Source organism: Rhineura floridana, chromosome 2, assembly GCF_030035675.1.
Source record: "Rhineura floridana isolate rRhiFlo1 chromosome 2, rRhiFlo1.hap2, whole genome shotgun sequence".
Classification (NCBI taxonomy): domain Eukaryota; kingdom Metazoa; phylum Chordata; class Lepidosauria; order Squamata; family Rhineuridae; genus Rhineura; species Rhineura floridana.
In genome coordinates, this window is record NC_084481.1 from 19623550 (window position 1) to 19767728 (window position 144179).

The 144179-nt window shown below is 42.8% G+C and overlaps 4 protein-coding genes across 25 annotated transcripts in view; 2 read left to right on the top strand and 2 right to left on the bottom strand.

Annotated features, from left to right (window-relative positions):
• TRAK2 (trafficking kinesin protein 2) overlaps window positions 1-3583 on the top strand; it is a 75998-nt gene extending 72415 nt beyond the window's left edge. For all 6 annotated transcript variants that reach the window (XM_061608000.1, XM_061607996.1, XM_061607995.1 and 3 more), the window contains one exon: window positions 1-3583. This exon is cut by the window's left edge and continues 382 nt beyond it. In XM_061608000.1, coding sequence (XP_061463984.1) covers window positions 1-285 — 285 coding nt within the window. In that variant the 3' untranslated portion in view covers window positions 286-3583.
• An 8324-nt stretch (window positions 3584-11907) lies between these two features.
• On the top strand, window positions 11908-53878 carry FLACC1 (flagellum associated containing coiled-coil domains 1). Of its 2 annotated transcripts, none has more exons than XM_061608006.1 (15): window positions 11908-12270; window positions 17084-17221; window positions 19013-19070; window positions 21607-21746; window positions 24547-24567; window positions 27930-28023; window positions 28843-28904; window positions 31990-32087; window positions 32442-32494; window positions 33304-33403; window positions 37509-37612; window positions 38893-38955; window positions 47566-47655; window positions 49278-49387; window positions 53192-53878. In XM_061608006.1, exons 2-15 carry the CDS (start codon window positions 17118-17120, stop codon window positions 53268-53270), a joined length of 1176 nt encoding a protein of 391 aa, XP_061463990.1. In that variant the 5' UTR covers window positions 11908-12270; window positions 17084-17117; the 3' UTR covers window positions 53271-53878. The 2 variants fall into 2 exon arrangements, with proteins under 2 accessions (XP_061463990.1, XP_061463991.1); XM_061608007.1 differs by having other exon boundaries at window positions 11908-12143.
• A 116-nt stretch (window positions 53879-53994) lies between these two features.
• Window positions 53995-90600, bottom strand: LOC133376256 (caspase-10-like). The gene is made up of 9 exons (XM_061608005.1): window positions 90283-90600; window positions 81624-81967; window positions 79685-79784; window positions 76135-76270; window positions 73465-73539; window positions 71106-71182; window positions 64902-65013; window positions 58827-59352; window positions 53995-55683 (listed from the first exon to the last, which is right to left on the bottom strand). Exons 2-9 carry the CDS (start codon window positions 81935-81937, stop codon window positions 55527-55529), a joined length of 1497 nt encoding a protein of 498 aa, XP_061463989.1. The 5' UTR covers window positions 81938-81967; window positions 90283-90600; the 3' UTR covers window positions 53995-55526.
• Window positions 90601-100102: 9502 nt separating this feature from the next.
• The window catches only part of CFLAR (CASP8 and FADD like apoptosis regulator), a 56621-nt gene continuing 12544 nt past the window's right edge, over window positions 100103-144179 (bottom strand). For 13 of the 16 annotated variants that reach the window (XM_061608029.1, XM_061608023.1, XM_061608019.1 and 10 more), the window contains 9 exons: window positions 140206-140647; window positions 137085-137196; window positions 134006-134141; window positions 125919-126007; window positions 124217-124262; window positions 123424-123473; window positions 120359-120434; window positions 109020-109497; window positions 100890-107090 (listed from right to left, as the gene is read on the bottom strand). In XM_061608029.1, coding sequence (XP_061464013.1) covers window positions 106955-107090; window positions 109020-109497; window positions 120359-120434; window positions 123424-123473; window positions 124217-124262; window positions 125919-126007; window positions 134006-134141; window positions 137085-137196; window positions 140206-140561 — 1479 coding nt within the window. In that variant the 5' untranslated portion in view covers window positions 140562-140647 and the 3' untranslated portion in view covers window positions 100890-106954. Of the gene's footprint in view, window positions 107091-109019; window positions 109498-120358; window positions 120435-123423; window positions 123474-124216; window positions 124263-125918; window positions 126008-134005; window positions 134142-137084; window positions 137197-140205; window positions 140648-142555; window positions 142606-144179 lie in introns of those variants that run through there. The other 3 variants (XM_061608030.1, XM_061608031.1, XM_061608032.1) reach the window with 3 other exon arrangements.

Below are 144179 nucleotides of genomic sequence, written 5' to 3' on the forward strand. Positions count from 1 at the left end.
ACCTCTACTCCTCCTGATGCAGGACAACTGAAGATGAATCTGGTGGAGAGGCTAAAGAAGCTGGGCATTGCCAGAGTCATCAAGCAGCCCGAGGCAAGGGACAACAGAAAGAGCCAGGGGGCACAAAGTGGCCTGCAAAGGCATGACTCGGCTGTGTATGTCAGTGCAGGCAGCAATCTGATGGGTGGACTGAGAAGAAACCACAGCCTTCCCGTCTTGGTTGGTGCTCTTGGAGGTGCAGTGACCACATCCTCTTCAAAAATGGGAGTCCTGAAGGAGAATTGAGCAGTTTGGCATGGCTGACTGTTAGCAGGAGAAAATATACAAAATGCATAAACGGGGGATGTAGGCCATGGTTAAAAGGATGTTTTAAAAAATGGTTGTTGTAGGAGGCAGGTATATTGGGAGGAGTGACTTTGCACAGAATGTGGAAAAGAAGTAGTACATTTTAAGAGAGCAAAGGTAAAGCGAAAACCAAAGTTCAGTTTTGAGACCACTGAAATCTCTAGCCATCTATCAAGCAAATACATTCTATTTACTACCTTTGATATTACATGGATGGGATAATAAATAATGTGAGTTCTGTCTCTGAGTGTATTTTATCCGGTGTTATCTGAGAGCTCCTAGCACTTCAACGTCATTTGGAGGAGAAGAGCAGGAGCAGGTGGGGTAGTGCCACAGAGCCATCCTTCCGGTACCAACATCACTGCCACTTAACTGGACAGTGCAGCACAAAGAGGCTGCGAGCTCGGGGCTGTGCTGGTGCAGTGGTGAGATGACCAGATTGGCTCCCCCAGTGTGCCCACAAAGCCCTAACCTTGATGCTGCCCTGCCCTTGCACCATCCAGGTAAGTGGCAGCAATGGCAGTATCAGGAGGTCAGTTCTGTGGTGCCACCCCACCATGTCAGCTGCTCCTGCTGAAGAGTCAAACATTTGTTAAACAATGATCCAGAACAAAAGGTGCAATCTGTTTTTAGTGGAGAGATTAGCTTAATTTATAAATGTAAAATTCAACCAATGGAATGTATATAGGCTCTCCTTTAAAAAAAGAATCAGGAACTTAGTGGAGAAAGTACTTGAGATATATATTTGTATCCAGGAGTGCAAAATTACAAAGACATTGCCTTTCGCACAAGCAAAAAACAACCTCAGGCAAATATTTAAAAGGGAGTAAAATCCATGTCCTTTACTTAGGGTATATTATTGATGTAAATGGGAAGCATATATTAAGCAGAAACAGAATAGTGTGTTTAACATTCTACATCTGATTGTATTTTGGACATGTTTAATACTTTAATACTGGAATAATCTGGAGTTATTCCGTGCATTTAAAACACAACCACAGTTTTAAGTGACTGTGGACTGGAGCCATAATCTCTGGGAAGATCTATTTTATAACTAAATTAGATTGATCAGTTTTCTTCTGATTCTTGGCAGGCTTCCTTTGCACATAGAGGAGAGCATCAAGTGTACAAAGTAACATGCACAACTGCCTTTGTTAATGTGGAATAAGATGGCAGCTGTTTTTTCAAGACACAAGTATTGGCATTGCTAGAAATAAATAAGTCTGTCTTCCCTGATAAAGAAATTCTAAATCTTAATGTTTCTGAATGAATTCTGTGCTAGAGTTTTTTGTTTTGGCAGAATGAACAGATAGAAATTTAGTGTCTCTCAGGATAGTTCTAGGTGTGTGGTGGAAGCACAACTGACTTGGGGTACCTCCCTGTTTTTGTACTTTCTGTGTCATGACAAGTGGAAACCTGATATGCAGAAACTACGCATATCTAAAATGAGCGAGAATACTTGCAAATCATGATATGCTTGCAGTGAGCTGTGTTGTAAAATTAAGCACAAATGGTGGCTGTGTGACTTGACCTTTAGGCATACATGATCTCTAGTTACCGCAGGACGTATCCATAAGTTCAAAACAAAATAGATATAAAAGACATGATAAATTGTTTATGCTGTGTGTCATTTACAACATATTTCTCTTAACCAACCCCTTAAACATTCTAGGTGAGGACTTTTGATGGTTTCTGTGAAGCAAAACTGTCTAAAACAGCTACACAAGTACTTTTGCCAACTGCTGTCCCTCAGTATAATCTATGAGCATATATAACAGCTCCATTGGTTGTGGAAATGAAATTAAATCCTGTAACTTGTAAACTTTTATTTATTTATAAATTACTATATACAGGTTAACTCTATTTTAAATTATAAGCATGTTCTAAAATTTTGAAAGCACTCAGAGTGGTTTTCCTTCATTGATTATAAAAGCTTGCACCCCTTGGCAAGACAAATAAAAGGGAATTTTGTTTAATTTGTTCTTAGTTAATTAAGCCTGGAATCCAACATATCCTGCTTTACTTCTGCAGTAGAAGGGGGAAGATCAGCTTATGAAATAGTAGCATTTGCCCAGGATAACCAGCAATACTTAGAGGAAGACAAGCACAAGGTTTCATCTGGTGTGGAGTTGACGTATGCCTGATTTATGTAATCTGTAAATTCCTGCTGCATTCTTTTTTTAAAAAAATAGTAATCTAGATTGAATGTGGATTTCAACTGGCTTTTTTGTAATAGCATCTGTTTTTTAGTTATCTGAACTCTGTTATCAATGGAAGAAGCAAACCATACTCATGTAAAATTTAATTTTGTGAGTATATTCAGTAAATGCATGTTCCTCTGTTCAAAGAGCTTTTTTCATCCTTCCAAGATGGTATCAAGAAATCACAGTCCAACAAAATAGAAAGAAAGCTTGGTCCAGCCCCTGATGGGGGGAGGGAGCTGGCTAATGCAATTGTTGTCATCCCATCAAAGTGTAGCCAGTAAGCAGCAAGGAAAAAAAATATGTTTGTATCCATAGCTATTCAAGTGCATTTTGTACAGTGTGTCTCAGGTCCCTTCTTTCAGTGTAGTAGTACCTTTGTGCCAAAATCCTTTTAGGACATGAGCCTTTGAAATAGTTCAAGAGATGTCGGTATAGATGCAAGAAAAGCAAGTGACTATATAGCGTCCCAGATAGCTTCTGTTATGTAAGGTGGTTTATCTGACAGGACTGGTTTTGCCATTAGTTATAACAGTCCTATAGGATGTCTGGAAGGAAATATTTATCATGCAATGATAATGCAACTGGCCATCTTTTTTACTAGCATATATACTTGAAAATGGGTACTAAACTTGGGTGCCAATTCACCCAATAAAAATCACACACACAATAAAAATCAATATTGAAAATATGTTAATTATGTTCCATGAACTCAATGCACATTTGATAAATAAACAATATATTTCAGTCTCTCTGCTATTTGCACCAGAAGACTGCCATTTTTTTTACCAAATACACATCCTAATGGTCATAAAGATAAGTTGTTTTTACAGGCACAAAGATGAAATGTACTTCAGCTAAGAAGGGTGGGAAGTTCTGTAAAATAAAGCAGTATAGAAAAGAGTGAAGGGCTGACCCAGCAGTTTGTGCAACTTTTCTAGTTACAATCAATGACAGATTGTTTTTGCACATGACTTTATTTTAAAGTGGAATCCAAGTCTGATAATAAATGCATAAAGCCTGACTTTTTAACACAATTCTGGCTGTAGAGTGATTTCTTCCAAACATTGCTAATGTTGATGTAGTTTGTCATTTCATATTGTCCTTCCAGCTTCTGCATTGCCATAATGCAAGACAGATATTCACTAATAGGTAAAAAACCTTGCTGTTTAAGAACGTACCTATAGTCCATAGATATTTCTGTCAAACTTTAAAAAGCAGGGAAATTGGGCAGCTATAGTGAATGCACCAGGGGAGCAGGAGACCTGAACTCCTCTCTGAGATATTGTACTGCCCTACAAATTGGTCAAAATGCAAACACATTTAGGTTGGTATTTCACAGTCCACTTCCTGTGTAGCTTGGAAGAATTTGGTAACGTGTCTCTGAGCATATGGAGAGGTGGTGGCAATACCTGCCATCCTCAAAAGTGGAGAATTACATTTTTGTATGTTGGTGTTCTTACTTCGCTTCTTTCCTGTGTTAATATTGTTTCTATAGAATCTAATCTAGAAAGTTTTATTTCCCTCATTATTCATCCTAGAAATCTCTGTCAAATTTATTTTTATTAATTTCAAAGCCTTCTCATTGGTCAATGTCATATGATGGTGAAGGCAGCCTTTTATGTTTCAAACTGGAGGTTATGATCTATTTTGGGCACATTAACAGTTGACTCTGAAACTGCAGTTTGATGTTAAATCAGATTGATTACAATATGTTGCTACTTAAGCAATGAATCTAGCTGTGGGGAAAAACAAACGACCTGCCCAAGATGCATGATTTCAGCCTGCTATATTTAAAACACTTCATTTAAGGAAAGGTGGGCATGGTCAATTAAAAACATAGAGCACGCTTAGAAATTTGCTGGCATACATTTCACCTCCCACTATTTTATCTTGTGCAAACTGACACTCCTGTTCACTGGAGACTATTCTGCAGAATAGTCAGCGCTACTTCACAATTGTTTTTGGAGTTTTTTTTTTAGTGTAAATTATGCAAAATGTTGCTGTACTTCACATATGCACAGAAACAGAAGCAAAAGAAAGTGATCTATAGGAAACGTCACTAAATGTGCAAAGTAAATAAAACATTTAAAATGACTATCTGAACGATATCAACTATATCTTAATATTGTTGCTTCCTGACTTCCGGGAAGGGTGACTTAGCCTGTGCCTGCTTTTGAGACGGGCTCCTGCCTCAAAAGAAGCTTATTCAGATATATCAGTCAGTTTTTTCTTTTTTTTTTGACTGATTAAACTTCTCCCGGGTAGGGAGAAACGAAGAGATTAACCTCAAAGCCTATTTTTGTTGGGACGACCAGATCTCATTAATTTATGGGACGAGGTCCAGCCGACGAAGGTGGGACGGATTTTTAACAGCAAGCTCTATCTGATAAAGCGAACGTTCACCTTATCTTCTAAGAGAGAACGCACTAACAGGCAAGCACCCTTCTTTCTATATTTTTCTTTTACTTGACTTAAATTGTTGCTGTTTAAAAGAGATTTGCCAGATTGATCAGTTTTTGACATCTCACTGGGGAGCCGTAACTTCTCTCTGCTACGCACTAATTAATAGCTTATCTCTGTTTTTGTTGCAAAAAGCTGTCCTGGATTTGCATTCTAAAGATACACACAGAAGAGGGATTTCTATTCCAGATTTTTATTTTGAAAAATATTATACTGTTTTGAGACTACTCTCTTTTTGGTCTATTTTATTTTGACGAATCTGTTTCTTGACGATTGCCATTAATTGTTTCGATCCTGGGAACTGCATTTTGTTTACTTAACTATTGGAGAGATAAGGCTGTCTGCTCTGTTTATACTGTGATGTCACCAAGTTTGGAGTATTAACCCAATTGTTGCTGAAATAAGAAGTGGTTTTCCTATATTTTTCTTTTAAAATGGCAATTAAGAAAGTGGCTGAAAATCTGGAAATAACTATGTTTCAGAAAATAATGGATGAGATTGAGATAATGAAAATTGAATTGAGTAAAATGAAGCAGGAGATTAAAGATATAAGGGTCCCTGTGAGAGAGGTGACCCTGGAAGGGGTCCCTGTGAGAGAGGAGACCCCAGAGATTGGAACAGGGGTCCCTGTGAGAGAGGTGACCCTGGAGACTGGAATAGGGGTCCCTGTGAGAGAGGAGATCCCGGAGATTGGAACCAACGTGGAACAGGAACAAGATTTGGAGTCTATGGACTTTAGAAATAAAATCTATTGTTTGGAACTCAATGTTATCTCTGAAGAAATGAATGAAGATTCTAGAGATAAAGTTATCAATGGCATGGATAATCTTCTGGACTGGAATGATGTGATGGAGCCCAATATAGAGAAAATCTATGGAATTAACTGCAGCCATGTGACAATGGAAAAACTTTTAAGAGATGACCCAGTGTATTTTGAAAAAAAGAACAGAGATATGATTTTACAGCAGTATTTCAGCAACCTATTCAGAATGGATGGCAAGAAAATATTTGGGATAGAGGTAATCCCCATCAGACTCTTACTATATGACTATGGCTTTGACAGCAAGATTATTATGGAATACTGATAATGGAAGATTGGATATTGAAATTACTGGACTTAACAAGACTACTGAAGATGGAAGATGGAAAATGGAACTAATAGAGATAATAGAACAATGGCTACTGAAATTATTGAACCTAACAGATTCTGATGTGATGGATTAATTGAAATGTTTATTTTGACTATGGTTATGACAATAAGATTATCATAATTAGTAATGAGATGGATTAATCGATATGCTTATCTGGAAAAAAAAATTGATAGATATATTTCTTAAAGAATTGAAACCTCTCTTTGACTTTTTGTGGAAAGAATAAAGTAATGTTTATGAGATTTGATGATTAAGTAAGATAACTACTGGAGGAAAGTGATTTTATAATATGACTTAAGAGACAGGATTGTTATATATTATAGACTTATAACTGATTTGATCTTTGACAAATGGGAAGTCAATATTTTACTCTTTATTTTTTATTTTTGTTTTTTTTTTTTTTCTTTTTTTCTTTTTGTTTAACTATTTTTGATTTTGTTTTTTGTCTTTGAATGTTTTATGATTTTGTCTTGTATGTTTTATGAAAATCTGAATAAAAATTATTGAAAAAAAAAAAATATTGTTGCTTCCTCCCTGCCAAAACAAGATCAGCACAGCACATGTCTTGTTTCTATTATTTGGGCTGATTACAGGTGTTGCCACCACTCACCATATGCTCAGAGGCACATGTTACCAAATTCTTCCAAGCAAGCTACACAGGAAGTGGATTGGACTGTGAAAGACCAACCCACCCAAATTGTGTTTGCGTTTTGACAGTTTTGTAGGGTGGTACAATATCTCAGGGAGGAGGTCAGGTCTCCTGCTCTGGTACATTCACTATAGCTGTCCAATCTCACTGCTTTTTAAAGTTTGATAGAAATATCTGTGGGCTATAGGTACATTCTTAAACTGCAAGATTTTTTGCCTATTAGTGAATTTCTCTGATTTTTAATCTGGGAGGTAAGAAAAGGAATCCTGCGCAAGTTTGCTGAGAATGGATTGATGATTTGCATGCTTATTGAGTTAAGTGGGATTTACCTCCCTGCAATCATGCTTAGGATAGGTGAAACTGACCACAGGGGGAGGGGAGAAGGGCAGGTTTGATCATTTGCATGTTTATTGAGTTCAGTGAGATTTACTGCAGTGCAATCATGCTTAAGATAGCAAAACTGACTGGGGGAAGGGAGGGAGGGCTGAAATGGGATGGGGAGGAGGAAGAGGGGAGGGGAAGAGGAAGAGATATGAGAGGAAAAGGCAGGTCTGATCATTTGCATGCTTATTGAGTTCAATGGGATTTACTCCTGTGCAATCATGGTTAGGATAGGTAAACCTCACCGGGGGGGAGGGAAAGAAGAGAGAAGGAGGAGATTAGATGGGGAGGGGCAAAGGAAGTGGGAGGGAGGGGATAGGAGGGAGGAGAAAGGGAGAGTAGGTTTGACCATTTGTGTTCTTTTGGAGTTCTTTGGGATTTACTTCTGTGCAATCATGTTTAGGATAGGTTAAATTGACCTGGGGGAGAGTCGGAGGGGAGGAGACTGGGTGGGTTGGAATTGGGCAGAGGGGAAGCCCCTTTCCAAAACAAAAACATTGTGAACAGTATCATTGCTTTTCAGCGTTTCCCCCACCTCTTTATTCTACTGCAGGCACACGTAATTTGAACCAAAGCTGTCCCTGGCCATTCCACACCAGGCCTTTATTTCACTTTAGACAGTCATGGCTTCTCCCAAAGAATCCTGGGAAGTGTAGTTAGTGAATGGAGGAGATGCCCTCTTCCCTGTATAGAGCTTCAATCAGAGCAGCTGAGTGTTAAACCACTCTGGCCACTGGAGTTCTGTCAGGGGAATAGGAGTCTCCTCTCAGCACCCTTCACAAACTACACTTCCCAGGATTCTTTGGGGGAAGCCATGACGGTCTCAAGGGAAATAAAGGTCTGGCGTGGGTGTGGCCCCCTGATTAGCCTAGCCAAGCAGCTGTTAGTCTGGCTTTTAGAACACTGACAGTTGGTTCTTACTGCGTATGCCTGACATCATTGAGTTCAATGCTAAATTTCTTAGATTAATTAAAAATCAGCCAGGCATTTTTTTAACTTTTAAACTGCAGAAGATGAAGATCAGAATATGGGGCACAGTCAGTAACATGATTACAGGTACTCAGTGAACATGACCAATTTTTAATTAATTTCAACAAATTTAACAACTCTGACAAAAAAGCCCAAAAGGACTCTGGTTTTTCCCCCTCTCTTTTTACACTCTGAACTCTCCATTCTCTCTGACTGTTTTGTGTATCGCCAAAAAAAAAATTGTTTTGAAAAGAGCTTATCGCGAGCATCAGAATGGCATGGGGGTATGTTTAACATTGCAGAATGTGAAAAATCCACGCTGGCTATAGTATACAGCCACTCTTGTGGTTGTATAATATTGACTATATGGTGCCAACTTACTTTATTCTTTGACCAACTGAAAATAAAATACACTGAATAAAGACTATCAAGATGTGAACACAACACACATAATAGAATTTGACAAAAGAGCCCGGGGACTGTCAATTCTGTTTGCTGCCCTGGGCTCCTGTTGGGAGGATGGGTGGGATATAAATCAAATAATAAAATAAATAAATAAATAGTAAAATAGTTACTTGTTTGTTCATTTCCCTGAAATTAATAAAATATGGGCTTATGTGCCACATACACAGCTGGTGGTCATTTGTTTTTACAAATACTATAGTTAAACCTGATGTATGCCTTGGAAGGATCTTTCTGGGCACTATCTACACAATAAAATGCAAACTTTGTAATGTGGTAATTGTATATACAAATCTGCCATTAGTAAAGCGAGACAAGTATGAAGAAAGTTGACATCTTTATGCATTTTCAAGATACCTAAAAAAAAAAAGTCAGCAATAGCATACAATGCAAGGTAATCTCAATAGTGGTTTGTTACTTTTAAAAAAAATATATGTTGCAGATTTAGCTCTGTTGAAGTGCGAAAAAGCTGTGACACTGAGTGATGGATTGAAAAACTATCCCTGAGGGATTACAAAATAGGCAGAGTTAAAAACAAACCAAAGCTGAAGTCTTTATTTGTGAAGACTATAATGGAACTGAAGATGGGAACCCAGGCCACTCCACTGGCTCTGCTGAGACACCAGCAGTTCAGATTCTTCAATTCCATGAACTGTTTCCATCCCAGCTGTCTTTTATAACACCTCTGTCTCTAAGAACTAGTGCCCCAGTTAGTTTGCTCTTTTCCCTCATCTCTCCTTGTCCCTTTTTCCTTTTGTGTTGTGCCTTTTAGATTGTAAATCAGAGGGCAGGGGCTGTCTTGTTTTTATTGTTCCATCAGTTCTCAGGACCTTTTTTGCTGAGGAGTGGGGTGAAAATACTGTATACAGTTGTATATACAGCACTGAGGGACTGGAGAAGAGTCTGCCCTGCCCTGGGAGTGAGTATTTGAGAATCTGGCTGCTTGCTTGCTCGCTTCTCTGGGTTGCTGTCTCTTGAGACAGCTGAAGTCCCTGGTAAGTGCTGCAAGGACTGGGACCCCCTGCCTTATCCTGACTCGGGAGAGGGCAGTCAATCTTGCAGCCTCTTGCATCAGCTCCTGGCTGACGGGGCACAAAAGCTCGGCTGCCTTAGGGAGCTACTCCCTTTTTTTTTTTTAAACAATCTAGAGGTGATTGGTAGTGAGGAGAGTCTCTGGTGCATGTGTAGTTCCTGTGCAGGGTGAGAGCCTCCATGACGATGGTGGAGCTGTCTCAAGTTGTCACTGGCCCAACGCATAGGGCAGGGGAGGCACACCCTCAACTTGGTTTTTGCTCCAGATGGAGGAAGGTATGGTCTGGAGATAGAGGGGTGGATGTCACCCCATTGTCATGGTCAGACCACTTCCTGGTGAAGTTTAGACTTAGGGCTCCAATCCTTCCCTGCAGGGGTGGTGGATAGATTAAGATGGTCTGCCCCCAAAGACTAATGGAATCTACTGGATACCTGAATGCCCTGGGGGAGCTCCCAGTAGATAGAGCAGGTGACTCTGTTGAAGTCCTTGTCATGCTGTGGAACAGCAAGGTGCGTCGGACTCTTGACATGATTGCACCCGAGCACCCTCTCTGGCATTGTGGAGCCCGGTTTGCACCTTGGTACACCAGTGAGTTAAGGGCAATGAAACAGGCTGAATGACAGCTAGAGCGCAAATAGCAAAAATGTGCTGTGAGGCTGATTGGACACAAGTAAAGCATCATAACCGTGCCTATTGGGTGGCAGTGAGGATGGCGAGGAAGGCCCACTTCTCTGCCACTGTAACAGCCTGAAGTAGCCACCCAGTGGAGCTTTTCCATATTGTCAGTGGTCTGTTGACATCAACTCCAGGAAATGGAGTTTTAGACCCTTTGGAGGCCCACTGTGAATTGTTTGCAAGGCACTTTGAGGGTAAAGTTGCTCGCCTCCATAGCAAGTTTGATGCCCCATCCACATCTACTGTAGTCAGTGAGGTGTCCAGTGCAACATCTGCTGCAACTTCTTGGAAACGGTTTCAGTTGACGTGCTTGTGACGATGCAGCCAGCAATGCGTACTCTCGACCCTTGTCCTTGGCTTATTAAAGCTTGCCAAGGGGGTTTAACCAAATGGATCCAGGGTGTGGTCAATGCATTGTTGCAGGAGGGAGTGGTTCCAACCACCCTGAAAAAGGTGGTGTCCGACTGCTCCTGAAAAAGCCCACCCTATATCCATTGGTTTGCGACAACCACCGCCCGGTCGCAAATATCCCCTTCTTAGGGAAGGTGATTGAGAGGGTTGTGGCACAGCCATCCTGGCGCGTCTGCACTGGCTTCCTATTTGCTTCCGGGCAAGATTCAAGGTGCTAGTTTTGCCCTATAAAGCCTTACACGGCGTGGGACCTCAATACCTTGTGGAACGCCTCTCTCGCTATGAACCTACCCGTTCACTTCGTTCAGAATCTAAGGCCCTCCTCCGGGTACCAACCCATCGGGAAGCCCGGAGGGTGGTTACGAGATCTAGGGCCTTTTCTGTGGTGGCCCCTGAGTTGTGGAACAGCCTCCCCGAAGAGGTACGCCTGGCGCCTACACTTCCATCTTTTCGGCGCCAGGTAAAGACCTTTTTATGCTCCCAGGCATTTTAATCTTCTTAACTTTTTAAATCTTTTAATCTGTATTTTAATTTTTGTAGTATTTATTTTGTTTTTGCGGTGCTTTTCGTTGTTTGTTTGTATATGTTTTTGTATTTTTATTATGATATATTGTATTTTATTTTGTTTGTTCACCGCCCTGAGAGCTATTTCGCTAAGGGCGGTATATAAATTGAATAATAAATAAATAAATAAATAAATTAAATAAATGTTTTTAAACCTTTTAAAAATGTTTTTAAAGCTGTTTTAAAAATGTTTTTAAAGTTGTTTTGTTTTAATATGTTTTTAATGGGTTTTTTGTCTTAATATATTTTATAAGTCTGTTTTTATGATGTTTTAAAGTGTTTTTAGTACTTTTGTTTGCCGCCCTGGGCTCCTACTGGGAGAAAGGGTGGGATATAAATAAATAGTAGACCCTGCGAGGTAAGGAGGAAGAGGACTGTAGGAACGGTACCTTGGCTGAAAGATGTTGTTAACCATTTGGCAACCCAAGCCAGTGGTAATGAACATCAAAGGAGGGATGGTATGTATGGGGGGGGGGCTACTGCCAAAAGAGTGCACAAGCTTGGACTTGATATTATACGTGAATGTACGAGTAATGACGTATATAACACATCACATAAGCAACCAATGAAGGGCGTGTTCCTTCAGATCTCAAAAGGGTCAGACCTTGTCGTTGACGAGAGTGCTCTCACGCTCACTTTAACTTGCTGTTTCCCTGGTTTACCCCCTAATGGTTCAGGAAATTCAGTATTTGGAAGCAAGCTTAACACCTCTTTATTTTTAGAACAAATGGCTTTAAGCAGAATCTGGACTCGTGACTATAGCGAGAAATCGGGTTATTTTGTGTGCTTTGCCTTTAAGAACAGACTGGAAGGAAACAGACAGTAAGCTCGTTGCTATGGTGAGAAAGCAAGCTAATATTGCACACAGAGAGAAAGGGGATAGAAGCACAACTACCAAGACACGCTGTCTGGAAAGATTTCTAAGCGTCAAGTTTAAATTCATGAAACGGAGACAACCGCTAAGCAGTAAGATCTTATAGCTGTAGTTTCTCTTGGTTGGTTTTAAGTGTGCCCTATTAATAGGGCTGGCTGAAGACATTTGGACGCTGAGTTGGTAATTGAATGATCTCCCCCATAACAAGAAGTGACCTCTTGAGCCTGACACTGGTGGTATGAACAGATCCATCTGTTGCTGTGGCAAACTGCACTGATGAGTCAAATAATTTATTCCTGTTCTCCTGCTGTTGTCACATCAACATAACAAAAATCAGATGCTTCTTTTAGCCCCAAATTATTATGTTTGAGAGAACACTCTGTACAGACCTTTACCATAGTTTTGAAATTATATATAAACTTAAAGTAAAAAAGTGGATTGTTCATTCTCCCAAGCTTAGTTACTTGAGTGTGATTTGATACTCTGCTTTTTATCTTTATTTTAGTTTAGTTTTCATTTTAGTTTGAAATTGTAGAACATGTTTTACTGTTTGTCCCAGAATCAGCTGATGTGCAATGGTATAAAACATCTCCCAGTAAATAACAATTGGGCAAAATCTGTATCGGCTTCACTCCTCAAGGGCTGTCCCTGTGTGTTAAATGTTCATGTTACATGCCATGGAACTGACTGAAGCACCATTAAATCTGCAGTGTTGTCTCAAAAAAATATGGCTTCTTACCTCTTGGACTGAAAGCTGTTATTTTATTGCTGCTCATCTCAATTCAGGCCCCATTGGCACTACACATTTTAAGCAATATCTTACCTTTTTAAATAGTTATGAGAGCCAGTGTGGTGTAGTGGTTAAGGTGTTGGACTACGACCTGGGAGACCAGGGTTCGAATCCCCACACAGCCATGAAGCTCACTGGGTGACCTTGGGCCAGTCACTGCCTCTCAGCCTCAGAAGAAGGCAATGGTAGACCCCCTCTGAATACTGCTTACCATGAAAACCCTATTCATAGAGTTGCCATAAGTTGGAATAAGGCAGTCCATTTCATTTTCTATATAGTTAATCTTATCTTAAGATAGGGAAAATATAAAAGAAGGAAAGCAACAAAATAATTCATTTATATGGAGTGGAGTCTGTTCACTCATTACTGAAATTAGGCAGTCCATTTTCCATTAAACAGTCATAGCTTCTAAAGAACCCTGCAAACGTTTGTTAAGGGTGCTGAGAGTTATTAGGAAACCACTATTCTCCTCACAGGCTACAGTCTCAGGGTTTCCTGATAAGAGGGAGACATTTAAACCATTCTGGTGGTTTCAGCCCTGTATGCATGGAAAAATAAAAGCCAAATTGCCTTTGTGCATGTGCAGAATGCTGTTTTCACATCACTAATAGCTCCCATGGCAAGATGGCTTCCAGCCCATGGGCCATTGATTTTTGTCTCTGACAGCCTGTGTCCTGGGCTCAGAAATTAAGCACATGCTTACTATATTTATTTATTACATTTATACTCTGCCTTTCTTTCCATCATAAAAACCCAAGGCGGCTTACATATGATTCCTAGGCGGTCTCCCATCCAGGCACTGACCAGACCTGACGGCCCCATATGCCTTCAGACCATAGCCTGGGACCAAGAGTTACTAGAGTTTTTCTTCCTTGCTTTTCACTATTGCAGGGCTAGGAAACTTTTTCAGCCGAAGGGCCACATTTTTCTTGTGAGTGGCCTTCTGGAGGCCACATGTCAGTGGTAGACAAAAGTGAGTGAATCAAGTGATGCTGCTCGTAACCCAAGGCAAGTAAGAGTCATTGTCATAGCTCAAGAACACATTCCAGCCAGGCAAAAGCCCTCGAGATTCCTGAGGGCTTAACAGAGAGGCCTGGAGGGCTGCATGTGGCCCTAAGTTTCCTTACCCCTGCTCTACTGTGATGAGTGCCTTGCGCAGGATTGGTGCCGGAGGATGGCCAGGTTGGGCCCTGGCCAAGGGCCCCTGAAAGGCCCCTCCTTGGGTTGGGAGGGTGGCACTCCTGTTCCATGATCTGTGGCAGCATCGGGTCCTGCAATCCAGCCTTGTCTCAGAACACAGAGAGAGAGATCCCAGACACCCCCCCAATACAGATAGTGTGGGCTTCAGTAAGCCCACACGCATGCCCCACCTACCTCTCCTGTGGGTGTGAATGCCATGTGTCCTGTGTGCACATGCCTGCCATCACCTAAGATGGTGACGAAGGCTCCCTTAAGGGGCTGGTGCCCCTGCCACCATCTTGGTTGATGGCAGGCATGTGTGCACAGTGTGCACATCCACACAATACAAGAGGTAGGTGGGGCATGCTGGCAGGTTTATTAGCCCCATGCTGCCTGTATCGGGGGGGTTGTTGGGTTACGGCACCATGGTCCCAGGGCAGGCTGGTGCCAGCCCTGGCCTTGTGTCTGCACATATGTGCACCCCACTACATTTTCAAAATGTATGTGCTAAGGTCAGGAGCACAGTTCTCTCTGACCTACTACTGAAACCTGAAATTGCATCCCGTTTATAAAATTGCCTATGCTAGGATGGAGTGGAGGGAAGGACGCAGTAGATTAAGAGCAACTCTAATATCCCTTAAGGCAGAGATGGGAAACCAGCTCCCATCAGCCCCAGCCATCATGACCAGTGATCAGGGATGATTGGAGCTGTACTCCAGCCACAACTAGGGGGGTCAATCCTTCCCTTAAGGAGAAAGCAAAGTGGATGATTATTATGATGTTTTTAAATCAATTAATTGAAAGTACCATTAACCCACCCTGCACCCGTATTGATGCCAAGGTTAGGGGTATAAACAACATAAAATAAACAAAAACAAAAGAAGTTACAATAAAACTATAACATATCTCTATAAGTAACAGGGAAATGTGGTGTTGGAGAAGAGCGTTGCGCATACCATGGACTGCAAAAAAGACAAATAATGTTAAATAATGTTAGAACAAATTAAACCAGAACTATCACTAGAAGCTAAAATGATGAAACTGAGGTTATCATACTTTGGACACATAATGAGAAGACATGATTCATTAGAAAAGATAATAATGCTGGGAAAAACAGAAGGGAGTAGAAAAAGAGGAAGGCCAAACAAGCGAAGGATTGATTCCATAAAGGAAGCCACAGACCTGAACTTACAAGATCTGAGCAGGGTGGTTCATGACAGATGCTCTTGGAGGTCACTGATTCATAGGGTTGCCATAAGTCGTAGTTGACTTGGAGGCACATAACAACAACAATAAGTAACAGGAGCTGATCAAACAAGACCAGTCTACACCTTAACCAGTGTTAGCTTTTGTAGTTAGTGTGCCTCGTTTGCTTCATGTTCTTGTGGGGTGGGGTGGTAGAAGGGATTTTGATGCAATGTTTGGTTTTTGTTTTGTTCTTTTGACATTGTGATTTTGGCTTTAAATTAATAGAAAAAATAGGGGGGGAGGAACCAAAACCAATGGCCGTCAGGTAATATAGGACAGCATGTGTGGGTGATGACCATATGTCTTCTTTAGAGAGGACACCCTTCCATTTGAAGTGTCCAAGTCCAGTTTCAAGATAAAGAACCCTAAGAAAGGAGATCAGCAGGGACTTTGAGGTTGCCCATCAACAGTTAATATCTGCTCAGCAGGCAGACAGCTCACCTAGTCCCCATAGATGATGTGTGGTTTATTTCTATTTAAATGAAGGATGGGGAACCATCTGTGGCCCTTCCAGCTGTTGTTGGACTCCCAACTCCCATCAGCCTCAGCCAACATAGCCAGTGGTTAGGGATAAAGACAACCTTAGCCCAGCAACGTATAGAGGACCACAGGTTCTCCATCCTCCGTGGCGCAGAGTGGTAAGCGGTGGTAACGCAGCTGAAGCTCTGCTCACGGCTGGAGTTCGATTCCAACAGAAGGAGGAAGTCGAAACTCTGGTAAAAGGGGTCGAGGTCCACTCAGCCTTCCATCCATCCGTGGTCAGTAAAATGAGTACCCGGCATACGCTGGGGGCTAAAGAAAGGCCGGGGAAGGAACTGGCAATCCCACCCCATCTATACGGCCTGCCTAGTAAACGTCGCAAGACGTCACCCTAAGAGTCGGAAACGACTCGCACTATAAGTGCGGGGACACCTTTACCTTTTTTTATTCCTAGATGTGCATCTATGCATATAAATCAGCATATGAAAATATCTTTCCTTTATTTGGGGAGGCATTTCCTCTTTGGGGGGAGATTATTATGAAGTGGCCATCCCATGTTTGCTTGCGTTGCATATGTGCATTCGAATAGTTCCTTGAGTCAGAAAGGAGATAAGGCAAGAGAACAGCGTCCCAAGTTTCAGACTATATTCCTCAAGGGCACCCATATGTTTGGCCTGGTTGTACGCAGTTAATTGCTTTTGTTATAAAGGAGGGGTGGAAAAACAGTGGCCCTTTTCAGGCTTCAACTGGCCAATGATCAGGGATGGTGGGAGTTGTAGTCCAGCAACATCAATGCCACTGATTCCCATTACTGTTATAAATAATAACTAAATAGGTCTACGTTCGGACAAGCTTGGAAGAGCACAGTTCAGAAGCATAGAGGCCTGTTCCTTGGGGAAGAAAATGTCAAGACACTTCAAAGGCCACAATTGAACAAAGGGAGTTGAAAACTTCTCAACTGTTGTAGGCTTGTAACTGTACATCTCATTGGGACATACATACATTTTTCAGCCCATTTGTGGTATTGCTTAGAAGACAGGAAACCTGCTGTTTTCTTTGATCTGTTTCCAAATGTTCTGTGCCCCACAAGTACTCGAGATCTTCACTTTAGCAAAGCCTAAAGCTCCACTGGCTTAGAGGAGCACCTTGCTTCCCTTGGAAGCACTTTCTAGGAGACTGTGTCTCTGAATTTCTGTTTTGCTTTACAGGTTTTGAAACACACCATCCCCATGATCAGTAGGCATGTCCCAGTTCCACTCCTTGCACTGTCCTTGTTGGGATCCTTGGAAGATAGGATGCAAAAGGCTGGTCAGAACCAGGGCAGGCACGCTGACTCAGAAGCCCAAGTAAGTGGAAAGTAGCGGAAGATTAGTGGGGAAACAGTGCCATTAGAAATGGAAACCAATTGGGGCCATTAAGAATAAAAGAAGAAGGTACTGGCATCCTCCAGGGGAAAACAAGTTAGAAAAGAATACCCAGAGGGAGCACACACACACACATTAAAATGCAGCACAATGCTCACAAAATGTGTCCCCCCCCGAATACAGTCTTTTTATTTGCGGTTCTACAAAAAACACAAGATGCACAAATCTGATATTAAAACATACATTACGTTTTTCTATCTAACAATTAAATATAAAGCTTTATTTATTGGGGGGGTTGTTTTTTGTTTTTGTTTTGCTCTCTTTAACACAGATTACTGTACGTAGGTTGCAATTTCTATTTCAGCCCATCACACTAGCTGTACTGTCTGGGCAATACTGTAGTCAATAGCACCCACATTCCAAATCTACCAACAGAATGTGCTCTAAGCAACAATATCTTTGTTAAAAAAAAATTAGCTAGATCTTGTTCACCTCTGAAGCATGGCTGTCCAGCTACCAATTCGGTTAATTACATAAGTTTCTAGGTTGCCAACAGCAAGAGGATAGAGTTGGCCAAGTGCTGTCTTATCAGATGGTTTCATGTCTTTGCCCATGTAGCACAAGTGTCTTATGTGACCAGTTCTGTATATGCATTTTGCTACACTTCTCAGGTGGAGATGGAACTGCAAGAAAATCCTCAACATGGCTTTTTTGATTTTGTAATGATTTACATGTTGATTTTTCTGTGCATCATCTTGTGCATCCCATAAAAAGGTGACTTTAAGAAATGTTAAGAATCAGTCACTACAAAAATAAATAAATACCTGTCCTGTTGTCATCGTGTGCTAACAGTAAAAATGCAGTTCTTTAGCAATCTGGCCTATGAGGCTGCTTTGAGGAGAGGTGAGGGTGGTAAAAAATGCTGGTCTTCTTACTGCCTTAGGAACATGTGTGACTTATCATCATGTGTGACTGACTGAATCCAGGAAGATGCTAGCATGCTGTCTTTTTAAATGTCACAAGAATCATGCTCTAGGTCTAGCAACTGCTCAGAATCATTCAGCTCCTCCCCACCATGGGCATCTGCAGGAATTTTTCCAGGGTGGGGCAGTGGGCAAAGTAAAACACTGAAAAGAGGGAGCAGGCTAGTTTCTCACAAATAAATGAGAAGAATAGGGTCTGTATGTTTTGCCTCATTTCTGAGGTTCTGCAAATGCTAGAAACGTATGGGAATCTGGATATTACAAACCAAATTATTCAAGCAGTCTTCTGTTGCACACGCATGTCATGGGAGAATCTGAAGCCAATGGAAATCTGAGTGAACTATGTGCACTTTGACGGGAAAAACGGTTAACTTTGAAATGGATTGAAATCTACAAGCAATGCTAACTCTCTCCAGCAAAATGCAAAGTAATTTTATACAAAGGTAAAATGGAATACTTGTGTAAACCAATAACTCTTTATTTGAAGTAAGATGGATTACAAAACTGAAGTCTTAAAAGGAAAATGCTTAAAATATTTTTGTACACTTTGCTTTAAAAGCATGAGAGGAAACACACCCGACACAGCCACCCACCGAGCTTGCTGTTGTCTATAGAAATCAAGTCATCAATGTGCCTCTTTTAGATGTGTTTATAAAATAAGTATTATTTTATTTGAGAAGACATACATTTGAGAAATAAGTATTCTTTCCACTGTTGTGCAGGAAACTCTCTTGGATTCTGTTAGGAGAAACAAAGGGGTATTTTTTAAAGTAATGTTATCTTATTTCAGACTGAAATTTTCCTGCAGAACTAACGTGCAACCATTAAGAAGCAGGGAGCCCAGAGATGTGAGTAGAATAGATTGTTTCTTGTTTTAATTTGCAATCTTCTTTCATTTTTGCAACAACTTTCTGAGGTAGGAAAATAAATTTTAATTTCAGAAAGGCCTTCAAAGCTCAAAGAGCAAAAGCTCTGCTTCCAGACTCTTATTAAAAATATACATCTCTCTGGTATAGATCAGAATAAATGTTTATTTTTTAAATTAAATTTATACCCCGCCCTTCCTCCCAAAAGGAGCCCAGAGCAAACAAAAAGACTAAAAGCACTTCGAAACATTTTAAAAACAAAAGACTTTAAAATATTAAAACAAAACATCTTTAAAAACGTATTAAAACAAAACATATTAAAACACCTTTGAAAACATCTTAGAACACAATTCAGCACAGATGCAGACTGGGATAAGGTCTCTGCTTAAAAGGCTTGTTGAAAGAGGAAGGTCTTCAATAGACACCAAAAAGATCCCCGTTCCGCGCCCGGGACTTACCGGGTGAAGGTGCGTGTTTGCGGCCGCAGCCGAGCCACCATCTTGGTGGGGTGTATGTGCACACAGCGCGCAGGCGCGCTGACGTAGCACACAACAGGGGCCATTTAAGGCCGTGCCGCCAGCCGCCCACCCTCACTGCAAATTTGGCGGCATTTTTAAATGGCGGCAGGCTCCTGCATCAGCGGCGCGACGCAGCTCGACTCGCTTGCCGACACACGCGGCTTCTCAAGGCTCCTCCAGCAGACCCGGTGGTGCAGCGGAGAGAGCCCTAGGCCTCGGGAGGCCCTCCAGCAGAGCGAAGCTGCATGGCGGCGGCATGGCCTAGCGGCAGCGGCGAATCTCAAGCGCAGCGGTCCTGTGGCCGCGTTCTTTTTCTTTGATTATTACCCAGGGGACCCCTGTGGGAAGGTTCTCAGCCCCTCACCCACCCCATAGCAAGGGAAGTGGGTCCCAGCCCCATCGTGCACACCACCCCATTTGTCACTTGGCGGCCCAGGTGGCCAGGATTGTTGGGGCGAGATAAAGGGGCCCATCGGCAGGGGACTGGAGTGAGCAGGGGGCACAGTCCAGCTGGGCTGTGAGGGTGCTGGTCCCCCTTTAGGTATCCCCACGCTGACCACCTCCTCTTGCTTCCGCAATGGGCATAGGCCTTGGGGGGTCATTAGTGAAGGATAGACCCGGAGACACTCTAGCTCAGGATGCCACCCAAAAAAGGTCAAGGTGGGCCAAAAGGGAAGGGAAGGGCCCCCAGGGCAGAGGGTAGACGCCCACCCCCAGCTGCGGAGGATGGGGAACAAGGGGAAGGCATACTATGGACCGCTATACTGGCTAGGTTAGAAGCCCTGGAGAGGGGCTCAGCCCCTCGGCAGTAGGCCGCAAAACAGAGATGGTGCCTGTCTAATATTTAAGGGGAGGGAATTCCAAAATGTTGGTGCCACAGTGTTGGTCAGGCACAATGTCGGTCAGGCTCCATTCTGTTTCTGATTGATGGAGATATTTTAGACCCAAAGATCCTGTGAGTGAAGTTCACTCACTGTTCCTTCACTCACTGTTCCCAGTGCCCACTAATGGAAGAAGGACAGAGGTGATTTTCACTGGTTACTTCCTCCTTCCAATACTGCCTGAAAATCTGCTCTGGATTGTTGTAGGACTCTCTGGAGCATTCAGTGTGGAAGGTGGTGATTGAAAGAGGGGAGGGGGGAAATAAGCAAAAATCACACACACACACACACACACACACACAGAGTGTTAGCAGGAGCCTCTATTGGATTGAAACGCATCCTGTGAACAGGAAGGCACCTTTGGTTCCAATCCATAGTTCTCAGGGCCGGTTCTAAAGGGCGGCCAGGTGGGGGACTGGCCCAATGGCCCTTGGAGCTACAGGGGGCCTCTCAGCCACCCCTCCGCTCCCCTTCCGCGATCCGTGCCTCCCATGCCCCCCCACCTACCTGTCTGCTGTCTTTTACCATTGCCCTTAATGAAGATGGCGGCCGCAGTTTCCCTAAGGTACTGAAGCCCCTGCCGCCATCTTAGTTGATGGCAGAGATGCGCATGCACAGATACTGTCAAAAAGGCACTTTGGGTTGATCCTGTGAGAGTACAGAAGGCAGTCTGATGTCTAATGTGTGTAGGACCCAACTACTGAGCTTAGATCCTTTATAGGTCAACATCAACAAAATTATGCCCCAAAGAAAATAGGAAGCCAATGCTGAGGTTGGAACACTGCTGTGACATTCTCTCTGCCACTCATCCAAGGCTTTGGGAGAGTCACCAAAGGCATCCAAACATAGATATCATGACAATCATCTAGCCTTGAAGTTATGGGAGCATCCTGAGGCTGAGAACTGCGTAACTTAAAAGTTTTGTTTCTCTCAATGAAATTGCTCCAATAAAAGATATCTGAGTTGTGTGCCTCCTTTGTGTAGCCCAAAGCCCTTAGGAATCTTATGTTTTATAAAACTGCATCAGTCAGTTTGAGATTCCATTTTAGGGAGCATCTAATTGGTTTGGATGTTAAAATCAAGGGTTCTAGAGTTCAATCACTTCTGTTTTCACCCCAGATATCAAAGGAGTTTGAAGATGAGATCGTTCCTGGCTTTACCTTGTCGCACAGTAAGGAACGTATTGGTGTCACACTGGGGGAGGAATTCTTTGAGAAGAAAAGCCCTGTTGAAGAAACTGTCAAGCCCGTTGTGCTCAGGTAATCTTACGCAATAGCAAGGGACGTTCATGTCTGTAACTAGAGTTGCTCCTGACTTCTTCCTGAGGGCCACGTCATATCTGACATGGTTTTTCTACAAAGCGGTGGTGGCTGATGCCCATTGGGACTAGCAGGGCAGAAAGCAGGGAGGTCAAACAGGAGGGGGAGCCGGAACCGACAACAGGCAGAGCTAACTAATTCTAGGTTTGCCCCCATCCTCCTCCCTGCTGAGTTCTACAAGGGCAAATCTGAGACTGAGGAAGAGGAAGCTGGCAACCAGGGCCACCCCCTGGGCTGGTTGTCAGAAGGCAGACAGGTGAGGGTTGGCTGAGGGCAGACTGAGGTTGGTGGGGCAGTGCCCTGTTCGACTTGATAGACCAGTGTCTGCTGCTACACAGGTGTGGGAAGGAAGAGTAATACCTGACATTTAGGTAAAGCACTTTTCACATTGGTATGCCAGGATGTTTCTGCAGATAGGCTGCACTCTCCAGAAGTTGTGAACACATAACATGATGGGTTATACCCCTCAGTCTGTATCATGGTGAGGTGAAGGAGCTACATCTGAAAACAATCACGCAAGGAAATAACAGTTCAAAACAGTATCTCCTAACATACAGACATAACATTTAAACATACCCGTACCTCTAACCACAGACACATACTGTTGGCAGATCTTGGGAGGGCCTATAACGAAAAAAATTGCTGGGAACTGTAATGTGTTACAGCTTTGAAGGAGTTAATGGAATGTCTGGCGGTATGAGTGATGGTATAACACAGTGGGGAGGAGAGCTGGGCTGGGAGTCCAGAGTCTGTGAGTTCAAATCCCCGCTCATGTCTCCTGGGTGTCAAGGGCCACCTAAAGATCACCCCACAGTGAGGGGCTCAGGGGTTACGTGCCCTGCCACCTGTGCAGCCGTGAGCAAGCTGCATAGTCCCAAGGAGCCCAGTTGCCCCCCAGCTGGCAGTTGCGGACAAGGAAGGGGCTGGTTTGTGCAGCTGTGGCAAGCTGAGCAGGCCCTAGGGAGCTGGGGAGGACTAGCCTCAGAGGGAGACAGTGGTAAACCCCCTCTGAATACCGCTTACCATGAAAACCCTATTCATAGGGTCACCATAAATCAGGATCGACTAGAAGGCAGTCCATTTCCATGAGTGATGCAAGATTGCCGGGTGGGAGGGTGTGTGTGAGTGAGAGTTCTAAGGGAGGTTTGAATAAAAAGACATCTGGTTTTGTCAGTTAGAGTTTTTGTTGTTGTTGGGATTTGGAGTGGAAGGAGAGAGGTTGTGTTGTGGAAGTGAGCGGGGTGGGAAAGGGTGATTTATATATTAGAGGGGGCAGGACAGTTAGGGAAGATCGGGACTGTACATCAATATACTATTTAACATCTTGTATTTTAATAAAGTTTGTTCATTTAAATTCCTATGTGTTTGCCTGGTCATGTGTGTTACCATATCAGGGTCCTATTCAGTTCCTGCACCTACATCCTATTGTGCTAACAGGGCACAGCAGTGGTCACCGTTTGGGTGGGACAAAAGGTGGAAGGGCTGAATCTTGTGGTGCAAAGAGTATATCTGACCTAGGCTGAGGCAAGCGTCCCACTGAACCAAGCATGGAGTGTCAGGAGGGATAATCCTTGGTGAAGAATGGGTTTGCAATAGGCCCATGTCATGTGTTCAACACCTCTGAGAAACACCTTTCAGGTAAGGACAATGGTCTCTTCCCTACAACCTTCTGAGCCTTTGGCAAAGAGTTCAATGCCTGTTTGTTATGGGCAACAGTTACCTGAGAATCTTCCCTTTCCCTTACATGTGGTGGCATTTGATAATGCACTGGCTAATGCCTCTTTTCGAGCCCCTTACAAATGTCAGATATGGTTCTGTCAAGACTCAAGAGGTGCTGTTGGAGTGTTTTGTCATAACTCCACATACAATCCCACCACATGTCATCAAGGTAATAACCAGAATTACAGCACTTACTCTGCATCAATGTCCTCAGTAGTGAGTAGACAGGGATAGACAAATCTGTCAATTTTGGTTGCTCTCAGTTTCTAATTTTCCCAGGCTTAGTTCAGTTTGCTACATTTTTGAATCAGTTTGCTAGTTTTTAAAAAGTCCTCATGACAATTCATCAGCGTTTTAGTGTGCATTTCTCTTAATATACACATTTTGTATGCAATTTTGCCTAATTACACATTTTTGCAAGCATTTTTCCTAATGTAATGCATTTTCATATCTTATTTTTACTAACATAACTTTTTATGTACACTTTCCCCTAATATATGCATTTTTCTACACTTTTTTGTTGGAGAACTGAAGATTTGGAGAAGTGTAAATTTCAAAGGATAGCTGTGTTTTGTTTCTCATATTATTTCGGGAAGTATGAATTCAACTGAACCTCATTTCTCATCCATTCATATTGATGGGAAATGTGACTTCAGGATAAATAGATAGATAACTAGATATCCTTGTGTGTATCCAAGATGTCTCCTATTAACAGTCCTCAGTTTAGCAACTTGGAATCATGTTGTATCATGTCCTGTGATGCTATTCTGCCTGTGGGTCACACCCAGCTGGTGGGCTGCAGTGAATATAATTTCTGTATAATGTCTCCAGATACATGTTTGCAGATTTTGCAAAGTTACCGTCAACTGCAGAAAATTTGGTCCATAACTTTCACACACAGAAAATGAGTACAAATCAACCCTTTGACTCTGATACAACTGCTTTTTAATGCAAATGTGTTTGGCTGACGGTACTGGTGCCTTAACAGCATCTCTCTCTCTCTCTCTCTCTCTCTTTGCAGTACTCCTCCAAAGCTGGAAACGTAAGTACCCCCAGCTTCTTCTTTTTTTTATTACAATCAAGACTGTTACTAAATGTATTCTCTTCCCCATTTCCCTCCACCACTTCCTGTAGTACTTCAATTTCATTCCTTCTTCCAGGATATTGCTTTGACAGGAAGATGTATTGTGGCTCAGTACGTCACTGAACGTTGTTACCCTGGCAACGAGAATTATTGTCGTAAAGTTCCTTTGAGGCCCTGTTCAGTGTGGCACTGGTTCAGCTGTACACTAGTTTCTCACTCTCTCTCTCACACACACACACTTGCCCTGGAACAGTAATTGTGAGCTATGGATTTTCTGCGGCAGTGTGTAGTAAGTTCTCTTTTGCTCCCCCAGGGGAGTAGTGTGAAGCACAGTGGTAAGACACTATGATTTCCAGCATGTCAGTAAGCCATAATTGTTTCCCTGCTAGCATGGTATGGCAGGGTTCACAATGAACTGCTCCTGCAGCAGCCAGATCACTGGGGAGTTCCCTTTAGATCTCATATAACCCCTGTTTTAAAACAGCTGCATTGGTTTCAGTTTGTTTCTGGGCCCAGTTTATGGTGCTCACGTTAGTGTTTAAAGCCCTAAATGACTTATCTGAAAGACCGCCTCCTTCCCTACAGACCCCCTTGGGTGTTGACATCAGAGGGAGCGTATTTGGTAGTTCCACCACCCTCAGAAAGGTGGTGGTGGCGGCCTAGAGAGGGCATTCTGGGTGGCAGCCCCTAAGTTGTGGAACTCCCTCCCCACCAAGGGGCATCTGGCAACTTCACTGTACATTTTTAGATGCACCTCTTTACCCTGGCCTTTGACACCTGAGATGTATAGTTTTAGGACCCACCCTATTTTGTGATTTTAGGTTGGTTTTTAATTGTTTTAAATGAGCATTTTAAAATTCTTGTAACCTATCCTGGGACCCGTGGGTGAAGGGTGGGTGATAATCTGCTGGGGAAGCCCAAATACATATTTACTCCCCAGAAACGTCGTTTCCCTCATTCAATCCTTATTCAAGAGCATCTGTTCTTTAGTGAATTGGCAACTCTTCCTGGAGGCACCCACTCCTTCCGTACCCATATACTTTCGTGGACGAGAGTCCACTTCATCAGATGCATGTAGCATGTCCTCACTTGGCAGATACACAGCAATGAAGACAAGGGAAGAACATTTAATTGCCGTAGGGCACACTCTGCTGCTGACCTAAAAGTCACTGTTATTCAACAACAAACATAAAAGAGACTCTAGCATGAAATAGCCGAAAGGATGGAGCAGGAAGTTTGATTCCATTTGTTTAGGACTTAATCCAAACGGTGGTTTATCTTTCACTACAGGTGTTAAATTAGCAAAGCAATGTTAGGAAGATAGCCGGTATGGAGAACAAGTCTTATGAGGAAAGGTTGAAGGAACTTGGCATGTTCAGTCTGGTGAAGAGAAGGCTGAGGGGTGACATGATTGCACTCTTTAAGTACCTGAAGGGCTGTCACATAGAGGAGGGTACAGATTTGTTCTCTGCTGCCCCAGAGGGTAGAACTAGGTCTAATGGTTTTAAGTTGCAGGAGCGTAGATTCAGATTGGACATTAGAGGGAACTTCTTGACAGTAAGGGCAGTTCGGCAATGGAACCGACTGCCTAGGGAGGTGGTGGGATCCCCTTCGCTGGATGTCTTCAAGCAGAGGCTGGACAGCTATCTGCAGGAGATGCTCTAGCTGTGGATTTCCTGCTGTGAGCAGGGGGTTGGACTCGATGGCCTACAAGGCCCCTTCCAACTCTATGATTCTATGATTCTAAGATTGCATTACTACTGTTGTGAAATGTCACTGTTCCAGTCTTACATACATTTAGGCTTTGCATAGAAATAGCAGGCTCTGCCTGTTTTGTTTTATGGTTAACATCTACTGTTAACAAGTTTGTATATTTGTGTGTGTGTGTTTATTTTATAAATAATAGATACAGATAGATATTAATATAAAATATATAAATTTCTGCCAGCTGAGACTATACCTCATGCAACAGATGAAGTGGGCTCATGTCTTTAAGGTGTCAAAAGACTACTTTTCATTTTTACTGTAACATACTCATAGGGCTAGCCCTCTGGAATTTGTTACTCATTATTTTATTGCCAGAGGAGCAAAGCATTTATTCAGGAAATTGTGCATATTCCTATTTTATCTGCTACTGGGAGATATTCACTGCTATTACTTATCATTATTTGCTATGGGGAGATATTTACTCTTCATTCAGAATTTTTTTATTATCTGAATTTGATCATATGGATCTGTATCTGATGATTTATTAGTTGCTTGTTACCCCAAGTGATTTACAGCACTGTTAAAAACAAAACTATATATCATACCATAAAGCAAACTAACAAAACCACCACCACCACCCCTGTTTGTAATAGGGGCTGTTTTATAGATAATGGTTTTTAGCATCAAGATGTGTTTGTATGAATGATTCATTACAGATCTGATATCACAAATAGACTTCATTTCATCTCAAAGCCTCCCCCCCCCCGTGAAGTCAGTTCATACATTCATGTATGTGGAAATGTGGAATGGTGGAAACTCAAGTGGAATACATGCATGTGTGACTTCATGGTTGATAAGGCTATTGGTGGCTGGTCATTATGGCAATATGCTACCACCAGTATTGGAGGCAGTATGACTCTAACATTGCCCTTCCCAGAGTTGCGTTCAACATCTTCCTTATAGAATTTCCACTGAATGCATTAAACGTACCTCTTTACCCCGGCCTTTGTCAGTTAATGGCGTTTGTTGGATTTTGTTTAATTTATATTGTTCTGTTTCACTGGGAATGGTTCTACCTGTTTTATAATGGGTTATTATATTGTGAACCAAACCAACTTTCTCTGCCATCCCTAAGTGTAGTATACAATGGTGCGCTGATGCAGAGTCCCATGAGCTCTGATCTCTTCCAGAAACAAGAAAAGATAATAGTAATCTGCTTCTGGAAATCACAAAATAGCCTTTTCAGTTATATACAGTATAGAAAAGAGGAAGCGGCTTCACCATGATGAGCAAGGAAAGCCTATCATTAATCTCTATCTTCAAACTCCCTTCCAGCAGTTTATATCACTCCAGGGACTGTCTTTCTTCTCCCCCCCCCCATAAGACAGAGCGTGTAAGCACATAGTGGCATCTCGTTTTTTACTTGTTGTACTAGGCAGATAGAAAACTACCTCAGCCCATCTTCTTCTCAACCCTAATTGCCAAGAGAGAGGGGAATCCCATTAAGACTTTTAACTGCCTTTCTTGATTGTCTCACTATTGGTCCTTCCTTCTAACATGATGCAATTTGCCGCCCAATATTTCACTGTATAGACACAATATTGATCTTTCAGGGAAGATATTATTGCTGACTTAGTGGAACAGATATCTGAGCTCACAGCTATGATGGAGCAATTGAGCCGAGATCACCAAACTACCCACAAACAGGTGAGTCACTTTCATTTGGAGCTTTTCTGTTGACAGTTTGAAAGACCCTTGTTCTAGCTTCTTTTAATGACTACCACGTTTATTATGGCATAAGCTTTCAGGGACTAGAGTTCCACTTCATCAGATGCATGAAGGCATGTCGTTAGTTGGCAGGTGGATGGCTATACATATAGTAGTGAGATGGGATTGGACTGAATGATCTCTCAAGGGTTGACTGTGGGTCATTGATTGTGACTCTTGGCCTATAAAATATTAGCCTCTTCTGCGGTTTAAGCCTCAGTGTATGTAAAGTCACTGTATCAACTTTATGTGTGCTTAACCTGTAATATAATTGTCACATCTTGCATTTGTGGCATTTCATTTTCCTCTGACCTCTCTGTAAATGTTTTTTTCTCTCCCTCTAAACCCATATGTGTATCTACCCGCCAAATTAGGGTGACACTTCATGCTCTGCATTCCAGTCCACAAAAGCTAATGCCGCAAAATGCTTGAGTAGCCAACATGAATAAAACTCTTAATACAAACTCCAAACATTAACACAACTCCAGCTATGGCCAGTGATCAGGGATGATGGGAGTTGTACCCCAAAATATCTGAAGGGCAGGAGATTGGCTACCCCTGCCATAATGGTGACATCTGTGGACGTTGTAAGGTGTTGCCCTACAATTAATTGGCATAGAGGGGTGGGGATGGTATATATATGTGTATGTGTGTGTGTGATAAGCCTGTTGATCCCAGAAAGAAACTCCGTATGCAATGAAACTACCTAGGGGAGGTACCCTATAAAGAGGACTCCCCTCCTGAACCATCTTTTTCTAGATGGAGAAAGATATGGAAGAAAAATGCAATGAAATGCAAGAGGAACATGAGAATAAAATGAGGTATGGTTACTCTGTTGTGCAAAATGTGTATCTTTATTTCACAGCTGCTATTCTGCATTTTTTTTATAACCTTCCCTGGTCCAGAACCTGAGGATGGATAACAAAAGGATGAAATCACCCCCCCCCCACACACACACTGCAACCTTAGTAAATATCAGCCTCACCTTGAGCAGTTCCTGTCAGCATTTTGAAAAGCACACCTTAAGTGCAAGGACACATTTAACATCGTGTCTAGTTTAACCTTTAAAAAGCCAAACCATTCTCCCTGTGGGCCCCTCCAGATGTCCTTTTTATTGTGCATTCATGGTGATTTGTGCTCATAATGGTATGGTTATACGCGGTCTCTCTTTCAGTACTGTTTTGGGGTGGACACACTGCTTTGTTTCCAATCAGTGCATGTCCCTGAGCTTCCAGCCAAGATCCTGTAACTTTTTATACCATCAATGCTCCAGGTTTCTTGTTTGACCTGCTTTTGTCCCACCAGATGGCAGTAATGTAACATTGGAAAAGGCTCACGAAACACCTAATAAGATGGAATGATGTGTGGATGGTCTGGTATAAATCCACCACTAATGCACAATTATTTTGTCAATGACATGTTGCAGAATAGCCCTGCTACAACTACCAGTCAGGAAGAGCCTTGTCTCTTTTTGTTTCCCAAACCTTTACTTTTTTCAAGTTTGCTACATGACTCAAGTGATTATTCACCTGCCCAAAGCCAGTAATACCTAATGAATGTCATCATTTCATGTTGTGACACACAAAAGTTGCCTGGGAATAAAAGTTAATAAAATAAATAATATATTATTAATAACAACAGTAGCCACTATTATTATTCTCAAAACAATTTACAGCTGAATTAAAAAAAATAGATCCAATGAACAAGAATAAGGAATAGCAGTAGTGGTTGCTATAGCATTTCCATTTTCAACGCAGTTTAGAACAGCATAATAAAATAATAAAAAACATACGTAGATTCAGTCTGCATCTGTGTTTTAAATATTTATTTTTAAATATGTTTTTAGTGTTTTGTTCGCCACCCTGGGCTCCTTTTGGGAGGAAGGGCAGGATATAAATGTATTTATTTATATGATAATAAGAATAAATAGTAATAGTGCTTGATGTTGGTGGTTGATATTAGACAGAATCCCACGATCCAATGAGCAGACACCACTTTTCTCTCCTCCCACCTCTCATGTCTTCTGCAGAAGGAACACCAACCTCTGGAGCAGATTGTGAGGGTACATGTAGAGTTGTAGTGGCAAGTGACAGCCAGTGTGGTGTAGTGGTTAAGGTCTTGGACTACGACCTGGGAGACCAGGGTTCGAATCCCCACACATCCTTGATGTTCGCTGGGTGACCTTGGGCCAGTCACTGCCTCTCAGCCTCAGAGGAAGGCAATGGTAAACCCCCTCTGAATACCGCTTACCATGAAAACCCTATTCATAGGGTCGTCATAAGTCGGAATCGACTTGAAGGCAGTGCATTTACATTTAGTGGCAAGAAGAGGAAGGCAAAGTCCCATTGTACAAGCAGAAGGCTGTTTCACTCATGCATAGACAGCACTGAATATAACCAATTAAAATCATCAAATCAGCTTACAGCTAAATAATAATAATAAACCCCATCCTTAGATTCAATAAACATCAATACTGTATTAAAAAATAATGCTATACCTAATCCTTATGGACCTCATCTTAGATCTGCTGGTACTAAAACTCTGGAAATACCTTTAAACGCCTTTCAGATCAGGAAGGAATTCTTGAGCCATTCCCAAAGTGCAGACTTGCCCGATGTTGGCAGGCATCACTATGGAGAGAGTTTTGTAAGACTGGACTGGAGCTACCACTCTGGGGGGGAGAGATGCTCTACCATATTTCTTCTGTCACATCTGAACCTTGTATAGTTGTGTTTAGATTACTTTTGTATATATCTATATTTAATGCTTGTGTGAGCCATCTTAGGAGGTCTTTGGCCTTAAAAGCAGCATATAAATACTGGAGATGGGTAAGCAATAAAATGTGATCAGGACCTCCTTTTTTCTGGCTCTGTGCATTTCCCCACAATTGGAGGTGTGCTTTCAGGAGAAATCCTGCAAAGCCCAGCTGTTCAGCCTTGCCCATCTAACCTGAGTTCACACTTAGTGAGGCTGATGAAGATCCTGCGCTGTTCCAAATACCTGACCAACAGTGGCTCCTCCTCCTCACACTCCATTAAGATTGCACCCAGGATGAGCTGGCTCAATTTTTAAATTTTTTAAAAGAAACCTATACTTTCCTGTACCAGTCTAGCACCGCAAAGCTAATTTAGCCCTTTTAAGCAAGCAGATGGCTTTGCTAAGGTTGACCAATGTCCCTGGATATTTCTTGATTTTTCAGCTTTGCAGAGGATGTCTCCAAATGTATAACAAGGAGAAAATTGATTTGGGTTGTATCCAGTGATGCCTTTGCCTTTGCACAAATGTGGAGAATCTTTGGCCCTCCAGATGTTGCTGAACTACAACTCCCATCATTCCTGGTCATTGGCCATGTGGTGGCTAGAGCTGATGGGAATTTTAGTTCAGCAACATCTGGAGGGCCAAAGGTTCCCCACACCTACCTAGCAGAAAACACTTCTGCTCACACAAGTTAGGCCACTTGATTTTCATGGATCCCCTTCTGTGTAACTTAAGCCTCTGTCTAACTTAACCCAAAAGCTATTCCTGAGGGTTGCAAGACCACAGAATAGGATATGATGCAGGACAGGGGGCTGCAATAGTCAAGAAAAGCATGGCAAAAAATCAGGCGGCCCTGTTTGCAGAAGCACATCCCACTAAGCCTATCCTACCTCTGCCCTAAGGCAAAGCCACCATTAGGTGCAACCCATTATGTGTCTAATTGTGCAATGGCGGCTGGTGGCTCCAAGTCATCTTGGGCAGCTCCTTGAACATTTGGGCTAAAACCTGGACTGCATTCTGCTGCCCCGCTGACATGGAGCCACCAGCTGCCACTGTAATTACAGAGTAGTGAAATGCATATCATGGTACCTATGCAACATCAGTGTGGAAATGCCTTATTTATGCCACTTTTCTGTGTTGTCTTTGCAGGGAGATTAATTCATTTCATGCAGCGGAGATGAATGCTTTGGAAGAGCAGTATAAGAAAGAATTGCGGAATGAGAGGGCAACTGCACAAGAGAAGCTGGGTATGAGAGGGGGCTCCTTATTACCTGTTATTACACAGAAGTGCATATACTAGCACTCCAACAGTCCTCTTTGTACACACATACGTATATGGTTCAGGATGGCAGGCGGGGGATTGGGGAAAGATCTCAGAAGACCGTATGTATTTGGAAGGAAAGGGCCTGCTGGTTCAAAAATGTTGAGAAATTGTGACAATGCAATCATATTCCTCAGGTGGTATTAATTTCTGGGGAAGGCATGTTGTTGAATAAGCATTCAGTTCATTTTATGGGAAAAAGAACCCTGAAAAATAACCATTTACCTCAGAGTTAAAGCTTTTTTCTGGCTATTCTATTTCTTCTCTTTTTCCCCCTCAGGTGGGATGCAGAAAGAGTACAAGTATCTTAAGAATGCATTTCGTGTGTACCAGGTAACATTTAAATTACAACCCAACATGGGGCAATATATCCAACGTAATCCTAAACTCCTAAGAGTTTCCTGACACCTTAAAGGCCAATAGCATTGTTGCTGCATACAGTTTTGTGAACGAGGGCCGCCTTCATCAGGTGCCTAAAATGTTATCCTTCAGAATGTGTGCGTGCATGCACACACACACACTGTAAATAGTCAGACCAAGTGCTCATAAAATGTGGCAATTCAATTATCACAGACCTCTTGCATTCCAGGGCTGTTTGGTGTATTCCCAGTGCCAGAATGTGGTACCCGCAGCCAGTGTGATGTAGCACTTAGAGTGCTGGACTAGGACCTGGGAGACTAGGGTTCAAATTTCCACTCGGACATGAAGCTCACTGGATGACCTTGGGCCAGTCATTGTCTCTCAGCCTAACCTTATAGTGTTGTTGTGAGGATAAAATTGGAAGGGAGAGAACCATTTTTGTACCCCCACCTCAGGCTTCTTGGAGGAAAGGTGGAATATAAATGTAATAAGTAAAATAATAAAAATATTAAGTGCCTACCTACAACAGCAGTGGTAGGGAGGCTGTCCAGCAGTGGCACTGAGTAGACATATTCATCTGCAAGACCTACATTTCTCTTTTCTAAATCCCATTGTGGAAAAGAAGGATGATAGGCTACCTTGGATGCTCTTGCATACAACTGTCCCCCCAGTCCTGGTTAATAACTGATATTCCCCTGAAGTGCTTTATGGATCCGCAGGTGAAAGAGGGTAGAGAATTGCCACCTACATTTTTTAAATTGCCCATATTTGTCTCTGTTTAGGATAGTATTTCTGATGAAATGGAGGAAAAGTGGCTGAGAAGGCAAGCAGAATGGAAAAAAAGTGAGAGGACTGAGAGAGAGAAGGCACTGCTACAACAAAGTGAGTAAAAGAAGACTTTGACATCTTTTGTGTACTATACTTCTACAGTGATGTGAACCTCAGTTTTCTGCATCTCCTTTTGATCCAAGTCTGATGCTCCCCCCATTTAAACTCTGTTCCCTTTTATTTCAATTTCTGATTATACCAGCATTTTGGCTTGGCTTAGATCATTGTCATACATGTTCTCGTTTCCTGCAGACTCAGATGGGTGGGCGAGCCTTTAATTACTGATATCCTCTTTGCAGCCAGAGCAATTGCTCATTAACTTTTTATTTCATTTGCAAGATCTCAATTAATGAGCATTTGCTTTGACTGCAAAGAGGTAACTAATAATTAAGGGCCCACCTACTCACCAATCCTGCACAGGGAACAGGAACTGTAATGAAGTGCTAGTTCGGGAAGGTCACAGCCATGTGAGTGGACAGGAAGCAACTAATTATAAAGGCAGAAGCTGAGAAGTAGAAATCTCTTTGAAGAAAAGGGCAAGGAGGAAACTATTAATTCTTAGACCAGCTGTAGAGCAAAGCGGAACCTTTTTTGAACAGGACATTTCTGGGAAAATCTATTATGTTTTCCATGTAGATGAACATTGCTAGATTTCTACGGAGAATATAGCCCTATATTTAGTTCCGTGTGGAACCATAATTTTAATTCTGCTTCTAGATGATTGTGGAAAAACAATGCCTCTGTGACACCAAAGGTCCCCTAATGCAGCCTTTCCCAAACTTTGAGTCCCCAGATGTTGCTGGACTACAGCTCCCATCAGCCCCAGCCACCATGGCCAATGGATGGGAATTATGATCCTGACTTTAGTGTTCAGTGATATATCTTTGTGTTTAAGGACCTTTTCAAGTTCTCTCATAGCTGCCCTCCCCAGTCCTAGCCTTCTTCTGATCTCTTGACTATTGTCTCCATTTTGGTTAATGACTGTTCCAAGGTATTGATAATCCTTCACAAGTTCAATGTCCTCATTGGCAACTGTAAAGTTACATAAATCTTCTGTTGTCATTACTTTAGTCTTCTTGACGTTCAGCTGTAGTCCTGCTTTTGTGCTTTCCTCTTGAACTTTCATCAGCATTCGTTCCAAATCATTACTGGTTTCTGCTAGTAGCATGGTATCGTCTGCATATCTTAAATTATAGATGTTTCTCCCTCCAATTTTCACACCTCCTTCATCTTGGTCCAATCCCGCTTTCCGTATGATATGTTCTGCATATAGATTAAACAAGTAGGGTGATAAAATACACCCGTTTCACACCCTTTCCGATGGGGAACCAATCGGTTTCTCCATATTCTGTCCTTACAGTAGCCTCTTGTCCAGAGTATAGGTTGCGCATCAGGACAATCAGATGCTGTGGCACCCCCATTTCTTTTAAAGCATTCCATAGTTTTTCATGATCTACACCAGCCTTTCCCAACCGGTGTGCCTCCAGATGTTGTTGGACCACAACTCCCATCAGCCTCAGCCAGGCTGATGGGAGTTGTGGTCCAACATCTGGCAGCACACTGGTTGGGAAAGGCTGATCTACACAGTCAAAGGCTTTTCAGTAATCTATAAAGCACGGTGATTTCCTTCTGAAATTCCTTGCTCCGTTCCATTATCCAATGTATGTTTGTGATATGATCTTTGGTATCTTTTCCCTTTCTAAATCCAGCTTGGACATCTGACATTTCTTGTTCCATATATGGTAAGAGCCTTTGTTGCAGAATCTTGAGCATTACTTTACTTATTAAAGCAATACAGTAGGGCCCCACTTTGCAGCGCTCCACTTTGCAGCCTTCCACCGATACAGCGGTTGTCAATTGCAGAAAGGCCCTGCTCCTACGGTGCTTGTTCCACTTTTACGGCGTTCTTTGGGTGTCGGGTGCCATTTTAGAAAATGTTAGTCAATGCATTCCGCTTTACGGCGGATTTCACTTTACAGCGGTGGTCCGGAACGGAACCTGCAGTATGAGCAGGGACCTACTGTAGTCCGATAATTACTGCATTCCCTGGGGTCCCCTTTCTTTGAAATTGGGATGTATATTGAACGCTTCCAGTCTGTGGGCCATTGCTTAGTTTTCCCTATTTCTTGACAGATTTTTGTCAAACTTTGGACAGATTCAGTCTCAGTAGCTTGTAGCAACTCTGTTGGTATGGCATCTGTTCCTGGTGATTTGTTTCTTCCAAGTATTTTAAGAGCAGTTTTCACCTCACATTCTAAAATTTCTGGTTCTTCATCATACGGTTCCTCCGTGAATGAATCTGTCATCTTGCATCTCTTTTACAGAGTTCTTCAGTGTATTGCTTCCATTTTCCTTTTATTTCATCTCAGTCAGTCAGTATGTTCCCCTGTTGATTATTCAACATCCCCACTCTTGGTTTAAATTTCCCTTTAATTTCTCTAATCTTTTGGAATAGGGCTCTTGTTCTACCCTTTTTGTTGTCCTCTTTTATTTTTTCTATACAATAACTATTGTAATAGTTCTCTTTGTCCCTACATACTAGTTGCTGTATAGTTGCATTTAGGGTTCTAACCGTGTTTCTATCTCCTTTTGCTTTTGCTTTTCTTCTCTCTTTAACTATTTTGAGAGTTTCTTCAGTCATCCATTGAGGTCTTTCTCTCTTTTTAACTAGAAGTATTGTCTCTTTGCATTCTTCCCTGATGATTTCTCTGACTTCACTCCATAGTGCTTCTGGTTCTCTGTCAACTAAGTTTAAAGCCTCAAATCTGTTCCTTATTTGATTTTTATATTCTTCTGGGATGTTATTTAAATTATATTTTGGCATTATGATTGCTTTGTTGTTATTTACGTTTACTCTGATTTTTGATATGATCAGTTCATGATCTGTACCACCATCTGCCCCTGGTCTTGTTTTCGCAGAGAGTATGGAACTTCTCCATCTTCTGCTACCAATTATATAATCAATTCGATTCCTATACTGACCATTTGGTGATGTCCACATGTACAGTCATATTTTCGGTTGCTCAAAAAAATATGTTTCAAGAAACACATTATTGGCTTCACAGTATTCGATAAGTCTTTCTCCTGCTTCATTTCTGTCTCCTAAGCCCCATTTCCCCACAATTCCTAGTTCTTCTCTGTTCTCTACTTTTGCATTCCAGTCCCCCAAGATTATGAGCACATCTTGTTTTGGTGTGTGATCAGTTTCTTCCTGTACTTCTGTGTAAAATCTTTTCAATTCCTCTTCTTCTGCATTTGCCATTGGAACGTAGACTTGGATGATGGTTATGTTAATAGGTTTCCCATTAAATCTCATTTATATCACTCGCTCAGACCTTGCGTTATAGCAGCCTTTCCCAACCAGTGTGCCTCCAGATGTTGTTGGACCACAACTCCCATCAGCCTCAGCCAGCATTGCCAGTTGTCAGGAAGATGGGAGTTGTGGTCCAACATCTGGAGGCACACTGGTTGGGAAAGGCTGCGTTATAGCTCCTAATTGCTTTTGCTACATCACTTCTCACTATTAAAGCAACCCCGTTTCTTCTTGATTTCTCATTTCCTGCGTAAAATATTTTGTAGTTTTTTATTGAAAATGTCCCATTCCCGTCCATTTTACTTCACTCACACCAAGTATTGTAATGTCGATACATTCCATTTCTTGCTTGACAATTTCTAACTTTCCCTGGTTCATCCTTCTCACATTTCATGTTCCTATTGTGTACGTCGTACAACTCCAGACTCTCCTTTCGCATCTGTGCGCATCAGCTTCTGGGTTTCCTTTTGGCTTTGACCGAGCTGCGTCATTAGTCGCAGCATTATTCATACTTGTCTATTGTTCTTCCCCAGTAGCTCAGTGAGTGCCTTAAGAACATAAGAAGAGCCTGCTGGATCAGGCCAGTGGCCCATCTAGTCCAGCATCCTGTTCTCACAGTGGCCAACCAGGTGCCTGGGGGAAGCTTCTGACCTGGGGTCAGAAAGGCTGCCCTAGTATAAACACAACCATCCCTCTCTCTCTACACACCACTAGCATTCTGCTAGGGGACCCCACTGCAGAGAGCTACCATAGCTGGCAAATGACATAATTGCTAAATAATAAAATGTATAGATTTTGAGGGCACACATGAATAATAACAATCTAAAAATCTTATCCTATCCACAGAGCAATCCTTGACAAGAAAGTTTGAAATGGAGATAGAAGAACAGAAGAAGATTATTCAGAATAACAGTTTTTTAATAGGTAGAGTCTATGAACAAGAGAGAGAGGTAAGTGGAGTTTCAACAAAACAAAACATCTTTTTTAAGCTCTACTGGGCTACTGATTTTGCCCCTTTTAATGCATCCTGTTGGCATGGCCTGGGAGTTAGTGACATATTGTCCCTTAATTAGCTAGGTTGTATTCCCTGCAGTGGCGGTGGGCTTAAATTACTAGTTTGCTCTCATTGTGTTTGTCCTTGGCTTCTTTTATATTTACATACTATTATTTTGTTGTAAAAGAGTTTCTTTAAAAAATAAAATGAAAGGAGGACAATAGTTAAAGCCTGCTCCTGTGGAAGACATACTAATTAAGAGACAATTCGTCATTAATCCCATTACTTAATTAATCACTAATTAAGAGGCTGAACATAAATATGAGCATGCGGCCCTGAACAGGAAGGATTAAATAGGGCAGACCCTGCAAGGAGAAAGCTTTTAATGAATGTTGCAAGAGGCTTTGCTCAATGGAACCTACTTGTGAGTAAATGTTACACAAGGATCTTGGCTGTGGGGAAGGGCAATGCTAGGCAATATAGTGCTATATTAAGTGCTATTTGGAACTGCCATTTTTATTTCTCCAGTGGGCACCAGGACACCACCAAGTGGGTATTGTCTTCCTTACTAGTGCTTGAGGCAGGAAAGAACACAAGCAGACTGTTACCATGGCCCCTTCCACGGAGTGCCAGTTCGTTTTCCTGCCTTGCTTGAGCAGTACACTTTCTATGACACCCAGATTTGAGGAGTTCTTAGTTTTCATTGTGTCATTTTTACTCATTATATGAGCACCAGTTGGGAAGGTTAGATGCACATGGATACATTTGGGCAGTCGTATGAAGATTTAAATGCATTAGTTGAGTGTGGAGAGCCTCAGAAAGAATCCCATATATTAAGCATCAACAAAAATCTTTAGAATGCTCATGTCATTGTAAAAAGTTTGTGAACCCCCCCCCCAAAAAAAACCTTGCTTGCTTAACCCAGTTTACCTCCCAAACAATATTTTTACATTTTTTGCCATGCAGTTACTGTTTGAAACGTTGGGATGCAACTCTACTTGGGTGGGTTTGCATCAGAATAAGGAAGGTAGAGAGAGGACCCTCCAGGCTAGGTACTCTGCCAACAGTTACTGGACTCAAGAGAAGAGCACATTCCTAACATGGAATTATTTCTTCATCTGTAAAAAGGGAGATGCCCTCCAAGACTTCAGTGTGAGCCCAGAAGAGAACTTAGAATTAAATGTTATGTGCAAATTTGTACTTTTCCTTACACACTGTTCCCTTTCTGTTTTCCAGGAGTTCCAAAAGCAGCAACAAGATTCCTTGGATAAAATAGCTGAGTTAAACAAAAAGGTTGAGGCAAGTATGGTTAACACTTTTGACTAGTAGGAACTGAAGCATCTGTAGAAAAGGTAAGTAAGGCATCCTAGAACCAGCATGGTGTAATGGTTACAACATTGTCCATATGGAAAGTCTAGTTTCTCAGATAGGCAGACAGACAGACAAGAATTCTGAAAGAAAAATAGATGAAACTTGTGTTCATGTACTAGTCCATGAATCTGGCTGTGTTCCATCAGGGGATGTTGCTAGGTTTAAAGCACAGAAGGTCGCAAGCTTAACTCTCATGTCTACCCAGCTATCCTTTCTATAATTTGCTTCTTTTTCAACCAAGACCTTGGTCTACCCAACAGAGACTTATGAACTCTGTGACGCCCTTCCCTGGCTCTCCCTGTCAGGTTCCTACCTGCTCGTGGTTACTGCCTGTCACTAGGCACCACCAGGGACTCCACCAGTCCGGACCGCTCTCTCTTATGGTTTCTCTCCCCGCTGTAGCACAGATCTCAACAGATCCCCCTGCTAGGCAACCACCAGTAACGTCCCAATACTAGTATTCCCAGAGACTCTGAATACTGGTATTGTTATTCTCTTCACCGCTGCCACCATTTGTTACAGTTCCCCTTCAGCCTTGGTCATTACCTTATCCTCCCTTCTGGTCTGTGAAACCCCAGCCAAGGATCAGGCCTTTGGTAAACCAAATTAAGTATTTATTACAGATAACAAAGCTAACAAGATTAACAAGATTTCTTCTTAAGGCACATAAGCATATGGTTTTACTCAATACTAATCCAAACTCCACCTCCCTCCTGGCAAACAACTCTCTAAACCCCACCAAGCAACCCACTCAGTTCTCTTCTCCCCCCCAGATTCCACTCTCACTCTTCCTTTTATACGTTCAGCCATTTTAAACACTCAGCCAATCATCTCGCATTCTACTGCCCATTCACTCCCCCTCTTTCACTCCACTTACCATGTATCTTCTAAACAACAACACTTACCATATATACATTAATATAGGAACATCACATTCCCCCCCCCCTTAAACAACAGCAGAGTATTATTCCTGTTCCAGGATTTATACGTCGCGTTAACAAATAAAAGTCTCTATGGGGAAAATGTCTTTCTTTGTTCCTCTGTCTGGTCACGTCACTGCAGTCCCAGCCACTTGCCTGGAAAGTCCATCGGCCAGTACATTGTCCTTGCCTTTGATGAACTGGAAGTCCACCTGATAGTCCTGTAGGGCCCAGGACCACCTCTGCAGCATAGTGTTATGGTTTTTCATAGTCTGCAACCATAACAAGGCCCGATGATCTGTAGTCACTGTGAATCTTCGTCCCCACACGTATGGGCGCAACTTGTTCAGTCCCCACACGACCGCTAGGCACTCCTTCTGGACCAACGAATAGTTTTTCTCCCTCGGCATCAGCTTGCAACTCAGGTATGCCACTGGATGTCTGGTGCCTTCTCTCTCCTGTAGCAAGACGACTCCCAGCGCGAGGTCCGACGCATCTGTAGCCACGATGAATGGTTTCTCATAGTCTGGTGCTATTAATATGGGTCCTTGGCACAAGGCTTGCTTCAGTAGATCAAAAGCCTTCTGACATTCATCCGTCCATACCACACGCTCAGAACACTTCTTTGTTAATTCATGCAAGGGGGTTGCTATTTCCCCAAAATTTCTCACAAACTTCCTATAAAATCCAGCCACACCCAGAAATGCCCTTACTTGTTTTTTGGTTAAGGGGATCGGCCACGCTTGTATTGCCTCCACCTTGCTCCATAAGGGGGTGATTTTCCCACTCCCCACCTTATGTCCTAAATAGATTACTTCCTTTAGTCCAAACTGGCATTTCTTAGCTTTTATTGTGAGGCCTGCTTTTCTTAAGGCCTCCAATACTGTTGTCAGGTGTTGGACATGCTCAGGCACCGACTTGCTAAAAATGGCCACGTCATCGATATAGGCCACTGCAAAATCTGACATGCCTCGCAACACAGTATTGATTATCCTCTGAAATGAACTTGGTGAGTTCCTTAGTCCCATGGGTAAGGTCACAAACTCATATAACCCATCTGGTGTACTGAAGGCAGTTTTGGCTCTGGATTGCTCGTCTAGTTCCATTTGCCAAAATCCTTTACAGAGATCTAGTGTAGAGATAATGGTTGCTGCCCCCAATAACTCTAACACTGCGTCTACCCTAGGCATAGGATACGCATCTGGGACCGTGATTTTATTGATTAGCCGATAATCAATGCAAAACCTTGTCGTTCCATCTTTTTTCGGAACCAGGACAATACTTGAGGCCCAGGGACTGATGGATTCCCTGATCACTCCTAATTCCAGCATCTCTTCCACCTCCTTTTTGATCTCATTCAAAACTTTCCCATTCACACGGTACGGAACAGATCTGATTGGGGCATGATCTCCAGTATCAATGGAATGTATAACTATACTGGTTCGGCCAGGTTTGTTGCTAAAGAGATTCCTATAGGTTTTCAAAACTCTCAGAATCTCCTCTTTTACTTCCTCCTTCACCTCCTCTGATCTACCCCTCCTTTGTCTTTGCTTTCCTGTACCAAATCTGGAAGTTCAGGCCCACTTCCCTCAGGGAATAAGGTAACTTGCAACACCTGTGCATCCCTGGTATGGTAAGGCTTCAACATATTTACATGAACCACTTTGCTTTTGTTTAATTGGTCTGTGGTAATTACATACGTCACTGTGTCAAGCCTTTCTCTGATGGTATATGGTCCTTCCCAGTTAGCCTGTAATTTGTCATGTTTCCTGGGTATGAACGCCATAACCATATCTCCCACATCATACACACGTTCCCTGGCTGTTCTTTCATACCAGTAACGTTGCTTCTCCTGTGCTTGACTCAAATTCTTTTCCACCACCTCCATCATTGATGTTAATTTATTGCGGAATTCCAATACAAAATCTACTACAGATGTTTTGTACTCTCCCAGGGTTCCTTCCCATGAATTTTTTAATAGTTCCAAAGGTCCCCTCACTTTTCTAGTGAACATGAGTTCAAAGAGTGAGAAGCCTGTTGACTCCTGAGGGACTTCTCTGTATGCAAATAAGAAGCATCCCAACCATTCATCCCAGTCTTGTGGGTGATCTTGAACATAGCTTCTGATCACGCCCTTCAAAACGCCATTGAATCTCTCTGTTAACCCATTAGTGGCGGGATGGTAAGTAGTGGTCTTTAGATGTTTTAGACCACAACATTTCCACATACATTGCATCACTTCTCCCATGAATACACTGCCTTGATCCGTCAGCACTTCATGAGGGAAACCCAGCCTCATAAAGATTTTTAATAAAGCCTCTGCCACTACAGGGGCTTCCACGGATCTTAGTGCTTCTGCGTCTGGGTACCTGGTGGCAAAATCCACCACCACCACTAGATATTTCTTGCCATGCCTTGTGGGTTTGGAAAAAGGGCCCACCAAATCTATTCCCACTCTATAAAAGGGTTGTCCAATTATAGGAAGGGGCTTTAAGGGTGCCTTAGTCTTTACTCCACTTTTTCCCACCTTTTGGCATATTCCACAAGATAGACAATGTTGTTTTACATCTTTGGAGATGTTTGGCCAATAATAGTGTGCAGCCAATCTCCTCTTGGTCTTTTTTATTCCCAGATGTCGTGCACATGGGACATCGTGGGCTACCTCTAGCAATCTGGTTCTGTATTTGCTAGGTACTATTAATTGCTTCACTGGTTCACATTCATCCTTTCTCTCAGCAGGCATCCACAGTCTATATAAAATCCCATTCTCACACACAACTTGATTCCTCAGTTTGTCAGTGAAAGGAATCTGTTGGGTCAGAGCTTGTTCCTTTATCTGCTTCAAACTTATATCTTTTTGCAGCTCTTCCCTGAATTGATCTGCCTCATCATTATCAGAGACCACTTGATACAGTTTGTCTCCTTCAGCAGGCCTGCTAGTGGTTGCTATGGTGACCTGAGGCTGGTTAACAGATTCCACCCTGTTTGTTTCAGCCCCCCTTAATATGGCTTCTTTTTCTCTGCCAAGTTGCTGTCTGGTCACTACATAGATCTTTCCTTGGGTGCCCATTACATCCCTTCCCAGTATTACTGGTTCTTGTTGCTGGGCATTAATGCCTACTTTATATCGGCCCTCTCGGCCTCTCCAAGTCATATCCACCAGGGCCACAGGCAAACTTTCTGGTTGACCCCTCACTCCTTGGATAGTCACAGCTTCCTGAGGTAATATTACCTCAGATTTTATTAAATCTGGCCTCAGTAATGTCTGAGCGGCACCAGTATCAAGCAATGCCCAATAATTTGCCCCTTGTACACTCACTTCCTCTCTCAGACTCGAATCAAGGTCTGTTACTTCTGTCCAGTTTATCTGGCAGAACTGAACCTTTTTCGCTGTTTCTAAAGCCTTGGGCTCTGTTTTCACTGTCCTTGTCTGAGCAGGATTACTAATGGGGTTGGCAACCTCACATTGAAAACGTAGGTGCCCCGGTCTACCACATTTGTAGCATAATTTCTCCTCACTTTTAGGGTACACAGATCCACTCTGGGGTGTCCTGTGCCCTTCAGATTTTACTGGAGGACTCACTTGCTGTGGTACCACATCCCTTCTGCCAGCATTATATGGTCTGGGTTTAAAATCTCTTGATGTTTTCCCCACCCAGCCAGTTCTGTTGGAGGCGAAGTGATCCGCCATCTCTGCGGCCTCCTGCACCGATGTAGGGGAACGGTCTTTGACCAGGAGCCTTATTTCTGGTGGTAACTGATGGTATAATTGATCCAATATCATGAGGTTTTTCACCTCCTCCACAGACTGAGCTTTTGCACTTGTCATCCATTTCCCAAATATGTCCATCAGTTTTGCCCCCAGCTCCACAAAAGACCTCCCTGTCTGTATCTGGCAATTTCTGAAAAGCTTTCTAAAATAATCAGGCCCCAGTCTGAATCTTTTAAACACTGCTTCTTTGAATTCAGCATAGGTGACGGGCCTGTCTGAGGGGAAATATTGGTATACCTCAGCCAATTCCCCTTTAATCAGGTTTGATAAATACTGCATGTATTTATCTTCAGGTAGCCCCCACAACTGAGCTGCCTTTTCAAAGGTGCTGAGGTAAATTTGAGGATCTTGACCAGGCTCATAGACAGCAAAGTCCTTTGGAGTAATTTTTATTTTTGCTCCATCTCTGTCCTTTCTTGTTTCATCAGAATGAAACTTCTCTCTTTCCAATTTTAATCTTTCCCCTTGTATCTCCGCATCCACTCTCATTCTCTCAGTTTCCATCCTCAATCTCTCAGTTTCCAACTCCCTCTGCTTGTCTTTTTCCTCAGCCTCCATCCTCAATCTCTCAGCTTCCAACTCTCTCTGTTTGTCTTTTTCCTCAGCCTCCATCCTCAATCTCTCAGCTTCCAACTCTCTCTGTTTTTCCTTCTCTGCACCTTCCATCCTCAATCTCTCAGTTTCCATCTTCAACTTCTCTCTCAAGTACTCTATATAAGCGGGATTGCTTATATATCCTTCTGGGGTCTCTTCCCTGACCGGTTGTTTTTGCTGGGCAGTAGCAAATCCTATAAGTGCTACCCTCAATTCATCTACCCCTTTACCCTCGTGAGGTAAATTGAATGTTATGCACTTCTCCACCAGCTCCTCTCTTTTCATTTTTATGTATTCAGCCATGGTGTTTGAGTTCACTCACTCTTTGCCACACACTCTTTGCCAGTCACTCTCACAAGTAATCTTGTTTTGTTATTTCTGTTTGCCACACAACTATTAGGGATTGTCTAGTATTCGTATCTCACTGCTACAGCCAACACCTGTGACGTAGTCTCCTTTGTCACCACGTGTCTTTGGGACTCTCTTTGGTTCGTATCTGGATTCTCTGTTGTTCGTATCCCACCGCTACTGCCACCACATGTGATGCCCTTCCCTGGCTCTCCCTGTCAGGTTCCTACCTGCTCGTGGTTACTGCCTGTCACTAGGCACCACCAGGGACTCCACCAGTCTGGACCGCTCTCTCTTATGGTTTCTCTCCCCGCTCTAGCACAGATCTCAACAGATCCCCCTGCTAGGCAACCACCAGTAACGTCCCAATACTAGTATTCCCAGAGACTCTGAATACTGGTATTGTTATTCTCTTCACCGCTGCCACCATTTGTTACAGTTCCCCTTCAGCCTTGGTCATTACCTTACCCTCCCTTCTGGTCTGTGAAACCTCAGCCAAGGATCAGGCCTTTGGTAAACCAAATTAAGTATTTATTACAGATAACAAAGCTAACAAGATTAACAAGATTTCTTCTTAAGGCACATAAGCATATGGTTTTACTCAATACTAATCCGAACTCCACCTCCCTCCTGGCAAACAACTCTCTAAACCCCACCAAGCAACCCACTCAGTTCTCTTCTCCCCCCCCAGATTCCACTCTCACTCTTCCTTTTATACGTTCAGCCATTTTAAACACTCAGCCAATCATCTCGCATTCTACTGCCCATTCACTCCCCCTCTTTCACTCCACTTACCATGTATTTTCTAAACAACAACACTTACCATATATACATTAATATAGGAACATCACAAACTCCCTTTAAAAAAAATCCGATAGAGATTTGGTGCAGAAATGGGCACTCTGCTTTAGCTCTCTGCCAATTTTGTTTCCCGACTGTGCCGGAATGGATCTCCTCTTTCTATTAAAGCTTATTAGCTTTATTCATCATTATTAGCAAAAATGGGAAAATCAGCCTCAAAGGCTGTGATAGAAGGCTCGAATATCTGAGATGTTAATTGTCTTCATTGCAGATTATTTGTCAATAACCTTTTTTTAAGATCAGTCTTAAAGGGACATTGTCCATCTGCCTAAGTCTTATATTTTTCACCTGAGACACTCTTCCAGATTCTCCCTACCATCTGCAGTTTGGTGGGTGGCTATCAGAGAGAGGACTTTTGGGGCATGGATATAGGATGCCCTCTGCAAAGATGCTTGTTGGGTGTCAACCTTGATGTCTTTTCAGCACTAGGCAAAGACTTTCCTTTAGTTGCCCAAACATCTGAGCATATTTTATGAACTGGTTCTAGTGCTGCAGCTTCTGCAATTCTCTCTGGTTTTGTTCTTATGTTGTATTTGTTTTGTTTTCACTTGTACACTGCCCTGAGAATACTGTTGCAAAAAGCTGTCTTATAAATTGACTAAGATTACAGTCCTATACATACATACTTGAGAATAAGCCCAACTGAATTTAGTGGAACGTACATATGCGAAGACATGTATAGGATTATGCTGCATGCGAATAAATAATAGGGGTTATATCCAAGGCTGCACAAATGGCATTCCACTCATGCAATGGGATTTCCCTTCCTCACCTCTCCCCATGCCCCTTCTGAATCTGGGTTTCCTTAACCCTCTGGAACAGATTTTGAAGGTGCATGGGGGATGCAAGGGAGAAGAGAGGAGGGGGAGGTTCTGTTGGACAAGCGGAATGGCAGTGTTGGATACAACCCGTAGTATGTATAGTTTTTCAAGAATTAGCCTGCAAATCTATGCTGATTGTAATTCATGGGGCATGTATAGAATCTCCCCAGTTTGTGAAGCCTGTATGTCTCTGTACCAATTGGGAATGTTTGCTTTGGATTATATTAACTCTGGGCGTGACACAGTGTGGGTAGTTAATGGGCTCTGTAAATATGTCCAACCTTAGGGAAACTGCAGGTGGTGGTGGTGGTGATAACCCTTGTGTGCTTCAGTTCAGATGACCCTGATGAAACACAAGCAGTTTTCTTTTAACAGGAATGTGGTGAATTAATGGGCAGCCAGCTCTACCCGTTATGCCAGCACCACAGAGTGTCCTTTTAAGACTGAGAGCCCTGCTCTGAATACTATCCCTTTAAGACAGAGCTAGGAAACATTTTTCAGCCTGAGGGCCGCATTCCCTTCTAGGCACCTTTATTCAGTAGGCTACTTTCTACATATACTCCCACACCACTCTCTGTCCTCTGTCTAGGCATTATCAGAATTCAAGGACACATTCCAGCCAGGCAAAAACCCTCAAGGAGGGTGTGAAGGAAGAGGTGTGGCCAGGAGAGAAGGGGACTGTGGCTGAGAAGGGGTTGTAGTCTGAGGACCATAGAGAGAGAGGCTTAGAGGGCTGTATTTGGGCCCTGGGACTGAGGTTCCCCACTCCTGCTCTAAGAGATTAAATTGTCAGTGGATAATCCTAGTGAAGATGTTTATGAACTTGGGTACTGAAAATGGGGGGGGGGACAAATTTATTGTTTTGTTGTCATTACACTGATTTGAAAAATCTCTAAAATTACATCATTAAAACCCGTCAACAGAAAGGAGCAGGGCTTTTTCAGTGTCTGGGCTTTGTCAAATTAACGCTTCCCAGAGTCCTTCAGTGATCCTTCTAGCCTTTAGACGCCTCTGTATGTAAAATGCAGGTCTTTGGTCAGATGGGGGAGGGGAATGTGCCTTGGCTCTGGAGGTGTCTTAGGAATGGATTTACATTTTAGTTTGTTTTATTGTATTAAGTTATTTTTTTAATTGATGTTGTGAGCTGCTCCGAACAATTGTGGATGTGCTGAATATGAATGCATTAACTTAATTGGTTACAATTTCTTTTATCCAATAACAGACTTTGGAGGCAGAACTGAAGGAGAAGAATGAGACTTTGGATGCTATCGCCTCCTCTCTTCACAACACAGAGATGGAACTGCAGAATGAGGTGAGAATTGGGGAGTAGATGATCCAGCATTTGAGAAATGTCAATAATGCCCAGGTCTCCGAGTGGTGAAGGGGAACAGAGCATGGCATAAATGTAACAATATTTAATGTGTGCTTTCTATGACATGGCTCTTTAAATGTATTATCTGTCTCTGGCATTTCATTAAGACCACCACGTGTCATTCTGCAGAAACTAGGACAGCTCTGTTTAGAGGTGGCAGCACACAAGTTATCGTAAATAAAATAGATTAATCTGCTTTATCTCATTTTCATCCTGCCTTTCCTTGTAAGAAACTTAAGGTAGCATATAAAGTCTTATCTCATTTAGGCTAGGTATGATCCTAAGCTTGTTTACTCAGAAGAAGGTCCCACTGAATTCAATGGGACTTCATTTTTTGTATGTGTGTTTATGGCCAAAACAGAATGACTCTATCCCCATCATTCCTAAACTGTGTGTCAAGAAATGATAAAATGACTTGAGTCTGACAGTTGTATTCAGCTTAGTGCTAAGTGAGAATTTCTCCTCACACAATGGAACATTAACTCTCTTCCTCCTGCCCCATATGCCCCCTAAATCTATTCCGGGGGTTCCCCCAACCCTCTGGAGCAGGTTGGGAGATGGCGCAGGGCACAAGTGAGAGGAGAAGAGAAGGTGAAGTCCCGTTGTACTAGTGCTAATGATTTAGTTACTAGTGCTATAATTTTGCCGAATACCTCCCAGAATCACTTGTGTGCCATAAGAAATTGTTTGAAAGACTGTGAAGCTCCTTCCTTCCAATCCATTTCATCCAAAGGCAGATAATTCTGATGTCAAGAGTGATTGAATATCCAGTCACATTTTGCATAGAGGTGCCCCTAAATTTGCTCACCTTCATAGGAATTCATCTTCTGTGTCTCAATGTGAGTCACCAACCTTTGTGTGCCTTCTGCCATTTTTTTTATAAGTAACTGTGCTTCCAGTTTTAATTTGGGGAAAAAAGTGTGTTTCAGCTAATCAGAAATTTGGGAAATACTGCTCTATCCACTTCACCAAACTGGCTCTGACTTGTGTTGCTGAATTCAACATGGATTGCTTGAACTTTTGCACCATAATTCATAAAATTAAAGGAGATGTTTTTAGATGCTGAGTAATTCACATTGTAATGCTTCTTAAACAAATTTGACTTTTACTGATCGGTCTAAGATATACTAGTTTAACTTTTGTTCTGATAGATTGAAGCAGGCAAATCCCAAAGGACTGATACTGTTGATCTATTTCAGTCTTCTCTAACCTGGCCGCCTCCAGATGTTGTTGGACTACAATTCCCATTATACTTGGCCATTGGCCATGTTGGCAATTGCTGATGGGCGTTGGAGACCCAAGCAACTGGAAGTAGATGATAAGCAACTGAAAATTGTCAATTCCTGGGTCCCACCAAATAATGATGGAGAACCTAACTCTTTTATCTACAGGTAATCATCAACCCCAATTTAAAGGAATGACAGAGAGCTGTGCTGTCAGATACTCTCCCAATTGCCAGTAAGAGGAGGACGATATGAACCTAGATTGACCAATGCCTGGTGTGGATTCATATGATCTCTTCTTTCTGCTTACCCCTCTGTTCCATTTCCTCCTCTTTACAGAAAGCCAACACAGCAGAGATGGAGAAAAGTATCCAGCAACGAATTGCATCAATTGAAGAGAAACATCGAATTAATATCTCTTCTTTGGTAGAAGAAAATGTCATTCTGAGGTAGGGAAAAAAATATCTTCCAAATCCAAATAGTGAGCTAAGTATTTATCTCTTGAGGAGCTTTTCACAAGTTATATAAAGGTTTCCCATAGAATTGTTTGTGAAGCAAACTCTTGATCTATATTGCAAGAGATGTTGGTACATTCCTCAGTAAAATTCTTTGGCTTTATTTGTATTATGTATATTGCTCAGTTGTCACCAGAGCTGGATGGATTCTACACCCCTCTGAATATTCATATTCTGTAACAGACTTGTTCTAAGTATTTGCTGAATTATTTATATTTATTTATCTGTTACCTAATTTATTATGCAAGTAAAGTAATGCTCAAGATTCTACAACAAAGGCTGTTACCATATATGAAGCGAGAAATGCCAGACGTCCAAGCTGGATTTAGCAAGGGAAGAGGCACCAGAGATCATATCTGTCATGGCCCCGTCAGAGGACTCCTCAGATGAGGACGACTCGGGAGTAACAGCAGCAGACCCAGGAGCAGCAGACTCAGAAGGAGACATGGAGGAGCCTCCTGAGAATCCAGCTCCTTCTGCCCCTCAGCTGCAGAGCACCCCAGATACAGCAGAGTCCCTGCAGCCAGACACAGACAGTGAACAGGATACTCCCCCCTCACCTGCAGAACGTAGACAGCAGAAGGTCAGGCAGAAGAGAGGCAGGCCTGTCTCCTTAAGGCCCAAACGCTGAGGACTCACACCTGCTGTCAACCTTGCTCTTTATAAGGCACACCTTGGCTGCAGCTTGTTGCTGACTGCAACGTCAGGCGTGGCTTCGTGTATTCCTAGTTTCCTTGCAACCTCTTTGGACTGACCCCTTGGCACTTGATCCCAGACCTCTACTGACCTCGCTTCTGGACTCCTGACTCGGCAAGTATGCTTCGGACAGGCCGGGGCCTTATCAGATTCCCTCCTCCTAAGACCTGGCAGATTTATGGCCAGACTGCCGGCTAAGGACTTTGCTTCCCTGCCAACCACCCAGGAATTTCCAGCCCCCACCGGCACTGCTGACGCAGTGTAGAGCTGACAATATCGCAAACATATGTTGGATAATGGAACGGAGCAAGGAATTTCAGAAGAAAATCACCCTGTGCTTTATAGACTACAGCAAAGCCTTTGACTGTGTAGATCATGAAAAACTATGGAATGCTTTAAAAGAAATGGGGGTGCCACAGCATCTGATTGTCCTGATGCACAACCTATACTCTGGACAAGAGGCTACTGTAAGGACAGAATATGGAGAAACCGATCGGTTCCCCGTCGGAAAGGGTGTGAGACAGGGGTGTATTTTATCACACTATTTGTTTAATCTGTACTCAGAACATATCATACGGAAAGCAGGATTGGACCAAGATGAAGGAGGTGTGAAAACTGGAGGGAGAAACATCAATAATTTAAGATATGCAGACGATACCATACTCTTAGCAGAAACCAGTAATGATTTGAAATGAATGCTGATGAAAGTTAAAGAGGAAAGCACAAAAGTAGGACTACAGCTGAACGTCAAGAAGACTAAAGTAATGACAACAGAAGATTTATGTAACTTTACAGTTGCCAATGAGGACATTGAACTTGTGAAGGATTATCAATACCTTGGCACAGTTATTAACCAAAATGGACACAATAGTCAAGAAATCAGAAGGCCAAGACTGGGTAGGGTAGCTGTGAGAAAACTAGAAAAGTTCCTCAAATGCAATGATGTATCACTGAACACTAAAGTCAGGATCATTCAGACCATGGTATTCCCAATCTCTATGTATGGATGTGAAAGTTGGACAGTGAAAAAGGTGGATAAGAGAAAAATCAACTCATTTGAAATGTGGTGCTGGAGGAGAGCTTTGCGCATACCATGGACTGAGAAAAAGACAAATAATTGGGTGTTAGAACAAATTAAACTAGAACTGTCACTAGAAGCTAAAATGATGAAACTGAGGTTAGCATACTTTGGACACATCATGAGAAGACAGGATTCACTAGAAAAGACAATAATGCTGGGGAAGACAGCAGGGAGTAGAAAAAGAAGAACGCCAAACAAGAGATTCCATAAAGGAAGCCACAGACCTGAACTTACAAGATCTGAACAGGGCAGTTCCTGACAGATGCTCTTGGAGGTCACTGATTCATAGGGTCGCCATAAGTCGTAATCGACTTGAAGGCACATAACAACAACAATTTCTTATATTTAAAGTTTGCATTTTTAATTAATTTGTTTTAATTTTGAGTTGGTTATACTTATGTAAATGGTCAGTGTTCCGCATGTTTTTCCTATTTACATATCAATGAGGCCTTTGAGTCTGTGTCTTGTCTCAGGCTAACATGTGCTGCTTAATGATTCCCCTTCCTTTTGCTATTCACTGTTCTTCAATTAGTTTGTCAGCAGCACTGCAGCATCACCAGCACCACCACTAGTACCACCTTGTATTTTTACTCACACACACACATTTAGGAGAGAGAGAGAGAGAGAGAGAGAGAGAGAGAGAGAGCGCCCCTGATGAGCTGAGGACAACAATGAAAGTGGAGCGGGGTGGGTCACGGGGATCAGTCTCTCTCATCATCATGTTTCCTGCTCAAGAGGATGGAGATTCAGACTGCTTTGAGCTGCCTTGTATGAAAAACATGAAATTACAGGATGATTTGACAATTAACATTGATGACATTTATAGCCAGAAGCAGGCCAGGCAGCCAATATTTTTTGCATTTTATGGCGATAACGTAATTTTGTTCATAATATATAATGGACAAATGGTGATTATCACACCTACACTGTTACAAATGTAGCAACTTTGAGGAAATTATGAAGATAATTATGTAAAATAGGAGGAAAAATTCAGGAAAAAATCCATGCCAATTATAGTGGCAGCCAACCGCAAGAAATCAATGCCGGTCCAAAAAAATACTGAAGAATTCAGTCAGAATCCGGTACTAAGTCCGATTTAGCAGATATTCTTCATCATCCCTAAATGGAAATGGACTGCCTTCAAGTCGTTTCCGACTTATCGCAACCCTATGAATAGGGTTTTCATGGTAAGCAGTATTCAGAGGGGGTTTACCATTGCCTTCCTCTGAGGCTGAGAGGCAATGACTGGCCCAAGATCACCCAGTGAACTTCATGGCTGTGTGGGGATTCGAATCCTGGTCTCCCAGGTTATAGTCCAACACCTTAACCACTACACCACACCTAATTCTCACTTCTTGGGAGTTAGTTCCCTGAAAATAAATGGAGTTCAGTTCTTTTAAAAAAATTGTGATTAGGATTCAGCTGCAAGTCTAATTGAAATCACAGGATTGTGTCCAATGCTGCTGTTCCACTTGTGCAACTAACTTCCACTTGCACAAATGTAACTTCCCTCTCCTCTCCAGCACCCAATGTACCCTAAAAAATCTGAAGATTGGGGAAATGCTTGGAGCGGATTTGGGGGATGTCTGGGGAAAGGAGAGGAAGTTCTGTTGGGTGAGTGGAACACTGCTTGCATGGCATGGGATACAACCCAAAGTGACTTACCATTAGTCATACTAGATCAGATTCCATGGTTTTTCAATGGAACTTAGTCATGCCTAGCTATTGCTAGATTGTACCTCCTGTGCCTGCTAGGGTTTGAGAGCTAAAGCAGGTGTAGTGAACATGCTGCCCTCCGGATGTTATTGGTCTACAAGTCCCATCAGCATGTGCAATGTTAAGGGATGATGCAAGCTGGGAGTCCACAACGCCTGGAGAGCACCATGTTGGTTTCCCGTCTGTATGAAGTTAGATATACAGATGCAGAAAGAATGTGTAACTACTACTAATCTCCTCCTCAGGCGCAAGCTCATTAGGAAGAATGAAGAGATATTCAATCAACGTGCCCACCTAACTGGCAGCTTTGAGACATTTGACTAGGACGATGAGTAAGAAACCAACAAGTGTTTTGACTATGGCAGGTCAGCATGAACCTGCTTTTCTTCCCAAGATCCTGCATTTAAAGCCAAATCTGCACTCCTAGAATAATTGGAGATTATTTGCCGATATAAGCCATTATGTTGTTCACTCTAACATTAGCTACTGCCGAGTAATCGTGTGTCATATTTCTCTTTTCCTGCCTTTCTGCTCCTGAACATGAGAACAAAATAGGGCTGTCATTCACTTATGTCAATCACCACTTTGTATATATACAGTGAACAGTTCTCTGGCACTGGTGGTGGATGTGTATAGCCTAGGTATATAAAACAAGAGGACCCAGCTTAGCTGAATTTAACATCCAAGCCCTTTTCATTTAAATGTGGGAGAGAGCTAAGCGGAAGTTTTCCTGTCCCATGACAGCAGTGGGGTTTTTAAAAAATGCTGCTGCCTTGTGCATGAGGTGATGTCCAGAGTTATAAACTATCTACATAATAATTAAAGCTGTGTTTGCGTGCTATTACATGCCATGCCAAGGAATTGTGATTTTATAGGTTGAGTTTTTCTGAACTAGCTTTCGGTGTTGCTTAGTTGCAATGGGTGGGCTTGTAGAGAGGGTTGGGGGTGTATGTGTAAAAATGGGAATGGTTTGCTCTCCTGCTATCGCAGCTGTGCAATAGGTATCTGACCAATGTACAGGTAGTTTAGAGAATATAACAGGAAGACATGTATGTCAAAACAATTTAATTTATTCATGTAACACGACTGTACAAATAATGGGTTTTTATTAATTGTGTCTGTAAGACACTCACACAATGAGCCCTTAAAGGTATATTGATTGGGGTTTTCTATTTTTTTGCTGGTAGAGGTAATTCCCTTCTTTTTAGGGATCTGAGGTGAACAGTAGTACTATTTCCTCTTTGCCTATCTTGTCCCAGCATTTACAGTCTCTTCGCTTTCCTTCTTGAGGTCTTCTCAATCAGACAGCCTAGATTAGCATTTTGTCACTTGTCATCTTGATTTTCTTTTCACACTGTGTCCCTCATTCTGCTGATTGTAATGCTCAGACTTTATTTCCAAACCCTATAGAACAGGACAGATGTTCTCTAACCTATTTCCTAGAGGACCTGCATATGAGCTCTTTTCCTATTTACTGTCTTTCCACAACTTGTTATTGTGAGACCTTTTAATTCTTTGTCTGGCACAAGCCACCGGTAGCCCCATTTGCCTTCTAAAAATCCACCAACCCAAGCTTTTAATCTTGTACAGACATGCAAGGGTTGGGAAGGAGAGGACTTCTAAAGGGCAAGAGTGCGCTAGCCTCATCTTCCCTATTTACTTCCATATTCTGTGAAAACCATGCTAAGTTACAACTTGCTAAAATAATTGCCTGCAGTTGGTATGAATATATACGTTGGACTCCAGCCTGCATGGCCAATGCACAAGGATCAAGGGAAGTTGTAGTTGTAGTCCAATAACAAATCATAACATCCCCAACCTTGAACGTTATTAAATGGATAGTGGCACTGTGCTAGATAGAAATCAACAGATGACACTTTTCTTGCCATGATGATGGCTGTGAGAAAAGAAGCATCTTTGATACACTACACGTGTACATAAATCATTGTTAAAAGGGATCTGGCCCCCAAGGTAGTTCTCTCAAAGTAAAAGCTGATGATACTTCTGTTGTGGCAATTCTAGAATCAGATCAGGATCCATTCAGTCCAGTATTAAGCAGTTACCTCTGGAAGTTCCAAGCAGCACATGAAAGCAATCTTCTTGCTGTACTGGTTCACAGTACCTAGTATGATTGGCTCTGCCAACAGAGGCTCTGTTTAGATGATATAACAGGTGGGGCTTGAAGCATAATGGCAGATACAGTAGGCTACAAGTAAATTACTGGGAGGAAAAAAATATCTCAAAATGCTGAGTGGTTGTTTGGGCTGGGGTGCTTGTATTTATATGTTGAGGCTACCATTTGCAGAAATGACTAGATAGGAGTATGTCAATATGGTACATGGACAGCTGAAGTACAAATCCACACTCCCATTGGTGGAAGGCAGAGAGAAGATGAGATGGCTTCTCTCTCACCATCCAGACACAAATTCTAAGTGGAATTCTCTGGTATGCTCAAAGCATGGGGAAGATTATTTGAAAGCCAAGACGGAGATAGCTTTACTTTTTCTACAACCAAAACCACTAGTCAAGTGGTCTTCAATGATCCACAATGATTGATGGCCAACAAAAATTCTACAGCTACTATAACAGTGGAAAAGGATCACTGGGCACAGGAAATATCAGTTTCTTCCTGAGGGTGTAAGCTGGCTGTGGCATCTGCTTCTTTAACCCATGAGAGTCTGAACGGTTGCTCACGTCTGCATTGACTGCTGTAAGAATGGACAAGACATCTTCACCTCTGCAAAGAGAATTAAAGCACAAATAGATTAGAATGCAATACTTCTTCCACTGTTATTTACGGTCCTATGAGCATTAATTATGAACTAGTATAGAACATTAAAGAGGAAAAGCACAAGGTCAGTTGTAGCCCTGGATCAGAGATTTTTCTTTAGCATGATCTGCTGTGTCTTAAGTCTACTTCCACCCCCACTCTCTTGCACTTGGGCAGCCTATTTCGCTCCTGAGATGACCTTCCCAGCAGAGAATTGCCAGTAGCACCAGTTCTCTGTTCAAGGAGGAGGGAGTGTAGGACAACAACACAGAACAAACTCTGCCCCCTCTGCTGCCCTTCCCCACTATATTAGTGGGATTGTGCAGCTATGTGCACACTGCTCATTTGCATACAGCTTTCACCTCATTAGGGATTGATTTAAAAGTTTCATTTCTGTCCTGTCAATTTCACATGTGTTCATTCTACCCTGTTCCCATATTAATCTGTGTTTTTAAAAGTATGCATAAACATTCATTTTTTAAAATTTGTATCTATCTAAGTAAGAGCTCTGCTGGATCAGTCCAAAGGCCCATTGAGTCCAGCATCCTGCTCTCACAGTGGCCAGCCAGATGCCCATGGGAAGGCTGACAGCAGGCCCTGGACACAGCAGTAGTCTCCTCACTTGTGATTCCCAGCAGCTGATACTCAGAGGCACTGGCAGCATTTAAATAATATATTAGATCACAAAATATTATTTAAATTTATGTTTTTCTTAATGCACACATTTCTAAAAGGATTTTATCCTAAAATACACATTTTGATATGCTTTTTGAGCATTCAGATAAATGCAAAAATTGGAAGATAACTGCAGTCTGATCTACACATTAATCTGGGAAGTGCATTGGATTTCACAATTAACTGAATTCCTTGAGCATCACCACTCATGCACCTCACAGCTAGGAATGTCTTCTTATGCATTAGCACAGGTCCCAGCTAAATTGGGGCACTTATCTTTCAAAAGGTGCTTCTGCTTGCAAAGACCCTTTTAGCTAGTGATGGGTAATAAAATAAATAAAAAAATTAGTAAATCGCATTCACGAGTGGCTGTCTTTGAAGATAAGAATCCACTTGAAGGGTTCACACTAAGTTCTGCACTGTCTCTCAGCAGTTACCAGATGCCTTAGGGAAGTTTGGAAATGGTACATGAGGCCACCCTAGTGTTGGTCCCTCACAGCACCTGCTAATCTGAGCTATACTTCCTTTGTGTACAGAGATGTTGTTCAGTTAGTACACACAGTTAGTACACACAAACCATCTAAGATAGTGGTCCTCGCCACTTTTTCCTATTTATTTATTTAATTAATTTATTAGATTTTTATACCGCCCGACTAGCGATAGCTCTCTGGGCGGTGTACAACAGAAAATACAAAATACATCTCATAAAAAGTGCATAATAAATATTACAAAAATGTATAAAGTACAAAAATCAGATTACATAATTATTTAAAATTTAAATTAAAACGCCATAGAAAAGAGGCAGGTCTTAAGCTGGCGCCGAAAAGACAGCAGCGTCGGCGCCGTACGCACCTCAACGGGGAAACTATTCCAGAGTTCGGGGGCCACCACTGAGAAGGCCCTAGTTCTTGTCACCACCCTCCAAGCCTCTCTATGAGTTGGGACTCGGAGGAGGGCCTTCGGTGTAGAGCGCAGTGTCCGGGCAGGTTCATATCGGGAGAGGCATTCTGACAGGTATTGTGGTCCCACGCCGTATAGGGCTTTATAGGTTAAAACCAACACTTTGAATCTGGCCCGGAAGCATATTGGCAGCCAATGTAAGCGAGCCAGAACAGGTGTTATGTGTTCCGACTGCTTGGTCCTCGTTATTTGGCCGCCGCATTTTGGACAAGCTGTAGCTTCCGAACTGTCTTCAAAGGCAGCCCAACGTAGAGCGCATTGCAGTAGTCTAATCGCGAGGTTACCAGAGCATGTACAACTGATGTAAGGTCCCCTCTGCTCAGGTAGGGACGTAGCTGGGCTACCAACTGAAGTTGGTAGAACGCGTTCCGAGCCACCGAGGCCACTTGAGCCTCAAGTGACAGGGAAAGATCTAAGAAAACTCCCAGACTATGAACCTGCTCCTTTAGGGGGAGTGTAACCCCATCCAGGACAGGGTAAATATCCACCACCTAGTCAGAGAAACCATCCACGAGCAGCATCTCAGTCTTGTCTGGATTGAGCCTCAGTTTGTTAGCTCCCATCCAGTCCATTATCGCGGCCAGGCAGCGGTTCAGCACATTGACAGCCTCACCTGAAGAAGATGAAAAGGAGAAGTAGAGCTGCGTGTCATCAGCGTACTGATGACAATGCACTCCAAAACTCCTGATGACCGCACCCAACGGCTTCATGTAGATGTTGAAAAGCATGGGGGACAGAACCGATCCCTGCGGGACTCCACATTGGAGGTCCCACGGTGTCGAGCAATGTTCCCCAAGCACTACCACTATTTGACCTATGAAACTGTGAAAGACAGAATACACAGTTTAACGGTTAGCTCTATGAGGAGCATAGGGGTCTCCTAACAACACTCAGCACCCTTCACAGACTACCCTTCCCAGGATTCTTTGAGGGAAGCCATGACTGTTTAAAGTGGAATAATAGTGGAATAAATGTCCAACAACTCTTAGAACCCTTAACAAACTACACTTCCCAGAATTCTTTGGGGGAGGCCATGACTGTTTAAAGTGGAATAATAATGGAATAAATGTATGGTGTGAATTTGGCCCTGGTCAGGATGAGCCTTGTAGCCTGCCTCCTGGTCATTTTTTTCCTTGATAGTGTACGCAAAGAAGATACGAGGTATAGCTTTCCCCATCTCTGTAGCACAATGACAGAAACCCTGGACTACATTTCTTCTGCAACTTCATATAACTAAGTTTTGGAAATACAGACATTAGTTCAAATTCAGTGGATTAACCAACGTGAAGTCAACGAACATTGATAGCTGTACTACATCTCATTGAAATCCATGGACTTGTCAAACTTAAGTCTATTCATTTCAATGGGTCTAAACTCCAAGTATGGCTTTGTTGGATTCAAGCCAAGGTGTTTTATCCAATATACTAGATTACAACAGTGGAGAGACTGCCATATACAGTTAGTAAAAGGATCACCTTGGTACCAGATCCCGCAGCATGTCACAGAGAGCCTGAATGAACCATGTGCCATGTTGTACATGACGGAAAGAAAAATAACCATCCACGGTAGCCATGCCAAGAAGGAAGTCTGCTTCTTCTGGAATACTTGAGAGCATCTGCTGTTCAGAAACAAATCCTGAAGTCTGCGCATCTGCTGCAAGGGAGTCAGGGCCTTGGGTGTCCGGCTCAAGATAGACAGGCTGTTGAATCTTTGTACCTTGACATGCCTGGATAAAAAAGAGTTTGGGCTTATTAGCCAGCAAAGGACACTGTCTGGCTGTGAAGTAGGACGTGATAGCACGGATTGGGATGAGACGCCCATCCGTTGCATAAATTTCTCCAGATTTGCCATGAGACAGAATGCAGCATACAAGGCAATCACTGTCTTTCCAGCTTTCACAGGATTGCCAATTCTGCAGAAGTTCCTCAATTTCTATCGACTCCTTGTCATCATACTTTTTCACATCAAATCCAAGCCATGTAAAAACACGTTCCAGTTCCACTGTTAAGAGAGAGGGGGAAGGGTAAAAAGTTTAGCATGACAAGATAACACTAATGCATGACAAAACAGGCATCCTAATTGAAAGTGTTATGCATTGATTTAAAATAAACAAAAAACAGATCCCAGTTTTATTTTTTACATCCAGTTTTCCGTATTCTCATTATTAGGACAAAACAGATTTGACACAATTACTGATTAAACTGTATAATTTACATTAGTTTTGCTTTTCCTTAATAACCCAGTACAGTCTTAAAGTTCCACTTAAATCAACAGTACATAACTCAGTAAGACTTCACCAATTCTCTTTTCCATGGATTAAACCAATGTATAGAAGCCAACATTTTTGTTTTAACATATTTTAAAGTCTGTTTCTATGATATTTTAGAGCGTTTTTAGGGTTTTTTGCTGCCCTGGGCTCCTACTGGAAGGAAGGGGGGACATAAATATTATAATAAACAAAATAAACATTTTATTGCTGTGTGCTTGTGTGTTATGTGCCTTCAAGTCGATTATGACTTATAGCGATCCTAAGAATCAGTGACCACCAGTAGCATCTGTTATAAACCATCCTGTTCAGATCTTGTAAGTTCAGATCTGTGGCTTCCTTTATGGAATCTCTTGTTTGGCCTTCCTCTTTTCCCCAGCATTATTGTCTTTTCTAATGAATCATGTCTTCTCATTATGTGTCCAAAGTATAACCTCAGTTTCATCATTTTAGCTTCTAGTGATAGTTCTGGTTTAATTTGTTCTAACCCAATTATTTGTCTTTTTCGCGGTCTATGGTATCCGCAAAACTCTTCTCCAACACCACATTTCAAATGAGTTTTTTTTCTCTTATTTATTGCTAAACACACATATATGGTCTGTGTAATAAAGCACAATCTAGTCAGGGGAAAATGCATACAAAAGCAGGTGTGAATGTCTCACTTCTTTGGGAGGGAGAGTGGAGTTAGATCCTCTGCTTCCCTTGAAATAGCTTATTGGCAGGAATGCAGATTTACACAGGTCTACCTTTGACATGAGCTCCCCAGGACTGGACTCTCTCATTTACAAGCAGATTAAGTTCTGGTCCCCAGCTAGATTACTTGTTTTAATTTTTATGTAAGTTATTTTCCAGCATTATGTATAGCTCTCCAAAGATAAAATATACTATCTAATGCATGTGCCTGTTATGTTCTTAAACACTTGAAGGAAACGAAAAGTAAATTGAGTATCATTATTCTGTCTCCTCACCAATTAATAACAGTGCACTTTTGTTAAAGAATTAGAATGTCTTCCTTATGCTCATCTCAGAAAGTATTATCATTTATTTATATAGTGCCATCAGATGGACGTGGTGCTGTACATAAAATAAAACAATGAAAACAAGTCCCTGCCCCATAAGGCATACAATCTAAATAAAATAAATTGAGGACAACAAAGGAAAGAAGGGGAAAGAGATAGAGGACAAATGAGGGCTTCAAATATACATACTCTAAGTATACAATACAGGGGGCAGGGGAAACCCCTAAATTGAAGCTCCAAAAGTTTGGAAGAAAGGAAGGTTTTAAAATAAGACTCAAAAACTGAAATCGAGAGAGCAGTCCATAAGTGCTTCAGGAGACAATTCCAGGAATATGAGCAAGTAAATTTCTGGCCTCTAATAGAATCATTAGTCTTAACTTAGGGGTAGCCAACCTGGTGCCATCCAGATGTTCTGGATTCCAGGTCCCCAGTCAACATGGCCAATGGTCTGTGATGATGGGAGCTGTAGTCCACAACACAGAATCATAGACTTGCAAGAGGCTTATAAGGCCATTGAGTCCAACACTCTGCTCAAGGCAGGAATCCAACCTAAAGCATACCCGACAGGTCACTGTCCAGCTGCCTCTTGAATGCCTCCAGTGTTGGAAAGCCAACAATCTATCTAGGTAATGGGTTCCACTGTCATGTCGCTTGAACAGTTAAGAAGTCTTTCCTGATGTTCAGTCGAAATCTGGCTTCCTGTAACTTGAGCCCATTATTCCATGTCTTGCACTCTGGGATGATCAAGAAGAGAACCTGGCCCTCCTCTGTATGACAACCTTACAAGTACTTGAAGAGTGTTATTATATGTCCCCCTCAGTCTTCTCTTCTTAAGGCTAAACATGCCCAGCTCTTTCTGTCTCTCCTCAGAGGGCTTTGTTTCCAGTCCCCTGATCATTCTCATTGCCCTCCTCTGAACCTGTTCCAGATTGTCTGCATCCTTCTTGAAGTGCGGGACCAGAACTGGACGCAGTACTCAAGATATGGCCTAACCAGTGCTGAATAGAGGGGAACTAGTACTCCACGAGATTTGGAAACTATACTTCCGTTAATGCAGCCTAAAACAGCATTTGTTTGTTTTGCAGCCACATTGCACTATTGACTCATATTCAGCTTGTGATCAAAAATAATGCCAAGATCCTCCTCGCATGTAGCATTGCTGAGCTAAGTATCTCCCATGTTATAACTGTGCACTTGGTTTCTTTTTCCTAGATGTAGAACTTTGCACTTATCCCTGTTAAATTTTATTCTGTTGTTTTCAGCCCAATGCTCCAGATTATCAAGATCACTTTGAATTTTGTTTCTGTCCTCCAGGATATCAGCTATCGGTCCCAATTTTGTATCATCTGCAAATCTTATAAGCATGCTCTGTACCTCCTCATCCAAGTCGTTAATAAAAATGTTGAAGAGCACTGGGCCCAGGACTCTGTCCTGTGGTGACCTGCTTGTTATCTCCCTCCAGTTTGAAAAGGAACCATTGATAAGCACTCTTTGAGTACAATTCTGGAGCCAACTGTGGATCCACCTGATAGTTGTTACATCCAGCCCATATTTAGCTAGCTTGCTAATCAGAATATCATGGATCACTTTGTCAAACGCATTGCTGAAGTCGAGATATATTATGTCCACAGCATTCCCACAATCTACCAGGGAGGTTACCCAATAAAAAAATGAGATAAGATTAGTCTGGCAGGATTTGTTCTTGACAAATCCATGTTGGCTTCTAGTAATCACTGCATTGTTTCAAGGTGCTTACAGATTGACCGCTTTATGATCTGCTCCAGAATTTTCCCAGGAATTGATGTCAGGTTGATTGGTTTGTAGTTCCCCGGTTCCTCCTTTTTGAAGATATGGACATTAGCCCTTCTCCACTCATCTGTCACTTCACCCATCCTCCACGATTTTGCAAAGTAATAGACAGTGGTTCTGAGAGTTCTTCAGCCAATTCCTTCAATACACTCTAGGATGTAGTTCATCAGGCCCTGGAGATCTGAACTCATTCAAAGTGATTGGTTGGCGATCACTCGTGACCGAGTAAGATTGTCTTCCAAGATAATTTGGTTGGAAGACGCCTGTGCGTGAATTTGTTTTATGTGGGGAGATCGGCACACGACGATCAACACATAATCTTTACAGAAAAAGGCTTTGATCCAATGGCAAGGATACCACGACGATTGGAAGCCTTTTATCTGCTGCAGCCTTCATCCGCCTTCACAGCAGTTGTCACGTACACATTGTTATCCTCCGCCTGTTCTGCCGTTGAGGACTTTCTTGGATCGTTCTTTGTCTGGTTCCTCTCCCTTGACCTTACCGCCATGGGTGACCCTGCTGGGAGTACATGACTCCCGACGGCATTGCTCACAGGGTTCATTGGAACACGCAAGCCCACTCACCACTGCAAGGTGACAATCCAGCAAGGGGTCAAAGTGATTAGGTATTTCTTGACCATTTTTTTTATCACTCTCAAGCTGCAACTTCAACTTCACGTTTGCCAGGAGGGTCACGGATCCTTTTTTTGGAGAGGCAAAGTAGGAACTGAGCACTTCTGCCTCTTCTTTGTCATCTGTTCTCGTTTTATCATCTTCATTGAGTAGCTGAACCACCATTTCTTTTCTCTGTCTGTTACTATGGATGTATCTGAAGAAAGCTTTTTTGTTGCTTTTAGCATCCCTCGCTAACCTCAGCTCATTCTCAGCTTTAGCCTTCTTGACACCATCCCTGCAATTCTGTGCTACCTTTGCGTATTCTTCCTTTGTGGTCTGGCCTTCCTTCCACTTCCTGTATGTGTCCTTTTTTGTGTTCATGTCACCTCTAAGCTTCCACACTGGCTTCTTCTGCTGCCTTCCACCTTTTTTCCTTGTTGGAATTGTTTGCAATTGTGCCTACTAAATTTCCTTTTTAAAAACTTGGACCCACCTTGGACTCCTTTTCTCATTAAGGACACTTGCCATGGAATCTTACTTATCATTGTTCTGAGTTTATTAAAATTAGCTTTCCTGAAGTTCAGTGTATGTGTATGGATACTCTCATACTTTTGCTTCATTTATAATCAAGAACTCAAGTATAACATGGTCACTTTCTCCCAGAGTTCCCATAACTGCCACTGCATCCACTACATCATCTCTATTGGTTAGAATCAAGTCAAGGATAGCTGATCCACTTTCTATAGGAGAAAGGTATCAGCAACACAAGTTAGAAATGTCTTGGAGGGTCCCTGTTTGGCTGAATTTGTCTCCCAACAGATATCGGGGTAATTGAAGTACCCCCGTTACTACTACATCATGCCTCCTCAAAACATTGGCAGTTTGCTTTTGAAAAGTTTCATCCTTGTCTTCTCCTTCATTGGGTGGTCGGTAGTAGACTCCAACCACCATGTTTCTTTTATTCCTTGCCCCATATATTTTAATCCAGATACTCTTGGTGGGGCTATGGAGCTCATCCTCTTGTGTTTGTATGCAGGGATATATTTTTTAACATATAGTGCGATTCTGCCTCCCTTTCTATTCCTTCTGTTCTTTTTGAAGAAGTTATATCCTTCAATTGCTGTATTCCAGTCATGGGAGTCATCCCACCAAGTTTCAGTTATACCTATCAAGTAGTAATTGCCCTCCTGTATTAAGAGTTCAAGTTCGTCCTGCTCGTTTCCCATGCTCTGCACATTAGTATACAGACATCAAAGACCATGTGATTTATGGTCTGTCTTCCTTCCTACATTTTTATGATTACTGGGCCTCATTAAAGCTGTTCTCTTAATTTCTGTCACAGCTGGAGGGCACCTCATTGGCTATCCATAGTCCAACTTATTCGAGTTAGGAGCAAAATAGGGATAGCTGCATTATGGAGAGGTTGGAAAAAAAGGTCTGAGAGCCTCATATTTTCCACAGGGTTAACCCAAAGCCTGCAAGTGATTTTAATCTGCATGAGCCCCATTTCTAAGTTCAACAGCTTCAGGCTACCCATCTCCCAAGTAATAAAACCATGGCCTAGCAAACAACTTTTGCTGAAGAAGCTGAGATTGTTTTAGAAGTTTTCTCCAAGCATTCAGACCACACAAGGCTCTCAATCAAAGTAGTAAAAATCAAAGCACTTTTTCTGAACACATACAAAAAATACAAATGTTTCCACTCCCTGAAGCCACATAAACCTGCAGACCAGCAACAATTCCCTGCTCTGTGTGAACAAAACACTTTTAAGGAAGAGAAGTTCAAGCAACAGTGAGAGAGAGGAGACACTCCAACACAAGCTTTTTCATTCAAGTCACTTACAGGCATCTTTTTGAGATCCTTCCCTTGCTTTGAGATCCCCTGTGAAATTGACATTATTGAAAATGAGGCAATATCCTCTGTGTGGCCCATCCATTTTATAGACAGCTGATTTCTGTGAAATGAGGGAAAGTCATAAGTTATCATCTTATAAAATATTTTATCAATCGCAGCCAATGGTACAGTTAAGAAACTTTAGACTTTGGACTTAACTGATATCCTCCCAGACTTAATGATCTTACAGGGACATCTCACCCCACCCATCTTTATATGGCAACATGTCTTACTTTATTTACTTAAAAGTGTGATATGCCAACCCTGCTGCATTTGGGGATATTGTTGCTCATTCTGCCAAGGGGGGCTCTGTTTCACAGACCTACCTGAACAGCACCCTGATCTCACATCTAGATTCAATGTCTCTGGGACTCCTCAAAAGGATATACTCGCTGCTTGTGCACCAGTACCTGCAATCCTAAGATGTTCTCTTGACAAGGGTGGTTTATTCCATACGAAATTCCTTCATCTCTCACTAGAAAACCAACTGGAATGCAAGTGCAGTCCTACTGAGTCAGACCAAAGGTCTATCGGATGGTTCCGATCCTTTCTCCAAGGTCGTTTTCCGAGAATAGCATTGGGTGATTGTCTTTCGGCCCCCTGGCACTTGTGCTGTGGGGTGCCGCAGGGTACCATCTTGTCCTCCATGCTGTTTAACATTTATATGAAGCCCTTGGGAGCGGTCATCAGGAGATTTGGGGCGAGGTGTCAGCAGTATGCTGACGATACCCAGCTCTATTTCTCTATAACATCTGAATCGGAGAGGCTGTGCAAGCCCTGGACTGTTGCCTGGACTCGGTGGTGGGCTGGATGAGGGCCAATAAACTGAGTCTGAATCCTAGCAAGACAGAGGCGCTGTGGGGTGATGGTTCCCGAGTTCAGATAATTGGTCAGCTACCTGCTTTGGATGGGGTTGTACTCCCTCTAAAAGAGCAGGTCCATAGTCTGGGGGTGCTCCTGGATCCATCTTTGTGGCTAGAGGCCCAGGTGACCTCAGTGGCTAGCTTCGGCTGGTAAGATAGCACGGCCGTTTCTGGACCAGGATAGCCTGACCACTGTTGTCCATGGACTGGTAATCTCCAGGCTAGATTACCGTAATGTGCTCTATGTGGGGCTGCCCTTGAGGTTGGTCCAGAAGCTGCAGCTGGTGCAAAATGTGGCGGTGAGACTGCTCACTGGGGCAAGGTATCACCAACATGTCACCGCGCTGCTGAAAGAATTGCACTGGCTGCCCATTTGCTACTGGGTCAAGTTCAAGGTTCTGGTTTTGGCGTACAAAGCCCTATACAGCTTGGGACCAGGATACCTGAAAGACCGTCTGATCCCTTATATACCCAGTTGATCACTGCGCCCTGCAGATACCATCTTATCAGGAGGTCTGTTCTGCACAACTTAGGAAATGGACCTTTAGTGTGGTGGCACCTACCCTTTGGAATTCCTTCCCCTTAAATATTAGACAGTCATCATCTGTTATCTTATTTTTGGCGCCTATTGAAGACTTTCCTCTTTCAACAAGCCTTTTCAGTTCAGGCCTTATCCCAGTCTGCACCTGTGTTGGAATTGCTTTTTAATGTTTTTTAAACCTTTTTTTTAAAAATAAATCACTATGTTTTTAACCTTTTTTTCTTTTTAAAGATGTCTTCAAAGCTTTTTAAAAAATGTTTTTAAAGATGTTTTGTTTTAATATATTTTAAGTCTGTTTTTATGATGTTTTAAATTGTTTTTAAACAATGCTCTGAAAATAGGGGCTATTTTATCTAACCCTGTGTCATGGTCAGATCACTATCTGGTGAATATAGACCTCTCAATGCCACATACCCTTCGCAGGGGACAAGGACCTATTAGAATGGTCTGCCCCAGGCGCCTGATGGATCCGAATGAATCAGAATTCTTTATTACAGTCATTAGACCAGGTAGCAAAAATACAAACAAACAGCAAAAAGACTGATTATTAAACCGCTACAATTTCATTGAGACAGATGCAATTTAAAACTCATTAACGATAGGAGTTAGATTGGATTTAATTTTTGACAAAACTGGACAAATAAATATAAGGATTAGCTCCTATACAAAACCTTAAGGGCTAAAACCACAAAATCGTTTAACTATAATAAATATATTTAATTAAAACTGCATAGGTTAAAACTTGAGGGTAAAATTAAAATCGGAATAAAATTAAACCGGGTTATTTAGGGTTACTTTCCTATGGTTTAGTACTGCTAAACTATACTTGGTGACTGATAAAGTTATCGCAGGCGAGTGATCGCCGAGCAGGTAGTCCAGCCAAAAAGATTCAGGTTTAATTTCAAAGGGTTCTAAAAGGGGAGAGATTAAATGGAGTCTCCGGGCACAATAGAATGGACAGCGGAATAGGACATGCGCGTTGGTCTCGATGGATCCGAATGGATTCCTGAATGCACTGGGAGATTTGGAGCCTGCCGAAGGACGCCCGGTCGAAGCCCTGGTGATGGAGTGGAATAGGGAGCTCACTAGGGCAGTAGACCGGGTGGCTCCGAAACGTCCTCTCCCCCTGAACAGAGCTCAGATAGCACCCTGGTACACACCACGGTTGCGGAGCCTGAGACAGGAGGTGAGACGACTAGAGCGCCGGTGGCGGAAATCCTGCTCTGAAGACGATCGGACACTGGTTAGAGCAGCAATAGCGGCCTACCAGTTGGCAACAAAGGCAACAAAGAAGGAATTCTTTGCTGCCTCTATTGCGTCTGCAGAGTGTTGTCCCAGGAGGTTGTTCCAAGTGGTCTGTAGCCTGGTCGGTCCAGTTGCTCAGGAACCCATGGAGCATTCTAAAGCCTCCTGTGACATATTTGCTAAACACTTTGCCGATAAAATCGAACGCCTGAAGAGCATGATTCCGTATGCCGTGGAGACAGGAAGCGAGCCAGAGCTGGCCAGTTGCATTCCGGTCTGGTGGGATCGGTTTCAGCCTCTCCCTTCTGAGGAAGTGGACAAGGTGCTCTCTACTGTGAAGCCAACCACCTGTCTGTTGGATCCTTGCCCTTCATGGCTCATTATGAGCTGCAAAGAGAGGCTGAGCGAAGGGATCAGGGCAGTGGTAAATGCATCCTTGGAAGAGGGTGCAATGCCAACAGCCCTCAAGGAGGCAGTAATAAAACCCATCTTGAAAAAGTCCTCCTTGGATCCCCAAGAGTTAAACAACTTTTGCCCAGTCTCTAATTTGCCATTTTTGGGCAAGGTGATTGAGCGCGTGGTGGCCAAACAGTTACAGACACACTTGGATGAAGCAGATTATCTAGATCCATTCCAATTGGGCTTCAGGACTGGACATGGAACTGAAACAGCCTTAGTCGCCCTGGTGGATAATATGAGGTGGGCGTTGGATAGAGGAGAATATACCTTCCTCGTTCTCCTGGATCTCTCAGCGGCTTTTGATACCGTCGACCACGGTATCCTTTTAGATTGTCTGGGGGGATTGGGAATTGGGGGCACTGTTTTACGATGGCTCTGTTCCTATCTCTCAGACAGACATCAATGGGTGGCATTGGGGGATGAGGTTTCAGACCCTTGGCCTCTCAATTGTGGTGTGCCACAGGGATCTATCCTCTCCCCCATGCTATTCAACATCTATGTAAAGCCACTGGGAGCCATCATCAGGAGATTTGGGCTGCAGTGTCACCAATATGCGGATGACACTCAGCTCTATCTCTCGTTCAAGTCCTCACCAGAGTTGGCTGTGGATACCATGTCCAAGTGCCTGGATTCCGTAAGTGAATGGATGGAAAGGAATAGGCTGAAACTGAACCCCGACAAGACCGAGGTGTTGCTCGTGGGAGATAAGAGAAGGTTGGGAGACATAGACCTGGTGTTTAATGGGGTAAGATTACCCCTGAAAGACCAGGTCCGCAGCCTTGGGGTCATTCTTGACTCCCAGCTGTCCATGGAGGCTCAGGTCTCGGCAGTGAGCCGGGCAGCTTGGTATCAATTACATCTGATACGAAGGCTGCAACCCTACCTTCCTGTTCATCTGCTCCCACGGGTGATACATGCCCTGGTCTCCTCTCGCTTAGACTACTGTAATGCGCTCTACGTGGGGTTACCCTTGAAGACGGTCCAGAAATTACAGCTGATACAAAATGCGGCGGCGCGCTTGATTAAGAACAGCCGTCGCCGTGATCATATCACCCTGGTGTTAGTAGATCTACACTGGTTACCAGTTGTCTACCGGGTCCAATTCAAGATGTTGGTGTTGACCTTTAAAGCCCTATACGGTTCCGGCCCAGTTTATCTGAAGGAGCACCTCCAGCATCACCAATTATGCCGCCTGACAAGATCAGCCACACAAGACCTTCTCTCGGTCCCATCAGCTAAAACAGCTAGGCTGGTGCAGACCAGAGAGAGGGCATTTTCTATTGTGGCCCCCACCCTCTGGAATTCCCTTCCTTTCGACCTTCGCCATACCCCCTCCCTGACAGGTTTCCGCCGGGCCTTGAAGACCTGGCTGTTCAGGCAGGCCTATGGGGTCTCCGGGGGTGGGTCAGTTTTTAATGTTGTTTAGTTTAATGTTGTTTAATTTTAATTTATTGTATTTTGGTTTTTATATTGTATTTTATTCTGGCAATGTACGTCGCCTAGAGTGGCCGTTCAGTCGGCCAGATAGGCGACTCACAAATAAAATTTTATTATTATTATTATTATTATTATTAGTGCTTTTGTTTGCCGCCCTCGGCTCCTGTGGGAGGAAGGTTGGGATATAAATCAAATAATAAATAAATAATATATAATATATATAAATAAAAAAATATCTATCCCAGCATTCAGTTTCCAACAGCGGCTAGGCAGAGGTCTGAGATAATTGAATTTCCTGCTTTAAGCAATAGTCCTCCCATTGAATGTCCCCAGCATCTGGTATTCAGTATACAGTCACTGTCTCTAAAAATGGGGGTTCAGTTTAGCAACATAGCGTGCAAACAGGACAATTTCCAGGGGCTGGCTCTACCATTAAACAGAATGAGGCCACCCCCTCAGGCAGCAGATTTTGGGTGATATGAAAAGGCAGCAAACAGTTATTTATTGTTTCTGTCAGAGAGCAGGAAAGGCACTTGTAGGATTTGTTTGTTTGTTTGCCTCAGAAACCAAAAAAAACTTAGCTGGCCTTGGAAACGATGCACCTTGATTTGTGGGAGGAGTACACCATTTGCTTCTCCACCTCAGGAAGCAAAATGTCTTGGCTGGCCCTGATTACTTCCAAGGACAGGATCTCTTCCTACACCACTTGAATCACACCTATCCAACCTGGTGGCCTACTGATGTTGCTGGACTACAACTCCCATCATCCACGACCATTGGCCATGGTGGCTAGGGCTGATGGGAGATAGGAGTCCATCAACAGGCAGGGCTGTGGAGTCGGTACGCCAGACCTTCGACTCCGACTCCTCTATTTTTCTACTGTCCGACTCCGACTCCTTCATAAATGGCAAATGTATATTAACTAGCAATAACACATTTACTGTAGTAAAATGGTAGCACAAGGCATTTCATCACCACCACGTGAATCCAGAGCTTCGAAAAGTTACTTTTTTGAACTACAACTCCTATGAGCCCAATCCCTGGGGCTGATGGGAGTTGTAGTTTAAAAAAGTAACTTTTCCAAGCTGTGGATTCACGTGGTGGTGATGAAATGCCTTGTGCTACCATTTTACTACAGTAAATTTGTTATTACTAGTTAATATACATTTGCCATTTATGAAGGAGTTGGAGTCGGTACATTTCTACCGACTCTGACTCCACCCAAAATTGCTCCCGACTCTGACTCCATGACTCCAACTCCACAACCCTGCCAACAGGAGGACAACCTGTTCTCCTTCCTCATCTTATCTGATGAACCTTTCTGGAGATCAGCACAAACTTACTCTGATCAGCTCTTGGGCTCATTTGGGAAGAAGGGGAGGGTGTAAGTTTAAATAAACAAGCAATAAGGTTGGCGGTTTTTGTGCAGGACAATCGCTCTTGCTTTAACCATGGTGGTTTCAAGCCATGGTGCTACCGCCATTAAAGCAGATGAACAAAATTAGTCTTTAAGAGGATATTTAAAGATGCAAGGACTGGCCAGTTATAAGCTGATATATACACTGATTATTCTGGGATATTCAGAAAACTATTCAGAACATGCCAAACCTCCACAGTAGGTTTCAATTCATCATTTCCCACAGGCTGCTGCAAGCTCAGTTCTTGCACATTTCCTGCTTTTACATCTACAAAGCAAATACATGGGTACATCTGAATTTAGATTTATTAGAATTATTATCTTAAAAAACCCCTTAAAAAGGTAACATCACTCACCCAAAGCCGTATTTAGATGACCATATATTGACTTAAGAAGCCAAGATATGAAGGAGCCTCGTGCTCCCGCATGGAGCACCTTCATTCCTCCCTTCACACAAGCGAACAACGTCTTCAGTTAACTGTAGCTTCCTGTTACATTCAGATCAGGAAACTATGGTTAATGGTTTCAAGCAAGCCAGGATATGAGATTATGGTTTAAAACTGACTTCAAATCCTGGCTTGTTCAGAAGCCATTGGAGAGGAGATAACTATGTACACTACTATGAGCTCCTTGGAGGAAAGGTAGTATATAAATGTAAATAATAATAATAATAATTATTATTATTACCACCACCACCTCCCCAATTTGGATGTAAACAGGAAGCTGAAGTTAGCCTAAGACTTCCTTGCCTGTTTTCAGCTCACGCAAAGGACTGAAACAGCTGGACACGGGGCTCATTCCTCTTATTTTATTATCATTATTATCTTTATTTATACCCCTCCTTTTTTCCAAAACGGGAACTCATGGCGGCTTGTGGCTTACTAAGGCCACATTCAGAGAATCATCACTTTTCTTTTGAGTAAATTCAACTAAATATTCTTTGGGGACACACATTTACTTCCCGATTGATGTGTGGCTTCCTTGTTCAACACAGATGTTTTACCAAGAATAGTATCAGTAGTAGAGAGGGGACATTCGTTTTACAGCTCAAATGTATAAGGAGAATGGTGTTTAACAAACAAAAGCTAATTCCCAACTGGGACATTTCCTCAAAGTTACAGCAGGTCCACTGTAAAAAAAATGGTAAAAGCAAAGATACCAAGGCATTTTTTGGAGCAGAATTGTATCTTGGAAAGGTATCAAAATATCTATCAATATTGTTCTAGGAAAATATTTGACTACTGCATTGCTTTTCTTAAATTCATCTGTTTCTGAATAAACACATGCAAAACACCCAACCCTTTTGGAACCCCCATGCTGCTTCTTATTACGAGCAACTTTTGTTGTCTTTAATACATATTACTCTCTTCATGAAGCCTCAAAAGTCCTGCAGTTGTTCAGCTTTCTTAAGGAGCAATAAAATAAAATAAAATCCCCCAGTTACTCAAGCTGTCCTTCTTGGTTTCCAAAGTATTAAGACAAGCAGGATTTGTTTTTGGAAAGGAAAGTTAGAGACTATATGCATTTTCCTGGGAGAAAGGATATGAGGGCCCCATGGGTGCACAGAGGAGACTGGGAATCCTCAGAGAACAAGGAGGACCCCCAAAAAGCAAGAACGCTAGCCCAGCCATTCCGAATCCAGGATAGCTATGACTATCGGCTCTTGGAATAGATCACTCACTCACTCACACACACACACACACACACACTCTCACACACACTCTCACACACACTCTCACACACACTCTCACACACACTCTCACACACACACACACACTCTCACACACACACTCTCACACACACACTCACACACACACACACACACACACACACACACACACACACACACACACACACACACACACACACACACACACACACACACCATTTTGCTCCCTTCCCCTTCTGCCTTGTGGCAGGTATCTGAAGACATTCTACAATTCAGTTTTCTCATTTTTCTATACCCAGGGTGAACCTAACACCACAGTTGTTTTTGAATCCTCTCTGTGGGCAAGTATGTAGAGCATTTTTTTTTTTTTGGTTAACACACAAACCCCTGGCATGAGTTGCTACTCAGATACGGTGAAGTGTGGGTGCTTAAAAGGGGCAAGAGGGGGCAGAGAGATTGTTTAAGTGCCGTCCTGCCTCCTCTCCGACTCTGGAGCTGGTTCACACAACTTCGCTACACCTCGTGTTTTTGAGGAGAGTCCCCGTTCAGACGCCACTCTAAGACAAACCATGGCTTAGTTCAGAGCAGAGCAGCAGTAAAAAAAAGTTCGGGGGGTGGGAGCAAAGAGGGTGCAAACTCCTCTCTGGAAGCCCATGCAGTGTCGCTAAGCCATAGTTTGGCTTACTGTGTTATGTGAACCAGGTCTCTGTGAAGCCCCAGTGGCTCAGAGGGGGTCTCTCACAAAGGGAGGCCCTTGAGAGGCATACCTCTACTCCTTCATTCTTGCTGTCCTTTTGCTTTCCTTCCAAGTGGCTTCTCCTTCCATAGCTACATAGAGGACAGCTCAAAATAAAAAGGCGGCAACTACAAGACAATCTCACCTTGATTTTCAGCAACTGAGTGCACACTTCCAGCATGCTCCCCCATGTGCTCCAGTTCTTCAGCAGTGCACGGATCTATTTAGAAAGAAAAGGAAAAGAAATGGTATGATCCACATACATGCCATTAACTTTCACCGCTTTCCTTAACAGCTTTAACAATGGCCTCAAATCCGACACTGCACCACTTTTAGCAAATAGTTACCTTCTGATTATTAGCAGAAATTATTTTCTGTACTGACTTGGCAGGTGTTTAATATGGGCTTACAGTGTAATCTTAAATCATGTATATTCAGACATCAGTCCTATAAAATTCAACGGGATTTACTCCTAGATAAGTGGGGTTGCAGCAGCCTCAGTTACTTTAAGTCAGAACACGATTTTGAGTCATCAGAATTACCAAATTGTGTTCTGATAACTCACCAGTCATTCCAGAACCTAAAAATAGGATTAGCCTCATTGAAATAAGACCCAGAATCTATGACATCCAGAACCTACAACAGAATGGATCAGTACATTTATCCCAGTTGTTCTGAATTGCCTGTTTCCATGCACAGTTGATGATGGACACTATATTTGAAATTTTAAATGTGTGGAGTTTTGTGGATTTTATTGTATGTTTCATACAGCTTTTATCGCAACCTACATAAGAATGTAAGAAAAGCCTTGCTAGATCAGGTCAATGGCCTATTTAGTCCAGCATCCTGATCTCACAATGGCCAACCAGATGCCTGTGGGAAGCTGGACCTGAGCATAACAGCACTCTCCCTCCTCCAGGTTCCAGCTACTGGTATTTTTTGCAGCCACATCACACTGTTGGTTCATATTCAGCTTGTGATCAACGACAATTCCAAGATCCTTCTCACATGTCATATGGCTCAGCCAAGTATCCCCCATCTTATAACTGTGCATTTGGTTTCTTTTTCCTAAGTGTAGAACTTTGCATTTATCCCTGTTGAATTTCATTCTGTTGTTTTCAGCCCAATGCTCCAGCCTATCAAGGTCCCTTTGACTTTTGTTTCTGTCTTCTACAGTGTTAGCTGTGCCCCCCAATTTTGTGTCATCTGCAAATCTGATAAGCATGCTCTGTACCTCCTCATCCAAGTCGTTAATAAAAATGTTGAAGAGCACTGGGCCCAGGACTGAGCCCTGTGGTACCCCACTCATTACTTCTGCCCAGTTTGAGAAGGAACCATTGATAAGCATGCTTTGAGTACGATTCTGGAGCCATCTCTTCATTTCCTCCCCACCCCCAACAAACTCTCAAGGCTCCCAACATATTTAAAAGCAAAAACATAGCAATGAAAAAAATCATACTAAATTGCCACTCTCCAGTCCAGCCTTCCCCACCATAGTGCCCTCCAGATGTTGCTGTACTACAACTCGCATCCTCCCTTACTATTGGCCATGCTGGCTGGGACTGATGGGCACTGTAGTCTAAAATGTTTGGAGGGCATCAGGTTGGAGAAGGCTACTCCAGTCTATCTTATGAGGACAAATTAGGCAAAGACCTGTATTACCTTTTCTGTTGGATTGGTAAAGCAAGCATTAACCTGTTGCAAGTCAGGCTGTGCCCCTTCTATCTCAGCAGCCTTATGTCTTAGGGCACCATTGCAATAGGCTAAATGGTACAGGATGCTACTTTCCCACCAAATATTGTTAACGAAATGGATTTTTTACCTATACTATTCTTCTGTCATTCACAAAGTACTTTGAAACTCAAAATTTGTTCGTTTAGGAATCCCATCAGCCCATCCTGTTGAAAAGGCAGGGACTACCAATCCACAGGCAGCATCAGAACTATGAGATACTTAAGGCAGGAGTGGGGAAACTGTAGCCCTCTTGATGTTGTTGAACTACATCTCCCATCATCCCTGACCATTGGCCATTATGGCTGGGGCTATTGGGAGTCACAGTCTAAAACACCTGGAGGGCCACAGGTTCCCCATCCCTGCCCTGAGGCATAGCACAGATAATCAGTCTTTAATTTATCCTTGATATTTTGCAGTGTCTCTATATATTGCTATTATTTCTGTTTTACATACAAGGGACTGAGACTGATTGTGGCTTGTTCAGGTCAAGACCACTCAGCTAACCCAGGGCTGAGCAGGAAGCTCAGCTCTCCCAGCTGCATTCATATCACATGAATGAGAAGCTCCCGTGTTAGAACATCAGTGGCAAATCATGAACAAGTTCAAGATTTCTTAGAGCCAAAGCAAATGAGCATTCATTTATTAAACACATGCTTGCCCATCCAGCCACAATGTCAGGTGTGGGTTAACTCCCTCTCCCCAAAAAGAGCCCACAGAGAAAGGGTCTGAAATCTACCCTGTCCCCATGCTCTGTTACATTAAGCTGTTTCCCCCCAGCCCAGCTCAAATACCAGCAGTGAGCCGACATGGGGAGCAACAGCATAAAGAACTTGGGTGCTTTAAGGGAATGCAGGGGAGGAGATAACCTTCCTTTCAAATATAAAACTTAACCCTCCACCACCTCACTTTATCGCTAAATGGGCAAGTTCAAATTTAACACACATCCATGTCTGGCTTGGGCCTTCGTTGCATTGCCATAGCAACTTACTCAGGATATACACCAATAGCTATCAACTGGATAAGAGGAACTATGTGTGTTTCAGTTAACTTGTTAGGAGATGGTTTACTCAAAATTAGATACCTTGTCTTTCTTTATATTTTGTCAGTACTTTCAGGAGGTCAGGTGCTATTTTATTACAGATATCTTCCAGCAGAGAGAGGTTGGTCTCTGTCAAAAGTTCTTGCTTCTCCAGGGAAGTCAGTAGTTCTAAAACAGACTAGAAGAAAAAGTAAACATAACAGTTGTGTGCTTGCTTATACCTCCCACCCAACCCCTAGTCACAAAGTCTTCTTCATTATCAGATATACTTTTATCAGCAACAGAGACTCCTGTACTCCTCAATCAACCAAAGTGAAGAAACCCAACATAAAACAGGCCTAGTCAGTTCCTGCAATTCTGCAGATTGTCCAATGAATTTGGAGTCCAGAAAAATCTCAGATTTCCGAGATGACCTGTATGCTCATATCACTGTAAACATAGATAGCAGTTTACCATGAATGCACAGATGTTGTCTGTCAAAGATCCAGGGTCCAACCCCCTTACCCCTGGGCAATTGTCTCCAGGCAGGCACTCCCCATACCTCTCCTTACCAGGGCTGAGTTACACCCAATGCCAACCCTATAAGGTAGACAGATTGCCACCACCCATTAACCTGGTCTCCTACTCTGAGCAAAGGAACTCAGAGCGCCAACGGACTGGCAGAGATCCCCAAGAGCAAGAGCTATTGTTGCACTTGCTGCTCAGGAGCTGTTAGCCAAACCTAAATCAGTAATCAGTAGCTTTGTGGTCAAAGTACTGGTTTCAGAGCCACAGCCCCATGTAATACACACCAAATAATATGAGGTAGTTTATTAATATATTAAAAGTGCATATAAAAGAGCAGCATACAATTTCCTTTAAGCCAAAACACCCTTAAACAGGGCTAGGCATAGCCAACAACCATACAAAATAAATGAGAGGTTCACAGACATAACAAAACTTACCAGCCTAAGCTCACACCATAAAGTATAAGAGCCTGGTCCCCTCCTGGCTCCTTATTCCACAATGCATCATATAGGTAAGTCAAGATGGAATAGGAGCAACTAACTGAAGAATAGCCCCTTTTTTATGGGGATTTGCCCGGCAACAGCAAGAGGGCCAATTGGCCAATCCTGACACCTCTTGATGATGGAAAAGTTCACAGCAAGGACAGGACTACTAATTTACGGCTACTCAGGCCTCCTGACCTTGGTACCAAGCAGTAGAGATAAGATTCAGCTGCCTCCCTTTAGAATAACAAGCTGCAGTTGGATGGTATGAGACCCTAATTTTTCCCAGCACAGAGCATCCCAGGAACCTATGCAAAATATTCCCCACAATTCTTTCTGGTTGAGCCATCTTACTTTGGCCAACCTTAGCCGTTCTTGACATTGCCCACTTGACTCCTCCCCTAGATCTCTGGCTTAGTGTTATGTATGAACCAGGGAACGTGGTTGGCTTCATTCTAAACAGAGCTTGGAAAAGTTACTTTTTTGAACTACAACTCCCATCAGCCCCAGCCAAGCATGCGCTGGCTGGGGCTGATGGGAGTTGTAGCTCAAAAAAACTAACTTTTCCAAGCTCTGATTCTAAATTAACTACAATGTGAAGCCAAGTTTTGTTCTTGACTTTATGATTTAAGCAAAACAAAATCAACTACAACAAAAAACAAACCATGAATCCCAGTTCGACTGCAGTGCTCACGCAGGAATTGTGGTTTAGTGCTGCTGGTAAGGGAGGACAGAAGCACACACCATCTTCGTGGTAAAACATGAAGTATAGTTTACCGTGGCACATACCCTAGGCCATTCTCTTATACTTTTCAGCCTTAGTTTTTGTGGCAATACAAAAGTGCTGTATGAATGCTTGGGCCCATACGAACCTACTCGAGTTCCAAGATGGAGGCCCTGCACTCTGGCTTCTCATTAGTTATGATAGTATGTTTTAAATATGTTGGATATTGTGTAATTTAAATGGTTTTATTGGTGTCGCACTTTGTCCTTTTTTGTCGGGGGGTATGCTGCCTTGGGATTTATTTTTTAAATAGAATATATATAAGATGAAATAAAATGTTTTTAAGGTAAGGTTCCAGTGTTCAGGAGATTGTCCAAACCTACCCTCTGTTTTTCATCTGCTTTCAACGCAGTGATCATTTTTGTGAATGCTACAAGTCAAACAAGTGTGATGGCACTACCCTTGGAAATCCCTTGCTATGTGAAGATGGCATAAACTTCCATCTCCCCACAATCCTGTCATGTGTCAAGAGCATTTTTTAGCACATTCTGACTTAACTCAGATTCATCTCAGCTGTTTATCTGAAACCAGCTGGAATATCTGCATCCCACACAGCTAATTGTCTCTTTCTCATGACCTTCAGTCATAGACCCCACCTGCCCAGCAGTTAATTTAAAAAATAATAACCGACTGAAGCTGATCTCAGATTAATACAGCTGGCTCATAGGTACATTACTTGTGAACAGACATCATTTAAACCATTTCCAAAGGGGTAGTCATGTTAGTCTATTGCAGCAAAAAAGTCTTGTGGCACTCTAAAGACTAACAAATTTATTGTGGCATAAGCTTTTAGGACTGGAGTCCACTTCATCAGATGCATCTCCACTGAGAATAACTGCATTGGATATAAAAGTTCTGCCTGTTTGATCCAAGAGAGTTCATTCATGCCTTTCATTTAGACAACTGGAATGTGCTCTACATCGGACTTCTTAAAAATTCATCAGTTGTGCTGGCTCTCAGTCCATTTCCAGGATCAGTTTAAAGTGCTGGCTACTTTAAAGGACAAAACGGTTTGGGACAAGGTTACCTGAAAGACTGCCTTCTCCGATATATACCTACCCAAACCTTTGGAGGTCCTGCCCAAAGAAGTGAGGAGGAGTAACCAGTAGGAAGAGGAGTTTTTTGGTAGTAGCACCCTGATGATGGAATAGCCTTCCCAGAGAAGTTCACCTGGCACCATTGTTTCAGTCTTTTTGCCACCAGTGGAAGAATCTTTCTATTCACCCGCACCTTATGTTTCACAATCTAGGCCTCTCAGGTTTAAACTGTGCTCCAGTTAATTTACAAGTTAATTTGTAATCGTTTTTATCATTTTACATAGTATTTATTGCTTTTTGAGCCACCCAAGTAACTTCTACTATGGGATGGCTACATAAATGTAATAAATGTTAATACACACAAGTTGCCATTTAATTCTATGGGTTTACTCCCATGATGAACATGAATGTGGAAGTCACAGCTCCTATAGCAGAGGCACATGCTCAGATAGGCTTCTTTCGCTCTTTTCTTTAATTTTCAGGTGACATGTTCCAAAGTGTACAGTAATGCAACCTTTGCCAACCTGGTGCCCTCCAAATGTTATGGAGTACAACTCTTATCAGTCCCAGCCAACATGGTGCTGGGGGAAACTGATGGGAGTTGTAATCCAAAACATCTGGCACCAGGTTGGGGGAAGGCTGGCTTAATGCCTCTTTTTTTAAACCTTGCCTTGGTTAAGCAAAACAATGTGACCATCAACATACTGTCAAAATCTTTCTGGGCATTTCCCCCACCCCATTAACATGGAACTATTTTTAAAAAGCCTTTCTGCTTTACTTACAGTAGTGGATTGCTTCTTTGGAATATGGTTCCTCAGAAGGAACACGACATCCTTCACTTCTTCCTTAGTGAACCCTTCTGACAAAACATACAGCATCTGTCTGTGGGACAAGTTTGGTAAGGTAAGCTAGTTGTCATTATATAAATCCCCCTTTGGCATCCCACCCACCAGCAAAACCTAAACCTCTGCACCAGAAACCTCTGATGGCAACCATCCGGGATAGGGCTCCAAAGCCTTCCCTTAAATCTGGATAACTCATAAGAAATGTTTTCACCAGAAAGAAGGTAATATATACAGTGCCTTGCAAAAGTAACCAGACCCCTGACCAATGGTCTCATATTACTGAATTATAAATGGTACATTGTAATTTTGTTCTGTATGATATTTTATTTTGAAACACTGAAACTCAACATCAATTGTAAGGTGACATTGGTTTTATGTTGGGAAATGTTTGCAAGAAACATTAAAAACTGAAACAAGTTGCTTGCATAAGTATTCAACCCCTGTGCTATGGAAGCTCCCAGTTTACACCGATGAAAGAAACTGCGCTATCGAGGACACAATTACTTTACCATTGGCCTCCACCTGTGAACCATTAAAGTTACTGTCACATTGTCAGGATAAAAACCCCATTGCTGAAGGATCATTAGTTACGCTATGGATTGGAAGGAAAATTAAGACCAAAGAGCATTCTACAGAAGTGAGAGCTAATGTAATACAAATGCATGGATTAGGAAAAGGGTAGAAAATAATATCCAAGTGTTTGGATATCCCAGTGAGCACAGTTGGATCAATAATCAGGAAGTGGAAGCTGCATCACACCACCCAGGCACTGCCAAGAGAAGGCTATCCCTTAAAACTCAGCGCTCGAACAAGAAGGAGACTTTTGAGAGAAGCCACAGAGAGGCCAACAATCACTTTGAAGGAGTTGCAGAGTTCAGTGGCTGGAAGTGGAGGAATGGTGCACCAGTCAACCATATCAGGAACTCTGCATAACACTAGTCTGTATGGGAGGGTGGCAAGAAAGAAACTATTACTCAAAAAGTACCATCTGGAGTTCGCCAGAAAGCATGAGAGTGCCCCAGCTGCAATGCGGGAAGAGGTTTTGTGGTCAAATGAGACCAAAATAGAGCTTTTTGGCCAAAACTCAAAGCACTGTGTGTGGCGCAAACCTAACACTGCCCATGTCTCAAGATACACTATCCCTACAGTGGAGTATGGTGGTGGCAGAATCATGCTGTGGGGATGCTTCTCATCAGCAGGGACTGGGCATCTTGTTAAAATTGAAGGAAGGAAGGAGCAAAATACAGGGAAATGCTACAATAGAACCTTGCTTCAGTCCACTAAAAAATGGAAGCTTGGGAGGAAATTCACTTTTCAGCAGGACAATGATCCCAAGCACAAGGCCAAAGCAACACTGGAGTGGCTCAAGAATAAAAAGATTAATGTCCTACAGTGGCCCAGTCAAGGTCCTGATCTCAATCCCACTGAGAATCTGTAGTGCTCTTTGAAAATTGTGGTCCACAAGCGACGTCCAACCAGCCTAGCGAATCTGCCAAGAAGAATGGGCCAAAATCCCTCCAACACCGTGTGCAAAGCTGGTACATACCTATCCCCAAAAACTTAAACCTGTTATTGCAGTGAAAGGTGGCTCTACCAAATATTAATGTGTGTGGGTTGAATATTTATGCAAGCCACATATTTCAGTTTTTTACATTTCTTACAAACATTTCCCAACATAAAACCAATGTCACCTTACAATAATTGATTTTGAGTTTCAGTGTTTCAAAATAAAACATCATACAGAACAAAATTACAATGTACTATCTGTAAATTAGTAATATGAGAGCATTGGTCAGGGGTCTGATTACTTGTGCAAGGCACTGTATCAACCAATGCTTTTCAAGCAGAAGAGTAACTTCAAACATGGAATACTCACCGGAATTCAGACACCCTCCCTCTCTGAGGCAGATCGTTTTTAACTTCCTCTTTGGTATAGCCAAGTTTCCGGAGCAGGGAGATATTCTTAATTCTGTACAGAAGCTCTGCTAGTATAAAGGAATCCTCCTCATTTAACAAGTCTTCATTCATGAGGAACTGGAAAATATCCTGTGCCGACTCCACAGTTTCCAACTTCTTTAAGGGGATGAAGTCAATGCAGAAAAATTTAAGAGCCTCCGTATCTTCCTGCCCTAGGTTCTCACCAATTGCCAGAAGCTTGTGGCGAAACATCATACTATCACTGTCCATCATGATGGCTGCTTTTCTCAGGCACTAAGATTTCTAAAAGGGGAAAGAAAAACAGGCAAGGAGGTGGTGGTTAAACACAAGCATAACAATCCACAATCCAGAAAAACAAACAAAAATATGAGTACTGGCAATTACCCAAGAAGACCAACCCCAACTGCGCTGACAGAAACTGCAGCAATTAGCCAGCTAAAGAATTTGCCAGGAGGAAACTGAAGGTAAATAGTTCAGCAGATGATCAAACAAAGGGAGGCATATACATAAGCCAAAAGTGTCACTCACCCCTGCAATGTGACAAATCCACATCAGGACAGAATGTGTGCATAATATGGTGAAGAAGGCAAACCCCTATTTTGCCATTTTGTTGAATACATTCTTATAACTATTTCATTTAAAGTACATCCACAGCAGATTTTTATACTCCTTCAGACACAAGAACACCTGGCAGTGTGCACCTCATGCTAAGCCTGCCTCAAATTTGGTTCTACAAAGCTTTGTTTATAACCCCACTAAAGTCAAATGCAAACTATAAACATTCATAGCCTAATCCCTATACAGTTTGGGACCAGGATACCTGAAAGACCATCTTATCCATTACATACCCATTAGATCACTACGCTCTGCAGGTGAGGGCCTCCTGCAGATACCATCTTATCAGGAGGTTCGTTCTGCACAACTTAGGAAATGGACCTTTAGTGTAGTGGCACCTATGCTTTGGAATTCCCTCCCTTTAAAGATTAGACAAGAGCCAGAGTGGTGTAGTGGTTAGAGTGCTGGACTACGACCTGGGAGACCAGGGTTCGAATCCCCACACAGCCATGAAGCTCACTGGGTGACCTTGGGCCAGTCACTGCCTCTCAGCCTCAGAGGCAGGCAATGGTAAAACCACCTCTGAATACCGCTTACCATGAAAACCCTATTCATAGGGTCGCCATAAGTCAGAATCAACTTGAAGGCAGTTCATTTCATTTTCAAAGATTAGACAGGTGGCATCTCTGTTGTCTTTTCGGGGCCTGGCGAAGACCTTCCTCTTTCAACAAGCCTTTTAAGTTGAGACCTTATCCCAGTCTGCATCTGTGTTGGAATTGCTTTTTAATATGTTTTTAAACTTTTTTTAAAAAAAGATCTTTTTAAAGCTTTAAATTTTTTTAAAAAAAGATGTCTTGTTTTAATATATTTTAAAGTCTGTTTTTATGATGTTTTAAAGTGTTTTATTGCTTTTGTTTGCTGCCCTGGGTGCCAACTGAAAGGAAGGGTGGAATATAAATGAAATAATAAATAAATAAATAATCCAACTGTTTGTCAAAATAGCAAGTCACTGAATAGCAGTAACTAATATTCTTGTCATAAACCAATCCAAGGGAATGTCAGAACATTACACTTCAAAAGATACCAGGAAGCAAGTGGGATACAAACAGGGAGAAAAATTAATACATGTAGTCTCTGTAAGGTACAGGGATAACTTGTATTGGCCTGTTCGTGCTAGTCAAGGACAATCTGATCCATCTATTGCACAAAGTTAGCAATAATCTTTATGCTGACTTTATCCCCTGCAAAAACTGTTCAGGGCTGGCACCATATTTTCCATAACTTCCAACATTTACCCAAAGATTCAGCAAGGTCTAAACTCCTGCCTTTGGATAGGGCAAAATTACCACAGGCCAAACCACAAGTGCCAAACCACAAGTGCCAAAGACACTTGAAGAGAGACACTGCTTACAAATGTCTGTACGCTAATGCTAGGAGCCTCCGAACCAAGATGGGAGAACTGGAGTGCTTGGTCTTAGAGAAGAGCATTGATATAGTGAGCATAACAGAGACCTGGTGGAATGGAGAAAACCAGCGGGATACGGTTATCCCTGGATATAAACTATATCGGAAGAACAGGGAAGGACGTATTGGTGGCGGAGTCGCTCTATACGCGAAAGAAGGCATTGAATCCAGCAAGCTTGAAACCCCCAAAGAGGCGGACTCCTCCACAGAATCGTCGTGGGCGGTGATACCATGCCCCAGGAGGGATTTAATACTGGGAACGATCTATCGTCCCCCTGATCAAAATGCTCAGGGAGACCTGGAGATGAGATATGAAATTGAGGAAGCATCCAAACTAGGAAATGTGGTAGTAATGGGTGACTCCAACTACCCAGACATAGGCTGGCCGCATATGTGTTCCAGTCATGACAAAGAAGCAAGATTTCTAGATATTCTAAATGACTGTGCCCTAGACCAGTTGGCCATGGAACCGACCAGAGGGACTGCAACTCTGGACTTAATCCTCAGTGGGGACCGGGACCTGGTGCGAGATGTAAGTGCTGTTGAACCAATTGGGAGCAGTGACCATAGTGCTATTCAATTAAACATACATGTAAATGGCCAATTGCCAAGAAAATCCAACACGGTCACATTTGACTTCAAAAGAGGAAACTTCACAAAAATGAGGGGATTGGTAAAAAGAAAGCTGAAAAACAAAGTCCAGAGAGTCACATCACTCGAAAATGCTTGGAAGTTGTTATATTATATTAGAAGCTCAACTGGAGTGCATACTGCAGATCAGAAAAGGTACCGCCAGGGCCAAGAAGATGCCAGCATGGTTAACGAGCAAAGTCAAGGAAGCTCTTAGAGGCAAAAAGTCTTCCTTCAGAAAATGGAAGTCTTGTCCGAATGAAGAAAATAAAAAAGAACACAAACTCTGGCAAAAGAAATGCAAGAAGACAATAAAGGATGCTAAAAAAGAATTTGAGGAGCACATTGCTAAGAACATAAAAACCAACAACAAAAAATTCTATAAATATATTCAAAGCAGGAGACCATCTAGGGAGGCGATTGGACCCTTGGATGATAAGGGAGTCAAAGGTGTAGTAAAGAACGATAAGGTGATTGCAGAGAAGCTAAATGAATTCTTTGCATCTGTCTTCACAGTGGAAGACATAGGGCAGATTCCTGAACCTGAACTAACATTTGCAGGAAGGGATTCTGAGGAACTGAGACAAATAGTGGTAACGAGAAAGGAAGTTCTAGGCTTAATGAACAATATAAAAACTGACAAATCACCAGGCCTGGATGGCATCCACCCGAGAGTTCTCAAAGAACTCAAATGTGAAATTGCTGATCTGCTAACTAAAATATGTAACTTGTCCCTCGGGTCCTCCTCTGTGCCTGAGGGCTGGAAAGTGGCAAATGTAACACCAATCTTCAAAAAGGGATCCAGAGGGGATCCCGGAAATTACAGGCCAGTTAGCTTAACTTCTGTCTCTGGAAAACTGGTAGAAAGTATTATTAAAGCTAGATTAACTAAGCACATAGAAGAACAAGCCTTGCTGAAGCAGAGCCAGCATGATTCTGCAAGGGAAAGTCCTGACTCAGTAACCTATTAGAATTCTTTGAGAGTGTCAACAAGCATATAGAGGTGATCCAGTGGACATAGTGTACTCAGACTTTCAAAAAGCATTTGACAAGGTACCTCACCAAAGACTTCTGAGGAAGCTTAGCAGTCATGGAATAAGTGGAGAGGTCCTCTTGTGGATAAGGAATTGGTTAAGAAGCAGAAACCAGAGAGTAGGAATAAACGGACAGTTCTCCCAATGGAGGGCTGTAGAAAGTGGAGTCCCTCAAGGATCAGTATTGGGACCTATACTTTTCAACTTGTTCGTTAATGACCTAGAATTAGGAGTGAGCAGTGAAGTGGCCAAGTTTGCTGACGATACTAAATTGTTCAGGGTTGTTAAAACAAAAAGGGATTGCGAAGAGTTCCAAAAAGACCTCTCCAAACTGAGTGAATGGGTGGGAAAATGGCAAATGCAATTCAATATAAACAAGTGTAAAATTATGCATATTGGAGCAAAAAATCTTAATTTTACATATACGCTCATGGGGTCTGAACTGGTTTTCAAAACACTACCATCTTCAACAGCCCAGGAAAATTTAAATTTGTTTGACTTGTGAACACAAGAGAAAAAAAGACTTTTGTACTGCTTACTCAGTTTATGATATTTTCAGATAAATAGGAAAAAACAATCATTTTCTACCTTTGCAATGGAGTCTACGGACTGCATGGAGGCCCAGAAATCCCTTGTCAATCACAACCCTGACTTCACTTATTGACTACAAACCTGAAAGGGCAGGTTAGAGCAGCCAGCTAAGAGATTATTTCACAGAAGTTGGGGGGGGGGCTGACGTTTTGGTGTATATCTCAAGGACCGGACGACCTAGAAACTTAATTTTTTAAAAAAATGAAAGCTGAGAGTCCAGATTAAGGCTGACTCACCCAGAGAGGACCCCCAAAAGCTGAAGTATCCAGATGAAAACCAGACATCTGGTAACCCTAGGCTCAGAGGTAGTGACAGGCCCAAAATCACACAGTGAGCTTCATGGCTGTGTAGTCTGACACTCTAACCACTACACCACACTGGCTCACCTAGTTTCTTCTTACATCAGTGGTTCTCATACTGTGGGGCACTCTCCCCTTTTGTGGGACATAATGCACCTGGAGGGACGGGTGAGGGATCCTGAAACAGGCCTTTTCCCCCCTTCAGCAAGATCTGGCTTCAACGTCCCCAGCAGAGAACTCCACTGATCCACACTGTATCTGAGAGAAGTGATGGCACCTTCACTGCACCAACATCTGAACACAATTTGGGAAGCAAAGAATCCCAAAACGGCTTGGGACTGCAATACTTGATGGAACGTCTCTGCCAACACAAACCCATCCGTACATTACGCTGAACATCCAAGGCCCTTCTCCAGGTGCCTACTCTGAAGGAAGCTTGGAGGGCAGCAACAAGGGAGAGGGCCTTCTCAGTGGTGGCCCCCAAATTATGGAATGATTTGTTTGATGAAGTGCACCTGGCGCCAACACTTATCTTTTCGGTGCCAGGGTAAGCCTTCCCTCTTCTCCCTGGCATTTTAGCATGTGTTTTTAAATTGTTTTTTAAAAATCTGTTTTTAAATTTGTATATTTGTTTTTAATGTTTTAATTGTGGTAAACCTCCCAGAGAGCTTCGGTTATGGGGCGGTATACAAATGTAATAAATAAATAAATAAATCTGCTGCTGCTTTGTCCTAAAGATGAGTCCTTGTACATGGTGTTAGAAGAGGAGTCATAATTATCTTGTTCTATTGCTCTTCTAAACCAAGTGACATGCTCCTTGCATATACGCTCATGGGGACTGAACTGGCAGTGACTGACCAGGAGAGAGACCTCGGGGTTGTAGTGGACAGCACGATGAAAATGTCGACCCAGTGTGCGGCAGCTGTGAAAAAGGCAAATTCCATGCTAGCGATAATTAGGAAAGGTATTGAAAATAAAACAGCCGATATCATAATGCCGTTGTATAAATCTATGGTGCGGCCGCATTTGGAATACTGTGTACAGTTCTGGTCGCCTCATCTCAAAAAGGATATTATAGAGTTGGAAAAGGATCAGAAGACGGCAACCAGAATGATCAAGGGGATGGAGCGACTCCCTTACGAGCGAAGGTTGCAGCATTTGGGGCTTTTTAGTTTAGAGAAAAGGCGGGTCAGAGGAGACATGATAGAAGTGTATAAAATTATGCATGGCATTGAGAAAGTGGATAGAGAAAAGTTCTTCTCCCTCTCTCATAATACTAGAACTCGTGGACATTCAAAGAAGCTGAATGTTGGAAGATTCAGGACAGACAAAAGGAAGTACTTCTTTACTTAGCGCATAGTTAAACTATGGAATTTGCTCCCACAAGATGCAGTAATGGCCACCAGCTTGGACGGCTTTAAAAGAAGATTAGACAAATTCATGGAGGACAGGGCTATCAATGGCTACTAGCCATGATGGCTGTGCTCTGCCACCCTAGTCAGAGGCAGCATGCTTCTGAAAACCAGTTGCCAGAAGCCTCAGGAGGGGAGAGTGTTCTTGCACTCAGGTCCTGCTTGCGGGCTTCCCCCAGGCACCTGGTTGGCCACTGTGAGAACAGGATGCTGGACTAGATGGGCCACTGGCCTGATCCAGCAGGCTCTTCTTATGTTCTTATGTTCTTGCATGGAGCATGCTCTGCTGTGAAACTGATTGCTGGCGTTATGCCCAGCAAGACCAGGAGAACAGAAGTAGAGGCACGTACAAAAGAAGTTAAAAACTGACTAATACAGAAAGTCCCACATGTTAGTTACCAACCACTCTAAAACTAGCAGCTTTTACCATTCTGAGAAAGTAACAATTCAGTCCTCAACAGATTCACCTGGAAGTTCACTGAGATGTTCTCTCGCATCACTGTGCATAATACCAAGCTTTCCACGTCAATGCAGCAACTGTAGGCCACATTCGCACCATAAATTTATTACACTATTATTCCACTTTAAACAGTCATTACTTCCTCCAAAGAATCATGGGAAATGTAGTCTGTGAAGGGTACTGAGAGGAGACCCCTATTACCCTCATAGAGCTACAGTTTTCAAAGTTCTCTGGGCAGATGGACTGACAGTTAAACCACTCTGAAAACTGTAGCTCTGTGAGGAGTCACCTAACAACTCTCAGCACCCTTCACAAACTACACTTCCTCTGGGGGAAAACCATGACTATTTAAAGTGGAATAATAGTGGAATAAATGTACGGTGTGAATGTGATCCTACTCATATTTATTTAGGAATATGTGCCCTTGAACTCCGTATGGCTTCCTTTCAGTAAACGTTCAATAGGACTGTGCTGCATGTCTAAAAAACAGGGGTGTCTTCAAAGCTCCAAAGTAAGGGGTTTTCATCACACTCTGTGAAAGTGTTCAGAAAATACTAAGGCTGAAAACTTTAGTTCTAGAGTCACCAAAGTATTCTGGGACTGCCAACGAAGTGCCTGTGGGCACCCCCAGATACTTCTATTGGCATCTGCCGAGGCCTCTTGCTCCTCCCAATTGTCTGCAAATTTTAAAGGTTATTTATTTACTTTTGAGAGGCAAGCTCTGGCTTCTAACTACCCTGTTTTCTTCTGACAATGCTTCTGGGCCCAGAGATATGCTTAGAACAGGAAAGGCAGGGAACAGGTGATCTGGATCTGATGCTTTGTTTTCCATCATGGTCTGCCAAACTGCCTTGTTTTGTTTTTAAAAATGGGGGGAACCTGCTAAGTTTTTCGGGGGGGGGGATATCTAGGGGGCCTGGATGTGCAGCTTTTGGAGCAGGGTAGCTGCATTGTGTTGCCTAGGCATGCTTGGTGTTTTTGTTTTGGGGTGGTGGAAGTGTTTCCTGAGTGAGTTTGGTGTTTTGTTTTGGCATTTGAAAAGAATGTTTGTGTGAGTGAGCATGTTTTTTGTGGGGAGGCCATGTGCCCATAGCAGCATCTCACATTTTAAAATGTGCCACAAAAGGTTGACAACCCCTGCCTTAGTTGAAAATAAGCAAATACACATCCAAACAACTTTTTAAAAAGCCCACTCCTGATTAATCAGACAGCATATTTTTAATAAATACATTGATTTTAGATGTTATATTTATATATATGAAGAAAAATCCTGAAGAGGATAGGTGCCATCTTAGCAGTCAGAGGAAATGCTTCTTCTAAGGAGGTGCCTACAGTGTCGTGCCATGTTACGTCGATCACCTAAACTATAAATAAAGTGTCTCCCTTCCCCCCCAAAAAACCCAACTCATGTTTTGTTCAGATGCAGAGGTAGGCATAATTCTATCCTCTGCTACTCAGAAATACGATTGGTTTCAGTGCGGATCACTCCCAGACAAATGGATAAAAGACTGCAGCCTTAATAAGAAAATAAACACCCAAAATCCTCATATGATGAACTAAGATTCTCCTTACTAGGTGGTAACAGCCCTACTAAACGCAGACCAGGGAGGCCCGTCTACCTTCTGGATACGCCTTTATCACAACTGCGAAGGCTGGGCTGTTCACCCTGGCGCCTTTTTAATATTCCCCAACTCCTTTTCTCATTCCAGGAGTCTGCGTTTCACGAGTTCTAGTTTCCCCAGATTCTTTGCACTAAGCTCTCTGTCTCTCGTCCTTTCTTCTGCCGGAGCTGAACATGTAAAACCTTTAAAATTCCCTGTAGCTAGTTGCAAACCGGGGTCTTTAGTTAAGGCTGCAAGCCTAACCCCATTTACCTGGGACTAAGGTCCATTGAATTCAACAGAACTTACTTCTGTGTAGGATCAAGCTATTATTTTCTCTTTGCTATTTATTAGCGGGGGGAATCAGAGAGTGAGCAAACAAGCTGATTTCCTGGAAAAGGGAGAGGTTGCAGTTGGAGGGGGAGGGGTGCAACTTAAGATAAAAAGGCAGTCAAACAGTCGTTCATATTTCTCAGCGTGGGTTTCTGGAAAAAATCGTCAGCTTCAGATCTAATAAAAGTTCACATACGGAAAACGATTTCATAACCTACCAAACGTCACGTTTTCCCTCCAAGTTCATGCGAACGAAATGAAGCGCAGTATTAAAACGCTTGGACAAAGTTTGCTGGAGAAAGCATGGCTAATTTGATCTGATTCCCACGGAGTCAAAAACAAGAAAAGAGGAATCGAATATCCTCCAGCCGCTGCTCCTCTCGAAGACTCTTCTTTTCACTCTCAACACTTTTTGAATTTCCTGGTTCGATTTCACACAAAAAACCCCACCCGATGCTGCTTCGTAAGTCTCACGTAGGTAGACGTAGACGGAGAAGCTCCACCCACCTGCAAACTCTTAAACCCGTTGGAGAGGAAGAAAGAAGCCGATCCCCCCCAACTCACTTTATTTCCGCCCATTTCATGCTATCGAGTGAGAAAATACGACCCTTGAGAAATCACCACCACAAGCTGCGCAAGCCCAAGACCTTCCACTTTAGGGCTGGTGGAGTCTTACAATTGCCTAGGTTAAGGTTTAAAGTGATTCGAGACACTGTCGCCCGCTCTTCGAAACAGAGTTAATTATAAATATTTTTTAATAAATAAAGACACGGGAAGGAGAGTACTTCGGTTCCTTCCTCTTAGAGGAGGTTTCTAAAATGTATTTTAAAATGGTAGTACTGAAATGAGTGCCTTTTTGAAGTTTTTTTGGTCAAACATTCTGAATCTTGGGCTTGTAAGGTTTGTAGAAATCATATTTGTTCAAAAATTGTTTTGCCACTTTAACCCTGCAGTCCTAGACGTCATCAACCTTTTGGGGCCCACGCCTTTGAGAAACTCTTATAGGTACATTTTCATCCCCCAAAAGCAAATCTACCCAGACAATATCCCACACCACTCATGCAACATTTTATACACACATCTAAGAAAAACCCAAGCATGCAATCAAATCCCCTAAAGAAGAAGGTAAAGGTCAAATAATCCAGGAAATCAAAAATAGATCCTCTTTAATTCACAGAATTTGTCCACAGATATGCCTCAAACCACCATCAAATCACAAATTGCATGTTTCCTCTGACTGAACAGTAAAAATCATGGATCTGGTGGTTTTTAGTTTGAAATCCTTTAATCTTCCTAGCTCGCATAAACAATTTTAAAAGGATCTTTTGACACTTTGTTACTGTCAGAGCTAACTTGCAGTGGGACATTCAATAACAAAAACTAAAAGCTATTGTTTCAGTTACTGTATTATGTTTTTATGCATTCTACCTTTCCTCCAAGATGCTCAAGGTGGCATTGATTATTATTATTATTATTATTATCTTTATTTATACCCCACCCTTTCCCCAAACCATGTTTTCCTTTTTCCCCATGTTATGGTCGCAGCAACCCTGTGAGGTATGTGAGACTGAAAGACAGTGAGTGGACCAAGGTCACATAAGAGTTTCATGGCTGGTTTTAACGCTTGTCTCCCAGGTCCTAGTCCACTTAATATCCCTTTACCTTATTCCACATTCTGGAAAAAAGGTGTAGAAGTTAAAAAACTGCAGGAGGAGAATAATATTTTCCCATAGGTCTGGAAATTTTTTGGGTCCCTTGTAAACAGTCTTGTGTGGCACCTTTAAGATTAACCAGTTCAGGCTGCAATCCTGCACATACAGTACTCAGCGAGCAATCCTCATGGAATTCAGTGGGTTTACTTCTGAGTAATGTACAGTTTCTTGGACATGAATCCACACTACAAATTATGACAGCAGGAACCACTTTTGAAGCAAGATAAGGCACTGAAATGCTAAGCATTGATAAAACTGACATGTTTTAAGTATCCACTGTTTCCTTACAAAGGAGGAGGACAGGGCGAGAATCAGAACAGGGGGGAAGACAAAACAATTCTTCCAGCAGAGAAGCAACTGTGACAGTAGGGACCCCTTTTAAGTTTAGGTAACCGCTAACTATTTGTAAATTTTTAATGCTCAAGTATCCACAGTAGCTTTGCAAGGGAGGAGGATGGGGAGAAAAGCAGAACCCCTGAGACCACGGCTGGCCATGCCCCTCAATCCCCACCAGGTCTAGCAGGCACCAGCTGCCACTGGATGTAATGGTCTAAATAAGAGTAGCTGTGTCTACTGCAGGGGTGGGGAACTTGTTGCCCTCAAGATGTGATTGGACTCAGTGACGTCACTAGGGTTGGTGTCACCCGGTACGGCCCACAGCGCCTTCTCCCTGAGACTGTGAGTGATTGCACGCCCACACAGCCAAGCACCAGGGCCCAGGAGCGCGCTGCCGCTGCTTCCACCTTCTAACAGCCGAGGAAGGCAGCCAGCGCGGCACGCGAAGGCTCTCGGTGCCTAGGCGGTGCCTGGGGGGGGGGCTCTGGGTGTCACCCCTGTCTGGTGGTGTCACCCAGTGCAGCCCGCACCTGCCGCACTGCCCTAGTGAAGCCCCTGATTGGACTGTAGCCCCCATCAGTCCCCAACAGCATGGCCAATTATCAGGGGTAATAGGAGTTACAGTGCAACAACACCTGGAAGGCCACATATTCCCTAACCCTGATCTATGGTGAGGAAATACTTTTGTAATGCTTTCTGAAGGAATTGGACTTTGCTACCCTGGCCTGTTAGTATGGATTATGGCTTCTTATGGGATGCTGCGTATAGTATGGAAATGCATGTCTGTGCTTGCCTGTTTAGGAAGTTTTAGGGTTAATCTGTCCAAATTAGCTGGCCTGGCTGATCACATGAACTGGCCTGGGGGCACAACTATCATGGCAGTGTGCCCGCCATTGCGTATGTGTGGAAAGTCACATCCCAGTCGGGACCATTTATGACGTCCTAGAACCTACTGGGGTGGGGCGTGTGATTGGCAGGGGGCAGGTCAACAGATATGATAACTGCAGGCAGCCTGTCTGGAGCTAGGCAGAACAGAGTCTAGGGACTGCTTAGACTAGGGCAATGGTACTGTGTTTATCCAGTTTTAATTTGGTTTTGCTCCAGTGAGATTTTCTGGGTTTCCTGTAATTTTTTCTGCATCACACTTGGTGGCATTTTGGGGCATTGCATTTCTTTCTCTATAACTTTGACTTGGCTTCACCTCCACATTTTTTTTGTCTTAGTAAACTCTTCCATTTGTTCATAAACCTGCTGTGATCTCTCTTTTCACCACCCATGCCTGAAGCCATGCTACCATGCTACCACAAGAGGCTTCAGAGAGATTGCAGGGAAATTTGGAGGCTACTTGATAAGGGGCAGCCTACTGAAGTTTTGTAGTTCTTTAACTGGTGGTGGCGAGAACCTCAAAGCGGAATTGGAGGGTTCGAAGAGAGGAGTACACTCTCTTGTGGCTGGATCTCCTTTCCCCAGGCAGCCAGGGACCCAGAGTGGCTGGGTGTGGCTTGACAGTGAATAACCTTGTATGTTTTTAATTTTGCATCTTTTGTATTAATCTGTTCTGTTGTCTTTTACTCAAGAAGACTCCCAATCCAGAACCTTTTATGGCAACTTGTCATGGAAGACAAATCTTTCTGAGGAGGGATAGGGGGTGGTCAGTGTAAATAAGCAATCAAGGCCTTGACAAAAGAATATGAATATTTCGTAATGACAATTGATGGTCTGCTGAGTGGAGAGTGACTCTGTGTTTGCCATCAGGGAATGGTGGTTTCCACCTGCCATGCCCCACCTTTCTGCGTTAGGAGCCTTCATAAGGGAGCAGCTACCAGAACTCTGGCCTTTTTTGAGTTTGGTATAAAAGTGGTGGCAGTGATAGGGTTGCTAGGTATTAATGCCATCATTAACATTGAATATTGTTAAGTGACCTATGGGTAAACTTTGTGCTCACTTTTTCATGTATATTAAATTATTATTTATTGAATTTATATTCCACTCTTCTTCCTGAAGTAGGCCAGGGCAGCAAACATAAACAAAACAATTTAACAAGAAAAAGACAAACATACTAAAAACAGTTAAAACATTCCAAAGATATGATTACAATTTAAATATTCTAAAGCACAGTTCAAAATATTCCAAAAAACGGGTAAAAACATTCTTTAACTGTGATTTTCGGATTTTAAATGAACTGTTAATTGTTGGCGTTACGTTGCAGTGATGTTAGAACTTTTATTATGTATTATTATGTACTGTTATTGTAGGCTTCTTTTTCTGTGAACTGCATTGACCACAGATGTATTTCTGGGAAAAGTGGCATATAATCAGACGATGACTATGACTACTGAATGGGCAATTCACTGACGGGTGGGGTCTGAGACAGGGCTCAGGCAGTGTGTGTTGTGGAAAACTGTAATTGTGTTTTAGAATGTTTTTAATTAATTGTTTTTAGAATGCTTTTCTTGTTTTGTAGATATGTTTGCTGCCCTGGGCTTCTATGGGAGGAAGGGCGGGATATAAATTTAATAAGTAAATACTGTTAAACGCTAAAGTCATGATCATTCAGACCATGGTATTCCCGATCTCTATGTATGGATGTGAAAGTTGGACAGTGAAAAAAGTGGGTAAGAGAAAAATCAACTCATTTGAAATGTGGTGTTGGAGGAGAGCTTTGTGGATACCATGGACTGCGAAAAAGACATAATTGGGTGTTAGAACAAATTAAACCAGAACTATCACTAGAAGCTAAAATGATGAAACTGAGGTTATCATACTTTGGATGCATAATGACAAGACATGATTCACTAGAAAAAACAATGCTGGGAAAAACAGAAGGGAGTAGAAAAAGAGGAAGACCAAACAAAAAATGGATTGATTCCATAAAGGAGGACACAGACCTGAATTTACAAGATCTGAACAGGGTGGTTCATGACAGATGCTCTTGGAGGTCGCTGATTCATAGGGTCACCATAAGTCATAATTGACTGAAGGCACGTAACAACAACAAAATAAATACATAATAAATAATAAAAGAGGCATTACGGAGTTTGGGTGATTTTTGATTACTGGACTATGGATGGATTGCCTTCAAGTCGATTCCGACATATGGCAACCCTATGAATAGGGTTTTCATGGTAAGCAGTATTCAGAGGTGGTTTACCATTGCCTTCCAAGTTCCTCTGAGGCTGAGAGGCGGTGACTGGCCCAGTCACCCAGTGAGCTACATGGCTGTGTGGGGATTCGAACCCTGGTCTCCCAGGTCGTAGTCCAACATTCTAATCACTATGCCACACTGGCTCTCTTTTTGATTACAGTTAGCTGGAAATGGGGGTGAAGAAGTTGTTGCCCTCTGTAGAGCTGAAGAACTCTCAGCTTGCTTCCAGTGGCCTCTGTTTGTATTTTTATAAACACATAAAATATTAAAAGCATCCCTAAGGGTGCAATCCAACTGCTATTTACACCAAACTGAGAGATGGATGTGGTGGACCCCCGGCTGAGCCAGCTCAGCCAGATTATGCCAGGCTACACTGGCAGAAGACCCTCATCCCAATTTAGCTGGGGCGGAGCCCGGATCTAGCCAGCTCAGCCAGGGTTCCACTAGGAAGCTGAGCCTGGCAGAAGGGAAGATGAAGGTCCGAAAAAAAGGTGTTCTGGAGGTGTGTCAGAAGAGGGACTGAGGGGGTGGGACTCAGGCCGTATTGTGTTCAGCGCACTCCTGCAGATCCCAATCCAGGCAGAAGTTATGCTGGGAAAAAGTTGGTCTAAGAAAATAATTGCAATAGGAGTCAATGGAGAGTGCTTACTCACTGGTAGGGATATTTATGTGAACTGGCTTTTACTTTCCAGTCCATGTGCACAGATCCCAGCTGAGCCAGCATTCAGCCAGCCCGGAGGCTTCTGAATGGCAATTGGTTGCTGTGGACCTTCCTGTCGGCTCTTACTGGCTCCCCTTCCACTGGATTGCTCTGCCACTATTCTAGTCCTCTAGTGCTCCCCATCCAAAGGAAATCAAAGCCCTGAAACTTCCACCACTCTTGAGAAATGGGATGCATGATTTTGCTATTGCTTGCTGCTTGGGTTTACAATGCAATACTAGCAAGAATGCTTGAGAGTTGTTTAAGACAACAGTGTTAGAAGTGCAACTAGAATGTATATCACAGCTCAGGAAAGTTACCACCAGGGCCAATGTAGTTACTGAGCAGTGTCAAAGAAGCTAATAGAGGCAAGAAAATGGAAATCTTGTCCAGATGAAGAGAACAAAAAGGAACACAAACTTTGGCAAAAGAAAATAAGGGTCGGCACCAGGTGTCTGGGGGTCATTGGCCCCATCCTTTCCTTCTTAAATCACACCCCTCTGTCTTCCCTTTAAACTAAAACAAATTTTGATTGATGTGGCAACCCCTGTCAAAGAATAACAACACAAACATAGTTGCCTTTTTATTTTTTGTCAACAATATAACTTAGAGGTATAACTTAATCTGCAATCTTGTACACACTTACCTGCTATCCTGGGCTCCTTTATATCCCACCCTTCCTCCTAAACTAAACAAAATAAGGTCAGCTTAACAGACTTATAGGGGCTTCTGAGTAGACGCTTACAAAGGATTCTACGTTCTACGTTCAGAGACAGAATGTAAAAGACGTGTAAACAGGAAATGCACATATCAATAGTGGCAGTTATCACTGACTGTATTATTTGCATCTCGTTGCCATTCAACTCCCACCTTGCAACTCTGTCTCTCTCTCCCTCCTGGAAATGTGAGGTTCAAGAGTAAGGCCAACAGGGTTAGGGGTTTATGCTCTTTTCTGGATCTTTTCTAGATATACAATATAATTTAAGAGTTGCAGCAGCCACAACTATGCATAGCACTCCAAGTGTGGTTGGACCATAGACGTCTATAAGCACATTATAATATTTCCAGTTTTATTTTCAATCCATTTTCTAATGATTACTAATACAAAATCCCCCTTTTTGAGAGCCTCCGCACAGCGGGTCAGCATCTTAGTTGAGCTGTCTACTACAACCCCAAGGCCTCATTCCTGGTCAGTCACCGCACTGCCAGTTCAGACCTTATTAATGTGTACATGAAATTTGGATTTTTGCACAAACTTCCATCACATTAACTTGCTTACATTGAACCAGATTTGCCATTTTAATGCTCATTTAGCCAGTTTGGAGATATGCTTTTGGAGCTCCATACAACTCCTTTTAGTTTTAACCACCCTGAACAACTTTGTGTCATCAACAGCAAACTTGGAAATCTCAGTGCTCACCCCTAACTCCAGGTCATTTACAAACAAGTTTAAAAGCAGAACAAGGAAACTTCTGTACTTCAGAGGGTAGACAGCACTGAGCTAGGTGGAAAGGTGGATTCATATGGTATGGCCTCTTCAAATCCCTCTCATTTGGAATACCAAAACTCAAGAAGAGGGAAAATACTCTGAAAGGACATGTGAGGCTACCAGCCCTTTGACCTGCAGCACAGGAGGCTTTGTACTTTCTTGGAATTTGAATAAGTAGCAAATATTAAGCATGTAGATCCTGGGGGGGGGGTCTGGAAATTACAGTCTGGTTACCTTAACATCTGTCTGGGAAAACTGGTGGAAAGCATTGTTAAAGATAGATTTACCAAGCATATAGAAGAACATATCTTGCTGAAGCAGAACTAGCATGGCTTCTACAAGGATACATCCCTGTCTTGCTAAGGTATCGGAGTTCTTGAGAGTGTCAACAAGCACATAGACAGAGGTGATCCAGGTGACATTGTGTACTTAAGATTTACAAAAAGCTTTTTACAAGGCATCTTACCCAAAGACTCCCGAGTATGCTTAGCAGTCATGGAATAAGAGGAGAGGTCCTTTTGTGGATTGGTGGAATAGAATAAAAGGACAGTTCTTCTAATGAGGGATGTTGAAAGTGGAGTCCCACAAGGATCAGTATTGGGACCTGTGCTTTTTAACTTGTTCATAAATGAATGATCTAAACTTAGGACGTGCAGTGAAGTAGCAACGGTTGCTGGCAAATGCAATTAAGTGTAAAGTGATGCACATTGGGGGGGGGGATCTAAATTTCACATATACTCTCATGAGGTCTGAATTAGCAGTGACTGACCAAGAATGAGACCTTGGGGTCATAGTAAATGGCTCGATGGAGATGTTGACCCACTGTGCAGCAGCTGTGAAAAAGGCAAATGCCATCATTAGAAAAGGGGTTAAAAACAAATCTGCCAATATCATAATGCTGCCATACAAATCAATGGTGTGACGGCATTTGGAATACTGTGCACATTTCTGGTCACCTCACTTCAAAAGGGATATTGTAAAGTTGGAAAAGGTTCAGAAAAGGGCAATCAAAATTATCAAAAGGATGGAGCAACTCCTCTGTTAAGAAAGGTTACAACCATTTGGGTTTTTTTAGTTCAGAGAAAAGGCGAGGATGAGGGGACATAATAAAGGTGTATAAAATTATGCATGGCATGGAGAAAGTGGATAGCAAAGTTTCCCTCCCCCCTCTCATGATACTAGAACATGGGGAGATCTGATGAAGCTGAACATTGGGAGAGTCAGGACAGATAAAAGAAAGAACTTCTTCACACCCTGCATAAACTGTGGAAATCACTCCCGCAAGAGGTATTGATAGCCACCAACTTGGAAGGCTTTAAAAGATTTGGCACATTCATGGAGGATATGGCTATCAAAGTCTACTAGCCATGGTGGCTATTCTCAACTGTCAGAGGAAGCATGTCTCTCAGAGCCAGTTACTGGGAATAGCAGTTGGGGGTAGATTGCCGTTTGTACTCTGGTGCTGCTTGTGGGTTTCCCATCAGGCATCTGGTTGGCCACTGTGAGAACAGGATGTTGGACCAGATGGAAGTTTGGCCTGATCCAGTAGAGCTTTTATGTTTTTAACAAGTGTTCTTTCCTCATTTTCTCTTTCATTTCCTTATCTCTTCCATTTCCCCTCCCCCCCCCTTATTCTTTACTTAAGGAATGTGTTTGGGTAAGAGTCAGAGCAAGTTTGTTGCTAAAATGTTTTTCCGAGTGTGTGTAAAAAAAGCAATCTGGGGAAAAGCAGTAACATTAAAGAACAATAAAAAGGGTGCAGTTGGCAGTGTTTCCATACATGCTGCTTACAGCTATACTCTGACATACCTCCACTGCTGGAGGCAGTATACCCTTAAATGCTAGTTGCTGGGATTCACAAGTGGGGAAGGTGCTGTTGCACTCGGGTCCCGCTTTTGGGCTTCCCATAGGCATCTGGTTGGCCACTGTGAGAACAGGGTGTTGGATTAGATGGGGTTTTGGCTTGATCTAGGCGGCTATTCTTTTGTTCTTATTTGCTAGGAAAGGACTTAAGACACTTTGCTGAGTCTGAAATTCTTTTGTAAAAGTATCAAGACGATCTATTTTGTGCTGTTTCTGGTTGACCTGATACACAATGTGGGTCTGAATGAGTTTCCAATATGACATTAAGTTAGAATTGAACATAAACGCATGTCTTGTTAATGATTCAGTCCTATTTCAGAACAAAGGAGTCAGACTTCAATACTTTAAAACGGGTGATTAACCTTTTTTTGTTTTTTGGCCCAACAGCCACATTCACCTTTGGCTAGCCCTATAGGGCAGGGATGGGAAACCTTTTTTAGCCAGAAGACTGGATTTCCTTCTGAGCAATCTTCAAACGGCCATATGCCGGTGGTGTGCAGAGCCAGAGGCAAAAGTGTGTGGACCAATGGATATGAATTTTATCTTTGTACAGGCGGCTAGTTTTCACACATATACACACAGACGTGCCTTATTCTCCATCTAGAGGAGCAAGAGACACACTCCAGCCAGGCAAAAACACACAAAGTGTGAAGTATGGCTAGTGAGGGGTGCAGCCTGAGAAAGCTTGGAGGGCTCCTGGGCCTGAGGGTCCCCACCACTGCTCAAGGGGTTGAACACAAGCAGTGGGTGTGGATGCCCTAAACTGTTTGTCTCTGTCTCTGAGAGAGAGAGAGAGAGAGAGAGAGAGAGAGAGAGATCAGCTAAGGGGGGATGGTCATGTCCTTTTGCTTATCGAAAGATCTAGCTGATAACAGAAGAGGGGGAGATTTGCATCCCCAGGAGGGCACTTCAATCCAGTAGCTACTTTAATTTTTGTTGTTGTCACCAAAATAAGTGAGCACAGGGAAGACGGAGGGTACTGAAAGAATGTGCTTGGGATGTCAGATCAGGTGCTTGCACTGGGGATTGGCCACCTGTTTTAAACATAGTTAATACTCACCCCACTCAAACAACGACTGCCCAGTTAGCCTGACATATGAACATTCTTTCACCCATTCACAACAGTAAGAGGAAGATGTATAAAACACTTGAAACAAGTAAATGATGGCTCAGTTCTATCACTTAATTACAGCATGCATGTATGAATCATCATGGGCCATCACTTCAATCATCATCTTACCTCAAACACACTGCTCTTAAATGGAGTCAGTACACATAGCCATCTTTGGGTCATCACTGATAATTAATCAGGTAATACACTTCCATGTGTGAAGCGGCCCTGAGGAGAGTCACCTTGTATTGGAAAATGTCACTGAGTGAATCCAGCATAAGCTGGAGCCAGTTGACACTCATTTACAACTGCCTCCAAAGGAACATGTCAAATTGAGACCAAGGCTGGGGGGACCCAGGTCGTGGAGTACTGTGTGTGAATGTTCTCAAGGCCTGCTGTCATGATCCCTTTGCTCGGAGTAAAAGAACAGAAGTGCTTTATGTGTTATGTAGAAGAAACATGTTGTAAATCTTAGGTCATAGATCCAAAACCAAGGCCAGTTAATACTTTACTCTTTAAAGTTAGGTACATACAGTACTCAGGTTTAAATGGCAAAATATATGCAACACCATCAACTGTTAAAAGGATATGTACATTTACATGGCCAGAGTTCCTTGCAAATGAGAAGTGGGTTTCCTGCATCCGGTGGCATAATTTCATACAGGTGGCAAGGAGAAAAAATGGGGGGAAAGGGACTGGTAGAGGGGGGGAATGCCCTATCTTCTGCCTTGTCCTCAACCACCAGCAATATGCAGCTCCCAACAGACCCCCAAGGGAGTGCAAGCCTTGACAAAAAAAATCCCCAATTTTGTTGCAACAAGGAAATTGCATAGAAAAAGGATTGAGTATTACAACCCAAACCTATGTATATTCATAAGTAATTCCTTCCAGTTTTAGTGGGGTTTACTTCTAGGTATCTTCATAGGTTTGTAGTCTTACTGTCTGATCTTATATGTGTTATTTCCAGAGGGGTAGCCATGACAATCTGTTGCAACGAAAGCAACGAAGTCTTGTGACATCCAAAAGACCAACATATTTATTAATCTTTCAAGGTATCACAAGAGCCTTAGTTCTTTATATAGAGTTCAGCATGCTTAAGCTCAACTCTTCCTAATTCTGCATGGGACAGGGATGCCAGCCTATTACTAAAAGAGGTAACCTGGGACATCCCAGAGGCTTTATCTTTCTGTAACATGAAATCCCGTCAAGTGACAATTACTGTAGAAAAACTCTAGCCTTTTAAGGTATGCTAAAAAGAGCAATATATTACTTAATCATGAGTCCCTTAAGACAGATATGAGGAAGGGTTAATATCTGAAATACCAGTATACTATTTTAAGGCTACATACACACCAACCTGTTTGTAGCACAAAAACATAGTTTTTCTCAATCCAGAATCATTCATGAGTGTCCACAACATGCTTTCAATCTAGATTGTTTTGAAATCCTGCTGTCTACAAGGGGTGGGTGTGGTTACTTGATATGCATTTGAAAACCCTCCCCTTGATTAGGTTATCCACACCCTTCCCTCCCTACGCATGCCCCAGATGAATGAAGAGGTGATTGCAGATCTTGATATATGCCTACCCACTATGTAACTGGTTAGCTGTGGATATATCCCCTTCCCCATGTTGCCAGGACTGCCTACAATTGTTTTCAAATGGACACACTGCAGGGCAATGCAAAATCAATCTACAAATAGCTTTTATTTTCAGAATGAAAGCAGTTCCTCAATTACTGCTTTTCAGGAGCAAAAACTATGTAGGAAAAACAACTACACAGTCTCCACTGATTCTAGAATAAAATGTTGTATGCAGCCTAATATTGAGTATAGAGCAATATCCTGCACTGACTTAACTTTCCTTTCCAGCACCTGCTCCCTGCTGAGATCTGCTCTGGAGGATTCCTGAGGAGCAGATTTTAAGGGTGCATGAAAACTGAGGGAGGTGTTGTCATGTGTTCTTAGGCTAATTTCCACTTTGGTTCATTTGGAGTCTGGCATATTCTGGACTACATTTCCTACCCCATACCCCGTTTTCTGGCTCGTTGTGCCTTCCTAAATACTGTGAAATGAGGACAAGGAGCAAGAACCATCTTTTGGCACTTTTGGAGGAACATGAAGACCCTGAATTAAATATTATCTCAAAAATGTTGTTTTTGGCAGATTTCCCTCATGCCCAGCAGACCAATCCCATTGTTCAAAGACAGCATTAGAAAGCAAAAACAGTTTTTCTTAGTGTCAGCAAGAAATACACACACAACATGAAATCACCTCATACCCAGACCCCTCCTTTTCATGTTGATTTGTAAGAGGGAAAGTGTATTTAAGAGCAGGGCTTGAGACCTAAGATTGGCGGTCTGAGCTCCAACATGTACAACTGCACTCTCAAGGAATGTGGCGCAGGACTGCAGGCCACAGAATGGGAAGGGAGTCTGTGTCTTGGTGCAAACCTTGAGACAAAGAGATTCCTTCCTGCTTTTTGGTCAGAGCTCCTTCACACCACTCCAGCTGTATTCCACTGCCCACTCCTGGGCCTAGGACAGGTAATCTCCGCTACCTGTCATTCCTTACAGCAATAGGGACCTGTTGTTTCTGTAGTTTAAAGTTATGAATGGGTTAGTGTATTAATGATTAATGCTGCCACACACCCAGTAATTTTGTAGTGCTATTCTTCTCTTTTTTCTCAATAAATGAAAGCTTTGCTTTAGTCTAGTTTGGACCTGCATTTTTTGAGTTATGCACCCACTATTTAGGCACATTTCAGGGCAAAGCAGTTCTTTTATCCCTAGCAAAAGATCCCCCTCCTCTCAAGGAGGTGTGTTTAATGGGACACATGGGTGGTAGGTTCCCACACTCAGGTTCCCAATAGACACGTCTTAACATATATATTAGAAATCCACAATCTGCAGTCAAGAAAGCCGTACAAGTAGAATACAGTAATATTAAGACATCTGTTTGCAAATTGCATCCCCCATTTGATCTTTAACATTTAGCTGCCTTATACCAAGTTAGATCATTGGTCTGTCTAGCTCTGTATTGTCTACACTGACTGGCAGTGGCTTCTCTAGGGCTTCAGGCAGGGAATCTTTCCCAATCCTACCTGGAAATGCTGGGGATTGAACCTGGGACCTTCTGCACGCAAAGCAGATACTCTACCACTGAGATACAATCCTTCCTCAATGATGCATTTGACACACTTAAAAAACAACCACCCTCAATACTCCAGAAATTTTCCACAGTTGATATTAACAATGTTATGATACACCACAGAAATGTATTCAAAAACACTGAATGGGGCTTACCCCCAAGTATGTAGGGTTAGGACTACAGCTCACTACTATGCAGCATTAAGTACATCAAAATCGACTGATTTAGCTACCTAAATCTGCGGAGGATCATGGTGTAAATGTACCTTTGAGTTTTTCTTGAGCTTTTTATGCACACATGGGCATGTTTTTATATCAGTGATAGGGACCTGCGGTTTTCCAGTATGTTGGACTCCGACTGCCATTAGCCCTGGCCAACGTGACTTACTCTCAGGGATGATGGGAGTTGTAGTCCCACAGCACCAGAGGGCTACAGTTAGCCACTCATGTTCTAAATGAACTATTGGTAATGGATTCTTTGTTAAATGGCTCCTTTTCAGGCCAGCTGTACCCATGCTTGTTGAGGAGCAAATCCTACTGAGTTCAGCAGAGCTTATTTCCAAATAAAGGCGTGTGTGGTTTCAGTCTTAGACGGAGCGTCAGCTTAAATGTGAAATGATTTGAGTGCTCAAAAACTGACTATTGGTTTCACTATGCTTCTTCCCTAGCACAGTCCCATTTCTCTCCCCTTTTTAAAGAGAATTGCTGTTCTGTTTCACTCTACAAACTTTATCCCCATTTCATTTCCCCAAGTGTACATTCATCAAGCAGTTAATATTTGGTAGGGGTCAGGCCATTCAAGGGAGAAACGTTTGGGAGAAAACAAGCAAGTTTTGGGCCATTATGAAGCTTCAATTATGGTATATTTGAGGGATTTTATTACCCCACGTTGCAGCTCAAAGCTGATGTTACCATGCTGGTTAGCAAAAACAGAAATAGCTTAATTCGGTATTCCCTATATATATATATATATATATATATATATATGAGAGAGAGAGAGAGAGAGAGAGAGAGAGAGAGAGAGAGAGAGAGAGAGAGAGAGAGAGAGAGAGAGAGATGATAAGGTACTACAATTCCTTTGGAAAGCTACTATACTAAAAGCCACTTTGGTTATTATCTTAATAGAAAAGTGGGGTGCAAATATTAAATGAACCTTAAATGACTAAATTAATGTAAAAGGCATTCAAACAGTTGTTTAGAAGAACTGGGGTTCCTCAGATCCTATTAAAGATATGGAGAAATTTTTCAAACATAAACAGACATCAGGGCATATATAAATTTTTAAGTCTGAAATGCCTGCCTTTTGAGGGAGCTGGAGGGAAAAGCAGGAGTGGGGGTAGGGGAAACAATTATTGAAAAGCAACTTTTAAAAAAACCCATGCAATCACACATGTAGGTGAAACGTATTTTATATTTTGAAAAATAATAATAAATAAATATATTAATGATATTGCTTGCTAAAGTCTCTCAGTCTTATGGCTTACTGACATTACCAGCCGAATAAAAATCTCAAACAGAAAACACATTCTGATTCAATTCTACATCAAGACTTTCTACACTCCATATCTTGGTAGCAGATCAATCTTTCCCCAATCAAGAACATACAGAAGTATTCCTTTTTTGTTGTAGTAGTATTCTTGGGTCTCTGAATGCTACTGGACTACAAGTCCCATCATCCCCAGCCAGCTTAGCCAATGGTCAGGGATGATGGGACTTCTAGTCCAACAACATCTGGAAACCCAAGGTTGAAGAACAGTTTACCATACACACTAGACCTTGTTTAATCTGTCATGAACTCAAACCTATGAAGCCAGTTAGACTAGCGCCATCCCATAAGCATAAGCTACAACAGGGCTATAGGCTGCCTGTACTTGGTAGAAAGCTAGTATGTGTTACTTTGAAACTCTGGATACATGTGATATTTTGGGGTGCCTCCTCTCCATGTATTCCACACTGCAACAATTGGTGAGGTTAGAAGTGCTTGGGCACAGAAGGGGAGAGCTACTCACTGAAGAAATCAATCTGAGATATGCCTCCTCCCAATAAACCTTGAATGGGCCCAATTATGAGCCCTACCCAGGTGTTAAAAGGGGGAAAGAGGCAACGCTGGGACTGGGAAGCCATGCATAGCTTCAAGGCCGTGCAACTCTCCTGGCCCAAGTTCTCAAATGCGCAGAGAGCTTCCATGGATATCAAAGGGCACCCCACTGCCAGAGTTCACGCTCTTCATGAGAATCATGTGATCTCAAGGGGGAGGGGCTAAACATATGATCTTGCAACTCCACTGCACCTGCGTTGTTTCCTCCCCCTTTTAATGCCTGAATAAGGCTGTGGTGCAGAAGTGATCGCAGATTATGTCCAAGAAAGATGCTACATCTTAGTTCTTGGCTGCTAAAGTCTACATGTACAACCCCAGCCTGTCAGTTTAGACCGGGTATGGGGAACCTTTCAACCTCCTGATGTTGTTTGAACTATAACTACCAGCTCCAGTAAGCATGGCCAACGGCCAGGAATGATAGGAGTTGTAGATTAGCAACATCTGGAGGTCCAAGGTTCCCAACACGTTTTATTCCTTCAAAAACAATGAGCAGCTGACAATCGTGGTCTCGCAGCAGCTTTCAGAAACATTTGGTGTATTGTTTAAACACTGGACGTTATTGACTCTTAGTGACATATTAGATTATTTCTATTCACTATTTGAGATTATTCTTCGCATGTGAGCCATTGCTTGTTAATTTACTTTGTTAGATTGGGGGGGGTGATGCTTGTATAATGATCATATGTCAATAAAATAAACATACAAAACAACACCAACAACAAACAACAAAGACAAGTGTAATGTGGTGTCAAAGCTAAAAGGGGTCCCTGTTCAGCTAAGCTCCTTTTCCCAGTGGCATTTACACCAGAAGGCTCTTCTGACCAAGCAGTGGTACTTCCTTTACTCCGTGTGACTCAACGGGCCAAAGTCCTTGGACTTACTTGTCGCTGCCCTTGTTTACTCTCTGTCTGTGAGCTCAAACAGATCTGTGGCATCTTAGTCTGCACGCTTCCTTTCCACTGACCTCGCAACCACCCAAGAGGGGAAAGGGGCAGAAAGGAGGAGACTTCTCTGAAGGAAACCCTAACAAAGGTTTAAGAGAAAAGTTTAAAAATCAAGGTATGTGCTCAGTGACTTCTATTAACCTGCTACACGTGCTGTAGGAATAGATACTTGCCAGCTGCCTCCTTTTGCCCAGCATCTGTCTGAAGTCTGGATACCTGGTGGCTTAAAGAAAGGACAAAATCTTACCATGCCTGGTAACACTTGGCTTTTCAAGGGAAATGGGTGGATAATGCTCAGAAACAAGCCTCACTAGGGCACACCCATCGTAAGTTAGGTTTGTACATTTAGCTGACAGAAAGAAAAAGTTTTTTCCTCAGGGTGTGCTTCAGCAGGACTGAATATTGGTCCCTCGGGTTAGTCCTGTTCCACTCATAAATTTTGCTGTTCAGCTCCACAAGAATATCCAGCAGGTGCAACTTCCTGTAAAGAAAAAGGAGGAGCGGTCGGGAAAGAAAAGAGTGAACATTTTCAATAATTAGGTACATAGTAATCCATAAACAAATTACAAATAATCTCCAGACAAACAGCTTGGGGCTTTGCAAGAATATTTTGTTGCAATTGAATATAGTGGAGTGTATCCAATGCAAGTAGTCAAACTCAGAGTAGACCCATTGGAGTTAATAAACCAGAGTAACTTAGGTTTATTAATTTCAATGGGACTACTCTGAGTAAACCTTAATGGGCTGCAACCCAGTATTACTTGGCTGCCTGGTATTGACAGACCCAATTTTGAACATTCCACTTAAAAAGGTCCACTCCTAATAATGTTCACTCAAAAGTAAGTCCTATTGATTTCAACAGGGCTTGCTTCCCAGTAAATACTGAGGACGGTGGCCTTGAGAGATTTGAGGATGTGTATCTTGCACTGGTCTTGTCCCTCAAGTCAGGGCCACACCTTGCCTCATGCAGGACACTTCACCCACTGAAAGACAGCAAAGTTGGACATCAAGTTGGATAATTCTTGATTAAGGGTTTCCAATTTTCAAATACAGGAAGGAACATAATTATTCTTTCTTGAATGTTTTCATTCCGTAACTGTAAAATAGAGAGTCCCGTGTGCAGAGTCTCTGTGTAGCTAGCAACGGACATAGTCCGAGGTCTTTGATGTCAAAGGCTTCCTCTTTGCACATGTAAAAGGAAGTATTATGTGAAGCATGCCCTTGCTCACATAGGGCAGCAAGGGGAAAAACCCAACTTGTAGAGCTGTGCATGCACATCAAAGATACAGCACTTTTGCCCATGCTTTCTACTGCAGGAACCAGGATCTGAGCTGGATTATTAATGCAAAAAAATTAAAATATTTTAGCCAGATGCATGCTCTGCACCAAGAAAAGCTGAAATCTACGCCATGCATAAATGTAATGCTATGAGGAAATCTGCACAAGTTATCCTATTTTGTGTAAGTTATTCTGGTGTTGCTTTTCATGGCAAAGAGCAAGGAGTATGAGAGGTGCTAGAGTCTTGCACCCCAACCACCAGGAGTCTTATTCAGCCACCCCTCTGGATTCTGAGATGTCAACACACACACTTAAAAGTGTATAACAGGGCAAAGCTTATTATAGCTTGGTGATACAGCACATGCTTTGCATACAGAAGTCCTCAGGTTCAATCCTTGGTGCATCGCCAGTTAAAAAAGAATTCAGGTGGTAGGTGATGGGGGGGAAAATCTACCCCAGACCTGGAAAACTACTGTCAATCAGAGCAAATGGTATTAGAAGAGATGGACAAATAGTCTGATCTCATATAAGGTCACATCCACACCATACATTTAAAGCATATGACTTCCCCAAAGTATCCTGGGGACAGCAGCTTTTTAAGGGTGCTGGGAATTGTAGCTCTGTGAGGAATAAACTACAGTTCCCAGGATTCTTTAAAGCATTAAAGTGTTATAAATGTGCTTTATATGTATGGCATGGATGTGGTTATGATAGTTTCCTATGTTCCTATCACAGCTGTTGCTAAGTACTTGGGACAGTGTTTATTACATAAATTTGCATAACATTTGTCAATTTGTATCTATAGATGCCTGGTGGTTGGAAGTCTCACCAGCACTGTGCTTTGCAGTGTGCTCTGTAAGCATTTTCTTTTTTTTTGTCTGTCTGTCTGTCTGTCTGTCTGTCTATCTATCTATCGGCCACCCCCTTAAAATGCTCCTGCTTCCTCTCTTCATTGCTATACAGGCTAGAAACTTGCTATTTAAATGAAAGCAGATTTTCTCAAAAGCTGTATTCTGCAGCCATTTCCACATCACAGTGCATTTTCTGTGCTCGTGGAAATGCAAAATACAAACAGGAATGACCAGGAGGACAAAGTGGAATCGTTATCTTCTTGATGGTGATGACTTCCCACCTTTTATGCGGATCAATCAGAAGCTCAGTTAGAGCAGACAGATAGTAGGAGGATGAACTCTGTGATCTCTCCATGTTCGATGCATTCAACATGGACAGGCTCCAAAGAACGTCTGCTCCTTGCGGGATTGTACACAGATCTCCATCCGCCTCTAACAAGCTGGGGTTTTCTTGCCAGGTTCCTGGCTCAACATAATTCTGGATAAAGAACAGCTTTGGCTTTCCCGAGAGATAAGGGCATGCATCTCCAGTAAAAAAATTCTTCAACCTCTCCAGAGAGAATCCGGGAACGATGGGATTTGTGCAGAAGATGCCTTGGTGGTTTCCTCGACTGACTAATATGCAAACAAAGCAGTCATAGTCTTTGTGTTGTTTCAGTCTTGCTACCTCGTACAGCTCACGCACCAAGGAATCCACATTTGGGAATAGGCAACAACGAACTTCGAAGCACAGTGCTTTAAAGGTAACTGTCAGCATACCTGGAGAAAGAAAATCAAGCAAACAAGATGGAAGTTGAGTAGTCATGTTGCTTGTAAGCTTTCATCAAATGGATGTAGACATACAAGCTGTCTTTGAGAGTGTTGCATTCCCCATGAAGGACCATGTACATGGTCTAGGAAGTACTTCTGGAATCTGAATACAGTAGAAGCTAGGTAATAAGGTGTTTTGCTGTACCGCAAATTCAGATATACTACAGGAATGACGACGTCCTCGAGTACAACAGTGTATATCATACCACAGTTTTCGTTATAATGCAGGTGTATCCTTTGTCTCTTAACCCCAATGTTGAAATAAGCTTCCACTGTATAAGAGTCCTGCTGGATCAGGCCAAAGGCGCATCTAGTCTAAAATCCTGTTTCATAATGGCCAACCAGATGCCTCTGGGAAGCTTAAAAACAGGACATGAATGCAACAGTTTTTTCTATTCCCAGGAACTAGTATTAGGAGGCACACTGCCTCAGACAGTGGAGAAGAACATAATCATTGTTGCTAGTAACTGTTGATAGCCTTAACCTCCATGAATTTGTCTAATCCTCTTTTAAACCCACCCAAGTTGGTGGCCATCATTGCCTTTTGTGGGAGTGAATTCCATAGTTTAATTATGTGTTGTGTACTTTCTTTCATCTGTCTTGAAACTTCCAACATTCAGTTTCATTGGATGCCCCCATGTTCTTGTATTATAAGAGACATAAGAACATAAGAAGTGCCTGCTGGATCAGGCCAGTGGACCATCTAGTTCGGCATCCTGTTCTCACAGTGGCCAACCAGGTGCCCAGGGGAAACCCTCAAGCAGGACCTGAGTGCAAGAACACTCTCCCCTCCTGAGGCTTCTGGCAACTGGTTTTCAGAAGCATGCTGCCTCTGACTAGGGTGGCAGAGCACAGCCATCACGGCTAGTAGCCATTGATAGCCCTGTCCTCCATGAATTTGTCTAATCTTCTTTTAAAGCCATCCAAGCTGGTGGCCATTACTGCATCTTGTGGGAGCAAATTCCATAGTTTAACTATGCGCTGAGTAAAGAAGTACTTCCTTTTGTCTGTCCTGAATCTTCCAACATTCAGCTTCTTTGAATGTCCACGAGTTCTAGTATTATGAGAGAGGGAGAAGAACTTTTCTCTATCCACTTTCTCAAGGCCATGCATAATTTTATACACTTCTATCATGTCTCCTCTGACCCGCCTTTTCTCTAAACTAAAAAGCCCCAAATGCTGCAACCTTTCCTCGTAAGGGAGTCGCTCTTTTCAATACCTTTCCTAATTATCGCTAGCATGGAATTTGCCTTTTTCACAGCTGCCGCACACTGGGTTGACATTTTCATCGTGCTGTCCACTACAACCCCGAGGTCTCTCTCCTGGTCAGTCACCGCCAGTTCAGACCCCATGAGCATATATGTGAAATTAAGATTTTTTGCTCCAATATGCATAATTTTACACTTGTTTATATTGAATTGCATTTGCCATTTTTCCGCCCATTCACTCAGTTTGGAGAGGTCTTTTTGGAGCTCTTTGCAATCCCTTTTTGTTTTAACAACCCTGAACAATTTAGTGTCGTCAGCAAACTTGGCCACTTCACTGCTCACTCCTAATTCTAGGTCATTAATGAACAAGTTGAAAAGTACAGGTCCCAATACCGATCCTTGAGGGACTCCACTTTCTACAGCCCTCCATTGGGAGAACTGTCCGTTTATTCCTACTCTCTGCTTTCTGCTTCTTAACCAATTCCTTATCCACAAGAGGACCTCTCCTCTTATTCCATGACTGCTAAGCTTCCTCAGAAGTCTTTGGTGAGGTACCTTGTCAAACGCTTTTTGAAAGTCTAAGTACACTATGTCCACTGGATCACCTCTATCTATATGCTTGTTGACACTCTCAAAGACAATGCCCAACTGCACCTTTTACTGGCTCCAGTCATACCTGGAGAAATCAGATGTGGCCTTAGTCATACATTCCTTAGCTCAGGTACGGAGAACCTGTAGCAATCCAGATGCTGATGGACTTTAACTCTCATCATCCCTGACCATTGCCAGTGCTCAATGCGACCAAGATTTCCCTATACAGTAGGGTCTCACTCATAAGGCAGGTTAGGTTCCAGACCCCCGTCGAACAGTGAAAACCGCCAAAAGGTGGATCAGCTGTAGCGCAGGGGTCTGGAACCTAACCCACTGATCGCACCAGATGAGGAGGAGATCAGCTGTAGCACGCTACAGCTGATCTTCCCCTCCTCAGGCATGATTAGCTCAAGTGTGGGAGTCTGATTGCGCCAGAAGAGAGGATCAGCTGTAGCGATCTTCCCCTCCTCCAGCACGATCAGCTGGAGTGTGGGAGTCTTTTTGCCCCTGAGGAGAAGATCAACTGTAGTGCACTACAGCTGATCTTCCCCTCCTCTGGCGAGATCAGCTGGAGCATGAGGAGCTCCAGCCCTCCCTCCAGCTGATTGCCCTGCTAGCGTTGTATTAGCGGAACACCAAAAAATGGGGTACCAAGAAGCGGGGGCCTACTGTACTGTTGACAGTGGGCAGCCTTAAAGGATGGCTCAGAAACGATAACTGGTGCAAGAAATGGCTGCCACAATATTGCTTAGTGCTCAATGTTCTGAATGCATTATGGAGATTTTACATTAACTGCACTGGCTCCCTATCTGTTTCGAGGCTCAGTTTAAAATACTAGTATTTTATTTATTTATTATTTAATTTATATCCCACTCTTCCTCCCAGCAGGAGCTCAGGGCGGCAAACAAAAGCACTAAAAACACTTTAAAACATCATAAAAACAGACTTTGAAATACATTAAAACAAAAATCTTTTAAAACCTTTTTTTAAAAAAGTTTTCAAAACATCTTAAAAAAAAGGTTAAAAAAGGTATTTTCCTTTAAAGCCCTTAGCAGTCTGGAGCTAGGTAATCTTAAAAGGACTGCCTTTGCCCATATGAAGCTCCCAAGCCTTAAAATTGTCTTGTTTTCTAGCCTATTGCCACAGGAAGTGCAGTTCTGGATATGAGCCACAGGGGCCTTCTTGGTGGTGGGGCCATGGTTATGGAATGCGATCTGGCAGTTTTCCTCTCTTCCAGCTTTTAGATGGGCAGCAGTTAAGATTTTTTACTCAGGCAGGTGTTTAGCGTTTAATTTCTCTGCTGTTTTAATTTATTTCATGCTGTCTGTGCTGCCCTTTTTAATTTTTTTCTTATTGTTACAATGACAGTTTTACTATTTATTCTCTTCACTGCTTTTAACATTCCAGAAAACAAGCTACAAATAATATGAAAAATAAAATACAACCAAGGCACTCTCTCTGCCTGTCCATTCATCCCTCCCCTTCGGTATAGCATCCAGACTCTTGAGAATCTCAGTTTCCATTCATTAGAATTCAGTATCTTCTTCCTGTGGCTATGGAGATATGCTTGAAATTACGTGGGAAGTGCCTAATGAGAACTCACAAGCCAGAAGAGCTGTCGGATGAGATTTCCATTGACTGGGAGATGGGGTATTGTATAGTGACTTACTCCATGCCATGATTAGCTAAACCAGAATAGATTATGCATAGTAAGAGAAATTGCATATGGCTGCATAATCTGAAGATTATGATAGGCCTGATTGGTGATTGGACTGGGTTTGGTACATCACAAGCTGTGTAGGCCAGCCTCAAAGATACACAACCTCCGTTTCCTGTCAGTCCCCAGAGCAGGGATGGAGAACTGTTGCTCTCCAGATGTCCTTGGACTACAACTCCCATCAATCCTGCCCATGGTGGCTGGGGCTGGAGTCCAAACAACACGTGGAGGGCCGCATATTTCCTTCTTGTGCACTAAGGAGTAAAGCACTCCACTTTAGGAAAGCCTTCTCTGAAATGAAGTCAAATGTTTTCAGGATCGTCTAGAAAAAGCAGCGCCTTGACATTTGAAAAAACAGTATCTCGGAACAAAAACGTAAAATTGTCTGAAAGAACATACAACGGAGTGGGAGATTATACAAACCATGTTGTACAGGTAAGTGAAAATTCTCTGGTTCTATGAACTTGTGGGGTGGGGGAGGGGAAGAAAGATGCCTGTTGCAGTCAGTAATACAAGAGTTAGGCAGGTGTCATGTTAGGTCTTGCTGGATTATTTATTTGTAGATAACCAATTTTAGTTGCAAACACGCGCACGCGCGACAGACAGTAAAATATCACTTCTTAACAGGAATGCTCCTCTTCAGGGATTCAGCCAGCCATGCCCGCCTACAGGATACTTCATTCTATTCCCACCCCAACTCTACTTCCATTTTTTTCCTTTTCCAGCCTACAGTAAACAGTCAATTTTCTATGGCAACTAGTACTGAGCATGCTCAGTCCTCATGGGGCTGTTTTAAAGGAAATGAAAATACAGTAGGGCCCCGCTCATACAGCGGGTTACGTTCCAGACCCCCGCTGTAAAGCGAAAACCGCTGTAAAGCGGATCCCATTGACTTACTTTGACCAAAATGGCGCCCGGCGGCAAAAAACCGCCGTAAAAGCGGAACAAGCGCTGTAAAGCGGGGCCTTTCTACAATTCACAACCGCTGTATTAGTGGAACGCTGTAAAGCGAAGCGCTGTAAAGCAGGGCCCTACTGTATTTATCCCTTCATGAACTCTAATATGCAGTCCAGCCATGAGAGGGCAGTATTGCATAGTTATACCACCCTCTAATACACAGTGTACATCAAAATGAGGAGCAGGGGTAGGGTACAGCACACCACATACTCCAACCTGATTTTAAAAACATCATCTATCATGAAACTTCAAATGGAACAATTTTTCTCTAAAGGATGATCAGCAGGAGGCAAGGCAGGCTTAGTGCCCCCCCAGTCTTCCTCCAATATTAAAAAAACAGGCACCCTTAAAAAAAACCCAACCCAAACCATTGCTGGATACTCAAAAATTCTTCTGATTTCTCTGGAATTGTTTTGCAAGACTAATCTTAATAGAAGAAAAGATAGAGAGAGAGGTGATCACATAAATAAACCTAGGATGTCACAGTGAGTAGCCGGGAATTTATTCTGTTTCATGCATGATGAATCCACTTTGACTGCTGTCAGCTTAATTTTTCATAGACAGCAAATAGTAACTCCCTTTTACATACGACTAGGATTCCAAAGAATTTAGCTATAATATGAAGCCCCATCTTATAGGCCCTTATAGGGCCCAATTCAAGGTGTTGGTATTAACCTTTAAAGCCCTATACAGTCTCGGCCCAGTTTACCTGAAGGAGCACCTCCAGTACCACCAACTTAGCCGCCTGACTAGATCAGCCACGCAGGGCCTTCTCTCAGTACCACCAACGAAAACAGCTAGGTTGGTGGGAACTAGGGAGAGGGCATTTTCAGTGGCGGCCCCCACTCTCTGGAACTCCCTCCCGTTTGATCTTCGACATGCCCCCTCCCTGGATGCATTTCGCCGAGCATTAAAAACCTGGCTCTTTGGACAGGCCTTCGGGACCTCCGGGGTGGGCTAAGCTTTTATCACTATTACTGAATGCCCGTTGTCCACATACTGTTTTATGCTGTAATTTAATCCTTTATTGTCGACTGTATTGTATTGCTATGTATTTTAAATCGTATTTTAAATTGTATTTTACTGGAATTTAATTGTGTACGTCGCCTAGAGTGGCCTTGGCCAGATAGGCGACACAAAAATTAAATTATTATTATTATTATTATTATTACTCACAAGTATGTATGCATGGATGTACTTAATACAGCATTAGGCTGCCACCCTATGCACCCTTACCTGGGAGTAAGTCCCACTCAACACCGTTCAGCTTGCTCCTGAGTAAATGTACTTAGGACTGCTATGTTGAAGTTCTTAATTGAAGACCCATGTCCTATTATAATTGCAACAGGACTCAGGGTGCCTACACTTTTCTGGATCTTAGCTCAATGCCGATGTCTAGCTTTCTTAATGGCACCCCCTTTCCCGAATCATCAGGCTAAGCCCAATGAGAAGTAGGCCCTATTAAGGGCCAGCACAGCTGGCAAAATCTATCGTTCTGTTTAGTACTGATGTTCAGGCATGAGTGCTATTGGTTTACATAGCCAGCACCACCCATACACAAAAACCAGGGTTGGGTAGGGCAAAAATAGTCCAATGAGAACTGAGTATGTTCAGTGGCCATATACTGCTGGCTGCTGAAGGAAAGAAAAATAAAATTTGAAAAATGAAAATCGGGGTGTGTGGAATGTAATGGAGTATTGTTGATGAGGTTATGGCTGGCTGGCTGAATGAAAGAGGAGCCCTCAACACAAACATTTTGTTGCTGGTCCCACTAGTCTTTAATAATCTTGGCTCATGTTTAGTAATGACAACTTTCCCTTTCAGGCTTAGTATGCTTTTATTGGATACTCTCATTTCATTTTGTCTCCAAAGCTAAAACACACTTCCCTTCCCAATTCCAGAAGGTCCCAGGTTCAATTCAATTCAGAAAGGAGCAGGAGATGGGAAAGACTTTATAACCGAGAGCACCACTGCCAAATCCAAATACAGAGATCTTGGCTCTAGTTCGACTGGCTGCCTCTCTTGCATCATTATAGTGATCATCCCACAGACGTTTATTTATGGCAAGATGTGTAAGCTGCACATAAAGCTGCCTCTTCTCCGGAGATCATTACTCATGAGAAACAAGAGAGAAAAGGTGACAGCTCCCTTTCTCCCTCTGCACCCTAAAGGCACAAAATGGCCCTGATGACACTCACTCTGTATGTACTATTTTTAGTCCCTCATGTGTTCAGCCAGCATGTTTGAAGCCCTCAAGAGATTTTTGTTTCTGCTTATATAGGAGACTCATAGGGAAATTTCCAAAAGTGATTGGAATGGGAGGAGAATGTGTCAGGGTTAGCCTAGGCATACCCTTTTACAAATGTTGCACACATGCATTCTATTTTTAAAAAAGTTTTAAATCCAAAGGAAACAAAAGAAAATTGATTCTTCAGTTTCACAGGGGATGCGAAATGCACACAAAGGCTCTTAAGTGCATAAAAAAAACCAAGGATGTGGACAGAATAGGAGAAAATACAACTTTAAATTCTAACTACAAAACTAAGGAAGGTTCTTGCTTTGCATTCAATAGCCTGGATAGACTAAGCCACATTCACAACTGCAAATGTGAATGACGCACCTTGCTTCACCCATGAGCATGCACTCATAGGCATGTTTAAATGCACTTTAAAAATTCATTAATGGCCCCAATTGTGAGTACAGCAAGGTAGTTAGAAGTACGAAGGAGCAATTAATCCTCATTAAGAGAGATCGAGTACGCTCATCTAAGGTGAGCTTGGTCTGTAGGAAGCTGATTTCACAAATTTTCTGCTCACCATGGTGAGATTGTCCCCTACCTGTTTAGCAATGGTTGATCAGTTCCACAACAGGAAGTTTACAGTTCTGTCAGAACAGAAGGAAGGCTTGCCAAACAGTTGGCACCTTGCAATCAAGTGAAGCTCTGACCAGATCCAACAAGCCTCACAGATTTCAGCAGTTCTGGATTGATCAGATAGAGGATCATGCCTGGTCTATACACATGCAGCAGAGTGAGGTGGATATGAGGTGGGCGGAGTTCTGTGATGGGAGGAGAGACCTTACCTCTTTAGACTGCAGGTGGGGGGATACCACTTTTGAATCTCCCCACTGATTTTAAAAAAACAAAACAAATCCATTGTAAGCAGAGAACCAGCACAGCAAGGAGTGGGCTGAGCAAGAATCATAGGGCTCATCCAGACGACTGCAAAATGTGTGACATGACCGCTTTGTGTTCTCATTATTTTTTGGTCGTCCTGATGACGCCGAGTGCAAAAGCGCGTTTTCGCGCGGTTAAATCCGCTTTCGCACAACCGCGGAAAATGCGATACACTTTTTAAAAGCGTGAATCATCCGCGGTTCCTTCGGCCGCTTGGACGCAATACAGCGGATTTAAGAGATGACGCTGTTGCATGGGCGGTCCTGGGGTGGTTCCCCAGTCCCCCTCCTCTTTTCCAGCCAATCCCGTCCTTTGCACGTTTGCGCTTGTGTGGAAACGTCGCCCGGGAAAACGTGGCCAATCAGTGCTGTTGGATATACTGCGCAGGTGCGGAAATGCAGGTTTGCGCAGAAGCAGGAAGTCATGGTGGAAAAGCTGTTTAACTGTTTTGGATTAACGTGATTGCAGAAATGCAAGAAAGCATATTTGTGAAAGCAGCAGAAGAAAGGGGAAACTGGAAGGGGAAACACAAATCACTTTTGCGCCCAAATTATGATGTACTTGCAGGGGCTTATAAATGGCTGCAATAGGGAGTGTTTGGCAAGCCGAAAAGGGAAATATCCAAGAAGCCGCTTGCTAAATGGAGTAACTTTTCTGCTTTACCACGAATGCGCATTTCTGCGAGACTTGCCAAGCAGATATGCTGCTATAGGTGCTCTGTCACAGAGCTATAGCCTTTCGCCCATAGCAACGGAATTAGCTGCGATCCTGACTTATGGCTAACTGTAACCAGAGGGAGTGTTTGGCAAGCTGAAACGGGAAATATCCAAGAACTCGCTTGCCAAATGGAATAACTATTCTGGTTTACCACGAATGCGCAGTTCTGCAAGCCTTGCCAAGCAGACATGGTGTAAAGTGGGGGACACCGTAACCATAGGTGTTGTTTGTGTGCGATGAGAAGCTGGGTGGGCTGTGGCGTGTTTTTCTCCTTTGTAGCCGTGCAGCCTCGTAAGCCGCTTCCCGCTCTTGGGGCACCCCCCATCCCCAGATGAGTGGCTGGACAGCTTCCCCCCTCTCTGCTCATCAGCTGTGAATCGGGTTTGTGTGAGGTACTTTGGCGGGAGGTTTGAATCCCCTGAGTGAATTCCTTGTGCTGCCCGATCCCGGCTCATCAGCTGTGAAGCAGGCGTGCTCACAGCTTTTAGGGGGGAGGTGCGAATCCCCTGCCTGAGTGGGTTCTTTGTGCTGCCTGCTGCCCTTTCATCAGCCACCTATGATTTTGCCCAGGACCCCACAGGCTACGGGAGGACTCGTGGCCCCCTCCTCCAAATTCGGTTTGGGCCATGACCTCCATTGCGCCCACAGGAAATTCAAAGTTTCGCGCTTCCGCGTTCAAGCATGCATGTGCAGAACTGATAGCAGTGGAAGGGGAGAGGGGAGCAGACGTCATATTTTCCCAACGAATCGGAACATAGTGGGATGTGTCGGGGGCATGGACAGGAAAAAAGCGAGAAGATGCCGCATGTTCGGGCTGCGTGTGCGGCCGGTAAAAAAGCGTGTTTTTAATATCAGCAAAAAGCGGGAAAGGAGTGGGAAAAGGGGCAAGTGAGGACTCTCAGCTGACAGAGCGGGTATGGAAAACCTGGATTATCCCGCTCCGTCTGGATGAGCCCATAGTCTCCAGTTGCTAGCATTTTTTTTTATTTACTGGCAGGGAGGTTTTATTTCATGTAAAAACATTAAAGATGATGTCACTCCTGCAGTCTGAAATGATTTAGTCCACTGCTAATTACATATGAATCCCACCTTTTCTCCATGGAACTGACAGTAGCTTGCAAGGTTCTTTTTGACCAATTTTATCTTCACAACGACCCAGTGAGCTTCATGGCAGAGGGAGGAGTTTGAGCCTGGTTCTCCTTGGTCTGCTACTCTGACTGCTGCGCCATACTGGCTCTCTACCATCTTGCATGTGTAGACTAAAACTAACCCTTGAAATCAGAAGGGCTTGAGGCAAGAGCAGAAAGTTTCCTTCGCAGATACAAACTGGATGTTGGATTCAAGGTGAAGAATATAAGATAATGCGCACAAGGGCATTTCCAGATATGCTTTTTTTGCACAACAGACAGGGGAAATTTTTAACATTGATAAAATATGATCAAACCCCTCCCTCACCCACCCCTTTTCTACTGAGCGGAATGTGGATATGCAAATATCATAGGTACCTGCAGATTAGGCCTGAGATTAGTTGTAGGCAACTCCCCCCAGTCACATGCTATTTAAAACGTAACTCTTTTTAACATTATTATTATCATTCTTATATATCTATCTATCTATATATGGAGAGAGAGAGAGATCCATCAGATGCACATGGCAAGGTACATAAAATAAAACAATAGAAACAAGCCCCTGCCTCAAAAGGCATACCATCTAAATAAAATAAAACGAGGAGAAAAAAGGCAGGGGAAAGAAAGCGAGGACTTCAACATATACATACTCTAGGAATACAAACACCAAAGAAAGAAAAAAACACCTAAACTGACATTCCAAAAGCTTTGGAACAAAGGAAGACTTTTAAATAAGACTTAAAATCTAAAACTGAGGGAGCAGTCCGTAAGTGCTCCTGGACATTATTCAGTTACTGTCTTATTTGGTTTGTTGTTACTGAATTGACCGTAACATCTTCTGTCTGCTCCCCCCTTTTCCTTTTCTTTGTTATAAAATAGCAACAAATAATATCAAGTGATTGGCTTGTACAAATTTAGCGCTAAGGGGGAAAAGCAATGCTTGACTTGCTTTCTGATTGGGTGCATGTGCCTGGGTCAGCCTCTGCAAGTCCTTAAACCTATCACGTAATCTAGGGAAGAGTAAAACTATGTGTGATCTGATAATCTAGAGACTGCCTCCCTTCCTCTTCCAGGAAGGCTTTTTGTGACAAATCAAGTGAGATATGGTTTGTAAATAAATTTGCCCATTTAAGGGTGCTATCCTGATGTCAAGTTCATAATTTTTAGCCTGAGCTTGCGGACACCATTGTTTTGCAAGCAAGGAGTTGCACTTATAAACTGAGACACTGGGGGCCCAAGTCCATCCCACCAAACCTAGGGTACTAAAAGAACACACTAGTTACAGGGTAAGGAGAAATCCAGCTTTTCTAACGCTTACCTGCATCATTGCCAATGCAGTCTATAATCAGGCATACTCCCAAAGGCTGACTCTGCATTCTGTACTTGTTAGACACCTGCAAATATGACAAAATGTAATTATGATGCTTTCCCCTCCAACCCATGGACCTTCTTGTTCCCTTGTTCAAGGGGCTTCCCTATCTCTGCCTAGCCCAGTTCTGAATATGAGTAAATGGAAACATAAATGGAGGTGTTGGCAGTGATAGTTTCTTGGAAACAATGGCTCACATTTCGTACTCTGGGAGAAGTCTGTAGGTTGGATCCAGACTACAGGCTGTATCCAATGAAGTAATCCCATCTGTGCAAGGACTTCCACTTGAGCAATGGAACTTTCCTTCCCTCTCCTTTCCCCCCACATGCCCCCCAATTTGCCCCAGAGGTTTGGGGGAACCCGCAGAACAGACTTAAGGAATGCACAGGGGGGGGTCCATTGCACAAGCGGAAACCCTTGCATAGATGAACAACTTTGTTGGATAAAACTCTCAGACTGCAATCCTAACCCTATTAACCTGAGAGTAAGCCCCACTGAATTCAATGGGACTTACCTCTGAGTAGCTGTGACTTGGATTGCAGTCTGCATTAGTTGCACTTAGTTCCCAGTACTGTCTACTTCCACTGGCAGCAGTTCTCCAGGGTCTCATGCAGAGCGGAGAAATGCCAGTGACAAGATACGTAAGCCAATTAGGCCTAAGCTGCTGTTTAAAAACCAAGTATTTATTTGCACGATTCTGGAGTATAGAGCACGCTGGGTTTTTTGTTGTTGTTTCACATGGTCCCAGGCAACAAAAATCTCACAAACGGTTATGAAAACTGTTATAAATAATATATGAAAATAACCACAAGGGGTTTTTTTGCCTATGAGTGAATTTCTCTGCTTTTTATCTGGGAGGTAAGAAATGGGATCCTGTGGAAGTTGGCTGAGAATGGACTGATTATTTGCATGCATATTGAGTTCAGTGGGATTTACTTCCCTGCAATCATGCTTAGGACAGGTGAAACTGATCACGGGAGAGGAGGAGGAGGGCTGGAGTGGGCAGGGGAGGAGGAAGAAGGAAGAGGGGAGGGGAGGAAGAAGGGAGGAACAGGGAAGAGAAGGAGGGGAAAGGAGAGAGAGGGAAGGAGAGGAGGGGGACAGGGAGGGGAAAGGCGGGTCTGATCATTTGCATGCTTACTGGGTTCAGAGGGATTACTCTCGTACAATCATGCTTAGAACAGGTAAAATATAGTTTAAAAAATAGGGAGAGGGAGAAGGGGGGAGAGGAGAGGAGAGGTAGGGGCCGAGGAAGGGAGAGGAAAGGGGCAAGAGGGAGGGGATAGGAGGGTGGAGGAGGGGAGTGCAGGTTTGATCATTTGCATGCTTTTTGAGTTCAATGGGATTTACTCCCACACAGTCATGCTTAGGATAGGTGAAACTGACCTGGGGGAGGGGTAAAGAAGGGGAGGAAGAGTAGGGGAGAGGGAGGGGATTGGGTGGGTGGGCACTGGGCAGAGGGAAAGCCCCTTTCCAAAAGGAAAACATTGTGAACAGTATCATTCTTTTTCAGGGTTTTCCCCACCTTTTTATTCTACAGCAGGCAAATGTAGCCTCCCACCCAAATTTAAACCAAAGCTCTCAGTGGCCACATCCACACCAGACCTTTATTTCACTTTAGACAGTCATGGCTTCCCCCAAAGAAACCTGGAAAGTGTAGTTTGTGAAAGGTGCTGAGTTATTAGGAAACGCCCTATTCCCCTCACAGAGCTACAGTCCCTAGAAGAGGGGCTGACTGTTAAACCACTCTGGCCACTGGAGCTCTGTCAGGGAAGTAGGAGTCTCCCCACAACTCTCAGCACCCTTTACAAACTACACTTCCCAGGATTCTTTGGGGGAAGCCATTACTGTTTAAAGTGTAAAAATATCTGGTGTGGGTGTGGCCCCGATTAGCCAAGCCAAACAGCTGCAATTCTGGCTTTTAGAACACTGACAGTTGGTTCTTACTGAGCATGCCTGACATCATTGATTCCAGTGTTAAATTTCTTAAATTAATTAAAAATCAGCCAGGCATTTTTTTTAACTTTTAAATAGTAAAAGATGACTTTCAGAGTATGGGGCAAGGTCAGTAATAGGATTATAGGTACTCAGTGAATATGGCTGATTTTTAATTAATTTCAACAAATTATGGGACCACTGACAGAAAAAAGTCCAACAGGGGTCTGGATTCTTTTCTCTTGTTTTACACTTTGTGATGTAGTGGCTAGAGCAGCCTTTCCCAACCAGTGTGCCTCCAGATGTTGTTGGACCACAACTCCCATCAGCCTCAGCCAGCATTGCCAATGGCTAAGGCTGATGGGAGTTGTAGTCCAACAACATCTGGAGGCACACCGGTTGGGAAAGGCTGGACTAGAGTGTTGGACTAGGACCTGGAAGACTAGGGTTCAAATCCTCATTCAGCCATGAAGCACACTTGGGCCAGTCATTGCCTCTCAGCCTAACCTAAATTAGGAAGGGGAGAACCATGTATGCCAGTTTGAGCTCCTTGGAGGAAAAGTGGGATACGAATGCAATAATAAATAAATAAAGTCTCAATTCTCTCTGAGTGGTTTGTGTATTGCCATGAAAACTTGGAGGGTTCTTAAGCAAGTGTTCCTGAGTTCAGGTCTATAGGCTTTGTGAGGTTTTGTTTTGAAGTGAATTTATGGGAAGCAGCAGTATGGCATGGGGGGTATTTTTCAATTTAACATTGCGGAATGAGAAAAATCCATGCTGGCTATAGTATACAGCTACTCTTGTGGCTGTATAATAAAGTGGCAAGCAGAGCAGAAAGGCATAGGCAGAGGTGAACCCAGAAGAATTTAATGAGGAAGGACTTGTCACCCTTCACTTTCTCTCCAGTGCAATGCACTCAGTAGTTCTACAAAGCCCAGTTGCAAAGCATGAAGGAGAATGCAGACACTGAGAACCTAATTCATCATTTTCCAAAACTGAGTTACTTTTTGGCCCTGTGCCCTCTACCCAGAAATAGATCCAGATGGTAAGAAGACATGCATCATCATATTGTAAAATACCTGTGCCTGGGCTCCGCCCGTTTCTGGTACTGATATGTGAATCTGCTCTGCTGTAGATACAAAATTCAATATTGTTACTGGTAGTGCATCTGTATTTTCTCACAGTGTTGTTTGTAATTATTAACAAAAAAAAAACCCCACACACCAACAGCTATAACATTACAGCAGGGTAGAGAACCTGTGGCCCTTCAGACATTGTTGGACTATATTACCCATCATCCCTGACCATTGGTTTTGCTGGCTGGGACTGATGGGGGTTGGAATCAAAGAACATTTGAGGACACCATGTTGCCAACCTCTAATGGCACATTTCACCTGGCCAAAAATCTAAGCCTGCATTATAAAAACATTTCACCTGGCCAAAGTATCTCACAAACCTATTAATGCCTACACGATTAAAAATGAAATGCTCTCAGGCAAACATCTAGGACCCAGAAGCACCTTCAAAATCTGTTAAAATATAACTTTTTAAAAATATATGAAAGTGAACTGGAAAAAATATATTACTGTGTATTCATGCATAAAAGGGTCTCGATTCCCCAGCAGAAGACAGGCAGTGAATTTAAGTGGCTACAGTGCTGGCTTTGGATATGGAAGACCCCAGTTCAAACCTTTGATCAGTCTTATACGAGACTCAAAGAACATAAACATGCAGAATGTTTTATTACTGAAATGAGATTTCTGGATTGATAGTCCAACAGCACAACCCTACAGATGTCTACTCAGAAATAAGTCCCACTGAGTCCCAGGTATAGGATTTCGGCCCCAAAATGTTAGGGTTGACAGGTCTTACCTTGAATAGCACATGCTCCATTTGTCAGTCTTCCTTTGTTCACAACCTGCAAATCGAAAACGACAACTCATCATATTTTACCTCTTACAAAAAAGGCAGCATTATGACCCTTAGAGAAACAAACAGACTCAGATTGGCTGTGCTGCGGCAGGAGAGGTCGCAAATTCTACACTGACGATTGTTAGGAAAGGGGCAGACAATCTAAAAAGGAAGTTATAGGTTCAGGCTGACCAATGGATGCGATTGGTAGTAGGCTCAGGGCTGACAAAAGGACACCTTCACACAATACATAGTTCATTATGGAATTCTGTGCCACAAGATGCAGTGATAGATAGCCATGGGCTTAGATGGCTTTACAAGGGGATTAAAACATATTCATGGAGGATAGAGCCATAATAACCAAACACAATCTCCATGTTTCATCGGGGAAGGGCTGCAGCTCAGTGGTAGACCATCTGCCTTACATGCAGAAGGTCCCAAGTTCAATCCCCAGCATCTCCAGGTATGGGTAGGAGAGACACCGCTTGAAAACCTGAAGAGCCACTGCCAGTCAGTGTAGATAATACTGAGCTAGATGGACCAAGGGTCTGATTTGGTATGAGGTAACTTTCTATGTTCACATTCTGCGGCAGCGTACCTGTGACTAACAGTTGCGGGAGGAAGGCACACAGCAAGGGGTGGCTGTTGGCTTCATGCCCTGCTTTGAGCTGCCCAATCATCTGGCCAGCCACTGTTGGAAACAAGATGCTGGGCTAAATAGAACCTGGCCTGATCCTGCAGGGCTCTTCTTAAGTTCTTCTACAGCAGCATTTGTTTTCTAAAAAAGGTATGTGTGCCTACGCATATATATTTACAATAATGTTAACTAGAGATAGTTTACAGCATTGTGTGTGTGTGTGTTTATGTAGCATCTCTAGTGAACATGTTTCATAGCAGGGAAAAAAATTAGGGTAATCCATCAAAAAACAAAATGACAGGAACTGCTTTCTCTGTAGTGAAAGAGGTATTATCCAGCACAGAATGATAGCTCAGTTCAAGTATGCTTAGAGAATCGATCCATTAACAACACAATCCCCTACTGAGCAAAGGAATGATTCACACAGAGGAACAGGCTTCTGTGTAAATGTTCTGCCAAGCCCTCCCACAAGCCTCAGCCAGCATGGCCTGTATAGTCAGAAATGATGAGAGCTGTAGCCCAAGAACATCTGGAGGACTACAGGTATCCATTGGCCATGGTGGCTGGGGCTGATGGGAGCTGAACTCCAACAACATCTGGAGGGCCACAGGTTTCTCACTCCTGGCCCAAGGGTACTTACCAAAAAGATGGTATCTTTGTTTGGGATCTACTTATCAATTCCAGTCTTTCATCTGGAAGTTAAGCCTCTTAGACCATGTTGTCCCAAACACCCTGCTCTGACAGTCCACCAACCAACATGCAATAAGGGCCACCTTATCATTTGGTAACAGGTGAAATTCATACTTTGTGTCTATATTCTGTATTCAAACTTCAAGCAGGGTATGAAAGTGCTGTATCATGCCAAGTCCACTTTAAAAGAGGTCCTAAAGCAGCCAACTCATTGATTCAGAGTCATTAAAGCAATGCCTTTTTACATTCTGTTGGTATTTTGCACTTTGGAAGACCATTGCTCCTGAAATTATGTCTTGGCAACAAATTTCAGTGCACTGGATTCCTTACACTTACCCCTGGAGGGTCAGCAAGAGACAGCTTAGGAAAGGATACCTGAAGTCTGTTTGCATAGACAGGTGGAGATCCAATGGGTTGCCCTGGAGCTGAAAATTGAACAGAGGGTCTCATAAATGCCACCAAGAGTAGTTATTCCATAGAGCACACTTTTCTACTCCATCCCCATCCATTGTTTAAAAAGTAATTTTTACTGTTTACAAAAATGAAATACAAATACCTGTCCCCTCCCTCCTAAGTGTGTAATACATTCTTGCAGTCACTGTTGATTGATTTTGTTCCGTAACCATGGAATGATCCCTATAACTGAACTGAGCTTTGCTTCTCAACACCAGTTCCACTTTACATGTGGAACTTCACACAAGAGGACCGTCCATACACTTCCCGGAAGGATTGCTCCGCCTGTGGCTGCCTCTGAGATGAGCTCTGTCTCAGAGGAAGCTTTTTTCAGTTTAAAATCAGTCAAAAGGGAACTTTGACTGGTATAAATGTTCTCCCAGGCAAGGGTGAACCGAAGATTATCCACAGAAACTTCGTTAGGCTGTCGGTGGCTGGAATCGATCAGGAATTCCCTGGGAAAAGAAGGCATACCTAGCAGCCGAGGACGGAGTTAGGACTTCCAGCAAGCTGGGCTGAAAAAAGCGAGACGTTTTTTCTTTTAAACGATCCACAATGGGCGAGCTTTCTTCTGTCTAATCTTATCATTTGGCTTAAATTACTACAGTAAAAGAGATTTGTTTAAGAATCAGAAATCAAGATACCTGGGTGAGTTACACTTCTCTCTTTTATACAAGGAATTAAGGAGGAGGAAAGAAAATTTAAAAAGCTTATCTTATTTTTTATGGCAAAAAGCTGGCCTGAATTTGGAAACGATAAAGATTAAAATGGATGAGGGGCAACTTACCTGAAGAGAAAATCTGATCTAGATGATTATTTGATTGATATATGTCTGGGACTACTTTTTCTTAGACTACTTTCTTTAGACGAATCTGCTGTTTGTGTATGTTACTAATTGTTCGGCGCTGTGAACCAAATTTGTTTTGCATTCTTGGACGTGCGGGAGATAAGAACTGTGCTGGCCAGATGATGTCAACAGGCCTGGAATATTAACTCCCTTATTGCTGGAAAAAGAAGCAAATTACTCTTTGCTTGGGAATTGTGGCTATATTGGAAATTTGAAGGGTTTTTTCTTCGGCTTTAAGAATGACAATCAAAGAAGTGGCAGAGACCCTGGATGTATCCCTGGAAGGGTTTTCCCCTCTGGATATGTTTCAGAAGATAATGGATGAGATTAAGATAACGAAACAAGAACTGGGACAGAGTAGACAAGAGATGGCAACTGAATTCGGTAAAGTGAAACAGGAGCTGAAAGAAATAAAGGATTATATGAGAAAAGGAGCAGATGGACAAGCAATAGAAGATGAAAAAGAAATTAAAGGGAAGGAGCAAATTCTGGAGATTGGATCAGATATATCAAATGTGGAATTGGAAAAAGATTTGGACTTTATGGCAAAAATTAAAGGGAGGATGCAAGTCCTGGAGATTGGAACAGATATATCAAGTGTGGAACTGGAAAAATATTTGGAGTTTGTGGATCCTGGAGATAAAGATTACTGTTTGGAATTCGGCGTTGTCCCTGGAGAAATTGATGAAGATATCAGAGATAAAGTTATTAATGCTTCGATGGAATTTCTGGACTGGAATGATTTGATGGAACTTGAAAAAGAGAAAATTTATATAATTAATTCCAGATATGTGACAATGGAAAAACTCTCAAGAGATGTGCTAGTGCATTTCGTAAAAAAGAGGAACAGAGATATGACTTTACAACAATATTTCAGCAACACATTCAGAATTGACGGCAAGGAAATATTTGTGATGAAGGAAATTCCCATCAGACTCTTACTATATGACTATGACTATGACAGCAAGATTATTATGGGTGCAAGGATGGAAGTTGGAAGATGGAATTAACACCGATAATGGAAAAATGGCTATTGAAATTACTGGACCTAGCAGACTTGATGAGATGGATTAATTGACATGTTTATTTGGAGAAAAATCGATGGATATATTTCTCAAGGAGTGGAAACCTCTCTTTGACTTTTTGCGGAAAGAATAAAGTGATGTTAATGAGATTTGATGATTAATTAAGATAACTACTGGAGGAAAGTGATTTTGTAATATATTAAGAGACAGGTTTGTTATATATCATAGACCTATAACTGATCTGCGACAAATCTGAAGTCAACATTTTATTTTATTGTTTAATCTGTTTCTTTTTTGTTTTGTTTCGTTTTGTGTTTGAAAATTTGAATAAAATTAATGATAAAAAAAAACAAGAGGACCGTACATAAAGAGCTGCCCCATTAATTGTTTTTACACCTATCACTGTATAACAGCAGGGGTGGGAAACATGTGACCCTCGTGATATTGTTGGACTCCAGTTCCCATCAGTCCCAGCCACTATGGCCAATGATCAGGGATGATGGGGGTTGGAGTCCAACAGCATCTTGCGGAGGGGGGGGCATAGGTCCCTATTCCTTGGATAGAAGTTTTCTTCCTCTTCATTGAGAAAGACTCCACATTTTACACTAGGAAATGCCTTTGTCTCTAGAATTCTCCTTCAACAACAACAACAAGATCCTAAGAATTACTACAAATCAATACCAGGAAATGCAATGATAGGCAAAAACAGGGTGCATTATGTATTTGTGATCTCAAACAAGATTCAAGCATTCAAAATGAAGATGCTAACACCTTGACTCTAAATAAATTAATTTGGGAGGATGGCCAGAGGAGGAATTCGTACTAGTTTCTGTGGAATCTCCTCCCAAGCGAGCAGGCTTACGAATGCTGCCAATGACCATTGCTTGCAGTCCCGAGCTTCCTTCAAGATGAATTAATTTGAAATGTTGGGGTGTGGTTGCTGCTTTGGCATGGTTGGATCTCCACATTGCAGCAATAGCAATGTTTATGTAACTGGGACCCAGGGATATTACATAAGGTTAGAATCCTATATCTGCTTACCTGTGAGAACCCCCCCCCCCAATGCTTCAACGGAGCTTGCTTTTGAATAAACAATGTTGGATTGCACTCTAACAGCAGAATCCCACACACAATTTCTAGGTAGGGAGTGAATTCCTCTTCAACTCACTGGGACTTACTTCCAAGTAAACCCGATTAAGATTAGGCTGTTAATGACCTTGGGCAAGCCACTGACTTCACTCACGTGTAACAGTAAACCACAGTTAGAAAAAACACTATAATTTATCATGAACTAGCAGTGAGCTAGTACATGTTGCTCAAATTGCACCTCCATACACACTCCTCCTCTCCTTGCCAAGCTGGGAGGGAAACACCCCCAACACAGGATCAGTGCTTAGTGTGAACCAGCCAGAGATCATGGGCTGTTTCTCTCTGATGTTTGTTCCTGGCTTCCTCTTGTGGCTTCTTTGGAGAGAAACAAACCACAAGTGCTGGTTTACACATAGCGCTAAGCCACCACTGTAGTTTGTCTTCTCCTAGCTTGGCAAAGGGAGGAGCAAGGAGGGCACAATTTGAGCTGCAGGCACCAGCCCACTGCTCGTTCATGGTAAGCCATAGTTTGCCTGGGATTATGGTTTACTGCGATGTGTGAACCAGATCATTGTCTCTCAACCTTGCATCTGAAAGAGCACTTCCTCCATTAGGTGATTGGCTGCCTATAGGTTTGGAAGTGAAACAAAGCTGCCAAAAATAAGGGAGCATTTTCTACATATTTGGGTGTCTCCCTAGGTACACAGAAGTGCTTAACTTTGTAAGTTAAAAGAATAAGAAAAAAATTAATTAAAAAAATGGCCTGGCAAAAACCTGTACATCCAGGAAGCTAATCACAGCTGAGCCTAGAAAAAGAGAAAAGGTTCTAAAGAAACCAGAAGTCAGACATACTGTGCAAGTATATCAATTAATACCGAATTCCTATATTGGTTGTCCCCAACCCAGGGGTTTTGGACTCTATCTCCCAGGCAGCATGGCCAACGCTCAGGGATGAAGGGAGTTGTAGTCCAAAACATCTGGATGACACCAGGTCAGGGAAGGTTGTCTTCTATGCATCTGTTCAGAAGCATGTCCCATTGAGTTCTACAGAAATAAGTCACATTGAGTTCAGTGAGGCTTAGCTTATTTTTTTTTAATCACATTTACATCCCACCTCTTCTCCAAAGAGCTCAAGGTGGCGTTTATGGTTCTCCCCTATATATTTCATCCTCACAACAACCCTGTGACGTAGATTGTGCTGAGAGGTAGTGCTAGACCAAGGTAGCTTTACTCCTAAGTAAGTGTGTATAGGATTGCTGCCTATGGGTAAGAGTAGCTAACAGACGGAAGCAAAACCAAAATAGGAAAAAGACAATGGAGGGCAGGGGAAGAGAAGGAATTGGACTGCTCAAGCCCCAGAAATCTCCTAGAAAGGAGAGTGATTGTGGTTAGGGGGATGCATGTGTGAATCCTTTCACTCACTCACAAAGGAGAGGAAAGGAAAAATAACACCTTTCCCCATTTCCTGAACTGTGTCTTCGCATCCTTTCTAGGTAACTGTACAACTAGCAGCCCTTTATCACTCTATAGCAGAGTGGGGAAAGCCTTTTGTAGAGGAATGAAAAAACAAGGTGTCCTTTATTCTTTCCTTCCTCATTTCTCAACTGGTGAATAGCATCATACGGCTCAGGACTGCAATTTCTAATGCCTCTCCCGACTCCTGGGTCCTTCATCTGAGGATCTTCTCCAGCTGCTCTCTCTGAGAAAAGTTTGGAGGGTGGTGACAAGAAAACCTTTTCATTTCTCTCCCTCCCCCCCACGCCCCATCTATGGAATGCTCTCCCCAGTGAAGCCTGCCTGGTACTGACATTAACATTCTTTTCGCAGCATGTGAAAATGTACCACTTTCCCCGGGCTTTTGAGGGATTATGATCATCATGATTATTGCTGTTTCTGTGGGTGTGTGTATTTTGGGGGCAATATTAGTTTTATTGTTAAACTTGATGGTTGTTTTTAAATTGCATATCAAAGTATATTGTGTATGTTATCATCAAGTCACGTACAAAGCCAAAGCAAAATATAGGGTTCTGTCCTACAAAGTCATCCCAGACATCTGCCTGTGTAACAGGACTTCCTCTCCCCATGTGTCCCCTCATAAATCTGCCCCCAACCCTGCGGAGGGGTTCAAGGAAAAGGGGAGGCAGAAGAAGTCCCGTTGCAAAGGTGGAAGTTCTTGCACTAATGGGATGACTTCATTTGATATAACCCAGAGCTTCTGCTTCCCTTGTAGGAAATATTTTAACAACACCTTTGGTTGAGTTTTTTAAAAGTACATTTTATACAAAGAGTTCAGCAATGTTATTTAAACATTTGGTGCAATACTATATAAACACTTAACACACACACACCCATGGTGAAATACTCTTGCTTTCTATATAGCCAAGATTTACAGCTAAAATCCTATGTATTGTTATTCAGAAATAAGGTCCTCTGTGTCCAGGGAAGCACATAAAAGGGATGCATGCTTATGCTTCCAATTTGCTTAGTGTTCAAAGTACCTCCACATCTCACTTCTCCCATGGAAATGGTGCCACCATTTAAATCCCCATTGTCCATACCTACTTGCACAGTGCATCTCCTTTGACTACCACAGCACAATACCAAGAATGTGTACTGTAATGTACAGCTGCTGAAGAGCAGCAACAGGCCCACATCATTTTTATTTAACTTAACTTTTTTGTTTTTTAAAAGATCACATGCCACTAAGAACTTTCTGTCTAGGAACTATTCTAGCACAGATCCTTTTAAAAACAACATGAGCTCCTAAGATGGTTTTCAAAAGCAACGTTTATGCTGTTTATTCCTTAAATCAATCTACATGAAAAACCTACGTTCAGGACCCCTCCCTTACACCCTAGTGGTCTCTTTAGCTCAGTTTGGACTGGCAGACTCCTGCCCTCCTTGGGGATGCCAAGGATTGACCCTGGGATATTTTCCACACAAAGCATGCATTCAATTACTGAGCTATGGCTGCTTCCAAGAACATATGTTCAATTTCTCTCCCACACTATGTTCCACGTTAATATTACTTTAGAGTCTTGTGTGAAAATAGCCTTAGCAATTGGTCCACACCCTTGATTTTTGATACACCAGAATGCCTTCTAAGCATTAAGGCCTTTCAGGAAAATTCTGTTATTGTACAAGGGATACACAGTCCTTACTCAGTCGTTTCTCCTAGCCAATGCATCTATAAGAGGTGCATCTATTGTTGGAAAGTTGAATTTTCCCCAACAATAAACCACAATGTTTAGAACTGGAAAAATGCCATGCTTCCCCCCAGTCACTGCCTCAAATGCTCTAAATACTGCCAGGAGAACTAGGACCTCATGATGGTCATAGCTACCACATGTGACACTACACGGGACATGACACTCTGATTTCTCCTTTTAGGATGTTGAGGACTCTTCTCTCTAGCAGTCCTGTAGGAGAACGATTTAAGGACTTTTCAAAATATGAAAGAAGAAAAAAAACTTTGGTAATACCAGCAAGGGAACACCCCCCATAAAGCACTTGTCCAGCATTACCTCCTTTTTTAAAATGTAATATATTTCTAAGTTGTGAGCTTCCTCTCTCTTTCTAGCACTGGAACATACATGTGCCCTTTAAAAAGCGGAGGGGGAGAGAGAGAAAGGGAACTAATGACAAGGCAGCCTTTCTGTTATCCGCTGCAGCAAGGCTAGCCACCACACCTCACCCATGCACACAGCACAAAAACATAAGAAGAGCCTGCTGGATCAGGCCAGTGGCCCATCTAGTCCGGCATCCTGTTCTCACAGTGGCCAACCAGGTACCTGGGGGAAGCCCGCAAGCAGGACCCGTGCAAGAACACTCTCCCCTCCTGAGGCTTCTGGCAACTGGTTTTCAGAAGCATGCTGCCTCTGACTAGGGTGGCAGAGCACAGCCATCATGGCTAGTAGCCATTGATAGCCCTGTCCTCCATGAATTTGTCTAATCTTCTTTTAAAGCCATCCAAGCTGGTGGCCATTACTGCATCTTGTGGGAGCAAATTCCATAGTTTAACTATGCGCTGAGTAAAGAAGTACTTCCTTTTGTCTGTCCTGAATCTTCCAACATTCAGCTTCTTTGAATGTCCACGAGTTCTAGTATTATGAGAGAGGGAGAAGAACTTTTCTCTATCCACTTTCTCAATGCCATGCATAATTTTATACACTTCTATCATGTCTCCTCTGACCCGCCTTTTCTCTAAACTAAAAAGCCCCAAATGCTGCAACCTTTCCTCATAAGGGAGTTGCTCCATCCCCATGATCATTCTGGTTGCCCTCTTCTGAACCTTTTCCAACTCCATAATATCCTTTTTGAGATGAGGCGACCAGAACTGTACATAGTATTCCAAATGCAGCCGCACCGTAGACTGACACAACGGCATTATGATATCGGCTATGTATATGCTATGGCCCCAGCCCACACCATGATAGCGCTATCTTAGCAATGATTTTGACACAAACAGTTTAAAGGGGTGATGGTGATGTGGAAATGCCTGACAGACACTTGGTTTTGTAACCATGAACTCTAAAGTTCTGGGAAGGGATCTGCAGCATACAGGGGCATTATGGCACTGTTCTTCAACCTTGGGTACCGAGATGTGGTTGGACTACAACTCCCATCAACCCCAGCCAGCTTAGCCAATGGCCAAGGTTGATGCGGAGCCAGCCAATGTTGAAGAACAGTGCATTATGGAATCAGATTGTGTATTACTAACTAGCCTGATCCTACCCATATGATGTTAGAATACAATTTCCATCATCCCTCACTGTTGGCCATGCTGGCTGGGGCTGATAGGAGTCCAAAAAATCTGGAGGACACCAGGTTCCCCATCCTGGTTTCGCTCAGAAGGCTCACTGATTTTAACAGAATTTAATCCCAAGGAAGTATGCATAGAATTTCAACATCAGACACGCAAAGTGTTTCTCCCACAGAAGAGATTCATTTATTAGCCCAGGCAGCACATTGTGTGAAAACTGAACGGCTAACCCAGTACACCTTATTACCTTCCTGTTTGTACTTCTGGATCTTCTTTGCCAAGTCTTTCCTGCGCATATTCAAGAAGCAAGTTTCTATTAAATCCAGACAATTAGGTGACACCAGGTCTAGTTTCTCAAGGTCAGTTATAATTGCCAGGAAGTTCTACAGGAAAATTAGAACAAATGTATAAACAGCAGACCAAGCAATGTACACCTAACTTTCAGGTAGGCCAGAGAAACAAAATGAGGGGAATGATAGTTTATTTTAATCTTTCCAACAATAAAGACAATTTTATTTTTTATTTCTGTGCACTCGGAGAGCCAACACTGACACCAGTGTTTCCTACACAAGCAACTTTCCTAACATTGTGAAGACAGAGTGTGACCCTACCCATCTTAATACTGCAAGGTAGATCTTTGATTTCCCCATTTTACTAATGAAGAACTGAATCCCAAGACAGAGGTGGCTTGGGCACAAGGCTGCCAGCATAGCGAACTTACTGCTGAACAGAGTGTGAGCCCACATCTCGTACTCCAAGCCCAAGACTTGTGTTTCCTGCAGGGGTGGGGAAAGCTTTTTCAGCCTAAGGGCTGCTTTCCTTTCTGAACAACCTTCTGGGGATCATATGCCAGTGGTGGGTGGGGACAAAGGCAAACAAAGGCAGAGCAAGGAACATAAATTTAACCTGTGTACAGTAAGAGAGCTTCTACACACATTCACACATCCCCCTCTATTCTTCATCCAGGCAAGCAAGAGGTATTGTCAAGGTTCAAGGACATACTCCAGCCAGACAAAAAGAGTCAAGCACAGTGTGAAGCAAGGCCAATAGGGAGTATGGCCTGGAGAGAGTCCCAAGGGCCAGATACAGAGGCCAGGAGGGTCACACTCTGACCCTGGACCCCATGTTCCCCACCCTTGATCTACTGGAGCACAATCCCCTCATCTCAAGACAAATCATTCTAAGAAACTTGCAGGTGGGAGAATGGAAGGCAGAAGGGTTGTTCGCTATCAAGTGAAGAGTTGCAGAAGAGCCTGAAGATCTTACAAGACTGACAGAAAGAGGTTCTTAGAGGAATTATTTGCATTTCTTTCCCCTGCTCAGTCAGCCAGGGAACTCGGCTTCCTATCTGAGACACTATGTAAGTAAAATGGGGAAGTTGAAGGGCTTCCCCCTTGACTAATTATTGTCAATACTGTTAATTCTCAAATGACCTTTCTTCCCCATCAATGTGGGTTCATTATCTCCCTATTACAGAACTCCTCTGAGACACAGATCAATGCTTTCAAAATTCCAGTGCAGGAACAACAGCACTATTAAAAGAGCCCTCTTTAAATAAAAATGAAGAGGAAGAAAAGAAAACTTTTTTCTTTTCTTTACTCATTCATGTAGATTTTGATTTTCCCCCACTCCAAATCTTCAGAACAGGTGACAAAAATATCCAATTAAAACCAGCAAATCAGTTTTTAAAAAAAAAAAAAAACCAAGCATATATTATATGCAATACTTATGAAAAGGTGCTTACAGGGAGAAAAAAATATCTCCCAAGTTGATATGGCAAATACCCAGTGCCTTCCTACACACTCTTTGCTGTCTGAATTTGGTGCATGGCTGGAATGATAGGAAGGTGCTTTCTACTGAACTGAACGTGAGACGGCATGCTGTCTTTGGGGCACACTGGGCCAAAACTGTTTATCGCAATGTTAGTTGAAACCTGTTTATGTATTTTACTTTTGCAAGAACATATTCTTTTATTCACACATTTGTAAGGTTAGTATTATAGTACTAGCCTCATCACTACAGAGCTCTCTTTCTTGATCTTTCCACTCCACTGTGTTTGTTAATTCGGGCCTGATCACGGGGTGGCAAACTTTCTTTAGCCCGAGGGCCTCATGCCAGTGGGGGGTGGGGCCAGAGGCAAAAGTGGGTAGAGCAACAGATGTCGCTCCTACCTTTAGACAGTAGTCAATATTCCAGCTGTGCAAAAATCAAGGGTTTCTGACACCCATGTCTCTCCGTCAGGCACTAAAGAGGCATTGTCACAGTGCAACACCACATTTCACCCAGGCAAAAGCACTTGAGGACAATATGGAGCAGGCCTGATGAGTCCCGAGAGCCAGACAGAGAGAGCTGGAGGGCCACATTCAGCCCCCCAGGCCTGAAGCTTCCCATCCCTGTCCTACCCACTAAAACATTATCTGTCTTACAAGTCAGCTGTCCTCTAGTGGTTACCTCCTTCTGTATATTTGTTTTTCTTCCATTAAAAGGAAGAAGGAACACATGGTTCTTTGTGCTTTCTCTCTCCTTCATCCAGTATAAACTTTTTGTTCGCCATGGGAATCACTTTCCACCTCTTTCTCATTTATTCAAGGACTTATAATGGTTGTTGTTCTTACTTACCCAAAAGTCTCCAAACGATTTGCAACGTTGTGAAAAACGAAAGTAAATACACCATAAGAGCAAAATAACAGAACCACCACCCCACAGAGCCACAGAAAGCTTTGGCAGCACACTAATGCAAACATCATCATCTCAGATTATCAAATGCCTGGGAAAAATATTATTACTTACTAGATTTATTAGTCACTTGTTACCCAAATGTCTCCAGTTTCACTCAACAAACACTTGGGGACGGGCAGCAGAATAATTTCCACTGGCCTCACCCCCAAAGCATATTTGGCACACCCTGCAAAACAAGGCCACATGCGTATACTTTGTATGCACAAGGGCATGCTTTGTATGCACAGAGGCTCTTTCACAGCTTATACTGAACATACAAAAGAGAAGAGGCCAGTGGGCACAAGCAGGTGGAACACCACTCCCCATTGCATCTGTATTTACTGGAGCACAGGAAACTGCTTTATAGTGAGTCAGACCATTGGGTCCATCTAGCTCAGTAGTGCCTACACTGACTGGCAGCGGGTCTCCAAGGTTTCAGACAGGGGATATTCCCAGCCTACATGCAGATGCTAGGGATTCAGCCTGGGACCTTCTGAATGCAAGGCAGATGCTCTACCGCTGAGCTATGGCCCTTCCCCTTCTCACTGTGACACATGGACATGTCCTACTGAAGAACTATGTTGTAGAATCATAGAGAGGAAACAAACCTTTTCTTTTGCTGCCTTCACATGGGATGTTCCAAGATCGTTCATCAGAAGGAAAACAAGGGAACTCAAGTCTTCTTTATCCAGATCCTCATTGATTTCTGTCATTAGTACCCTGCAAACACACACACACACTGAGTTGCCATTTGCAGTTAATTCACCTTCAGCAAAATCCCTTTTCTCCTGTCTGATTGGTCCAGTCCTTCCTATTCATTTCCTGAACTACAATGGAACACATACACACACAGAGCTTAAAGTATTTATGCTCATGGACTGGAACAATTATTCTCAGCCTTGTAGTCCCCCAAAACACTCTTAACTAGGAAGTTAAGCCCCACTGAACACAGTGGGTTATGCTCCTCTGATCATGGAAGGCTCTTTGATCAAGGGGAAATGTCCACAAATGGAAGCAGTGGAAAGTGATTTTTGTGGATTCTCCCACTTCTCAAGATCTGCTCTAGCAGATTAGCAGGGCCATTGGAACTGCACGGGAGGGTGCAGGAGAAAGAAGTAGTTTGCTAAAATCACCTCCCTTCATGGAAACCTCAGCCTGAAGAAGGAGCCTTCTGTTGAGTAGAGGGACACAACTGGACTCACTTCTGAGGAAACATGCACAAGATTGCATTGTCAAAAGTGTGAACTGCAAGGAATAAGTGAATGAACACTTGAAGGCTGCTGTCAATCCAGAGTACTGACTCCACGAGGGGATTTCTGCTGTATTTGTGCACTGAATGTGACTCGAGCATCACTCCTAATGCAGAGCTGCAGCCAAGTCTCTCACTCTCGGAGAAGGTTGCTCTATTCTCATCTCACCTCTGCACAAGTAGCCGACCTCTTACCAAACAGGAGGCACAGCAAGAGACCAGATCAGTGACTCAGGAAGAAACACAGGAGGTGAACTCCTGCGAAGGTGAGTCATACTCAGCCTTGCACATTTTAAAAAAGAAACACCAAACAAAGAGCATGACGCGCAGTTCCAATTTTAATGTAAAAACCAGTGTGCCTTAGCTCTCTGACGCAGGGGAAACACTGATTTAGAAGCTTAAAGGTGGGAATGAGAAAAAAAGGGATATAACCCTGGCCTAGAATGAGGATGGGAGGTGACGTGAGAGAGCATAACACAGAAGTAGTTGTAATGGGAGCCTTTGGTGGTCTTAACCCGGATACACCAGTGTAAGCAAGGTGAAGGCTGTATCTATAAACATCCTTTGCACGTAGAAAGTCTCCGGTCCAATCCCTAGCATCACCAAGCAGAGCTGTCTAAAACCCTGGATAGCCACTCCCAGGCAGTATGGACTTGCCTTTCCCAACCTGGTGCCCTCCAGATGTTTTAAGAGTTCAGATCCCATCATCCCTGACCATTGGCCATGGTGGCTGGGGCTGATGGGAGTTGCAGTTCAGAATGTCAGGAGAAAGCAGGAGTAGGCAACACTGAGCTAGATGGCCCAACGCTCTGGCTCAGAATAAGGCAGCTCTTAATGACATTGAGCCATTCTTTCTCTGTTTCAATGACCTGGTTCATAATCTCATTAAAGTATAGTTTAAAACAAACTGTGCTTTGATGGGCACATGCAACATACTGGGGCACTCAGCTGAAAAGTTCCTGCAGTATTCCTCTCCCGCTCCTGTCATGCTGCAGATAAAACAAGCCAAAGTCTAGCTAGTCATGTCATCTGAGTCTGGGCTCGTGGTTTGTTTCCTCCAGAAAAACCACATGATATGAGGTTTGTTCTTGAATTACCTTGGTTATGGAAATTATCATTCACTCTAACCCTCAAATCAGCAGAGCATGAATACTTGAATTTTACTGTTATAATCAATGCCATCAATATGACTTTTAAGTTCCAGTTATCCATACAGCACAATTCTAGGCATATCACACCATATTTGTGGGAGTTATGCACTTAGGATTGCAGCCTTAATGAGGAAGCCAGAATTTTTCCTCCAAGGAGCTCAAGGTAGTGTCCATGATTCTACCACTCCCCATGTTATCCTCACAGCACCCTGTGCTTAGGCTGAGATACAGAGACTAGCTCAGGGTTACCCAGCGCGCTTCATGGCGAATTTGAACCTGGGTTTCCTAGGTGCTACTATACTCTAAACATTACACCACCATTCTTCTCCTCCAAACAGACGGAGAGCCCAAGCCAGAAGCCATCAACTTAACTTAAATCCCACAGACTTCAAAAAATATCAAAGTTCTGTTCAAGTAAAAAGAATGTTTGTTGGCATAAAGTGTGTAAGGGGAGTGTTCACATGTGTGCACCTCCCCTACCCACCCGATTCCTGCCCACTCACCCCAACTTTTCCATGCTCAGTGGGAAGGGAGGCTTCTAATTGCATTCAGTCAAATGCACTTAGAAGCATCATGCACAAAGATAATGGGTTCAATGGGTGCACCTGGTGTGAATGGGGGGCAGAGCCAGCACCATTCCCCCTTTACATTTTATGCTCACATGCACTCTCTTGAAAGCACAAAGAGGGGAACAGATATGGAATCATTGGGATCACCTTGAAGATCAATTATCATGATATAAGTGGCTTATGGGTTTGGATATTTTCCTTTGGAAGGAGAGGAAAAGGAAAGAATACTGCACTGCAAAAAATTTGCTGAAGCCCTGCAAAATGCTGCTAACAGATCTTTCTTGACGCTTAAGCATAGCTGCTGAAAAGCTGCTGCAAGTGTGAAAAATGTTCTCAAGCCACAGAAGAAAGACAGGGGCCCTGGAGAAACAAATGAAGAAAAAGCCAAGTCACAACTCACTTAAATCCCATTCATTTCAGAAGGTCAAAATGAGGCTTCCAGGTTCAGCTGCTGGCTCCCTTCCATAAATGTGGATTGTGCAAGCAATCCACTCATGTCATTATAGATAACATCAGAACCACAAACCAACAGGAGAGTGCTATTTCTCTTCCACAAACTTGATGGAACTGGAGCTGTGCTCTCACACGTTTGCCACTCCTATGTCACTCTATGCATGCAAGTAGAGCACCCAGGTGAGGAGCAATTCCTGGGAGCAAGCCAGCAACTGGATCAAACTGAATTTGTTGTCAATAATGGGCAAGATGGAGAATCGTAACTAAAAAGTAAGCAAGCGAGAGAAAACTCATCTATTGAACTCACCTGTATTTTGATAACATCTGAGGACACCTAGGCAAACTGGCTTCCACAGCTGTTCTCCCAGTCCCTAGAACTTTCTTCAGCAAGTCAAATCTCTTCATTCTGTATAAGAGTTCAGACAAGCTGACAGGTGTCAGCATCTCCCTCTCATTCAAAGCCACCAAGAGCTTCCGAACATTTGCCGCAGGTAGGTCAGGAACGAGATCCCGGCACAAGAAGAGCATGGTTTCCTTTTCCTCTGCATCTAATTCCTGCTCAATCTGGTGAAGGAGGGCAGCTGGCACTCTGTAAACTGTCATCACAAGCCACTGTCCCTTTAAAAAGTCCTCTGCGTTGTTTAAACAGAAAAGCCACGTCATGAGGTTTGCTTCTAAACAGAGTATCCTCCTTCCTCTTTGATCTTCAGCAGCTGGGCTTGTTGTGTCTTATGTGTCAAAGAGAAGCTCTAAGAAGAAAAAAACATTAAAAAAATGAAAAGACCCACTGCACAAAACAGCTCCCAAAAGGTTCCTTGCTTGTGCTTAGTAACTGATTCTCATCTGCTGCAATCGTTAATGTCATGCTTGGCAATTGGACTGGAACAGTCTACTCTTTTCTTGAGTGCGCAAGGCTCAGACTGAATGAAAAAAAGGAATATCCAGTTCAGAGCAAAGCTTTTGTCACACAACTTGGAATGCCCATGAGGAAGGAAACAAAACTAGACAAAAGTACGTGCTGAAACTGAGAAGCCACATCTGCTAAGCTACTCCCACACAGTTACTCTCTTTCACTAAAACTGTACAAAGATAACTTAAGGAAGTGCATATACTGATTTTAGATGTACAAAACTTCAGCAAGATTCTGCACAGCCTTGGTAGTTAGAATATTTACACTGATAATTATTGTTATTACTGAGATTATTTTTATTATTATTTTGGTATTGGGGATGGGGGCTAAAGTTGAGAGAAAGTGGATTTCTCAAGGCTACCTAGTGAAGTCACAGCAGAGGAGCAATCCTGTACACATCTAGTCAAAACCAAACCCCACTGAGTCCAGATAAGGTTGCAATCCTATACCCACTTAGCAACTAAACAGACACAACCAGGCAATTACTTGGACACATTCTGTAACATTCCTCTCTAAACAGAGGATCAAAATATGCCTGCTTGCTTTCATTTAATTAATTTATGCTGTACACCGCCCTGGGAGCTTATTGCTATAGGGCGGTCTAAAAATGTAATAAAATAAAATAATAAATAAATAAATTTATTTATATACCCCATCTTTCCTCCAAGGAGCTCAGGGGGGTGTACATGGGTCTCCCCCTCCCAATATTATCCTTACAAAACAACTCCTGTGAGGTTAGGCTGAGTGGCAGTGACCTCACCCCGTGACCTTCAGGGCTGATTGGGGATTCGGACCCTGGCCTCCCAAGTTTGAGTCCAACACACTTAACCATTACACCTCACTAGCTTTATAAAGTAATTACTGCTATAGATACTTTATAAAGCTAGTGAGGTGTAATGGTTAAGTAAAGTAATTACTGCTATAGATACTCCCCCTTTAGGATGCACACCTTAACGTGGTGAGGGGGTTTGAGAGTGCTGAAGAAGCTGAGAGCAATGCTGTCAGGAGTCTAGACCAAGAGACTTCATACATCTTTAGTCCTTTTACAGCGTTAAATGCTTTAACATGTAACAAAGCTTCATGCCCCAAATAAAAGAGTAGTAGTCTTTCTGTAGCTAAGGGCATTGCATAGAAATAGAAGCATTTGGGCCTCAACTGGTAACCCTTGGGAAAGATGAATGAGCCAACAAATATATTGTTGTGCAGTTACTGCGGGGTGGGGCTATCATTATGGGTTTGCCCTCAAGCAAAACCTGATTGCGTACTTGGGTTTAGGGAATGTTAATATTTCTTAATGGCTAAAGATGGCCATTGGTAGGACTGTCTGTGGATAACAAAATAAGAGTAAGAACTCTACATTAACAAACCTAAATTTGTTTGAACACTTTCGTATATTATACAGCCACGAGAGTGGCTGTATACTATAGCCAGCATGGATTTTTCACATTCCGCAATGTTAAATGGAAAATACCCCCGCATGCCATTCTGAGGCTTCCCATAAGCTCATTTCAAAACAAAACCCTACAAAACTTAATAGTTCTGAACTCAGAAACGCTTGCTTAACAACCCTCTCAATTTTCATGGCGATACACAAAACAGTCAGAGAGAATCGAGAGTTCAAAGTCTAAAAAGAGAGAGAAAAACCTCAGAGCCCTTTTGGACTTTTTTCTGCCAGAGTTCTCATAATCTGTTGAAATTCATTAAAAATCAGCCATGTTCACAGAGTACCTGTAATCCTAATACTGACCTTGCCCCATACTCTGACCTTCATCTACTGCAGTTTAAAAGTTAAAAAAATGCCTGGTTGATTTTTAATTTAAGAAATTTTGGCTGGAAGCCTATTATAACGTGGGGCATGCTCAGTAAGGACCAACTGTCAGTGTTCTAAAAGCCTCACAGCTGCTGGGCTTGGCTAATAAGAGGGCCACACCCACACCAGACTTGATTTCACTTGAGACAGTCATGGCTTCCCTCAAATAATCCTGGGAAATGTAGTTTGTGAAGGGTGCTGAGAAGAGACTCTTATTCCCCTGACATAATGGTTTAACAGTCAGCCACTCTGATTGAAGGTCTGTGAGGGGAACAGGGCGTCTCCTAGCAACTCTCAGCACGCTTCACTAACTACACTTCCCAGGATTCTTTGAGAGAAGCCATGATTGGCTTTGAGAGAAGCCATGATAAATTCTTTTAAATTGTTTTTAAAAGATGTGTTTTTAAATTTGTATATTTCTTTTTATTGTTTTTAGTTATTGTAAACCGCCCAGAGAGCTTCGGCTATGGGGCGGTACATAAATACACTAAATAAATAGATAAATAAATAATGATTGTCCAAAGTGTAATAGAGGCCTGATGTGGATGTGGCCAGGGACAGCTTTGTTTTAAATTTGGGTGGGAGGTAGGGTTGCCAGGTTCAGGGCCTGAGACTGATCCTGTATCTTTAGTAGAAGAGAAAGTCAGCCAAATGCAGGTGTTCTTGCAACAATGTAATGGGAAAAACCACAAGGTAGAATTCTCCCTTCCCGCTGCCCAACTTTGAAAGATACAGAAGACATCTTGGTTGCCAGGCCCAGCCTGGTCAGTTTTACCTATCCTAATCATGATTGCATAAGAGTATATCCGATTCAACTCAATAATCATACAAATGATCAGACCTACCTTTTCCCTCCTTCCCCTTTCCTCTCCCTTTCTCCTCCCCTCCCCTCTTCCTTCTTCCGCCTCCCCTGCCCACTCCAGCCCTCCGTCCCTCCCCCCCCCCCCCGGTCAGTTTTACCTATCCTAAGCATGATTGCACATGATTGCAGGGGAGTAAATCCCACTGAACTCAATAAACATGCAAATTACCACATCTGTCCTTCTTCTCCCCTCCCCCTCCTGCCTGCTCCCATCCCAGTCCTCCCCTCTGCCTTTCCACCCTTCCCTCCTCCCCCTCCTCCTGTGGTCAGTTTCACCTATCCTAAGCATGATTGCTCTCTCTCTCTCTCTCTCTCTCTCTCTCTCTCTCTCTGTGTGTGTGTGTGTGTGTGTGTGTGTGTGTGTGTGTGTGTGTGTGTGTGTGTGAGAGAGAGAGAGAGAGAGAGAGAGAGAGAGAGAGAGAGAGAGTCCCACTTAACTCAATAAGCATGCAAATGATCAATCCATTCTCAGCAAACTTGCGCAGGATCCCATTTCTTACCTCCCGGATTAAAAAGCAAAGAAATTCACTAATACACAAAAAACCTTGCAGTTTAAGAATGTACCTATAGCCCACAGATATTTCTACCAAACTTTAAAAAGCAGGGAAATTGGGCAGCTATAGTGAATGCACCCTGAACTCCTCTCTGAGATATTGGACTGCCCTACAAAGTTGTCAAAATGCAAACACCATTTGGGTT

Excerpts from the sequence above, each read along its gene's own strand:
- LOC133376256 (XM_061608005.1), bottom strand. The coding sequence starts at position 81,937 with ATGATGGACAGTGATAGTATGATGTTTCGCCACAAGCTTCTGGCAATT. Across the intron at positions 71,183-73,464 it reads CTCAGTTGCTGAAAATCAAG|ATGTAAAAGCAGGAAATGTG; the intron begins GTGAGATTGTCT and ends TTTGCTTTGTAG. Across the intron at positions 65,014-71,105 it reads AATTGAAACCTACTGTGGAG|AAATCAGCTGTCTATAAAAT; the intron begins GTTTGGCATGTT and ends CTCATTTCACAG.
- FLACC1 (XM_061608006.1), top strand. The coding sequence starts at position 17,118 with ATGTCCCAGTTCCACTCCTTGCACTGTCCTTGTTGGGATCCTTGGAAG. Across the intron at positions 32,088-32,441 it reads AACTGCACAAGAGAAGCTGG|GTGGGATGCAGAAAGAGTAC; the intron begins GTATGAGAGGGG and ends TTTCCCCCTCAG. Across the intron at positions 33,404-37,508 it reads GAAGGCACTGCTACAACAAA|AGCAATCCTTGACAAGAAAG; the intron begins GTGAGTAAAAGA and ends TCCTATCCACAG.